At 41.0% G+C, this 144179-nt stretch overlaps 1 protein-coding gene and 1 pseudogene across 1 annotated transcript; one reads left to right on the forward strand and one right to left on the reverse strand.

Annotated features, from left to right (window-relative positions):
- Positions 1–18060: 18060 nt before the first annotated feature.
- Positions 18061–98693, reverse strand: TMEM123 (transmembrane protein 123). Its single transcript, XM_027563948.1, has 12 exons — positions 98415–98693; positions 93528–93584; positions 90206–90259; positions 84850–84909; positions 80785–80841; positions 76767–76823; positions 71361–71420; positions 69255–69311; positions 66287–66343; positions 24701–25042; positions 23434–23587; positions 18061–20614 (listed from the first exon to the last, which is right to left on the reverse strand). Exons 1-12 carry the CDS (start codon positions 98512–98514, stop codon positions 20590–20592), a joined length of 1080 nt encoding a protein of 359 aa, XP_027419749.1. The 5' UTR covers positions 98515–98693; the 3' UTR covers positions 18061–20589.
- A 42324-nt stretch (positions 98694–141017) lies between these two features.
- Positions 141018–142953, forward strand: LOC113905141 (annotated as a pseudogene).
- The last annotated feature ends 1226 nt before the right edge of the window (positions 142954–144179 follow it).

A 144179-nucleotide genomic window follows, 5' to 3' on the forward strand; every position in this document is an offset into this window, starting at 1 on the left:
ATATTTTTGAGATTAATTCTTTGTCAGTTGCTTTATTTGCTATTATTTTCTCCCATTCTGAAGGCTGTCTTTTCACCTTGCTTATAGTTTCCTTTGTTGTGCAAAATCTTTTAAGTTTAATTAGGTCCCATTTGTTTATTTTTGCTTTTACTTCCAATATTCTGGGAGGTGGGTCATAGAGGATCCTGCTCTGATTTATGTCGGAGAATGTTTTGCCTTTGTTTTCCTCTAGTTTTATAGTTCCTAGTCTTATGTTTAGATCTTTAATCCATTTTGAGTTTATTTTTGTGTATGGTGTTAGAAAGTGTTCTAGTTTCATTCTTTTACAAGTGGTTGACCAGTTCTCCCAGCACAACTTGTTAAAGAGATTGTCTTTTCTCCATTGTATAATCTTGCCTCCTTTGTCAAAGATAACGTGTCCATAGGTGCGTGGATTTATCTCTGGGCTTTCTATTTTGTTCCACTGAACTATGTTTCTGTCTTTGTGCCAGTAGCATACTGTCTTGATGACTGTAGCTTTGTAGTAGAGCCTGAAGTCAGACAGGTTGATTCCTCCAGTTCCATTCTTCTTTCTCAAGACTGCTTTGGCTATTCAAGGTTTTTTGTATTTCCATACAAAATGTGTAATTATTTGTTCTAATTCTGTGAAAAATACCGTTGGTAGCTTGATAGGGATTGCATTGAATCTATAGATTGCTTTGGGTAGTATACTCATTTTCACTATATTGATTCTTCCAATCCATGAACATGGTATATTTCTCCATCTATTTGTGTCCTCTTTGATTTCTTTCACCAGTGTTTTATAGTTTTCTATATATAGGTCTTTTGTTTCTTTAGGTATATATATTCCTAAGTATTTTATTCTTTTCATTGCAGTGGTGAATGGGATTGTTTCCTTAATTTCTCTGTTTTCTCATTGTTAGTGTATAGGAATGCAAGGGATTTCTGTGTGTTAATTTTATATCCTACCACTTTACTATATTCATTGATTAGTTCTAGTAATTTTCTAGTGGAATCTTTAGGGTTTTCTATGTAGAGGATCATGTCATCTGCAGACAGTGAGAGTTTTACCTCTTCTTTTCAATCTGGATTCCTTTTATTTCTTTTTCTGCTTTGATTGCTGTGGTCAAAACTTCCAAAACTATGTTGAATAGTAGTGGTGAGTGGTTTTTAATTTTTAATGTTTTATATATTTTTTGTTTTGTATTTAACTCAGTGAGATATTTTGAATTGATTTTTATTTATTTGACTGCCCTGGGTCTTCACTGCAATGTGAGGGCTCTTTGTTGTGGTACGTGGGTTTCTCTTGTGGAGCATAGGCTCTTGAGTGCATGGGCTCAGTAGCTGTGGTGTGTGGGTTTAGTTGCCCTGCAGCACATGGGTCTTAGTTCCCAGATGAGGGATCAAACTTTCATCCTCTGCATTGCAAGGTGCATTCTTAATCAATGGACCACCAGGGAACTCCCCTGGTTTTTAATTTTGATGAAGTTTAATTTATCTGGTTTTTCTTTGGTTCCTCATGATTTTGGTGTTAATTTAAGATCCACTGCCAAATTCAGAGTCATAAGAGATATTCCTGTTTTAAGAGTTTTATGGTTTGGCTTTTATATTTAAATTGTTGATTCATTTTGAATTATTTTTTCTATGTGGTATGAGGTGAGGGTCCAACTCCATTCTTTTGCATTTTTGAACAGGGACAACTGGATATTTGTTGAAGAGACTATTCTTTCGCCATTGAATGCCCTTGGAACCCTTATCTAAGATCAATTGATCATTGAAGGAAAAACTTTTAAAAAAAAAATGAAAATATATCTTGTGTACATGAATTGGAAGAATTAATATTGTTAAAATGTTCATGCCACCCAAAGACATGGATGGATTCAATGCAATCTCTATCAAAATTCCTGTGACATTTTTCATAGAAATAGAAAAAAATTCTAAAATTTGTATGGAACCACAAAAACAAAATAAAACAAAACCCAAACCCTTAATTTGCTAAAGCCATCTTGATAAACTGAAGCATGGATCTAGTGCTAAAGAACATGCCTTTCAATGCAGGAGATACAAGAGGTGCAGGTTCAATCCCTAGGTTGGGAAGATCCCCTGGAGGAGTTCATTTCAACCCACTCCAGTATTCTTGCCTAGAAAATCCAATGGACGAGGAAGCTGGCAGATAGTCCACAGGGTCGCAGAGTCAGACATGACTGAAATGACTTAGCATACACAAACACAGTCAACTAGCTTTTGACAAGGATGTGAAGAATACACAATGGGAAAAGGGCCGTCTTTTCAATAAAAGGTATAGGGAAAATGATATCAACATTCAAAAGAATAAAACTGGATCCATATCATACACCTTAACAAAAATAACTCAATGTATCAAAGACTTAAACATAATACCTGAAACTGTAAAACTTCTGAGTGGGAAAAAAAAAGTAGCGAAAAAGCTTCTTGACATTATTCTTGGCTATAATGTTTTGGGTATGACATCTAAAATTCAGACACAAAAGAAAAAATAAACAAGTGAGACAACATCAAACTAAAATGCTGCTGCTGCTGTTGCTGCCAAGTCACTTCAGTCATGTCTGACTCTGTGCAACCCCAGAGACGGCAGCCCACCAGGCTCCCCCGTCCTTGGGATTCTCCAGGCAAGAACACTGGAGTGGGTTGCCATTTCCTTCTCCAGTGCATGAAAGTGAAAAGTGAAAGGGAAGTCGCTCAGTCGTGTCCAACTCCCAGTGACCCTATGGACTGCAGCCTACCAGGCTCCTCCATCCATGGGATTTTCCAGGTGAGAGTACTGGAGTGGGGTGCCGTTGCCTTCTCCGAACTAAAATGCTACTTCACAGCAAAGGAAACAGTCGACAAAATGAAGAGGGAAAAATATTTATAAACCATATATCTGATAGTGTCCAAAATAAATAAGGAATTTATACAACTAGCAAAAAGCAAACGTATCAATTAAAAATGGGCAGAGGAACTGAACAGACTCTTTCCAGAGAAGACATACAAATAGCCAATAGGTAAATGAACAGGTGCTCAACATGACTAATCATCAGAAATACAAATCAAAGCCACAATGAGATAGCAACACACCCCTGTTAGGATGGTTGCTATCAAATAGACAATACAAGTGTTGGTGAGAATGTGAAGGGAACCCTTGTGCACTCTTGGTGGGACTGTAAATTGTATAGTCATTGTGGAAAACACTATGAAGTTTCTTCAAAAAACCACAAATAAAGTTATCATGACCCTGCAGTCCCACTTCTGGGTATATCAACCATGGAAATGAAATCAGTACCTTGAAGAGTTATCGCCTCTCCCATTTATTGTGGTATTATACATAATAGGCAAGATGTGGAAACAACCTAAGTGTCCATTCAATGAAGAATGGATTTAAAAATTGTGAGAGATTTTATATACATAATATATTTCAGTCTTGAAAAAGAAAGAGATCCTGCCATTTGCAACATGAATGAACCTGGGTAGCATTAGGCTAAGTAAAATAAGCCAGGCACAAAAAAAACAAAACATGATCTTGCTTGTATGTGGAATCTAAAGAAGTCAGATGAATTGTGGACCTAGGAAGAAGGAAGTGGGAGAATTGGGGAGATGCTGGTCAAGAGCACAAAACTGCAGTCATTTTGGATGAATACAGATACAATGTACAGCATAATGACTATAGTTATAGTTAATAATATTGTACTAAGTAATGGAAATTTGCAAAGAGAATAGAATCGGGTTCTCTCATAAAAATTACATGGCAAATATATTTTTAATGTAAAATATAAAATTTTTAAAAATGGGAACTTGCTCTCAAGGGTGCAGAGCACACACACAGACATCTTAATTGCCCATAGATTAAGGGTTTACTCCTGATGTTTAATTCAATTCCATTGGTGTATATGTCTGTCCTGGAAAAGGTCAGGTTTTCATTCCAATCCCAAAGAGAGGCAATGCCAAAAATGTTCAAACTACTGTACAATTGCTCTCATCTTATACGTCAGCCAAGTAATGCTCAACATTCTCCAAGCCAGGCATCAACAGGATTTAGAAAAGGCAGAGGAACCAGAGATCAAATTGCCAGCATTCGTTGGATCACTGAAACAGCAAGAGAATTTGAGGAAAACATCTACTTTTGCTTTATTGACTATGCCAAAGCCTTTGACTGTGTGGATCACAACAAACTGGAAAATCCTAAAAAGAGGTGGGAATACCAGACCAGCTGACCTGCCTCTTGAGAAACCTGTATGCAGGTCAAGAAGCAACAGTTAGAACTGGACATGGAACAACAGACTGGTTCCAAATTGGGAAAAGAATCCATCAAGGCTGTATATTGTCAACCTGCTTATTTAACTTCTATGCAGAGTACATCATGTGAAATGCTAGGCTGGATGAAGCACAAGCTGGAATCAAAATTGCCAGGAGAAATAACAATAACCTGAGATAATCAGATGACACCACCCTTATGGCAGAAAGTGAAGAACTAAAGAGCCTCTTGATGAAAGTGAAAGAAGAGAGTGAAAAAGCTGGCTTAAAACTCAACATTCAAAAAACTAAGATCATGGCATCCAGTCCCATCACTTCATGGCAAATAGTTGGGGAAACAATGGGAACAGTGACAGACTTTATATTTGGGGGGCTCCCAAATAACTGCAGATGGTGACTGCTGCCATGAAATTAAAAGACGCTTGCTCCTTGTAAGAAAAGTTATGACCAACCTAGACAGCATATTAAAAAGCAGAGACATTACTTTGGCAACAAAAGTCTGTCTAGTTTTTTAAAAAGCTATGATTTTTCCAGTAGTCATGTATGAAGGTGAGAGTTGGACTATAAAGAAATCTGAGTGCTGAAGAATTGATGCTTTTGAACTGTGGTGTTGGAGAAGACTCTTGAGAGTCCCTTGGACTGCAAGGAAATCCAACCAGTCCATCCTAAAGGAAATCAGTCCTGAATATTCATTAGAAGGACTGATGCTGAAGCCAATACTTTGACTACCTGATGTGAAGAACTGACTCCTTGGAAAAGATCCTGATGCTGGGAAAGATTGAAGGCAGGAGGAGAAGGGGACAACAGAGGATGAGATGTTTGGATGGCATCACTGAGTCTATGGACATGAGTTCGAGTAAAACTCCAAGGAGTTGGTGATGGACAGGGAAGCCTGGCTTGCTGCAGTCTACCGTGTTGCTCCAGGAGTGGGTGATGGACAGGGAAGCCCGGCTTGCTGCAGTCTACCATATGGCAAAGAGTCAGACACGACTGAGCACCTGAACTGATACTGATACGTCTATCCTGTGCCAGTACCACACTGTTTTAATTACTGTAGCCTCCTAGTAAGTTTTTAAATTGGGAAGTGTGATCCTCAAACTTAGTTCTTGTTTTTCAATGTTGTTTTGGATATTTGTGGCCCCTTGTGATCCAAGAATTTCAATACAGATTACATTGAATCTGTGGATTGCCTTGGGTAGTGTTGCCATCTTCACAATATTAAATCTTCTCATCCGTGAACATGGGGATTTTTTCCGTTATTTAGGTCTTTAATATCAGCAAAGTTTTTGAAAAGTGTATAAGACTTTCCCTTTCTTGGTTAAATTTCCTCCTAGGTGTTTTATTCTCTTGGGTGCTGTTTTCTTAATGTCATTTTGAACTGTTTATTGTTAGTATGTAGAGACACAACTGATTTTTGTGTATTGGTCTCATACCCTTACAACTTTGTGAATTTAATAGCTCTATATTCCTTGTTTATTTGTTGGGAATTTTTATATATAGAATCATGACATTTATAAATAGGGATTGTCTTCTTTTCCAATTTTGAAGCTTTTTCTCTTACCTAATTGCTTTGGCTAGAATTTTCAACATGATGTTGAACATCGGTGATGAAAGTGGGCTTCCTTAGAGGGAAAGCTTTCAATCTTTTACTATTGGGTACATTAGCTCTTTTTATCTATTTTTTTAATAGATGACATTTGCCAGGTTGATGAAGTCATTTCTATTTCTAGTTATCTGAGTGTTATAAAAGATGTTGGCTATTAACAAATACTTTTTCTTCATTGAGATGGTCACATGATCCCCTCCACGTTTGTTCTATTAATTTGGTATGTTACATCGATTGATTTTGTTATGTTGAAACATCCTTGTATTCATGAGATAAATCCCATTTGATTGTGGTGTATAATCTTTTTAATATGTTGTTGGATTCAGTTTGCTTATATTTTGTTGAAGATTTTTGCCTTTATATTCATAAGGGATATTGGTTTGTAGTTTTCTTGTGGTGAGTTTGTCTGGCTTTGGTATCAGGATAATGACACCAAATGATACTCATTCACAGAATGAGTTAGGAAGTATTGTAGCTCAGTTGATTTTTTCCTAACTTCCTTTGGTGCAGAGCATTTGTAGTTCCTAGATATTTCCTTCTTAATCCTGCAGTAAAAGTAGCAGAATATGACATGTTTTGAGAATCCTTTTGCTGTGTGCCATCCTGTCAACACGTTGAAGCATCAGTATCAGAAGACACGTAACAGAAGAAAAAGAGCAGGCCTGGGGGCATGGGAAAAGTTCTGCATAAAACAGGTAGCACTTTAACTGGCTCTTAGTTCAGTTCATTTCACTCGCTCAGTCGTGTCCGACTCTTTGCGACCCCATGAATCACAGCACGCCAGGCCTCCCTGTCCATCACCAACTCCCGGAGTTCACTCAGACAAATGTCCATCGGGTCAGTGATGCCATCCACGCATCTCATCCTCTGTCGTCCCCTTCTCCTCCTGCCCCCAATCCCTCCCAGCATCAGAGTCTTTTCCAATGAGTCAACTCTTCGCATGAGATGGTCAAAGTACTGGAGTTTCAGCTTTAGCATCATTCCTTCCAAAGAACACCCAAGGCTGATCTCCTTTAGAATGGACTGGTTGGATCTTCTTGCAGTCCAAGGGACTCTCAAGAATCTTCTACAACACCACAGTTCAAAAGCCTCAGTTCTTCGGCGCTCAGCTTTCTTCACAGTCGAACTCTCACATCCATACATGACCACTGGAAAAACCATAGCCTTGACTAAATGGACCTTTGTTGGCAAAGTAATGTCTCTGCTTTTGAATATACCATCTAGGTTGGTCATAACTTTACTTCCAAGGGGTAAGCATCTTTTAATTTCATGGCTGCAGTCACCATCTGTAGTGATTTTGGAGCCCCCCAAAATAAAGCCTGACACTGTTTCCACTGTTTCCCCATCTATTTCCCATGAAGTTATGGTACCAGATGCAATGATCTTCATTTTCTGAATGCTGAGCTTTAGAAATTAGTAAATAATGATTATGATATTTTATTAATAAAAATAGACAAGGCCTTTGAGTAGCTGGGGGGTGATATATGTAGGTATTTTGGGGCAGAAGTCTATCTCTTCTTCAGATGAAATGGAAAAGTGTTGGGATGGATGGATATATGAAGGGGCAGATGGTGGGTGCAGTGGTGCTGCTGTAGGAGAAGTGGAGGAAGCTGAGCACTCTCTACTCAGTGAAAATCTAGGAGTTAATCTCAGATCTCCAACTCAGTTTCTTCTTAGTTATCCGCTATTTGTATCCAGAGATATCTATTGTGTTCTCCGTTTGCTACAAACTTATTAATGAACCTGTGCATCTATGATCACACAACAGCAGAGCAGATATAAAATATTCATATTTATCAAATGTTTCTTTTTATAATATTATGCATTTCTTCTTGGGAAGTTGTCAGTCACTGCACTCCAATACAGGACAATTTCAGGGATAATAACAAATATCTCTTTTGCCAGAAACATATTTAATGAAAATATGCTATTTGTTCTTTAAATTATACACTTTGCATAGAACAAAAATTTAATTTTTCTATATTTATTAAATGGATTTGGAGAGATACATTTGTAAATGTATTACTGACTGAAACTTTCATCAAGGACATATAAACCTACTGTACAGCATAGGGAACTCTCCTCAACGCTCTGTGGTGCCCTAAGTTGGAAGGAAAACAAAACAGAGAGGATATGTATGGCTGATTCACTTTCCTGTATAGTACATAATGCAACATTGTAAGGTAACTATATTCCAATAAAATTTTTAAAAAACAGAAAAAGGATATATAGAAAATTATACATAAGAAAGCCTATCAAAAAATGGGCAAGAGACTCAGATCGGCACATCCCAGGAGTATAGCCAAATGGCCAAAAAACAAATGAAAAGGTGTGTAATCTTGTATCAGTAGTTATCAGAGAAATGCAAGGTACACCCAGGTGATACTGGGTGTATCCCACCCAGTGGGATACTGTCACCTGCCAGGATGACTGAAATTCAGGCCTGATAAATCAAAAACATGAGACAATAAGAACTCTTAGGCTACCATGGGGCTGCAAACTGAGCCACCTTGAAAAGAGTTTAGCATTTTCTACTGCAGCTCAGCTATACTCACAAAGCCTCTGACCCAGCAGTTCCTGTCCTGGGTATATACCTAAATGAAATGTTTACAAATTTGCATCAATAGCCATGTATAAATAGTTCATACCCATGTTATTTGTATAAGTCAAATTCTGAAGACCCAAATGTACAGTAGATGAAAAAATCAGTATGCTCAAAATGGAATACTAAACAGCAATGAACATAAATTAGTGACTACTTACAGTAAGTAATATGAATGAATCTCACAAACATTGACTGAAAGAATCTAGATGAAAAGAAGCATGATTCTATCACATGAAATTCTTAAACAGGCAGTACTAATCTATGATGCTAAAAGACAAGCACTTGTTAACTTCAGAGGAGAAGGAGGGAAGTGTGGTTGGGAAGGGGCAAAAGAGGAACTTCCAAAGTGTTGGTAATATTCTTGTCTCTGATCTGGGTGGGGGTTAAAGAGGTCTGTTCACTTTATGATTATTCATTGTGCTGTATATTTATGTACACAAGAGAAGACTCTACACATGGACATCACCAGATGGTCAACACCAAAATCAGATTGATTATATTCTTTGCAGCCAAAGATGGAGAAGTTCTATACAGTCAGCAAAAACAAGACCAGGAGCTGACTGTGGCTCAGATCATGAACTTCTTATTGCCAAATTCAGACTGAAATTGAAGAAATGGAAAAGAAATGCAAAAAAGCAAAATGGCTGTCTGGGGAGGCCTTACAAATAGCTGTGAAAAGAAGAGAAGTGAAAAGCAAAGGAGGAAAGGAAAGATATAAGCATCTGAATGCAGAGTTCCAAAGAATAGCAAGAAGAAATAAGAAAGCTTTCCTCAGAGATCAATGCAAGGAAATAGAGGAAAACAATAGAATGGGAAAGACTAGTGATCTCTTCAAGAAAATCAGAGATACCAAAGGAACATTTCATGCAAAGATGGGCTCAATAAAGGACAGAAATGGTATGGACCTAATAGAAGCAGAAGATATTAAGAAGAGGTGGCAAGAATACACAGAAGAACTGTACAAAAAAGATCTTCATGACCCAGATAATCACGATGGTGTGATCACTCACCTAGAGCCAGACATCCTGGAATGTGAAATCAAGTGGGCCTTAGAAAGCATCACTACAAACAAAGCTAGTGGAAGTGGTGGAATTCCAGTTGAGCTATTTCAAATCCTGAAAGATGATGCTGTGAAAGTGCTGCACTCAATATGCCAGCAAATTTGGAAAACTCAGCAGTGGCCACAGGGATGGATAAGGTCAGTTTTCATTCCAATCTCAAAGAAGGGCAATGCCAAAGAATGCTCAAACTACCGCACAATTGCACTCATCTGACACACTAGCAAAGTAATGCTCAAAATTCTCCAAGCCAGGCTTCAAGAGTACGTGAACCGTGAATTTCCAGATGTTCAAGCTGGTTTTAGAAAAGGCAGGGGAACCAGAGACCAAATTGCCAACATCTTCTGGATCATGGAAAAAGCAAGAGAGTTCCAGAAAAACATCTATTTCTGCTTTATTGACTATGCCAAAGCCTTTGACTGTGTGGATCACAATATACTGTGGAAAATTCTGAGAGAGATGGGAATACCAGAGTACCTGACCTGCCTCTTGAGAAACCTATATGCTGGTCAGGAAGCAACAGTTAGAACTGGACATGGAACAACAGACTGGCTCCAAATAGGAAAAAGAGTATGTCAAGGCTGTATATTGTCACCCTGCTTATTTAACTTATATGCAGACTACATCATGGGAAACGCTGGGCTGGAGAAAGCACAAGATTGCCGGGAGAAATAACCTAAGATAAGCAGATGACACCACCCTTATGGCAGAAAGTGAAGAGGAACTGAAGAGCCTCTTGATGAAAGTGAAAGAGGAGAGTGAAAAAGTTGGCTTAAAGCTCAACATTCAGAAAACTAAGATCATGGCATCTGGTCCCATCACTTCATGGGAAATAGATGGGGAACAGTGGAAACAGTGTTAGACTTTATTTTTGGGGGCTCCAAAATCACTGCAGATGGTGACTGAAGCCATGAAATTAAAAAACACTCCTTGGAAGGAAAGTTATGACCAACCTAGATAGCATATTCAAAAGCAGAGACATTACTTTGCCAACAAAGGTCCATTTAGTCAAGGCTATGGTTTTTCCAGTGGTCACATATGGATGTGAGAGTTGGACTGTGAAGAAAGCTGAGTGCTGAAGAACTGATGCTTTTGAACTATGGTGTTATAGAAGAGTCTTGAGAGTCCCTTGGACTGCAAGGAGGTCTATCCAGTCCATTCTAAAGGAGATCAGTCCTGGTTGTTCATTGGAAGGACTGATGCTGAGGCTGAAACTCCATACTTTGGCCAGCTGATGCAAAGAGCTGACTCATTTGAAAAACCTTGATGCTGGGAAAGAGTCAAGGCGGTAGGAGAAGGGGACGACAGAGGCTGGATGGCATCACTGACTCGATGGACGTGAGTTTGAGTGAACTCCGGGAGTTGGTGATGGACAGGGAGGCCTGGCGTGCTGCGATTCATGGGGTCACAAAGAGTCGGACACGACTGAGCAACTGAACTGATACGGTTTTATAGAGATATAGTTGATGTATGACACTGTCTGTTTAAAGTTCACAGAATAATTATTTGACTTACATACACTGTGAAATGATTACCACAATAAGTTTAGTTAACATCCACCATCTCATACTGACAGAAAAGAATTTCTTTTTCCCTTGGAAGGAGAATTCTTAGGATTTACTCTGAACAACTTTCTTAGATATCATACAACAGTGGTGAACTATAGTCATGTTGTAATTATATGCCTAGTATATATTTACCTTATACCCTGAAGTTTGTACATTTTGACCTTTTATCCAAATGCCCCTCCCCCCACACCTCACTTATGGTAACCACAAATCGACTCTTTTCCTGTGAGTTTGTGTTATTGTTTTCTAGATTCTGCATATATGTGATATATCCATTTGTCTCTCTCTGTCCAGTTATTTCACTTAGCATAATGTCCTCAAAGTCCATGTATGCTGTTGTGTATATATATATATATATATATACACACCAAAAGCTTTTTTATCCATTCACCCATTAGTGGTCACTTAGATTGTTTCTACATTTTGGCTATTGTAAATAATGCTGCTAATGAACATGGGGGTGCAGATATCTCTTCAACGTAGTGTTTTTATTTCCATTGGATACATTCCCAGAAGTGAAATTGCTAGATCACATGATAGTTCTATTTTTAATTTTTTGAGGAACCTCTATATTGTTCAGTTCCTTTCCAATTAATTTTTTTTTTTGCTGTTATTGCAAGAGTTCTTTATACATTATGGCTATTAACCCCTTGTTACATATATGGTTTGCAAATACTTTTCGATAGATTGTCTTTTCATTTTGTTGATCATTTCTTCTGCAGACGCTTTTTAGTTTGAGGTAGTCCCACCAGTTTATTTTTTATTTTGTTGCTTTTGCTTTGTGGTATATTAAAAATAATTGTTGCCAAGACCCATGTCAAAGAGGTTCTTTCCTATGTTTTCTTCTAGGAGTTTTATGGTTTCAGGTCTTATATTTAAGTCTTTAATCCATTTGAGTTAATTTCTGTGAGGAGTGTTAAGATAGGGATCTAATTTCACTCTTTACATGTGAATCTCCAAATTCTCTAGCACCATTTATTGAAGACTGACACACCTCCATTGAGAATTCTTGGCTCCTTTGTCAAATATTACTTTACCATATATTGTTCAGTCATTCACTCATGTCCGGCTCTTTGCAACACTATGGACTGCAGCACACCAGGCTTCCGTGTCCTTCACTGTCTCCTGAAGGTTGCTCAAACTCATGCCCATTGAGTCAACAATGCCATCCAACCATCTCATCCTCTGTCGTCCCATTCTCCTTTTGCCTTCAATCTTTCCCAGCATCAGGGTCTTTTCAAATGAGTCAGTTCTTCACATCAGGTGAAACTTCAGCTTCAGCATCAGTCCTTCCAATGAATATTCAGGACTGATTTCCTTTAGGATGGACTGGTTTGATCTCCGAGCAGTCCAAGGGACTCTCAAGAGTCTTCTCCAGCACCACAGTTCAAAAGCATCAATTCGTCAGTGCTCAGTCTTCTTTATGGTCCAACTCTCATATCTGTACATGACTGGAAAAAACACAGCTTTGACTATAGGGACCACTGTTTGCAAAGCGATGTCTCTGCTTTTTAATATATCATCTAGGTGTGTCATAGCTTTTCTTCCAGGGAGCAAACATCTTTTAATTTTATGGCTTTAGTCACCATCTGCAGTGATTCTGAAGCCCATAAAAATAAAGTCTGTCACTGTTTCCACTGTTTCCCCATCTATTTGCCATGAAGTGATGGGACCAGATGCCATGATCTTAGTTTTATGAATGTTGAATTTTAAGGCAGTTTTTTCACTCTCCTCTTTGACTTTCATCAAGAGGCTCTTTAGTTCTTCTTTGTTTTCTGCCATATGGGTGATTCATCTGCATATCTAAGGTTATTGTTATTTCTCCCGGCAAGCTTGATTCCAGTTTGTGATTCATCCAGCCTAGCATTTCGCATGATGTACTCTGCATATAAGTTAAATAAGCAAGGCAACAGTATACAGCCTTGACAGACTCCTTTCCCAATTTGGAACCAGTCCATTGTTCCGTGTCTTGTTCTAACTGTTGTTTCTTGACCTGCATACATTCTCAGGAGGTGGTAAGGTGGTCTGGTATTCCAATCTCTTAAAAAATTTTCCAGTTTGTTGTGATCCACACAGTCAAAGACTTTAGCGTAGTCAATGAAGCAGATGTTTTCTGGATTTCTCTTGCTTTTTCCATGATCCAATGGATGTTGGCAATTTGAGCTTTGGTTCCTTTGCCTTTTCTAAATCCAGCTTGTACATCTGGAAGTTTTCTGTTTATGTATTGTTGAAGCCTAGCTTAAAGGATTTTGAGCTTTACCTTGCTAGTGTGTGAAATGAGTGCAATTGTATGGTAGTTTGAACATTCTTTGTCATTTCCCTTCTTTGGAATTGGAATGAAAATTGACCTTTTCTGATCTTGTGGCCACTGCTGAGTTTTCCAAATTGCTGGCATACTGAGTGCAGCACTCTAAAAGCATCATCTTTTATAATTTTAAATAGCCTAGCTAGAATTCCATCACCTCCACTAGTTTTGTTTGTAGTAATGCTTCCTAAGGCCCACTTGACTTCATATACCAGGATGTCTGGCTCTAGGTAAGTGACCACACCATCCTGGTTATCCGGATCAGTAAGACCTTTCTTATACAGTTCTTCTGTGTATTCTTGCCACCTCTTCTTAATCTGTTCTGCTTCTGTTAGGTCTTCGCTGTTTCTGTCCTTTATTGTGCCCATCTTTGTATGAAATGTTCTCTTGGTATCTCTTAATTTTCTTGAAGAAACCTCTAGTCTTTCCCATTCTATTTCTCCCATTCCTCTATTTCTTTGCATTCTTCACTTAAGAAGGCTTTCTTATCTCTGCTTGCTAGTCTCTGGAACTCTGCATCCAGTTGGATATATCTTGCTCCTTCTCCTTTGCCTTTCACTTCTCTTCTTTTCTCAGCTATTTGTAAGGCCTCCTCAGACAGCCATTTTGCCTTGTTGCATTTCTTTTTCTTTGGAATGGTTTTGATCACTGCTTCCTGTACAGTGTTACAAACCTCTGTCCATAGTTCTTCAGGCACTCAGTGTATCACATCTAATCCCTTTAATCTATTTATATTTCTACTGTATAATCATAAAAGATTTTATTTAGGTCACACCTGAATGGTCTAGTGGTTTTCTGTACTTCAATTTTAGTCTGAATTTTGCAATAAAGAGCTCATGATCTGAGCCATAGTCAACTCCCAGTCTTATTTTTGCTGACTGTATAGAGCTTCTCCAACTTCAGCTGTGAAGAATAAAATCAGTCTGATTTCAGTGTTGACCATCTGGTGATGTCCTTGTGCAGAGTTATCTCTTGTGTTGTTGGAAGAGGGTGTTTGCTATGACCAGTGCGTTCTCTTGACAAAACTCTATTAGCCTTTGCCCTGCTTTCTCAGGATTGCTTTAGCTGTTTGTAGTCTTTGTGGTTCTATCTAAATTTTGGGATTGTTTTCTACCTCTGTTAAAAATGCCATTTAAATCTTGGTAGGGATTGCACTGAATTTCTAAATGGCTTTTGGTAGTACTGATGTTTTAACAATATTAATTCTTCCAACCCAGGCTATATTTCCATCTATTTGTGTCTTCTATTTCTGTCATCACTGTTTTATAATTTCAGAGTGGAGATCTTTCATCTCCTGATTAAATTTATTCCTAGGTATTTGTTTGTTGTTGATGCTATTGTAAGTAGGACCATTTATCTATTTTTCAGATAATTCCTTATTGGTGTATAGGAAAACTACTGTTTTTCAATGTTATTTTGTAAACTGCAACTTTATTGAGTTTGTTGAATAGAGCTAAAAGCTTTTTCGTGGGGCTTCCCTGGTGGCACAGTGGTTAGGAATCTACCTGCCAAATCAGGGGACACACTGGATTCCTGATCTGGGAGGGTCCCACATGCTGGGAGGCGAGTAAGCGCATGTGCCGCAACCTCTGAGGCCCCTGAGCCGAGAGCCTGTACTCTGTAACAAGAGAATCCACCACCACGGAAGCTTCTGCACTAGAGTGTAGCCCCACTTGCCTCAACTAGATAAAGCCCGCACAGAGCAATGAAGACCCAGTGCAGCCTATACATTTTTAAAAAAGATTTATGTTTTGTCCATAGTCTGTATTTAACAAAATAAAAGCTTTTTGGTGGAGTATTTAAGTTCTTTTATATATAAAATCATGTCATCTGCAAACTGGGACAGTTTTACTTCCTCCTTTCTGATTCTGTTGCCTTTTCTTTTTCTTGCCTGATGGCTCCGGCTAGGACTTCTGGAACTTTGTTGAATAGGAGTGGTCAAAGTGGGCACCCATGTCTTGTTCTTTTTTTTTTTTTTAATAAGTTTTGGAATATGTATTTGGCTGCAGCAGGTGTTAATGGCAGCACATGGATTGCCAATCTTCGTTGAGGCATGCGGAATGTTTAGTTGCAGCTTGCAAACTCTGTTAGTTGTGGTATATGGCATCTAGTTCTCTGACCTGGGATCAAACTCAGGCCCCCTGCATTGGGGGCATGGAATTTTATCCACCTGACCACCAGAGACCTCCCTCTTGTTTTGTTCTTATCTTAGAGGGAAAGCTTTCAACCTTTCACTAATGAGTGTGTTAGCTGTGGGCCTATCGTATATAACTTTTATTATGTTGAGGTACATTCCTTTAATTATGTTAAGATGAACGGATGTTGAGATTTTCAAATGCTTTTTCTGTGTCTGAAATATTTTTTTCATTCTATTAATGTGATGAATCACAGAGTTATTTGCATATGTTAAACCATCCTTACATCCTAGAAATAAAAGTCCCAGTTGATCACGGTGAATGATCTTTTTTGTGTGTGTTGCTGAATTCAGTTTGCCAATACTCTATGAAGAATTTTTGCAACTATATTCATCAGGGATATTGGCCTATAGTTCTCTTTCCTGGTAGTAGCCTTTTCTGACTTTGGTATTACAGTAATGCGAGCCTCATAAAACCAATTTGGGAGCATTCCTTCCTCTTTTTTTTTTTTTTTTAATAAGAGCTTTGATAATGATTTAGTTCTTTCAGTGTTTTGTAAAATACTCCAGTGAAGCTCTTTGGTCCTGGTATTTTTAGTGCTGGGAATTTTTGACTACCCATTCAGTCTCCTTATTAATAAATGGTCTGTGCAAATTTTTTATTTCTTCTGAGTTAGTTTGGCAGGTTATATGTTTTTCTTTTTTTTCCATTTCAGCAGTGGGCCAGGGTATGCCTCAGCTTTCTGGGAGTGAGAGTAGACCACGTTCCGGGGCTGCCAAATCCCTTTGAGGACCCAAATCAGGCAGACCTGCACCTCATCAAGTTCCCAGGTTAGACTGTGTCACTAAATTGATTCTGCAGATGAGCAAAGCTGCTGGGACTACAACACTTGCAGGTTGCTGGTCGACTTCACCTGCCACGTTCTGAGTGCTGGTTATTGCAAGCCTTCTCCTTTTCTCTGTTGGATTCCCAGTGGTCAAGCCCCCCCAGATTTCCTTGCAGTTCCCATGGGGTGAGACGAGTGGGTGCTCCAAAGAAGTGACCCTTAGTGCTGGAGGAACTGGATGTCCACTCTGGGCTTTCTCTTCCAAATGGGGTAACTCTAAGCTCAGGGAGACCTCTTGGTAAGGTGTGGTGCTGGCCTAGGGGAGGGGCAGTGAGTCACTATGTAGCCCCTCCTCTGTACCTTTAAGTGTGGTCTTTCTTGGTGTCTGTGGTGCAAGGGGATGCGTCAGCCTCACTCCTGTGTTCCAGGCTTCTCTCAGCGCACAACAGTTGTTAGCTAGCTGTGCTTCATGTAAGTGGGGTGAGAGGAAGTCAGGAACAATCTATGTTGCCATCTTGGTGATGACACACGGCATTTTTTTTGTATGTATAAGATACTTCAATCTTTTAAAAAATGATAAGCTGAACCTTAAAAGGGCATTTTTTCCTCGACAAATGTGATGTTTATTGTATCTATACTCATACCATTGTTTACCTAAATAAGACACACATTCAAGCCTGACGCTGGGGGCATAACTCTGCACAGAGTGAAGCTGAAGTAATGATGGGGACGGAGGAAGAATTATGTACAAATATTACTGTAGGAGTACTTTTTATTATATAAAGAATTTTCTGCAGACTGCACCTTTTCCCCTTGGTTGAAGTGAAGTGAAGTGAAAAGAAGTCGCTCAGTCATGTCTGACTCTTTGTAGAGCCTGTAGCCCACCAGGCTTCTCAGTCCATGGGATTTTCCAGGCATGAATACTGGAGTGGGCTGCCATTTCCTTCTCCAGGGGATCTTCCCAACCCAGGGATCGAACCCGGGTCTCCCGCACTGTAGGCAGACGCTTTACCGTCCAAGCTACCAGGGAAGCCCTTCCCCTCTGTAACAATATATATTTAAGTCTTCCTTGCATGTGTGGTAAGTCGCTCAGTCATGTCTGACTCTGCAACTCTATGAACTGTAGCCCGCCAGGCTCCTGTGTCCATGTGATTCTCTGAGCGGGCTGCCGTGCCCATCTCTAGGGGGTCTTCGCACCTGGGGGTAGAACCCCCATCTCTTATGTCTCCTGCATTGAAGGTGGTTCTTTACCACTAGTGCCACCTGGGAAGCCAAGTCATCCTTTCGATAAAGTTAAATTATATCCAGTTGTAAAGAAAAAGTGTTGAAAAACCGTATGTTAATACATTTGCAGTTGATTTATATCAGGAATGGTAATTTTAAAATTTCTACAACAGATATACTTGTTTTAAAGGTTCTACCCAGAAGAATAAAAATAAATGGCTTTAAATGAAAGTCCTTTGAGCAGTGCCTCTCAGACTCTGGTGTTCAGAATCACCTGACAGGACTGCCGGGCCCCACCCCAGAGACGGATTCAGCAGACCTGGGCTGGGATCTACCGTAACAAGCTTCCGTGTGAGCCTGCCGCTGGGCCAGGCGACCGCACAACAATCTGCCTTTTCACTTTGGGCATTTTCTGTTAGTTTCTCCTGAGTTTGATAAAAATGAAGCAAAACCACACACTACTCTCTGATAAAGAACAAAATTTTATTCTAAAAATAGATCTCAGTAACAAGGAAATACCAAAAGTTGGTCCTTATAATAAAAAGAAAAAATGTAACAGAAATTTGCTTTATAATTTTTTCCTGAAAAATACAAAATTATCACTCTAATTTTGCCAGCTCTCATTAACTGTATTTGTATTATTTATTGTATGGACTATCCAAGGAAATTTAAAAATCATAGGTTGAATTCTACCTAATATTTAAACATATATTTGAATTGCTTTTATCTTCAAGTAAATACATTCTTAAAGAATGCAAATGAAACTGAACATTTGCTGAAGTAAACATAATGAGGAAGATAAATTTATACTTAGGAAATGTGCTCCAAAGTGAAATACTGGTTTATATAGCTGTTTCCCTTATTTTTTGCAGATAAACAAAAAAAACCCCAAACCCCAAAACCTGATTGCATTGAACTACTGATATTTGAAAGTAACAAATTATACAACTTATATACAGAAAAAGACATAACTAAATTTTTTCAAGCCCCAAGCACAGGAAATTTTAAAGGCAAATAATGACATTCAGTACTTAAAAAGTGGTTTTATATTTTCAAAGTGCTAAGAAACAAGTATTCAAGAAAATTTCAGGCCTGTCTACAAAGTTCTGACTGACTTGAAGTACTGAAATATCAAGAATTCAGAAGACAAGTTAAGGTTAAAAAGCCTTCTTTACTATAAAACGTGTCTTCAGTATATTTTGCAAAAAAGTGAAGCAGTGGTTAAAGGACCAGTAATGGCTAAGTTAGTAACATACAAGTTCTCTATCAGCCCAGATCTCTTTTCAAACTAAGGCAAACACATGTTTCATAATTCTCCTTCCACACTGCATGTGTCACATCCACCCATCCTGTCACATCCATATTTTGGATAATTCTTATTATTCATCATGTCAGTTGGCCACAATACACAGTGAGTAGAAATGATCCTTTCATATCAGAATTCTTGATTCTCTGCACAAAAGTTACGTTTAATTCCTCCTAAATGAACGTACACATTTATTAGGACTTCTTAGCTCATTTCTGGGCTGTCAGAAATTGGTGTGATTTACTTTGACTGTCTAAGATAGAAGAAACAGTATGTTAGTACGTAGTATGACTAAGTATCTCTTTTGTTAAAACTTGACCCTGAGTTTTGAGTGCTGGAATATAAACTGTAAATCTGAAAACACTCCAAAATATGTTGGCTAATACTGCTGTCTTTACAATATTATGCTTTTTCTCTCCATTAACATAATACATCTGAAAGTGCCTCCTCCTCAGCAGGGGAGAAGAGGAGTAGTTGAAAGAAGACCCAAATATGGAAGCAGGAATGTCCAGTCTTAAAAACTCCTGTTTTAAACTGTGTAAGAATTTATTCCAAAATATGCTGGTGTTTTAGTGTAAAAACGCTATTTCCCCAAATCTCTGAGTGACACTGACGGAGTGCACCTACAGGTGTAGCAGCCCGAGGGGAGCCCCACAGCCCCCGGCTTGGCAAACACAGCACTTACCTCTCATTTGGACCAAAGAGTGCTAAGTGTTGCTGTGGAAATCATCTAAAGGTCTTTTTTTTTTTTTTTAAAGCTAGGTCTGTTTACATTATGTTAACCATTTCTAAACATTGAAAGCAGTTCTCCATCTGTTAAAAATATTCACTAAATATAAAATTAACAACTGAACATGAAATAAAGCAATTTCCAGTGATGACAGTGTTCTCACAGTAGCAAATAATCTAATTTATTTAATACTAACAACTAAGTCTTTAAAACATTATTATGTTAAACACTGCAATTACAGAGGGGAAAAAAGGCAGTTACATCAACTGCTATTGAAAGCGCAAAAGAAAAATACAGGCTCTCCAATGGTTCTCTAACAAGGATGAGCCCAGATACTGTTTCTAGTTTTAATTTTTTTTTTTTTGGTGGGGGAGGGCATGTATTTTGTTCTAAATAATATAACTAACTTTAAATATAGAAAATATTGATGGTTTCTGAAGAGACAATAAACTAAAATTATGCTTAAGACGTGGCTTATTCATATAATTTCTGCTATGTGGCAATGGTAATTAGGATATATCCAGCTGTTATTAGCACTGAGATTCTTTGTATGACTAACAAAGACATCAGAATCCTTAGTGCTGAGACAAGCTCCTTATCTGAATGACCAGATGGCATCATACCCTTCAGTGATGATGCTTTCCAATTACTGGCCTATGTGACCAATGCCACAGAAAAGTAAAACCAGACTTGTTTGTCTTACTATGTATTTTCTAAAACTGAATATAATACCATTGCATTAACTATATGCTCCATATGTTCATTAAAAACCCCCAAACCAAAACCTTTTTCCTTTAATAATCATGAGGAATCTTTACATATTTATATAATACACTGTATATTATATGCATGGCCTGTTTATGCTATTTTCAAGAAAAGAATACTGTATTAAAGTAATAAATCAAAATGAGCTGATAGGGCTGTATCGCTCTTCCTTCCATTGGTTCTTGGAGTCCCTTAAATGATGGCATCATGTTCATCACTGTAATAAATCAAAAGTTAAAATTACTTTGTGTTTTATATTGTATCAAAATACTTATAGTTCATATTTTTAAGAAATGAATAATTTCTAGCTTCAGAATCAAAACTGTATTGCTTTGTGTTTTCTTAAGCAAAAGTACCTGGTATACTATAGTGGTTAAGGATTCAAGCAGCGTATTCAGGTTGCAAAATGGATCTACACTCAAATCTCTGCTCTACAGTGGCTGTAACTTTTCATCAATTAGCTATTATAAACCTCTTTTAAAAAGAAGATAACCAGAACAATCATTTTATGAGCATCTACTATGTGCCAGGTGTTCTGCTACAGACTTTGCACCCATATCTCTTTCAGTCATCACAGTAGCCCTAAGCAGAAGGAGGGCGCTGAAAAAAACGTGTGTGTGTGTGTGTGTGTGGACAATGGTAGGTATTTAATCAATCAATTCCATTTTGCAGAAGATCAGAAGCTAAGCAAGCATGTAAGCCTGTGGACTCTCATCCTGACTACTAGACACTGTGCTACACCGTTTACATGAATGTAGGCAGGCACCCCGCTAGTCAACAGAACCAGACTCAAATTTAAGTCTGTCTGCCCCAACCCCATCTCTTACCACATCACTCCACCGTCTATCCATGCAACCCTAAGAAACACAGCAGCTAACACTTTACTGCTGCTGCTAAGTCACTTCAGTCGTGTCTGACTCTGTGCAATCCCATAGACGGCAGCCCACCAGGCTCCCCCGTCCCTGGGATTCTCCAGGCAAGAACACTGGAGTGGCTAACACTTTAATCAGTGTTATTATCCAATAAAGGAAATTAGAAATGCTCATAATTACTAGATACTGGTCTCAGTTTCCTTAATGGGAAAATAGTAAGTCTTTATTTATGGAATGTCATTGTTTATAACTTCAAAGGAATGAATGGCTTTAAAGTACACTTTAAAAAAAAGTGTAGCACCAAGAAAAACATGGCCAATTAAACTACAACACAATGCTTTCTCATCCCATAGACTGTAACATACATCTACTTCAGAGGTGTTAAAATGTAGAAAAACACAAAAACAAAAATGTGTTCTGAGACTCAATGAAATAAAGTGTTTTCACTAGCTACTGTGTGATATGAATTAGACTACTTCTAGAGTCACACCACCTTATACACCACACAGTTCCCTCAGTTATGGGGACTCTGGCCCTGATGTCCTCCACAGGGCATGCAGCATTATGTGGTCATGTACTGTGACAAAAAAGCTGACCCATAAAGCTAAAATTACATACTTCGTAGTTAAGGCACTTTAAAATGAAAACAGCACACTTAAATTTAGTTCCTTCATAGTTTTATAGTCTCAAGAATATCAATAAATATTGATATTATAAAAGAGGAGACGTATTAAATTTAATCAAAATGTGCCTTTTGTTTAACTGAAATTTACCACACGCACAAAAAAAAAGCCAGATGATAAATATTTCTAGGAACAGAGTGGTTTTAAAAAATATTTCAAATGTTAAAGCATTTTTAGAATTAACTTGATTTAGTTAGTTTCCTTTTTTTTTCCTTCTTCTTTTACAGGCTAGGCTACAAGAGGAAGAATGAATGTTTCTGAATGTGCTTTAATCTGACAAAACACCACCTTGATATTCTTTTAAAGTAAGCTGGATATGATGGCTACTATACATGGAAGGTAAGTTACAATTTAAGTATTTTTTAAAGTCTGGTTTTCTTAGTTCAGTGAAAAATCTGAGACTTATTTCGATATTATAATTTCCTCCTAGAAATTCAAAATGTACATCAACATATCAAAGGCTTACAGAATTTTACTGTGCTCAATCAGCATTTCCCAAATGTTTCTGACATGGAACTCTATGGGACACATATGTATTGACATATGACAACTTAAATTTTGGAAAATGCCATGTGTTCTATGGTATTTATTTTATATATACATTAACCGATGCTGGGAAAGATTGAGGGCAAGAGGAGAAGGGGACGACAGAGGATGAGATGGCTGGATGGCATCGCCAACTCAATGGACACAGGGTTTGGGTAAACTCCAGGAGTTGGTGATGGACAGGGAAGCCTGGCATGCTGCAGTTCATGTGGTCTCAAAGAGTTGGACATGACTGAGTGACTGAACTGAACAATCAAAAGAATAAATTCACTCTTGTACATATAAGACTCAAAAGAAAAACCAAAAGGACTTTGTTGTAGTAACAAAAATTGGGAGATGATACCTCTAAAAACCATCAGCTCTATAGAATGACATGGTTTGTTGTTGAAGACTTGTTGATAAAGCTCACTTGAAAAGATGGTTTTACTACAGATTAACTGACAATATATATTATACTAACAACTCATTATCAGGGAAAATGAGGCTGTCAGAATTTCTTTATTTCCTTTGTCACAGAAAGGAGAAATCATGTTTTTATTGAGGATGCTACTTTAGTGTGTCTTACGTTTGTCGGCAGCACTAAGTCAACAGCCTCAGGAGACCTGATACGGTATTTCTTGTGATTAGAGGTGTAAGCATGTGAAAAAGGCTGATTAAACTTGGGTCTCCGGTTAAAAAAAGAAAAAGGATGGCACACTAATAAAATACAATCATTTTTACAGGTATATACATCCATTTTCATTTGCAAATAATTATAATCATGAGCTTGTACCCAATTTGCTTTAGGCACAAAGGATTAATAGGAATATAAGTCATAAATCTATGAATTATTAATCACTGAGATGAACACTGGCTCTACTCTTATATTTTGTCATGATATTTAAATAAAGAACTAATAATAATAATACTAAAAGTCCTGGCCAATCAAAACTTACATGGTTCTATACCGAATGCCTCGTCTTGAATAATACACTTTGCATCCAATGTAAAGAAAAGATAAAACTCCCAATGTTAATACAATACCACCAACAAAGCTGCCAGTATCAAATTTTGATCCTTTATTTTCCTTAGAAATAATAGTTGTTGTGACTAGAAGAAAACAAAACAAAAAACAGGTTTTAGTGCTTTTAAAATACATTGTAATCAACTAAAACATTCTGAATTTCCATGTAAGCACTCTGACTTGGGGATAAGAAGGACATGAAGTTGCTCTCCAGTTGGTTTTGTGTCTAGTGACTGCCTGGCTTTAGTTTTCTTCAGCTGACCCAACACATCCCTTATTAAAGAAACCCCCACTGCATGCAGTCCCAAGATCTTAATGCGAGACTGGACTTGGATGGGCTACCAAAACCATCCAAGGCAGCACGAGTTGGGGAATTCTTTTATGAATTCTCTTTAAGAGTTCATGCCCTAAACAAAACTTGTCTGGGTAACAGCTGTAATCCTGAAACTGGATCCAATTTGAATAAATGCTTCTAACTGAAATTCCTCCTTTTGAACAAATTGTGAATTTTAACTATTTTAATTTTGTGAAGTCAATACATAAATTGTAGTAATAAGGAAGAGAAACTATTCAGAATAAAAGTATATAAAAACACAAAAAAGAAACCATAAAGTCTGATATTCGTTCTGGTAAATGTAATCAACAGCTTTTAAAGAGAAGTTCAACTTTGGATAACTTAATGAGAATTTTAAGGTTTTTGAATTCCAGGTTTCACAGGCATTATATTTTAGACAAATGAAGAAAAAGAGTGCTGAGACTAATAATATATATGTGACTATATCTAATACCATTAAAAAATATCTTTATGGCACAAGTGGATTAAAACCGAAGTTCACCATGATTTAGGTTTAGAATCATGGAGACTGACCCTACCTAATTCCCTTCTAGAGTGAGGTACAAAAATTAAAGGTATGACAAGTTTTTAAATCATGCAAAATAAAATTCCATTAGGATAATTTACTTATTTACAGATGGATCTTATACAGTCATTATTTGGCATGATTAACTTAGAAGCTAATTTCTTAAAGGAACAAGATAGTTACTACATCAACTCTTTTCCTGATCTCTACAACTAATTTATATAGGAAATGAGAAATAATTGCCTAAATTTCTACATTTTACAGAATGGAATGGTATAAATGCAGCATTTTAACAACCATTTTTCAGCATAGGGAAAAACAGGTCCATTTTATACATACCTGTTACTGATGAAGAACTATTGTGGGCTGTGGGCACTGTGGATACTGATACCTGGGATGTATTTTGTGAAACATTTGTTATTTTGGGTGTAGACCTTAAGGTGGTAGAAGTCATATTTGTTGAGACCACTGGTGTTATCATTTTAGATGTTGCAAAGGGTGTCGAGGTGGTGGATGTCCCATGATTTGAAGCTGGGGAATCTTTAGTTTCTGATGATGATTTTCCTATGTCTTTCAAGGTGGTAGTGGTCACATTCTTTGAGACTGGGGAAACTGAAGCAGTTGATGTTTTCATACTGACATTGGGAGGTTCATGTCTATGGCCTGGATGTCCCTGTGGGTCTATGAGAAGATATAGAAACATTAAAGCAAGAGCTGTGACTCGGATAATCAAGCTTCCACTTCACTGCCTTTCATGGTCACACATAAAGGAAAACGTTTAACAAACACAGCAGCATGAAGATACTTAGTCTACTAATACTCTGCAGTACACAGCAATAAGCCATAAAATGTCTCAAAACAGAAAAATATTCAAAAGGAACCAAGCCTGGGTTTACATAGAGTTAGGAACTTTTGTGACCATATGGTGGGGCGTGGAGGCGGGGAAGGGGAAGGAGACCCAACCCAGAAGACGGAGCTCTTTCAGTACAGGGACAGTGTCTTAACCACCTCCGTCTGAATATGCCATACTTTATGTCACAGTATTAGTTGAAAAGATTATTAAACCAATGGATGTAAAAGGGTTTTTAAAGTTTAAAGTCTCCCTGCCACATTCTTCCAAAAGGCTTTGGGGACAAACAGTAGCTGCATGCTTCTAACCGCCTGAAGTGGATGTGAGCATAAGTGGGACACTCTTTATAAGAGTAAAACCAACCTCCCATGATACATTAGAAGTGAAATAACATTGCAGAACATGGTTGGTTGGAAATCTCATAGTGGTAATAATTTTCCATCGTTGGAAACATATTTCTAAAAATATTTTGGAAAGCTTAAAATATGCAAAAGCCAGTTTTATAAGGGGAAACCATTCATGTTAATTTAAAATAAACAACTGGAAATAAGTAAGCACTATTACCAAAAAATAAATACTAAATATCTATGTATAAAATGCCCTATGGCCAAAAGCAAACATTTCTGTCTTAATATTTTTTCATATTCTATCTTCATTGTAACACCATAACCTAACTGATACTTACAACTAAAGATACTTTAGTTATTTATAATTTACTAAATAAATGTGTGTTAGTTGCTCAGTCGTGTCTGACTCGTTGTGACTCCATGGACTGTAGCCTGCCAGGCTCCTCTGTCCATGGAATTCTCCAGGCAAGAATACTGGAGTGGGTAGCCATGCCCTTCTCCAGGGGATCTTCCCAACCCAGGGATCGAACCTGGGTCTCCTGCACTGCAGGCAGATTCTTTACTGTCTGAGCCATGAAGGAAGCATAATAAATACTATTTTACTATATACTATCCAAGGAATCAAAAATCTCTCTTTGCCCTATTGTTGTTGTTCAGCTCCTCTGTCTTCCACTATCTCCCTGAGTTTGCCAAACTCATGTCCACTGAGTTAGTGATACTATCCAACCATCTCATCATCTGCCACCCCCTTCTCCTCTGCACTCAATCTTTTCCAGCATCAGGGTCTTTTCCAATGAGTCAGCTCTTCGCATCAGGTAGCCAAAGTATTGGAGCTTCAGCTTCAGCATCAGTCTTTCCAATGAATATTCAAGGTTGATTTCCTTTAGGACTGACTGGTTGCAACTTATTTCTTTGTGTCTGTAGGATTAGGAGTTGCTATGTTGCCTGCATTTTCTCATTTCACTCTCTCTGGCCAAGAACCAAGTGGAAAGAATTCGCCCCTGGGCTGCCGTCTCCACCGACAGCAGCATCAGGCCTTCAGGGTCCCTGTCACACCCAAAAGCCATGACTTCAGGTACTATCACCCTATCTTTCACAATTATTCTGGACTTTTTATTCAAAGAATTCAAATATTTATTTTCAGCTTTAAAGGCTGGTTTTAATAGTGCTTCTTGTCTGGCCATCAGCTTTTACTATTTAAATTCCTATCACCTTTTCTGAACTCTGGGTCTTGATTGTGTGATCTCTTCTACTGAATATTATCTGATTTCTAAAAAAAGACAAAAGGAATTAGTACTTCTATATTATGTTGTTGTTGTTCAGTAGCCCAGTTGTGTCTGACTCTTTGTGACCTCATGGACTGCAGCACGCCAGGCCCCCCTGGGCCTTACCATCTCCTGAAGTTTGCCCAAGTTCATGTCCACTGCATTGGTGATAATACAAAAACTTTTGTATTATATAGACTAATAAATTATCATTATTCAAGTAGATGATAGAAATGCTATGAACTTGAACTAATCTTTTATTAATCAATTAAAATGCTCTACAGATATAAGTAATGTACGTTAGCATTCAAATAATCAACTGTTATTTTAATCTACTGAATTAATTCTATTATAGTGAAATTAAATACAGCAAAGAACCATTGTTTATATCATATCTTTAGAACAGAATGATCTTTGCAGAGTGGAACAATGAACACAATGCTGCTTTTGGATTATACACACACACACACACAGAGCCTACTCTCTTCTCCCGGCCATAATAAGATATTCTTCACAGATACTGTACAAAGTCACACAGGCAAAACAGGGACCTGTCAGGTTAGTTCATTAGGAAAATCCAAATGTGTTAAAGAAATGACTAAGCAGCTAAAATTTTCTACAAATTTTGCCTGACAAAACAGGCAAATAAGTTTCACGTTAAGGTGTGTTCTGTGATGTTTAAATGTGTTAGCTGCAATGCAAGGAAGCTCTCTTCAAGGTCAGAGCTCACATTCAGTGAGTCACTCCCCCGACCCCCGTCTATAATATAAGTGAATGGTCCTCTGGGCTCCTCTACAAATGAGACCATCCCTCCAAGGGCATCTGGGCGTCTTCCCTCTCCCAGAACTGTTCAGTGACTGGCCAGTGTCCTCCATGGCAAGGCACAGTGAACACCTGCAGAGACGTCGGAAGAACAGACTATGCACGCAGAGCTTGGGAAGGGTTAAGCTCTGCTGTGTTAGCCCTTCAGTCTCCGCAGCCTCTGAGAAGCAGAAGTTGTAAGGATGTGGAGGGCGGGTGACATGAGCGAAGGGCATCAAAGGGACCAAGCTCTAGTTATAAAGTGAGTCAGTCATGGGGATGTGATGTAAAACACATGGTGACTCTAGTTAATACCACACTGTGTATTGGAGTCTTTAAGAGAATAGACCTGGAAAGTTCTCATCACAAGAAAAAAATGTAACTAAATATGATGACAGATGTTATACAAATTCTTACATATATTATGATAGATGTTACTTACTGTGATCATTTTGCAATACAGACAAGTATCAAATCATTATGTTGTATACCTGAAACTAATGTGTTATATATCAACTATGTATCTCAATCCAAGAAAGTACAAAAACATCAAGTTAAAACAAGACAAAAGAGGGTACAAAGGCCCAAGGAGGGTATGTTACTGGAAAGTGTGATGTGTGCTCTTTGTCCACCCCCACCTCTGCCCACGGAGTAAAAGAGGGGAACACAAACCCTTGCCCTCAAGCCAAGTTGGGAAGGCTTCAAGGGAATCACCTGAAGAGCAGGCCCAGCATCCACTGGACCTGAAGGGACAAACACTGAGATCTTACTCCGGCCTGAAAAGTAACTCTAAAAGGCGAGAGGCCATGGGTGAGCCGTCTCTACCTGTCAGCAGAGTTTAAAAAGGCTACTCTGGGAGTTGATTCTTGCTTCCAGTGACAACAAAGGTGCTTGTTTCCCATGAAGCAAATCAGGCCCTGTGGAACACAGCCAGCACGGGGCTGCTTTACACGACAGCTTCGCACAGAGTTCTGCACAGAGGGGTGGAGAGATCCAGCAGAGAGGTGGGACATCAAACAGCGGGGGCCACGGGAATGGCATCACCAACTCAATGGGCATGAGCCTGAGTAAACTCCAGGAGTTGGCGATGGACAGGGAGGCCTGGCGTGCTGCAGTCCATGGGGTTGCAGAGAGTTGGACATGACTGAGCGACTGAATTGAACTGGACTGAAGGGAGTGGAGTGTGAGGGCCAGCAAGGGGGAGGTCCCAGGGCATCCAGAGACTGGCAGGGGAAGCGCCAGCTGAGGGTCTCTCCAGAAGCTCCCCAAGAATCACATCTGCACCCAGGGGCACCTCCACCGGCTGCAAACATCCCAGCGGGCTTCTCCCCAAGCCCCTTCAGGCCTGCTTCCATGAGGTCAAAACAGCAGAGGTGAGGGGAGAAGGGGGAACAAGGACGGGGGCCGCAGTGCAGCCCCCCTACAGGGCCTGGGCTGCCAGAGAGAGGAATCCCACTCATCACAGTGCTATTCCTTTTGGTTTCATTCTGAACAAGACAGACATCCTACTAACTACAACTCGTTCAACAAGCTGAGCACACATACCGTCAATAACACCTCAGCTAACCTGCCTCTTGAGAAATCTGTATGCAGGTCAGGAAGCAACAGTTAGAACTGGACATGGAACAACAGACTGGTTCCAAATAGGAAAAGGAGTACGTCAAGGCTGTATACTGTCACCCTGCTTATTTAACTTATATGCAGAGTACATCATGAGAAACGCTGGGCTGGAAGAAGCACAAGCTGGAATCAAGATTGCCGGGAGAAATATCAATAACCTAAGATATGCAGATGACACCACCCTTATGGCAGAAAGTGAAGAGGAACTAAAGAGCCTCTTGATGAAAGTGAAAGAGGAGAGTGAAAAAGTTGGCTTAAAGCTCAACATTCAGAAAACGAAGATCATGGCATCTGGTCCCATCACTTCATGGCAAATAGATGGGGAAACAGTGGAAACAGACTTTATTTTTCTGGGCTCCAAAATCACTGCAGATGGTGACTGCAGCCTTGAAATTAAAAGATGCTTACTCCTTGGAAGGAAAGTTATGACCAACCTAGATAGCATATTCAAAAGCAGAGACATTACTTTGCCAACAAAGGTCTGTCTAGTCAAGGCTATGGTTTTTCCAGTGGTCATGTATGGATGTCAGAGTTGGACTGTCAAGAAAGCTGAGCACTGAAGAATTGATGCTTTTGAACTGTGGTGTTGGAGAAGACTCTTGAGAGTCCTTGGACTGCAAGGAGATCCAACCAGTCCATTCTGAAGGAGATCAGCCCCGGGTGTTCATTGGAAGGAATGACGCTAAAGCTGAAACTCCAGTACTTTGGCCACCTCATGTGAAGAGCTGACTCATTAGAAAAGACTCTGATGCTGGGAGGGATTGGGGGGCAGGAAGAGAAGGGGACGACAAAGGATGAGATGGCTGGATGGTATCACTGACTCGATGCACATGAGTTTGGGTGAACTCTGGGAGTTGGTGGTGGACAGGGAGGCCGGGCGTGCTGCAATTCATGGGGTTGCAAAGAGTCGGACACAACTGAGCGACTGAACTGAAGTGAACGCAGGTGGAGCTGCGGGACAGGGTATAGGGGGCACACAGTTGTCAACACTTATTTAGTGTTATGTGTTGACCTGTGTCCCCTTAAAATTCATATGGTGAAGCCCTAATTCTCAGTACTTGAGGATGTCGCCTTATTTGGAGACAGGATTTTCACAGAGGATTATAATCAAGTTAAAATGAGGTTAATGAGGTTATCGGGAAGAGGCTTAAGTACCTGGTAACCTTGTAAAGTGGGAAATCTGGAGACAGACAAACATACAGGAGCAACACCATGTGAAAATGAAGACAGAGATCAGGGTGGTGGTTCCAAGAGGCCAATGAAAGCCAAAGCTTGCCAGCGAAACACCAGAAATGAGGCAACAGGCATGGAACAGACCTCTGTCATCAGCCCTCAGGAGGATGTATCTGAGTCTGTCGACAATCTGACAATCCATCTCTGCTGTTTATGCCACCCTTTCCTGTAGTAGCCCTGGCAAACGAATGCACTCAGGATCACAGTTCTTGCATTTCTAACAAGACGTGTCTCTGGGCAACAGAGACTGGTGGCTGTGCTAAGCTGGTTCCTTTCACAGATCTTTGAAACTCAGATCTTTGAGACAAATTCAGTCAGTCAGTACTTGTCAAACCACTCTCAAAACTTGCTTAAGTAAAACCTGAGATCATCTATAGATTTCAGTCAGAGCTATAAAAATGTCCTGACCTTAACTCTTGGTTTCAGCTAACAATCACAGGAAGAGGAGGCGAAGGCCTGCAGTGAGGGCACCATGTGCCCTCCGTGCCAGCAGCTGCCGCACTTAGAGGGAGAGGAACGAGACGGACTAGGTACCTGTGGCGATGAGGGGCGCTGTGCCACTGATGCAGAGATGCTCAGAACACACCTACTTCCACGATTATCACCACTGCTGCCGGAATCACAGCACGTGAAGAGGATGCTATTGAAGATATTTTCAGTTCACTGATACAAACATCCAAAAAAAAAAAAGGGATACTCCAAGCGTTTCTAACACCAGCCAGCCGCCTTCTATCACAGCAGGACCAAGGACACTATGAAGCAGCCTGTTTTTTTAGCACCAAGTAAAAGTACTCATCCTCTTCAGAGTCTGGATTTATTTCAACTACCTTTGTATACCCCTTCATGGATCATTGTCTTGTTGTGGCGAGGGAGCTTGACTAACTCAATGATGCTACAAGCCACGCTGTGCAGGGCCACTCAAGACGGATGGGTCATAGCAGAGAATTCTGACAAAACATGATCCACTAGAGGAGGGAATGGCAAACCACCCAGTATACTTGCCATGAGAACCTCATGAACTGCACAAAAGGCCAAAAAGATAGGACACCAAAGATGAGTCCCCCCAGGCCTGAAGGTGTCCAATACGCTACTGGGGAGGAGCAGAGGAAAATTACCAGTAGCCCCAGAATGAAAGAAGCAGCTGGGCCAAAGCTGTAAGACACTCATTTGTTGATGTGTCTGCTGACGAAAGTAAAATCCAATGCTGCAAAGAACAGTATTGCACAGGAACCTAGAATAGAATGTTAAGTCCATGAATCAAGGAAAATTGGAAGTGGTCAAGCAGGAGATGCTAAGAGTGAACATCGACATCCTAGGAATCAGCAAACTAAAATGGACGGGAATGGGTGAATTTAACTCAGATGACCATTATATCTACTACTGTGGGCAAGAATCCCTTAGAAGAGACAGAGTAGCCCTCACAGTCAACAAAAGAGTCTGAAATTCAGTACTTGGGTGCAACCTTAAAAATGACAGAACGATCTCAGCTCATTTCCAAGGCAAACCATTCAACATCACAGTAATCCAAGTCTATGCCCCACCACTGATGGCTGAAGAACGTGAAGTAGATTAGTTCTGTGAAGACCTAGAAGACCTCCTAGAACTAACACCTAAAAAAGATATTCTATTCATCATCAGGGATTGGAATGCAAAAGTAGGAAGTCAAGATAAACCTGGAGTCACAGGCAAGCTTGGCCTTGCAGAACAAAACGAAGCAGGGCAAAGGTTAACTGAATTTTGCCAAGAGAATGCACTAGTCATAGCAAATCCTCTTTTTCAACAACACAAGAAACAACTTTACACACGGACATCACCAAATGGTCAAGACCAAAATCAAACTGATTACATTCGTTGTAGCTGAAGATGGAGAAGCTGTATACAGTCAGCAAAAACAAGACCTGGAGCTGACTGTGGTTCAGATCATCAGCTTCTTGTAGCAAAATTCAGGCTTAAACTAAAGAAAACTAGGAAAAACACTAGGCTAGCCAGGTATGACTTCTATCAAATCCTGTCTGAATCTGCAGTGGAGGTAATGATAGATTTAAGGGACTAGATCTAGTTAACAGTGTGCCAGAAGAACTATGGACAGAGGTCCATAATACTGTACAGGAGGCGTTGAACAAAACCATCCCAAAGAAAAAGGAAAGCAAGAAGGCCAAGTGGTTATCTGAGGAGGCTTTATGAATAGCCAAAGAATGAAGAGAAGTGAAAAGTAAGGGAGAGAGGGAAAGGTACATCCAATTAAATGCAGTTTCAGAGAACAGCTGGAAGAGACAAGAAGGCCTTCTTCAACGAACAGTGTTTAATAACAGAAGAAAACAACAAAAGGGAAAAGACTAGAGATCTCTTCAGGAAAATTGGAAACATCAAGGGAGCTTTCCGCCCAAAGATGGCACAGTAAGGGATTAAAAATGACAGAGACATAATAGATGCTGAAGAGATCGAGAAGAGACTGAAAGAGTACACAGAAGAACTGTATAAAAAAGATCTTAATGAATCAGATTAACTACGATGGTGTGGTCACTCACCCAGAGCCAGACATTCTGGAGTGCAAAGTCAAGTAGGCCTTAAGAAGCACTGCTTTAGTTAATAAAGCTAGTAGATGTGATGAAATTTTAGCAGGACTACTCACATCCCTAAAGGAGGATGCCATCAAGGTTTTGCATTCATTATGTCAGCAAATTTGGAAGACCCAGCAGTGGCCACAGGACCGGGTACACGCCCAGAGGGCTCTTATCGCTGGGCCTGAAGGGCAGACTTCTAATTAAACACAAATCGAAGAGCTGACCACAGTCCTTTCCGGAGACCTGGGGTGGGTCCTATCTTCATGTTTCCCCTCTGCCACACTCCAGAGCACCTGGAGTATATCCTGGAGTTGGCATGGACGTGTGTCTGGTGCCCTGTTTTTTTGTGGCTGCTCCCCAGGGGACACCCCTTGAGCACCTGGCTCTGGAGGCCAGGGACACTTATGTTCCTAGATCCCGTGGGACTGTAACAAATGAAAGGTAGTTCCTGGAGGACTGCCACCCACAGAGAACTGCACAGACAGCAGACGGAAACACATTTGACTTTCTGAGAGGAGGCGCTCTGGCCCGAGGGGCAGGTTTCAGGTTTGGCACACTTCTAGAGGCCCACAAAGGTGCTCCGAGGGGATGAAGGCTGGAGGACACCATCTTTCCCCCCTCTCTCTGCCTAACCCAAGGTTTTCAAGATCTTCTGCAAAGGAGGCTACATATTTTTTCTGATGCCCCAGTTTTTGTGATGCTGCCGCGGGACAGCTCCAGATCACCCAGCTCTAGTTGCCTGTGGGGCTTGTGTTTGTGGTCCTGCAGGGCTGCATATATTGGCATACTCTGAAAGCTGTTACTTGCGGGTCTGGCTTCCAATCGGTGCTCACTGAGATCCTCTCCTATGCTGACATGTCTTGGCACACCCTCAGCTATTAGCATCCATTAAAAGTAAACAGACTACTTAACAAACAAAAAGGTTTGAGAGAGAACCACGAGCTAGGGCAGGACTGAACAAGGTTCATCTCCTACAAGGATCCACTCATTCAGGTCTGGGCCAGATGGCTGTTTTATCTAATACATAGAAACCATGACAGAGAGTCAAGGAAAAGGAAGAAGTAGGAATATGTTCCAAAGTTAAGAACACGATAAAACACTAGAAAAATACTTCAATGAAACAAAGATAAAAAATTTACCTGATAGAAAATTCAAAATAACTGTCATAAAGATTCTCACTGAACTTGGGAGAAAAATGGATGAGCACACTTCAATAAAGAGAAAATATAAGAAAGTATGAACAAGAGACACAGAGCTGAAGAATAAAATAACTGATACAATAAAGAGGTTTAACAGCAGAATAAATAAAGGATCAGTGAACTCAAGGACAGGACAGTGGGACTCTCTTAATCAAAGCAGCAAAAAGAAAAAAGAGTCAAAAAAATGAAGATATTTTAAGGGACTTATGGGAAAACTTATGGGAATGTTATAAATAAGCTGTTATATGTAAGCTTCATGGTAACCACAAAGAAAAATACCTGTAGTAGATAAAAAGAAAGGAATCAAAGCATACCACTAAAGTATGTCATCAAACCACAAAAGAGAACAAAAAGAAGAAATAGAGAAACTGCAAAAGAGCCAGAAAATAGTTAACAAAATGGAAATAAGTCCATATTTATCAATGATTACTTTAAATGTAAATGGACTAAATTTTCCCATTGAAAGATATAGACAGAGTAGATGAATGGATTTAAAAAAACACCCATCTGTATGCTGCCTACAAGAGACTCACTTCAGGTATAATGACACAGAGAGACTGAGGAGAGGGAACAGAGAAAGATATGCCCTTCAAATGGAAATATAAACAAAGCTGGGGTAGCTATACTTGCATGAGACAAAGTAAACTTTAAAACAAAGACTGTAATAAGAGACAAAGAAGGGCATTACATAATGATAAAGGTGTCAACCAAATAAGAAAATATTTGCAAATATTTATGCACCCAACATAGGAACACTTAAGTATATAAAGCAAACATTAACAAACTTAAAGGGAAAAATAAGACAGCAAAGCAAACATTAACAAACTTAAAGGGAAAAATAAGACAACAACACAATAACAAGAGGGACTTTAATATCCCACTTTAATCAATGGATAGACCATCCATCAGACAGACTATCAATAAGGAAACATTGACCTTAAATGACAAGTTAGAACATAAAAGACTTAACAAAACTAGTACAGAACATTCCATCCAAAAAGCAATAGAACACACAATCTTCTCAGTGCACATGGAAAATTCTCTGGGATAAATCATATTATTAGACCAGAAAACAAGTTCTTAACAAACTTAAGAAGACTAAAATAATATCAAGTATCCTTTCCAATCACAATGGTAGGAAACTAGAATTCAATTACAGAAGAAAACTGGAAAATGCACAAAGATGTGGAAATTAAACAACATGCTACTGAACAACCGATGAGTCAAAGAGGAAACAAAAAAATACCTTAAGACATATGAAAATGGAAATATAGGATTCCAAAATTCATGCATGCATGCTAAATTGCTTCAGTCGTATCCAACTTTTTGTGACCCCATGGACTGTAACCTGCTAGGCTCCTCTGTCCGTGGGATTCTCCAAGCAAGAATACTGAAGTGGATTGCCATGCCCTCTTACAGGGGACCTTCCTGAACCAGGAATCGAATAAGCGTATCTTATGTCTTCTGCACTGGCACGTGTGTTCTTTGCCTCTAGTGCCACCTGGGAAGCCCCTTATGGAACGCAGCAAAGAGCTCTATCAGTGAAATGCTGTAAATGCCTACCTCAAGAAACAAACAAAAAACAAAACTCACATAAACAACCTAAATTTACACCTAAAGAAACTAGAAAAAAATATTAAACTCAAAGTCAGTAGAAGCAATAAAATAACAAAGATCAGAGTAGAAAAATGAAATAAAGACTAAAAAGGTAACAGAAAAGATCAGTGAAATCAAGAGTTGTTTCTCTCTTTGAGAAGATGAACAAAAAATGGACAAACTTAGCTAGATTCATCAAGAGAAAAGAAGACTCAAACATTAAGTCAGAAATAAGAGACATCAAAACTTATACCACAGAAATACAAAGAATTTTCAGAGATCACTATGAACAATTATATGCCAACAAATTGGACAGCCCAAGAGAAAACAGATAAATTCTTAGAAACATAAAATCTTCCAAGACTGACTCAAGAAATAGAAAATATGAACAGAACAAATACTAATACGGACACTGATTCAGTAATAAAACCTCCTAACAAACAAAAGTTCAGGACATGACAGCTTCACTGGTGAATTCTGCCAAATATTCAAGAAGAATTAACATCAATCCTTCTAAAACTCTTCCAAAAAACAGAAGAGATAAGATTTAAAAGCTAATTTTAACTCATTGTTGACTGGGGGATTTTTGCAGAAACACCTGTGGCCAGTGATTTTTATTTTGACTGGCCAAAATTTAAGTCTGTCATTTCACTAACACTTTGTGGGTTATTACACTCAGTAGTTACAACTGACACACCTGTAAAGTCTCTTAATTGTTGTAAAATATTGTCTCCAATCCACTCTTCTGTAGAAGCATTGGAGCATTCTCCAGCACCATTTCATTTTCACTTGCCATGTCAAATCAATCAGTAAGGTTTTTTGTATTTTTGTTGGTCTACTCATCATATGTGAATCAGAACTATTCTCTGAAGAACTACCATTTTCTGAGACATTAGTATATGTTACTCAGATAATCAGAGAAAGTATCTGCATAAAATTTACTGAAATATTCTTCACTCAAAATTTTTCACTGCATCATTTTTGAAAATCTTATGTTTATTATAACATACACAAGGTTGAAACCAAAAGCTAATGGAACAAAATGTGAATGATAATAATTATAAGTTGTATGATTATTGATGATAATCATAATGAATTCTTGATCAATTTTAAGCTCTAACAACTTCGCACAGTGATGTTAACTGTATCACTCTCTAAAAACGTACTGATATGTGATATGTCTCTGGTTGATAAATGTTTGATAAATGAAGATGTAGTAACACATCTCCAGTCAATAAAGTGTTAAGAGGTCAAAATTACCTTGATACCAAAATCAGACAAAGATGCCACAACAAAAGAACAGGGCAATATCACTGATGAAAATGGATGTAAACATCCTCAACAAAATATGAGCAAGCTGAATTCAACAATATATGAAAAGAATCATAGATTATAATCGAGTGGGATTTATTCCAGGGATGCAAGTATGATTCCACATCTGCAAATCAATCAATGTTATATACCACATTAAGAAAATGAAGGATAAAAGCCATATGATTATCTCAATAGCAAGTAAGTATAAGTTGCTCAGTCGTGTCTGACTCTTTGCGACACCATGGACTATAAAGTGTGGCCTACAATTCTCTAGGCCAGAATACTGGAGTAGCTAGCCTTTGATGAAGAAAAAGCATTTAAGAAAATTCAACATTCATTTATGGATGTGTCTCAACAGAAGAGAGGCCATAATGTGCCTCAACATAGTAGAGGCCATAAATGACACAACCATAGCTAACATACGCATCACTGAAAACTTCTGTAATATCAGGAACAAGACATGGATGCCCACTCTAACCACTTTTATTCAACACAGTATTGGAAGTCCTAGTCAGAGCAAATGGGCAAGAAAAAGAAATAAAAGGCATCCAAGTTAGAGAGGAAGAAGTAAAATTGTCACTATTTGCAGATAATACGGTATTATAAACAGAAAACCTGTAAGACACCACAGAAAACTGTTAGAACTAAATAAACAAATTCAGTAAAGTTCAAGAATATAAAATATATAAAAATCTATTGCATTTATATACACTAATAACAAACTATCACATAAAGAAACTAAAACCAATCCAATTTACAATTGCATGAAAGAGATAAAATACCTAGGAAAAAATTTAACCAAGTAGGTAATAGGCCTGTACACTGAAAACTATAAGACACTGATGAAAAGAATTAAAGAAGATACCAATAAATGGAAAAATACTCTGTGATCATGAATTGGAAGAATATTGTTAAAATATCCACACTATCCAAAGCAATCGACAGAATTCATGCAATCTTGATAAAAATTTCAATGGTATTTTTCTCAGAATAAATAATGCTAAAATTTATATAGAATCACAAAAGATCCTGAGTAGCCAAAGCAATCCTGAGAAGTAACAACAAAGCTGGAGCCACCACACTGTCCAAATTTAAACCAGTTACACAGCTGCAGTAATCAAATGTATGGTACTGGCATAAAAACAAACACGTATCAACAGAAGTGACAGCCTAGAAACCATACAAATATGGCCAATTAATTTAAAACAAAGAAACCAAGAATATATCAATACAAAGGGAAAAGGACAATCTCTTCAATAGTGGTGATGGGAAAACTGGATAACGATATGGAACAGAAAGAAACTAGACCACTATCTTATACCACACACAGAAAATTAACCCAAAGTGCAGTAAAGACTTGGTAGTACTTAATGTAAGACCTGAAACCATAAAACATCTGAGAAAACACAGGTAATAAAGTCCTTCACATAAGGCTTGGCTATGGTTTTTGAGATTTGACACCAAAACCAGAGATAACTAAAGCAAAAAATAAACAGGTGGGACCACAGTAAACTAAAATGCTTCAGCACAGCAAAGAAAACCATTAACAAAATGAAAACGCAGACCACTGAATGAAGGAAAATGTTTGCAAATCATATATGTTAAGAGGTTAATATCCAATTTATATAAAGTCATATAGCTCAACAGCAAGAAAATCAATAATCTCATTTAAAACACAGAGAATCTGAATAGATATTTTCCCCAAAAAGACAGAGTTGGCCAACAGATCAAAAGTGTTCCACATCACTAATCATCAGTTCAGTTCAGTCACGTCTGACTCTTTGCGACCCCATGGACTGCAGCACGCCAGGCTTCCCTGTCCATCACCAACTCCCGGAGCTTACTCAAACTCATGTCCATTGAGTCAGTGATGCCATCCAACCATCTCATCTTCTGTCGTCCCCTTCTCCTCCTGCCTTCAATTTCCCACCATCAGGGTATTTTCCAGTTAGTCAGTTCTTCGCACTGGGTGGCCAAAGTATTGGAGTTTCAGCTTCAGCATCACTCTTTCCAATGAATATTCAGGACTGATTTCCTTTAGGATGGACTGACTGGATCTCCTTGTAGTCCAAGGGACTCTCAAGAGTCTTCTCCAACACCACAGTTCAAAAGCATCAATTCTTTGGTGCTCACTTTTCTTTAGAGTCCAACTCTCACATCCATACATGACTATGGGAAAAACCATAGCTTTGATTAGATGGACCTTTGTTGGCAAAGAAATGTCTCTGCTTTTTAGTATGCTGTCTAGGCTGGTCATAGCTTTTCTTCCAAGAAGCACGCGTCTTTTTAATTTCATGGCTGCAGTCACCATCTGCAGTGATTTTGGAGCCCAAGAAAATAAGTCTGTCACTGTCTGCGTTGTTTCTCCATCTATTTGCCATGAAGTGATGGGACCAGATGCCATGATCTTCATTTTTTGAATGTTGAATTTTAAGCCAGCTTTTTACTCTCCTCTTTCACTTTCATCAAGAGGCTCTTTAGCAGCTCTTCACTTTCTGTCATGAGGGTGGTATCATCTGTGTATCTGAGGTTACTGATGTTTCTCCTGATCATCTTGATTCCAGCTTGTGTTTCATCCAGCCTAGTATTTCGTATGATATACTCTGTATAGAAGTTAAATAAGCAGGGTGACAATATACAACCTTGACAGACTCCTTTCCCAATTTGGAACCAGTCTGTTGTTCCATGTTTGGTACTAACTGTTGCTTCTTGACCTGCAAACAGATTTCTCAGGAGGCAGGTAAGGTGGTCTGGTATTCCCATCTCTTGAAGAATTTTCCACAGTTTGCTGTGCTCTACACAGTCAAAGGCTTTGGCATAATCAATAAGGCAGAGATAGATGTTTTTCTGGAATTCTCTTGCATTTTCTATGATCCAATGGATGCTGGCAATTTGATCTCTGGTTCCTCTGTCTTTTCTAAAACCAGCTTGAATATCTGGAATTTCTTGGTTCACATACTATTGAAGCCTGGCTTGGAAAATTATGAGTATTACTTTGCTAGCGTGTGAGATGAGTGCAATTGTGCGGTAGCTTGAGCATTCTTTGGCATTGCCCTTCTTTGGGAATGGAATGAAAACGGACCTTTTCCAGTCCTGTGGCCACTGCTGAGTTTTCCAAATTTGTGGGCATATTGAGAATGGCACTTTCACAACATCATCTTATAGGATTTGAAATAGCTCAACTGGAATTCCATCACCTCCAATAGCTTTGTTTGCAGTGATGCTTCCTAAGGTCCACTTGACTTCACATTCTAGGATGTCTGACTTTAGGTGAGTGATCACACCATCGTGGTTATCTGGGTCATGAAGATCTTTTTTGTATAGTTCTTCTGTGTACTCTTGTTACCTCTTCTTAATATCTTCTTGCTTCTGTTAGGTCCGTATCATTTCTGTCCTTTATTGAGCCCATCTTTGCATAAAATGTTCCCTTGGTATTTCTAATTTTCTTAAAGAGATCTCCAGTCTTTCCCATTTTATTATTTTCCTCTATTTCTTTGCACTGATCACTGAGGAAGGCTTTCTTATTTCTCCTTGCTATTCTTTGGAACTCTGCATTCAGATGGGTATATCTTTCCTTTTCTCCTTTGCTTTTTGCTTCTCTTCTTTTCACAGCTATTTGTAAGGCCTCCTCAGACAGCCATTTTGCATTTCTTTTTCTTTGGGATGGTCTTGACTTCTGTCTCCTGTACAATGTCACGAACCATTTTGCTTTTTTGCATTTCTTTTTCTTTGGGATGGTCTTGACTTCTGTCTCCTGTACAATGTCACGAACCTCTGTCCATAGTTCATCAGGGACGCTTATCAGATCTAGTCCCTTAAATCTATTTCTCACTTCTACTCTATAATTGTAATGGATTTGAATAAGGTCATACCTGAATGGTCTAGTGGTTTTCCATACTTTCTTCAATTTAAGTCTGAATTTGGCAATAAGAATTCATGATCAGAATGAACCACAGGCAGCTCCTGGTCTTGTTTTTGCTGACTGTATAGAGCATCTCCACATTTGCCTACAAAGAGTATAATCAATCTGATTTCGGTGTTGACCATTTGGTGATGTCCATCTGTAGAGTCTTCTCTTGTGTTGTTGGAATAGGGTGTTTGCTATGACCAGTGCATTCTCTTGGCAAAACTCTATTAGCCTTTGCCCTGCTTCAATCTGTAATCCAAGGCCAAATTTGCCTGTTACTCCAGGTGTTTCTTGACTTCCTACTTTTGCATTCCAGTCCCCTATAATGAAAAGGACATCTTTTTTGGGTGTTAGTTCTAGAAGGTCTTGTAGGTCTTCATAGAACTGTTCAACTTCAGCTTCTATGGTTGGGGCATAGACTTGGATTACTGTGATATTGAATGGTTTGCCTTAGAAACGAACAGAGATCATTCTGTTGTTTTTGAGATTGCATCCAGGTACTGCATTTAGGACTCTTTTGTTGACTATGATGGCTACTCCATTTCTTCTAAGGGCTTCTTGCCCACAGTGGTAGATATAATGGTCATCTCAGTTAAATTCACCCATTCCAGTCATTTTGGTTTGCTCATTCCTAAAATTTTGACGTTTACTCTTGCCATTTCCTGTTTGACCACTTCCAATTTGCCTTGATTCATGGACCTAACATTCCAGGTTCCTATGCAATACTGATCTTTATAGCGTTGGCCCTTGCTTCCATCACCAGTCACATCCACAACTGGGTGATGTTTTTGCTTTGGCTCCGTCTCTTCATTCTTTCTGGAGTTATTTCTCCACTGATCTCCAGTAGCACATTGGGCACCTACAGACCTGGGAAGTTCATCTTTCAGTGTCCTAATCTTTTTGTCTTTTCATACAGTTCTTCTCAAACCAAGAATACTGAAGTGGTTTGCCATTCCTGTCTCCAGTGGACCATGTTTAGTCAGAACTCTCCACCATGACCCGTTTGTCTTGGGTGGCCTTACTTGGCATGGCTTATAGTTTCACTGAGTTAGACAAGGCTGAGGTCCATGTGATCAGATTGGTTAGTTTTCTGTAACTGTGATAGGAATGATGGCTGATATTCACAAGTGAGAGAATTAGACAGAGGGAGAGGGTCACTGGAGGGTCATCTTAGAATTCTGCCTACCACACAGTGTTTTGGGACTAAAGTTGATCCTGCTTTGCAAATATGAGAAAACTAAATTCCTAGCTGGTGAATGAGAGAAAGTGTGAGCAAGCCCTCATTAAATTCAAAGGTTCAAACTCAGGGGAAAAAAAAAAAAAATGGCTTCCAACCATAGGCAAGCTAAAGTTCTCCTATGTAAAACATAATTTTGGGTGTTACAAAAATGTGTTTCCTCATGCCCTGAATCATTACTTATTAGCTACCAAATGTCCAATCGCATAAGATGGTTGGAGTTTGAGGATGCTCTGGGTGTTGGTGATGGACAGGGAAGCCTGGAGTGCTGCAGTCCATGGGGTCGCAAAGAGTCAGACACCACTGAGAGACTGAACTGACTGACTGACCAAATGTTAATTGTCAGATCGAGGCTAATCATGTCCCCTGTGTGCCTGAACACAGAATTAACACAATGCTGTGAGGTTAAGTGAGTTTCCTTCTCCAGAATGCAGAAATTTAAAATGGTCCTCCAGGAACAATGACTAAGAGAATTAAAGCCTGCTCATTTGTCGCCTCCCAGCTACCTCAATTCCCCAAGGCAACTGTGCGTCCAGTCTGTTATATAGCGATTGCTTTGAAATGTTCAATTAACTACTTTTGTTATTCAGAATACTGTATATCACCTTTACCTCCCACTGAAGACATGAACATCAGAGTGAGCTCAATGGGGCTCTAGTAGAAGAAAAATGAAATGACTGATTTAGGCATAGGAAGTACTTTAAAAACCTCATTCAACATGTTCTGTTGAATTTATGAACAGATTCAATTCTGTTCTGTTTATGAAAAGAAATTACTGGTGCAGATTAGAAGCATTTGGTATAAGGACTGAAGAAACAATTCTGCTGGCATTTCTAAATAGGAGGTAGTATTTATCAATTCTATCTATCAGCTCTTCAACATTTCCTACCAGGCTTGGAATGGTTTTTTTGGATTAAATAGAAAATGAACTGTGTTCCTCCATTGTTTTAAGCCAGGGAATAGTAATGCTGAAATATGCTTTAAGTGACTGAGACTTTCATGCTGAGATCAAATTTCTTTCTGTGGAGAATTAGAAAATACATGGGAAGATAATGGAAATTTTATACAGAAATATGCACGTATCTACATATTATATATGCATTATATATAAATATGCACTCTGTCTCAGAAACTGTGATGGATATTTTCTGTCTGTCCCTCCAGATCCCTCCCTACCCCTGTCCCACCAGCCCTCTGCCCTGAAAAATGACACAGGCTGATCCCCTAGGCTTCTGGTTTGGTTAAGCCAAAGGGAAAGCGTCATTCATTGATGATTTATACTCCTTATCCTTATGAGCTTGTATGACTAATCTGACTGAAAGGACAGTGTCTTACTGTTTGGGGACTGATCCGATCTGGGATGAGCTCGCAGAGCTGAGCCCAGTCCTGTGTGCTCTATGCTCTACAGCTGTCTGTCTGCTGTACTTATTTAATATGCTTACTTAATGAACATTTGAACAGTCCCCATTATGAACCAGACACTGCTTTAGTATTTTGTAAACAGCAATTTTCATATTACTTTAAGGGGCAGATTTTATGCTCATCCCCATTTCATAGATGAAACTGAGGAATAGAGAGGCTCAGTGACTTGAGAACAACCTCGGGAAGGGAAGAGCCAGGATGTGAACTGAGGCAGTTCGGCCCAAGAGCCTCTGTTTTCAAGCACTGTGTTTGGCTACCAGTCATGAAAAGTAGTGCCATCAAAGCAAAAAGCTCTGTCGGGATGAGTGAGTGACTGTGTCATTGCCCTAATGACCTTCATTCAACGTGTTTTGCTAAGAATAAGCTAGAAAATAGATTTTAGGGAGAAAAAATAACATGAACATTTTCAAAATTACTCTCAGTATTTAATAACCCCCAGCTACGTATGTACCGAATGCTCTGGATGTTCTACATGTTATACAATCCTACATACAGGAAATTCTACCATCTGTCTGCATTGTAAAATACACACAAAAAATAACAATAATTTCTCATACTCTGAAATACCATTTCATTGTCCCAGTTGTGCTAAAATGTACGAGAAAACATATCTGGACTATTTTGAAATAACATTATTAAAGCTATATCTGCAACCTCAAAAGACTATGCAGGTGGTGCTGTCACTCAGTCATAGAAGATTTATGGTCTGAAAACGGAGAATAAGCATGTGTAATGTGCAGCTGCCACATAAGAATTTAGTTGTTAACGAGCTCAAAGCACCACCACAAAGAGATATTCAGTCAGCAAAAAAACACTGCTCAAATGTCAGCAAAAAGAAATCCCTAGAGATGGCAATTGTACAGTTTACCATCCACTATTAAATGATTTTAGCTCATTGTATAAAGGCATTAGAAAATTTAGTATTGAATACTGAACATTTTTTCTTGCACAACAAAAGAAAAATACAAAACTTGCAATTACTAAAAATACACACTTGCTAAAATGCTAGACACTGAACCAGAATCAAGAGGAAATAATCTGTGCAAGTAGGAAGAAAATACTGAGGATCTGTTGTGTGCCAGTAGCTGGATATATTTCATATTAAAAATTAAATATTTCATATTTTTAATGAAAAATATTTCATGTGATCTGTATAACAGCATGAGAAGTGGGCTTGTTCCCTGCAATTTATTGATAAGAAACTGACTCCAGTTAAGTAAATGCTCCAAATCACTGTCACATACAATGATGAACAGACCCTGACACAGGTTGTTGGACTTCTTCAAGCCTGGTGAACTTTCCACTGGTTTGCTCATTGTCTGTTAATGGAAATCCTCCTGAATTCCAGAGCCTACTGCATTTACTTTAGGTTTTAATTTTACCACTGACTATCTTCACTGCACTAAAATCACCATCAATATGCAAATACATGTAAGCTGAAACTAAAATAAGAGGTCAGAATTTAAAAATCGAGAGCCTCTCTAAATTTCCATTAAGCAATGTTTAAGAACATTTCATGGTTAAGAACATCTGTGTTCTCATTAGTCTGATAAAGACATAAAATTGTCAGTTAAGAAATTCCCTCAAATTGTGCACCTTCATCAAATGCAGTGCCTTCAAAGTAACCATTATCCTGAAATTATTGTAGATTTGTTTATAATTTACTGTTTCAAAGCACTTCCTACACTATTTCTATTTCCGTTTCCTTCTAGGTGGACCTAATTTAGAAACCTGCTTCTAGCAAAGAGTATGTCAAAACTATAACTTCTGCGGTTAGGTCATAAAAACGATAGCTTCTACTTGGCTCTCTCTGCTGCTGCTGCTGCTGCTAAGTCACTTCAGTCGTGTCCAACTCTGTGGGACCCCAGAGACGGCAGCCCACCAGGCTCCGCCGTCCCTGGGATTCTCCAGGCAAGAACACTGGAGTGGGTTGCCATTTCCTTCTCCAATGCATGACAGTGAAAAGTGAAAGGGAAGTCGCTCAGTTGTGTCTGACTGTTCACGACCCCATGGACTGCAGCCTACCAGGCTTCTCCATCCATGGGATTTTCCAGGCAAGAGTACTGGAGTGGGGTGCCACTGCCTTCTCCATGGCTCTCTCTAGGATCCAGTGAATCTCTAGAGAGCTCACTCTTGGGAAGCCTGCCACCATGCTGTGAAGATGCTCAAGCAAAGCAATGTAGAAAGAACTGAGGCCTCCTGTCTGTCAGTTAGTTTACCTTAGAGTGGTGCCTTCAGTCCCACTCAAGCCTCCAGTATTGCAACTTCAAATCCACCTTCAGTGAAAAGTGAAAGTTTCTCAGTCGTGTTTGACTCCTTACAACCTCATGGACTATACAGTCCATGCAATTCTGCAGGCCAGAATACCGGAGTGGGTAGCCTTTTCCTTCTCCAGGGGATCTTCCCAACCCAGGGATCGAACCCAGGTCTCCCACATTGCAGGCAGATTCTTTACCAGATGAGTCACAAGGGAAGCCCAAGAATACTGGAGTGGGTAGTCTATCCCTTCTCCAGTGGATCTTCCTGACCCAGGAAACGAACCGGGGTCTCCTGCATTGCAGGTGGATACTTTACCAACTGAGCTATTAGGGAAACCCTGAAACCTTCAGCAAAGTACCCAGCTAAGCCTCTACTGAACTCTTTACCCACAGGAACTGAGGTAATATATACAGTCAAACCACTAAGTCCTGGGGGTTCTGTTATGCAGCAATAACCAATAATGTGGGCCTCCTAGATGGCGGTAGTGGTAAAGAACCTGCCTGCCAGTGCAGGAGACATAAAGAGATGCAGTTCGATCCCTGGGTCCAGAGGATCCCCTGGACAGCATGGTAACCCACCCAAGTATTCTTGCCTGGAGAGTTCTATGGACAGAGGAGCCTGGTGGGCTATGGTCCACAGGGTCGCAAAGAGTCAGACACGACTGAAGTGACTTAGCACGTGTGCACACAACCAATGATGTACTAATACAAAAAGGTTAATAGTTTGGTCAAAAAAACGAGGTGCAGAACATCATGAGCCTATTTTGTATATTCATTCCACAAATAGTGATTATTTCTAGGGAGTTACTGAAAAGGGAAAGGGAGAGGAGGCATCAGATATTTTTTTATCTTATACACTTTTGCATTGCTTAAAGGATTAAGTGCAAGCATTATTAATTTCTAAAAATGCTTAAGAACTTAAAAAAGATTTCAAAAATAAACATGAAATTTTAAACCAACTGAGATTTTAAGAAAACTTCCTCTCATCCCTTGTGCAAAAGAACAAAATTACTTTAATTTTAGACATATTGCTAACAAGTTCTATTCTGTGGTTTCCTAGTTGACTGCTGATTAAAAGCAGCAAATAAAGGGAGGAGTGGGTATCAGAGGGAAGCATAATGCCAATACAAAGACATGACAATTGAGTCTGTTAGAAAAAAGGAGAAGCTAAAATAAGCCATCTGAAGCCACTAGAGTGCAGGAACAAAGACCCCTATGTATCGAGAAGCCTCTGAGGATATAACTGCCTCACAAGACTATGATTATAGAAACAATAAAGCAGTAAGCAGCTGATGAACTGTTCCATGTACTGATTTTTACTTTACCCCACAATAAACCTCAAGGCATACAGAAGTATTTTTACTGATGTTTTACAGATCTGGAAACAAAGCCAGGAAGTGCATGGAGCCAAGGCACACAGACCCTGAATTCCATTCTGAATTAGAACTTGATTACACAGATAATGCTATTTATCTGATACGGAAATGGGACAGGGTCAGGCTTGTAGATGCAGGACCCCGTCACTTCAGCCAGAATGAGTGCTCCCTCCAACCATCCAACTCTGCACAGACTGCATGCTCACTTGCTACATTTTTAAAAAAGGTCTTGGGGAAAGACAGACAAACCCCGGGTTTCTGGGAAACACCGGGGGCAGAAAAATCTGATGAAAATTCAGAAGCAGTAATGAAGAAAATTCTGCTGCTGCTGCTGCTAAGTTGCATCAGTCGTGTCCGACTCTGTGCGACCCCATAGACGGCAGCCCACCAGGCTCCCCCGTCCCTGGGATTCTCCAGGCAAGAACACTGGAGTGGGTTGCCATTTCCTTCTCCAATGCATGAAAGTGAAAAGTGAAAGTGAAGTCGCTCAGTCATGTCTGACTCTTCACGACCCCATGGACTGCAGCCAACCAGGCTCCTCCATCCATGGGATTTTCCAGGCAAGAGTACTGGAGTTGGGTGCCATTGCCTTCTCCGGAAGAAAATTCTAAGCTGTATCAATTGGTATTCTCAAGATGGTAGAATATGTATCTAATTATCTGTCAATCAATCCCTGGAGATTTTGAAGAGGCAGCCAGGTATGTCAGAAAGAAACCCCTCATTTTCAAACCAACTCCTGGGCTTCCCAGGTGGCTCAGATGGTAAAGAATCTGCCTGCAATGCAAGACACCCAGGTTCGATCCCCGAGTCGGGAAGATCCCTGGAGGAGAGCATGGCAACCCACTCCAGTACTCTTTGCCTGGAGAATCCCATGGACAGAGGAGCCTGGTGGGCTGCAGTCTGTGGTGTCACACAGAGTGGACATGACTGAGCGGCTAACACTTTCACTTTCCTTCCTACGCTCAAACAGTCATGCAATTATTTTCTAAGTGTACAACATTTCCTCATCTCTAAAATAGGGAAAACAATACTTAACTCATCTGGTTATCACACAGAATTCAATAACAAGGGTGAAGAACCGCAAGATGCTTGGCAGCCAGAGGCTACCATTGTTACAACCACCACCCTCACCCTCAATTCACAACAGGGAACGCATGACATAAAGACAGCCTGGACCGTCGTCCAGCCCAGATCCCGTCCCTTCCCCACATCTTTCCTCACATCGTGTCCTCCAATGACAAATCTGTTCTTCCTTACTCCATTTGTGAATGCCACGTCCACATAGGCATGTTCAAATGCTATTTCCTTCAAGGTTTTCCTAACTGAAAGTAATCTCTCCCTCCTTCGAGTGTGTTTTTCTACTAAGCACATTTTTGATTATAGCTATTTTGGTTCTTATTACTTTTGGAAGTAAATTCCAAGTATCATAAAGACAGTGTCTATATCCAGTTGGTCTCTACAACTCCCAGAGTCTGGCACACTGCCTAACACATATTAGGTTCAAAAGGAACCTTTGATGAGTAGATGTAAGAAAAGAATATCAGAGGCTTATATAGCAGAATTATCACTGAACTCTGACAGAAAGGTCAGCTAGGTTTTTATAGCTTTGAGTCTAAGTAACCATGTGGTTATTTAGTCACAAAATCTTGTCTCTTTGCGACCCCATGGACTGTAGCCTGGCAGGCTCCTCTGTTCATGGGATTCTCCAGGCAAAAGTACTGGAGTGGGTTGTCATTTCCTTCTCCAGGGTATCTTCCCGACCCAGGAATCAAACCAGGGGATCTTCCTGACCCAGGGATCGAACCCGCATCTCTTGCTTGGCAGGTAGATTCTTTACCACTGAGCCATCTGGAAAGCCCCTAAGTAACTACAGCATTCTATTAGAACTCTGACTTCTCACTCTTGAACATCTGGATCATTCTTAACAATAATAATAATCCATATATATATAGCATTTATGATGTGCCAAGCACTGTTCTAAATCCTTTACGTGTATCAACTCACTTAACCCTCACAACAACCTTAGAAAGAAGTGCTAGGAGAAAACTGAGGCACAAAAATTTCAATTCTTTTCCTTCTAACTGTGTAAAAAAAAGGAAGACTAATGAAAACTCAGATTGGTAAAAACAGGAGCCAATAATTTTAAAAAGCTAAAACGGGTAAGGAGAATTTAAGTGTTGAAAGCTCCTCATAGTTTACCTCAGTAATCTCCATAAAACTTCTGTCGGTTAGAATTAGTTCTATGCTTTATTTTCCACTCTTTTCCTATTCATATTTCAGTGATATTAGTATTTATGTTTTCCTTAAGGTAAACGAAGTTTCTACCTCTTAATCTACTATCATAATCAATTTCCACTGATCTACTGAGACACTTTTACTTATTTCTAACTAAACAGTGTCAATATCAAGTAAACTGTCTCCCTATCTCTAGGCAATGAACTTCCAGAGGGACTTAACTTTGCCTGAGGTCAACTGTCTTGCAGCTAACTAGTGGGATGGACAGAGCATATATGAGATTTTATGAGATTTTAAAAAACAAAAATTGCATTTAACCAAAATCCTGTCTTGAGTAGAAAATAATGCAAGGTCAGTTTCTTTTAATACTCTAATATCCCTACATACAGAGATTGCTATGTAAGTTTTAGCTATCTCAAGGAAGTTATAAAATTTGTCTTTGACTTCATTAATAATGGAAAACCCCAGGAAAGTTTACACCCAAGGTATGTGAGGATTTTGGTACGCCTTTTGTTATGCCTTTTGTTGTTATTGTTTAACACTGAAAGCAAAATTACTTACTAGAGTATGATGATAAAGACTGAATGAGCACGTGGCCTAGTGTTTACAAAGGCTGTTTTATTCCCTACTTATTGATTAAAATATGACTAATACATTTACGATTAGAAAACTTCTATTTTGTTTGGCAATATCCTAATTACTATAAATAGCAAATAACTGATGTATATGCCTAGTCACAAAGCTATTTATTAACTGAATAGCCAGCTGTGGATAAACAGCTTTGTGTCTGGGCATATACAACCAGTTATGTGCTAGTCTAGATAAGTTGGGATGTCACCAAGCCGAACGAAGTCTTCTAATTGTGAATGTGTTACTGTCTACTGTGGAATGCTTTAACTTGCAGAATTAAGCTGCAAGGTTTTGGTCTTTAGCAGGTTCTCTTTTCACAACCTTCAGTCTGTGGTTGGAATTTACTACATGTCTCTTATCCACACCCTGTATCAAGCTAGAGTGCTGACCAACACTATTATTCACAGCTGGCTTAATGTCCTAAGCAGTACCTGCCTCTCTGTCCCTGTAAAGGTCTTGGTGTGCACTGGGAGGAAGGCGGCTCAGTCTTTCTCTGCAACCGGTTTCCTTAGGGCTACTCACCCTCCCTCTTCCTCTTGGCACAGTGGGGATCCCCACCCTTTTCCTCATGGACTGGAGGGCCCACTTGTGCTCAGAGACCTTGAACAGTCCCCTGTGTGCACGCTCACTCACCCTGGGTGAGACCATCTACCTCTGGGACAGGCCCACATAAACCGACCATACCTGGTCACCTTGGGGCGCTTGCCGAGTTCGTGGCCGTGGGGCAGCACTGAGCAGCGGCCACTGCTCTTCAAGGCTAATGGCACAATGTTACCCCAACATATTTCAATTAGTTCTTGTTCCGTGGGCTTTTTGATTGTTTTGAGTTTCACAAAAGCTGCCCCAGGTCCCTTAGTACCTGACCAACTAGGGGACAAGAACTATGAGTGACAAGGAGAAAGGTAGAAGTGGCAGAACAAGAATAGGGTGGGTGTAAGTTCTAAGGAAATAGACTTAAAAAAAACAATTCTTCATTTTTTCCTTTTGGCTTCCCTGGGTCTTTGCTGTGTTGCATGGGCTTTCTCTGGTTGCAGCGAGGGGAGCCACTCTCCAGCTGCAGTGCATAGACTTCTCACCGTAGTGGCTTCTCTTACTGTGGAGCACAGGCTCCAGAGTTTAGGCTCAGCAGCTGTGGAGCGTGAGCTTAGTTGGCCCACGGCATGTGGAGCTTCCTGGACCAGGGATTGAACCTGTGTCCCCTGCAGTGGCAGGCAGATTCTTAACCACTGGACCACCAGGGAAATCCTAGGAAATAGACTTTAAATGTAAACAATCTATCAGTTCATTCAGGAAGACAAAGAATATTCTCTCTACATGGAGATGTAGAAAAGAAGAATACACATATACCTTCTGAGAATTATCATGATAACTTTCTGGCAACACATACTTCAAGTATAAGAACTTTCTGGAAAAAAAAATTGAAGCAAACAAGAAAAGTGATTCTAGATTATTTTTACTCCATATCAGAAATTACTGGTCATCTGGACAATTTATAAAGCTAAATGAAAAAGATATTCTGAAATTCAAGGGAAATGATCCCTCTCCAATTCAAAGTGGCATAGTATTTTCACCACAGTTCACGTATGAATACAAAGCTGACAAGAGCTGTTTCTGAAGAAAAAGATAGTAACTATCTGGCTCTTACTCTAGTCGGGCAGAATCACTACTACTGACCGTGGCTACGCAGCTGGCGTAGTGAACATTCACTGTTTTTCCCTTGTCTAGCTCCTGGTCCTCACTTTTTATAATAGCTTCCACTCTTCCTTTAAAGACCCCTCAGTCCTACCCTCCATGCAGTTTGGAGGGACTGTCAATGGGTAGGCGATGACTCAAATTTGGTCAATCAGATCTTCCCACAAATTTGAAACTCAAGCAGCGTACAATAGAATGGAAAAGAGCTGAAAGTCATTTTGACCACTCCTTAAAAGATTCTTTCTGTCCACTCCTGCCCTTAAAATACCTAGTGCTAGGTCTAGCTGTTCACTGTTTTCTCTTTGATTCTGTGAATGACCCCATCTGTGTCCAACAATTTCTTGTTTGCCTAAGTGCTTAGCTGGAGTTGGTTTTTGTTGCTTGCAACCAAATACATGTAACAGGAAATATGAAATATGAAAATTAAATCTGTGGTGTTTACTTTCTTCTTCCTGTTCCTTCGCTTCATAGACAGGCTTATAGTTTCTCATCAGGTTATTTTCTTTTTTCCTTTCCAACAGAATGTACTTTTCAACTTGTGCCAGCAGGAAAATTACCCAAGCTATTTATTGAAACGAAAGTTCTGGTGTGTAAAGTAGAAGCTTCTAAAATTAGACTTTTCTTTTTGAAATAGACTTTCACACCCCTCTATGAACTTCTGACTAAGCTAACGAATATGAATTCCTGTGTGCTGCAATGTTACAATACTTACACTGAGTCAACTAGACTCTAAGTTTTGATTCTAAAGTAAATTGTTAAAATCATAGCATTCTACTAAGCAGAAGTTTTACGTCTTATATATAGCAACTTTCACTGGTAAACTAGTGTGGATCCCAGATGTAGCCAGACTCACTGAACTTACAGAGACTTAGCATCATTTAAAGCACTTAGTCTAAAAAGTTTATCCTGGGTCAGCATGATCTAGAGTCTAGTTATAAACAGAATCATCCTCAGAAAACTTAACACAGAGAGATTAACCTCTTCACAGAGACAGCCACACATACATTTGTTATCATGTCGTCTCATCAAGACAATTATGCTGTGGTAAGCATGTAATAGCCTTGGTGTGTCACAGTTTCTGCAGATTGCTGAATCTTAAGGCTACTTTGTGAAACACAAACTCTGTGACTAGAAAGGATGAAGTCATGGCAAAACTTGGATTATACAACTCACAAGAAAACTAAATAGCTAAACTCAACTGGAAAAAGTCAGAAACTCAATACTTTCTCCTCTCTGGTTAAGTTTGGATGTTTACTTTAGGACTGTATGGTACTTCTTGGTTTATAATTTTCACATAACTAACCATTATCCATAGTTCCCAGCACAAACAGGTTAAATAACCAAAAGAAAAAAAAAAATCATACAACTGAGGGAATGACAGGTTGCTCAGTTGGTTAGAATGTGGTACTAATAACAAGAAAAACTGCTCAAAGGTTACTTCTAGTTCTAAGGTTTGATAATTTAAAACAATAAAATGCAGTAATGTAACTATTAATACTAGATGACAATTTCTAAGACTTACCCTGTAAAGACCCCCCAAACCTGGCTCATGTAGGAAGTTAAAACTGCCTAATTCTCACACTGTCACCCCTAACTCTCAACCTTCTCAAAGACAATGAAACATACAAAGTGGGGTTCTCCTCACCCCCCACTTCTCTGTCTGTGCTCTTCCCTCTGTCTTTCGTCACGAGGCTCTCCATCTTTGGACACTCTTTTGGACACTCACATCTTTGGACAGAGATCCAGCCTGCTGGGATCTCTCAGCCATTCTCATTTTTAACTCCTCTCCTGTAGTAACTGCCTGGACACGTGGTGGCCAGCTGTTGGGTTTGCCTGGGCCAGTACAACATCTGAGCTCAAACTCGAATACCCAGCCACCAGTCCCCACTTCCTCTCACCTGCCACAGTCAGCCTATCAGCACAATCTGTCTTCATGTCCACCAGTAGCATCCTGGCCCACCATCCATTTGAACTAATCTGTTTAAAACCCTGCAATGTCTTCCCACCACATTACTGTCAAACCCATACTCCCTAAGGGACTTGGGCAACCCCTCCCATCCCCCAACATGAGTAAACCCAACGCCTCCTCCCTGCATCACCGCTATGACCTCTTGCATCACACAAAGCACAGATGGTCCCCTCCTGCAGGAGGTCACCAGGGCTGAATGACCTGACTACCCCCGACTCGTCAGAAAGACTGAGCACAGTGTGGCCCTGCTGAGCCTGGCGAGCTCTGCTCTGTCCTCATGGATCTGAAGGCCCCTGTCCACCCCCTTTCCCCACACCCCTCACTGATCAGGGCCTGGCTGGAGGGGCTTCATGGGAACAAGAGCAAAGACAGGAGTTGCCCAGGAACACAGTGACAGAATTATGGCAACGGTCCTACCATCATGTAAGCCTGTTCTTCCCAACTGTAAAGTGAAAAGCCCTGCATCCCATTAGAGAAGTATGTAGAGAGCAGACGGTGATTTACTGTGATCAAAGGACTCCCAACCAACCTTGAAGGTAAGGCTGGGGTAGCAAGCACAGAAACTAGACTCCTCCCAGAGCATTCACTCGTCCTTTGCTTCAACAAAAATGTGTCAGGCCTGAGCTGGACACTGGCAATGTGGTGCTGAGGAAGATGACTTTTCAGCTGAGAAGGCAGTCTTCACTAAAGCCTAACACAGACAGATATGGTCCTCGGGAGGCCTGTAAGCACAGGTCAAGGACTACTCCCCCGAGGAGGAGGTGAGGCCAGAGCAGAGCCCTGAGGGCAGAATGGGTGTTCAGCAGGCAGAAGCGGAGATGGGAATGGAGAGTGCCTGAGGGAGTGAGAGCAGCATATGCCAAGGTTCTGGGGCAGAGAGCACAGCTGGGGATCAAAAAGGCCCATTCTCACAGGCACAGAGGACAAACCGGCTGTGACAGGGAAGAGGGGCAGAGGAATGAGCGAAATGGGTGACTAAGAGGCACAGACTTCTCGTCATAAAGTAAGTCGTGAAGAGATAATGTACAGCACAGCGAATATGATCAATAATATTGTAAATGCTTTGTATAGTGACAGATGATAACTAGACTTACTGTGGTGAACATTTCTTAATGTAGAAGAATACCAAATTACTATGCTAAACACCTGCTGAAGCTAACATAACATTTTAAATTAATTATATTTCAATGAAAAAAAAAGGACCATCGTGGCTGGAGAGCAAAGAGGAACATATTTATTTAGTTTTTAATTTGTGCCAGGTACTGTTTTAAAGTCAGGTGCTTTACTTGTAATTTACCCCATTAGAAGATCTGTATTATTTTATCAGTTCTATTTTTACAAAAGGAACCAAAGCACAGAGAGGTTAAGTACCTAATCCAAGTTCACTTAACAGCAAAACAATTACTTTTCTCTTTGTATCTTCCCCCAAATACAACAGGGCACACACACTGGGGTGAAAAACACTAAAACTGGCAAATCAAATTCACTGTAGAGTGAAAAAAGTAGTCAAACCAAAACTTACTGAGCAATAAGTAAGTTATTATCGTAACAGGTAATAGGCTAAAAGTGTCACTTCTCAACTAGTTGTTCTCCTGTTGTAACTTGAAACCATAATAAAATGTTTTGTGGAAGAGTGTTAGTTTCCGTTTAAGAAACTGTGCCTATATATCAACTCTGAGTCTAAAAAAAATTAAATGTGCTTGGTGGGAGTAATTGGAATAATTAAAAAATACTTTGCTGTAGTTTCCAAAGTCTCCACAAGAATTATTTTTATAATCAGAAAAAATTTAATAATTTAAAAATGGGCAAAATAATTAAATATTTTGAAATGGGTGGTTGGGGTTAGCGGATATAAGCTTTTATATATAGAATGGATAAACAACAAGGTCCTACTGTGTAGCACAGAGAACTATATTCAGTATGCTACAATAAGCCATAATAGAAAAGAACATGTAAAAGAAGAATTTATATGTATGTATGCAAAGCTGAATCAGGGCTTCCCTGATGGCTCAGTGGTGAAGACTCTGCCTGCCAATGCAGGAGACACAGGTTCAGTCTCTGAGTCAGGAAGATCCCCTGGAGAAGGACATGACAACCCATTCCAGTATTCTTGCCTGGAAAATCCCATGGGCAGAGAAGCCTGGTGGGCTACAGTCCATGGGCTTGCAAAAGAGTTGAACACAACTTAGCAACTAAACAATACAATTGAATCACTATGCTGTACAGCAGTAATTAACACAACACTGTAAATCAACTATACTTCAAACTAAAAAAAACAGGTATTTTTCCAAGGAAGATATGCAAATGACTAATAAACACATGAAGGATGCTCAACATCATTAGTCAACAAAGACATGCAAATCAAAACCACAATGAGATACTATTTCATACCTACTAGGATGACTAGAATCAAAAAGTTTAAAAGTGCTGGAAAGGATGTAGAGAAATCAAAATCCTGACAGTGCACACTACTAGTGGGAATGTGAAATGGGACAGCCTTTTAGGAAAACAGCCTGGCAGTTCATCAAGCACAGTGTTGCCATATGACCCATCAATTTTGCACACTTGTTTATAGCAATACTATTCATAACAGTCAAAAGGCTGAAGCAGCCTAAATGTCCACCAAGGGGTGAATATATAAGCATTATATGGTATCTCTGTACAATGGAACATTACTCAGCCATAAAAGGGAATGAAGTACTGACAACTTGCTACAACTCACATTATCTTGAAAACATAAGTGAAAGAAGTCAATCATAAAAGACCACATACTAAAATGATTCCATTCATATGGAAGTCCAGAATAAGGAAATCTAGAAATAGAAACTAGATAAATGATTGCTTAGGGACTGAGCGGTCAGGGTGAGATGGGTGTAAGGGGGGTGATTGCTAAAGGGCACAGAATTTCTTTTTGAGGCAATGAAAATATTCCAAAATTAACTGGTGATGGTTGCACATACCTGAATATACTAAGAACCACTGAATTATACACCTGAAATGAGTGACTTATATCTCAGTAAAGCTGTTTTTTTTAAAAAAGAACCAAGCCCCTTCAAAACCAATATGAAAATATTCTAAACTTATTTAAAGCACTGTAACTCCAAACAAGGAGACTTCATTAATCACATATTAGATTGGCAAATATTAAAATATTTGCTATTACCCAGTGCTGTTGAGGCTGTGGAAAACAAGCACCTTTTACTGCCTGTGGGAGTAAACTAGTGTAATCTCCTTGCAAGAAAATTTAGCAAAACATCAATTAAAATACATGCACAATCTGACTCAGCAGTTCCACCACTTGGAAAGAGCATTACAGGGGCCCTAGCAGAGGGAAGCCAGCACAGAACAGGAGGGATGCTCACTGCAGCACTGCTTAAATGAGCAGAGACTGAAAATAACCTACACATCCCTCAGTGGGGACCTGGGAGAATCAGCTGTGCTGCATCTGTACCGTGGAATACCATGTAGCCACCAGGAAGGATGAGCTGAGCAGGGAAAGGTGTGCTTCACACCTTCATGTGCTTATCCATTCATGTTCGTAAAAAACACATATGCTATATATGGATTAGGCTTAAACTGTCTTGCATGGAGAATTCCATGAACAGAGGATCCCTGTGAGCTACGGACCGTGGGATCGCAAAGAGTCAGACACAACTGAGCAACTAACACTTTCACTTTTAAAGTGTCTTTTGGAAGAATACATGCAAAACTGGTAATAATTTCTTGCTTTATATACAAATGGTTGGTCATTCAAGTGAGACATGAAATATAGATCTCTGGATGGAAATAATGAGTCTGGCTTTTGACCATTAAAGGACATCTGAGAAAAGGAGTCAGTGGGACTCAACAGAGAAAGGAAGGCAGGTATTATGTATTTCATATTTTCAAATACTCTCTGAACTTTCAAATTATGTACATACATTACTCATATTTTATAATAAGTTGTAAACAAAATTAAAATATTAAGGAGAAAAAGAAGATACTGACAAACAAAAAGATGAATGCCTGATACCAAAGTGAAAGTGAAAGTGAAGTCGCTCAGTCATGTCCTGACTCTTTGCGACCCCATGGACTGTAGCCTACCAGGCTCCTCCATCCATGAAATTTTCCAGGCAAGAGTACTGGAGTGGGTTGCCATTTCCTTCTCCAGGGGATCTTCCCAACCCAGGGATCAAACCCGGGTGTCCCGCATTGCAGGCAGACGCTTTACCTGATACCAACTACTGCTTAATTCTATAATCAGTACATCAAAGTCTTTTTTTTTTTTTTTAATACTATGCATCTGGGAAAGTTATTCTTGAGCAATCTCTATGTATTACTGTACATGACTGAATAGATAAGTCAATAATATTTGTCTGAAAGATGACATGAGAGTCCAGAGCAAGCTAAAAAAATGAGTGTCGTGTATTCAATGACATGTAAGTTCATTCTCCTATTCAAACTAGAATTCAGATTCAGCAAGGACCCACTGGGCACTCACTGTGTCAGACCCTCGTGGGCATACTGAAAGACAATAGGAACAGAGGGTCTGGTATCTGGCTTTCTGCCCTAGGTTTACTTTTGGGGGGAGAGGACACCTATGCTTATCTTCTACACCATCTGTGAAAAGGAACAAAAGTATTAAAAACTGCTCCTTTATTTTTCTCATTTCTGTTGCTGTTTCGCATTTCTCAGGATTTCTGGGATTTCTGCATTGAATTCTCAGTGCATGTGCATCCTGCACCGTTTCTTTCTCCTAACCTCCATTTATCACGACCTCATGGCCCCCACAAACCCAAGCTAACATCCACAATTTCCTGGGTTTTCCCAGAACTCATACAGCGGGCTGGTTACCCAGCCCCATACCTCTAACCCTTAAAATGACTTAACTGTTAAACATCTGCTGTTCCCTTTTAAAGCTCACATCACAATCAAGTACAAGCAACAGTTCTTGATCTGAACTGGAAGCTTTTCATCTGGCTCCTAATTATAACTTCGGGATAGCAGCACACTTCAGGAAAGAAAGCACCAGAACAGTTCCAATTTATTACTATACCTGCTGTCTTGAAAGTACAGAGAATATGAAGGTGCACTGTGGTTTAGAATCACCGTAACATTTTATGCCTAAAGAACTAACACCTACCTCGACTCGAACGACAACAAAAAAGACCCAGAAAAGTTAATGAAGTAGCCAGAATCCACATTTCTGGCCTCTTCTTCTGAAGTGTGCTCTACTATGTTTTTGATGTTTCAAAATACAACTCTTTCATATTAAACATTGTATTCCCACTTCATAATTCCTGTACGTAATAAGTGCACACCCATGGCTGCATGCCGGCCACATGACACAGAGGTTCACTCCTTTTTCACACCTGCACGAATTATTCCTTCTGCCTGCAATGCTCTTCCTTCTGTTATGTGCAGGGCCAGCTCCTTCCTGTCAGTCAGGGCTCAGCTCAGATGACCCCACCTCAGAGAGGTCCTCCCAGACCACCCGGTCTGAAGCAGCCCTTCCTCAGTCATTCTCCACCACACACACATAATATCCTGTTTGTTTCTAAAAATCACGATCTGAAATCACCTTCAGTTGATTATCTCATAGTTTGTATGTCCCCACCCCTCGTAGCTCAGTCAGTAAAGAATCTTCCTGCAATGCAGGAGACCCAGGTTTGATCCCTGGGTTTGGAAGATCCCCTGGAGAAGGGAATGACTACCCACTCCAGTATTCTTGCCTGGAGAAGCCCCATGGACAGAGGAGCATGGCAGGCTATAGTCCATGGGGTTGCAAGAGTCAGACATGACTTAGTGACTCAGCCTGAAACTGAACATAATGATTTCCCACTCTACATTCCTTGAAATCTACATTCCTACAAAATCTAATGATGTTAAAAATTATCAGCAATTTTCAAATGCAATCTCATAAACATGAGTTGAACAAAACAAAGTCTTTGAGGAGTTGAAGCACTTCCTTAAGTACACAGTAACCTTCGGAGTACTCAGAGAAACTATTTCCTATGTCAACTCTCTGGTTAGAAATAACAATATCTATATCTACATCTCTGTCCATCTAACACCATCTGCATCTGAGGTAACCTGTCAGGTCATCTGGTTCCTGTCTTATAGCAGCTTACAACCTAACTGGAAGTTTCCATCTAATGTTTCTTTCATACATAAACCATTTTACCTAAAGGAAATAAAGGAAGGTACTGAGGAATATGAGATTATGTACCTGATGAATTCTTTCCACATCAGTAAGGCTTCTAGTGTTTTCATTGGGGGTAAAAGTTTGAATAATTATTTGAGTAAGCTGTTCCCAAATTTCCACTACCCTCTTCTGCAGAAATCTAACACTCAAACCAGGTGCATCTGTTCAAAACTGCTATGGTCCTGTCGGATCTGTCGATAAAGCCAACCCTACTAGAGTAGCCCAAGCAACTGTACCAAGGATGTACCAAACAACTGTACCAAGCCAAAGGCAATCATGTATGGCGAGAACATTAAGGGAGGTCAAATGCTTTGAATACAGCTTTGTAAAATTATGCCCAAGAAAAGAGCTTCAGACTGGATGGTGGTACCTTGAACCTGAGAATCCCCTTTTAGGGGAAGCATTAATCCTAGCTGATCAAGAAAAATGCTCCTGTATCCTGACTGATACTGAACTGTTGTTCTGATATCTACTGTCCATTCTAGACTATGTTACATTTCCTTGCCCAAAACCTGTTATGAAAAACAATCTGGGCCTGTGCCTTTCTTGCACAGGAAGGATAAATCTGTCCATCCACAGACTCTAAACAATATGCTCTCAGACTATACATGAAATGGGGGAAATTATTTTCTAAGTAGATGAAGCATCAAACAAGTCCCTGTAGAAAAGAATGTCAAAAGTATGTCTGTCTTCAAATAATTATTAGAACATACTAAAAAATAAAACCATCACATGTAACTCTGTGGTACAGTTAAAAAGTAACCTTAATTCCTGTTTCTTTGACCTCAAGTGTCTTATCTTACTCTACAGACAAAAAAATCCAGCTAGAATAACAGATAAGATTGGAGCACGGACCAGTCAAGTCTGAAAAACATACACAGTGGTTCTTTGTAAATCAGCAACTACAAAATATGTACTTGGTTCCATATAGTGTTAGGTGCCAAGATGAATAAATCATAGAAAGCACTCACAGAACTCAGATGGAGACCAAAAACAAACAAACAAAATCGAGAACAATTGGATTTGCTGAATTCAATATGGTGAGTCCAATGTAACAGTGATACAGATACATGTTTTAAGTGGTACTGCTGGCAGTCTCCTCTTTTGCCAACAGTACATTCCTAGAGAACACATCATACAGGATTTCTCAAAGGTACTGTTTTCCTTTTGGGACTGGTGCCAAATAAACTGCACTAAATTGCACCCAATAAATTGGTAAACAGTATGTTCAAATGACAATTTTTCTACAATTAGAAATGTTACTAACAAAACAAAATACTAAGCATTAAAGTGAAAGTGAAGTCGCTCAGTCGTGTCTGACTCTTTGCGACCCCATGGACTGTAGCCTACCAGGCTCCTCTGTCCATGGGATTTTCCAGGCAATAGTGCTGGAGTGAACTGCCATTTCTTTCTCCGGGGATCTTCCTGACCCAGGAATGAAACCCGGGTCTCCTGCATTGTAGACAGACGCTTTACCGTCTGAGCCACCAGGAAGTCTTGGTGGCTTCTCTAATAGCTCAGTTGGTAAAGAATCTGCCTGCAATGCAGGAGACCCTGGTTCGATTCCTGAAGATCTGCAGGAGAAGGGATATAGGCTACCCACTCCAGTGTTAAGCCAATGTGGCTACATACTGACCAGTAACTATTGTTAATTTCCACTAAGCATTATGTCCAATTAAAAAAACAAATCCAACAGGTTGCATAAGGATCTTCAAGCTTCAGAGATATATCAAAGGGATAAAACAGTTATGCAAAAATCTTACACAATAAACAAAACATTTTTATAATAGCTGTATTTATCTGGTCTCTTCAGGAAAAAATTTGAGGCAATGCTTTTTCGCCCTCAAGATAAATACCCTGAGCTAGAAGGAACATTTAAAGTTATCTCATGGACTCTAACGTGTGTGTATGTGTGTGATCAGTCATGTCTGACTCTTTGTGACCCATTGGACTACAGTCTGCTAGGCTCCTCTATCTGTGAAATTTTCCAGGCAAGAATACTGGAGTAAATTGCCATTTCTTAATCCAGGGTATCTTCCCAATCCAGGGATCAAGCCTGAAGCTGTTTTCAAAGTACTGCACTGACCTTTAACGATAATTCAGCAAGAAAAATAACGGTATGATCAGACTTTCATAATTCATGTAAATATAATTTTTAAAAAACAAGTAAATTAAATAGATGTACACAGAATAGCTTTTAGGTAAACTTTTAAAAATTTCCCTAAATCTTCTGGTACCTTAGAACCTTAAAATTTTGTTAAATTCAGCTAAATAATGAGTTAAACTCATTGAATATCTGAATCATTTTCAAATAAGAAAAAACACTGAAAAAGTAAATACTGAACATAGATTTATCCAGTTTTGGCTTTCTTTGACAGAGTTACTAAAGATATTTGGTTTTCTTAGTAAACATGTTTTGTGCCATGCTAAAAGAACTGTACTATGAGAAAGCATGATTCTAGAAATTATGAAGGGTATTCATAAATTGACTAAAGAATGCTTTATTAGAAACCAAGGTTACCAGGGGTTAAGAATTCTAATCCTTTAACATAATTAAAGCTACAAGAAATGGTAAGTGAAAAATCTTCATATATAAGAAAAATAGGATGGTAAAAGAAGGTATAAGAGATGTATTTTTGTTGAAATAAAAGAAAATAACTGTCCTAAAGCAGGCTTATCATTTCAGAAAGGGAAAGAGGAAAAACACAGAATAAAATCTGAAGGGGTATTATGAAAGTTGTAGGATTTTGGAAAGAGAATCTGGGAAAGGAATTTTATGAGTGATCAAGCTGGGTAAGATTGAACGAATTTGTTGTAAGGGTTTGAAAAAAATAAGCTTTAATATCAATAGTGTACTTATGTAAAACTGGAACTTAATTTTCCATCATCTACTAAAAGACCAAAGTTTGCTTGGACTATGATCTGCTTCTGAGAAAATTCTATGAAAGTTTTCTTTCTTACCTTTTAAGTACTCTTGTCTACAAAGCAAAGATTTTGTGTTTTACCAAAATTATTTTTCTGTGCTTCATGTTATCTCAATCAGATCTTTGTTTTTACTTATGAAAATAAAGTCTTTCCAATTTTAAAAGAGCTAAATTTTGCTCAGAACTATGTAACCTTCTTAGGTAATAAAGTATTGATTTATAATAATCTGTGATCATATTTAGTCAGATGTCTGAACGCTTCTGATGTTTTTGACAAACTTCCCCAAGATCAAACTCTAAATAAACTCTTTTTGACCTGAAAGTAACACTGGATATTTCCAGAGGGCTCCTACAACATCTCAAAAGATTTGTTTTCTTTCTTACAAAAAGAGAAATCAAACTAATTAGGTTCATTTGGCACGTTAAACTATATGGGAAGCACTGTTAAATAAGTGATGATAAACCTTCTTAGGTTATAATGCATGGTGAATGTTATTTATATAAATGTTCCAGAAATTTTATAAAATTCTGATATATCCTGGTATGATGTTATCAGTCATAATCTAGTTAGTCTCTTAAAATGTATGTCACAGAAATAACCAACTTCAGTAATCTGTTCATAGTGTATTCCTGAGAGACGAAACCTCAGACACCACACTCTGCAGTCTGGAAATTTCATCTCTAGAAAGACTCCTTTCAATCCCACTGAAAAGGCCTCAATCAGGTACTGTTAACCAACCTTATGTCATCAAATTCCAAAAGAAATACTCTTGGATTAACACATCACATGTAAAGAAAGCATCAAACCCAGAGTGGACTTGCACTGGTGACTTGAAAACAAAGACCTCTAAGAAATGAAGCAGACGACATCTGAAGGAGACAGCTGACAGAACCAGGCCAGTATACCTTTTTCTCTCGTTCTTAGGAAGACAATGCCCTTATTGGCATTTCCCAAACTACCGCAAAACGGGGAACTTCTCTGACCATTGGATCTATCATTAGAAACTTCAATCTGTTCATGATACTGGAAATACCTCATTTTTCCCTGTAACCAATTTCTCATCACCAACATCTGCTGGATCATAGAAAAAGTTAAGGGAATTCCAAAAACATCGGCTTCTGTTTCACTGACTATGCTAAAGTCTTTGACTGTGTGGATCACAACAAACTGGAAATTTCTTAAGAGATGGGAATACCAAACCACCTTACCTGCCTCCTGAGAAACCTGTATGCATGTCAAGAAGCAACAGTGAGAACTGGACATGGAACAACAGATTTGTTCAAAATTGGGAAAAGAATATGCCAAGGCTGTATATTGTCACCCTGCCTATTTAACTTCTATGCAGAGTACATCATGCGAAATGCTGAGCTGGATGAAGCACAAGCTGGAATCAAGATTTCCAGAAATATCAATAACCTCAGATATGCAGATGACACCATCCTTATGGCAGAAAGTGAAAAACTAAAGATAAAGAGCCTCCTGGTGAAAGTGGAATAGGAGAGTGAAAAAGCTGACTTGAAACCCAACATTCAAAAAACGAAGATCATGGCATCTGGTCCCATCACTTCTTGGCTAATAGATGGGGTGAAAGCAGAAACAGTGATGTTTTATTTTCTTGGGCTCCAAAATCACTGAGGATGGTGACTGCAGCCTTGAAATGAAAAAACGCTTGCTCCTTCGAAGAAAAGGTATGACAAACCTAGAAAGCATACTGAAAATCAGAGACATCATTCCACTGACCAAGGTCCACACAGTCAAAGCTATGGTTTTTCCACTTGTCATGGGTGGATGTGACTCGGACCATAAAGAAGGCTGAACACAAAAGAATTGATGCTTTTCAATGTGGTGCCGGAGAAGATTCTTAAGAGTCCCTTGGACAGCAAGGAGATCAAACCAATCAATCCTAAAGAAAATCAACCCTCAATATTCATTAGAAAGACTGATACTGAAGCTACAATACTTTGGCCACCTGATGCAAAGAGCTGACTCAATGGAAAAGACCCTGATGGTGGGAAAGATTGAGGGCAAAAGAAGAAGGGGGCAATAGAGGATGAAGTCATTGGATGCATTAATCACTGATTAATCAGTGATCTGATTAAAGGGACAAGAGTTTGAGCAAACTCCGGGAGACATGAAGGACTGGGAAGCTTGGCATGCTGCAGTCCATGGGGTCACAGACACAGACACAACTTGGTGACTAAACATCAACAGATCACTTACATGTGGAATATAAAATGTGGAGCAAATGCACCTATCTATGAAGTAGAAACAGACTCACAGACATACAGAACAGACATAGGGTTTCCAAGGGGGAGCCTGGGTCCGGGAGGGAAGGACTAGGAGTCTGGGGTTAGTAGATGCAAACTGTTGCATTTAGAACTGAAAACCACAATGGTGCTCAGGGAACTCCATTTACTATTCTGGAATAAACCACAATGGAAAAGAAAACAAAAAGGAATGTATACATGTATATAACTAAACCATTTTGCTGTATGGCAAAAATGGACACAACGTTGTAAAATAACTGTAGCTCAATAAAAAATTAATAAAAAATATCCATGACAATCAATAAATATTTGTTGAATAAAAGTAGAAAAAATGGGCCCAGTGATAGGATTTGTGTACCTTTTTTAAGTTTCTACCTCTGTCACTCTTAATAAAGGCAGTGAGAAGATAAACTAAATATCACTTAGAAGAAACATGCGTTACTATTATGTATAACATCAGTCAGGTTCCTATCTATCCATGTTAATTCAGAAAATCAAGGAAGAAATCCATCTCTCCCAAACTAAAATCATAACAAAAAAGCCTAATCTACTGTTTCAATAAGGAAGCAAGGAGGTGGATTGAAATCTAACTGATGGGTGAAATATAAGAAGAGACTTCAACCAGTCCACCAAAGCAACTTAAGGATGCCATGGCTGACCAGTTTAAAGTGATTTCTTCCACCAGCAAGATCAGCAGATTTATGAATTCTAGTTCACATCCATAGGCAGAGCACACAATGTCACACTGAAAAATGTGCTTGAAAATTCAGTAATAAATTCCAGTATGTTTTTATTAATAGTTTTAGAATTTACTCACAACTTTGCTAGATTGAGAAAGATGGTGAATCCAGTGAACTATCATTTCCTGATGCCTACTAAGGGAAGCCTTTGATGGTAGGCTTTAAGTATTCACAAACACACAAATCATGGTTAAGACAGGCCTGTGTACAGGCTTACATGTACCGGACTAGCTGATATTACTTTATGTATGCTAGGCAGATAGATAATCTGTTTTCTGACCTTTTTAAACTCACCTTCTTTTTGACCACCAGGCTTTTCTTCAGACTGACCATTATTCTGGTTTGGAGATCCTAGAAAAACAAATATTCTGTGAAGAACGGATATCAATATTTAACTAATGATATGCGCAATATGCTTCTTTTTTTTTAGTGGCCTCTGGTGGGTGAGAGGGTAGATGATTCCACAGGAAATTCTACTTTTGTACTGTTTCTATGAAACATGCCTTGAAACTGTTCATAAATCTAGATCTGCATCACTGGATTTTTTCAGACAGAAGACATACAGTTAATGTAACACTTACCAGGTACTTACTATGTGCCAGCCACTGATAAAATAGATTGGACATGAGGCCATGTGGTTATGAGGAATTTATACTACTGACAACTCTGCTCTTCTGAGGAGAGTGGACCTCATTACTATTAAAGAGTGCCCCAGGTCTGGTACACCAGCATGCCTAACGTCATACAATGGAGAGAAGATGAAGTGCTTTGGGTTTTCACGTAAACTTGGAAGCCTTCTTGATATAATTCTTTGAATTTTTAATTACTAACTTAAAATTTAGAAAAAGTTTGGAGGAATTCGTGCTCCACTTAAGCAACTTTTCAGGGTGCATTATTCACCCTGGATCTTTATATAATGGAAGATTAAACACATATATTACATGGGAGGTAAGCAAGTATGTTATTGTGTACTTTCCCAAAGAAGGCTGCCCCCACACCAAAAACCTCCCAAGTACAAAGAAAGTATGCAAAAACAATTCTGAAGAAGCTATGTTTACTCTGTCTGCCAATTTCTTCCTCTTGCTGGAATCATAATCCATTTATACAAAAAGACTATAGTATGAAGATTAAACCTGAAAGAGATCAAGATCAGCAGACTATGTATTTAGATGTATTTAGCAGCAGGTACCAAATAATTGACAATATTACGAAGGGCTTACTACATGCCACGCCTTGTGGGGAGCATGTAACCTGCATTAGCCCATCTAACCCCCCAAACAATTCTGCGACAGGAACACACCTAGGCAGTGACAGAAGGGAACTACATTTACTATTCTGCAATAAACCACAATGGAAAAGAAGATAAAAAGAATGTATACATGTATATAACTAAGTCATTTTGCTGTACAGCAGAAATGAACACAACATTGCAAATTAACTGTACTTCAATAAAATATTACTAAAAAATCTCCATGACACTGCACAACACTGTGAATGTATTTAATGCCACCTCTACACTGATAAATGACTACATTTTGAATTTTGTTATGTGCATGTTTCAACAATAAAATAACACAAAAAACAAAGAAAAACTCCAAGAAGTCAGAGCTTGTTCCCTTTTGTACTGTGTCCACACATTCAGATCAGATCAGATCAGATCAGTCGCTCAGTCGTGTCCGACTCTTTGTGACCCCATGAATCGCAGCACGCCAGGCCTCCCTGTCCTTCACCAACTCCCGGAGTTCACTGAGACTCACATCCATTGAGTCAGTGATGCCATCCAGCTATCTCATCCTCCGTCGTCCCCTTCTCCTCCTGCCCCCAATCCCTCTCAGCATCAGAGTCTTTTCCAATGAGTCAACTCTTCGCATGAGGTGGCCAAAGTACTGGAGTTTCAGCTTTAGCATCATTCCTTCCAAAGAAATCCCAGGGCTGATCTCCTTCAGGATGGACTGGTTGGATCTCCTTGCAGTCCAAGGGACTCTCAAGACTCTTCTCCAACACCACAGTTCAAAAGCATCAATTCTTTGGCGCTCAGCCTTCTTCACAGTCCAACTCTCACATCCATACATAACCACAGGAAAAACCATAGCCTTGACTAGATGAACCTTTGTTGGCAAAGTAATGTCCCTGCTTTTGAATATGCTACCTAGGTTGGTCACAACTTTCCTTCCATGGAGTAAGCATCTTTTAATTTCATGGCTGCAGTCACCATCTGCAGTGATTTTGGAGCCCAGAAAAATAAAGTCTGACACTGTTTCCACTGTTTCCCCGTCTATTTCCCATGAAGTGGTGGGACCGGATGCCATGATCTTCGTTTTCTGAATGTTGAGCTTTTAGCCAACTTTTTCTCTCTCCACTTTCACTTTCATCAAGAGGCTTTTTAGTTCCTCTTCACTTTCTGCCATAAGGGTGGTATCATCTGCATATCTGAGGTTATTGATATTTCTCCTGGCAATCTTGATTCCAGCTTGTGTTTCTTCCAGTCCAGCGTTTCTCATGACGTACTCCACACATTAAAGACACTCATAAATACTTGTTGAATAAAAGTAGAAAATATGGGTCCAGTGATAGGATTTGTGTGCCTTTTTTAAGTTTCTACCTCTGTCACTCTTAATAAAGGCAGTGAGAAGATAAACTAAATATCACTTAGAAGAAACATGCGTTGATGGTACTATTATTTATAACATCAGTCTGCTCCTATCTTTACATGTTAGTTGAGAAAATCAACGAAGAAATCCATCTGTCCCAAACAAAATGCACAAGAAAAAAGCCTCATCTATTGTTTTAATAAGGAAGCAATGGCGTGGATTGAAATCTAACTGATGGGTGAAATACAAGCAGGGTCTCCTTAGAGTCCACCAAGGCAACTTAAGGCTGCCATGGCTGACCAGCTTAAAGTGATTTCTTCCACCAGCAAGATCAGCAGATTTATGAATTCTAGTTCATATCCATAGGCAGAGCACACAATGTTACACCGAAAAATGTGCTTGAAAACTCAGTAATACATTCCAGTATGTTTTTATTAATAGTTTTAGAATTAACTCACAACTTTGCTAGACTGAGAAAGATGATGAATCCAGTGAACTATCATTTCCTGATGCCTACTAAGAGAAGCCTTTGATGGTAGGCTTTAAGTATTCACAAACGCACAAATCATGGTCAAGACAGGTCAGTGTACCAGTTTACATGTACTGGACTAGCTGATATTACTTTATGTATCCTAAGCAGAGAATCCGTTTTCTGACCTTTTTAAACTTACCTCCTTGGTGACCATCGGACTTTTCTTTAGACTGATCATTATTCTGGTTTGGAGATCCTAGAAAAACAAAGAAATATTCTGTGAAGAACGGATATCAATATTTAACTAACGATATTGGTAATGTGCTTCTTTTTTTTTTTTCCCTTTTGGCCTCTGGTGGGTGAGAGGGTAGGTGATTCCACAGGAAATTCTACTTTTGTACTGTTTCTATGAAACATGCCTTGAAACTGTTCATAAATCTAGATCTGCATCACTGGATTTTTTCAGACATAAGACATACAGTTAATGTAACACTTACCAGGTACTTACTATGTGCCAGCCACTGATAAAATAGATTGGACATGAGGCCATGTGGTTATGAGGAATTTATACTACTGACAACTCTGCTCTTCTGAGGAGAGTGGACCTCATTACTATTAATGAGTGGCCCAGTTCTTGTGCACCAGCATGCCTAACGTCATACAATGGAGAGAAGATGAAGTGCCTTAGGGTTTTCATGTAAACTTGGAAGCCTTCTTGATATAATTCTTTGAATTTTTAACTAGTAACTTAAAATTTGGAAAAAGTTTGGAGGAATTCATGCTCCACTTAAGCAACTTTTCAGGGTGCATTATTCACCCTGGATCTTTATATAATGGAAGATTAAACACATATTATTACATGGGAGGTGAGAAAGTATGTTATTGTGTACTTTCCCAAAGAAGGCCGCCCCCACACCAAAAACCTCCCAAGTACAAAGAAAGTATGCAAAAACAATTCTGAAGAAGCTATGTTTACTCTGTCTGCCAATTTCTTCCTCTTGCTGGAACCATAATCCATTTATACCAAAAGACTATGGTGTGAAGATTAAACCTGAAAGAGATCAAGGTCAGCAGACTATGTATTTAGATGTATTTAGCAGCAGGTACCAAATAATTGACAATATTACGAAGGGCTTACTACATGCCATGCCTGTAGTAATGTACTAATGCATGTAACCTGCATTAGCCCATCTAACCCCTCAAACAATTCTGCGATACAGCTAGGCGGTGACAGAAGGGAACTACATTTACTATTCTGCAATAAACCACAATGGAAAAGAAGATAAAAAGAATGTATACATGTATATAACTAAGTCATTTTGCTGTACAGCAGAAATGAACACAACACTGCAAATTAACTGTACTTCAATAAAAAATTACTAAAAAATCTCCATGACACTGCACAACACTGTGAATGTATTTAATGCCACCTCTACACTGATAAATGACTACATTTTGAATTTAATGTTATGTGCATGTTTCAACAATAAAATAACACAAAAAACAAAGAAAAACTCCAAGAAGTCAGAGCTTGTTCCCTTTTGTACTGTGTCCACACATTAAAGACACTCAATAAATACTTGTTGAATAAAAGTAGAAAATATGGGTCCAGTGATAGGATTTGTGTACCTTTTTTAAGTTTCTACCTCTGTCACTCTTAATAAAGGCAGTGAGAAGATAAACTAAATATCACTTAGAAGAAACATGCATTGATGGTACTATTATTTATAACATCAGTCTGCTCCTATCTTTACATGTTAATTGAGAAAATCAACAAAGAAATCCATCTGTCCCGAACTAAAAGCACAAGAAAAAAGCCTCATCTATTGTTTCAATAAGGAAGCAATGGCGTGGATTGAAATCTAACTGATGGGTGAAATACAAGCAGGGTCTCCTTAGAGTCCACCAAGGCAACTTAAGGTTGCCATGGCTGACCAGCTTAAAGTGATTTCTTCCACCAGCAAGACCAGCAGATTTATAAATTCAGTTCATATCCATAGGCAGAGCACACAATGCCATACCAAAAAATGTGCTAGAAAACTCAGTAATACATTCCAGTATGTTTTTATTAATAGTTTTAGAATTTACTCACAACTTTGCTAGACTGAGAAAGACGGTAAATCCAGTGAACTATCATTTCCTGATGCCTACTAAGGGAAGCCTTTGATGGTAGGCTTTAGGTATTCACAAACGCACAAATCATGGTTAAGATAGGCCTGTGTACAGGCTTACATGTACTGGACTAGCTGATATTACTCTATGTATGCTAGGCAGATAATCCGTTTTCTGACCTTATAAAACTCACCTCCTTGGTTGTTACCATTGGAGTTTCCTCCAGACTGAGGATTATTCTGCTTTGGAGATCCTATAAAAACAAAGAAATATCCTGTGAAGAACGGCCATCAATATTGGACTAACGATACTGGCATTATGCTTCTTTTTTTTTTCTTTCAGCCTCTGGGGGGTGAGAGGGTAGATTATTCCACAGGAAATTCTACTTTTGCACTGCTTCTATGAAACATGCCTTGAAACTGTTCATAAATCTAGATGTGTATCACTCGATTTTTTCAGACGGAAAACATGTAGCTAATGTAACACTTACCAGGTACTTACTATGTGCCAGCCACTGATAAAATAGTTTGGACATGAGGCCTTGTGGTTATGAGGAATTTCTACTGACAACTCTGCTCTTCTGAGGAGAGTGGACCACCCTTACTGTTAACGAGTGCCCAGGTTTGGTACACCAGCACGCCTAACTTCATACAATGGAGAGAAGAAGTGGCTTAGGGTTTTCACGTAAACTTGGAAGCCTTCTTGATATAACTCTTTGGATTTTTAACTAGTAACTTAAAATTTGGAAAAAACTTTGGAATAATTCTGTGCTTCAGTTAAGCAACTTTTCAGGGTGCATTATTCACCCTGGATCTTTGTATAAGGGAAGATTAAACACATATATTACACGGGTGGCGAGCAAGTATGTGATTGTGTACTTTTGACAAAGAAGGCCTCCCCAACCCCCATCACCTCCCAAGTACAAAGAAAGTAACCAATAACAATTCTTATGGAGCAGCTTTACTCTCTGTGCAAATTTCTTCCTCTTGCTGGAACCATAATCGATTTATCCCAAAAGAGTATGGTGTGAAGATTAAACCTGAAAAAGATCAAGGTCAGTATGGGCTCGATAAAGGACAGAAATGGTATAGACCTAACTGATGCAGATGATATTAAGAAGAGTTGGCAAGAATATACAGAAGATCTGTACAAAGAAGATCTTCATGACCCAGATAATTACGATAGTGTGATCACTCACCTAGAGCCAGACATCCTGGAATGTGAAGTCAAGTGGGCCTTTGAAAAAATCACTACGAACAAAGCTAGTGGAGGTGATGGAATTCCAGTTGAGCTATTTCAAATCCTGAAAGATGATGCTGTGAAAGTGCTGCACTCAATATGCCAGCAAATTTGGAAAGCTCAGCAGTGGGCACAGGACCGAAAACCGTCAGTTTTCATTCCAATCCCACAGAAAGGCAATGCCAAAGAATGCTCACACTACTGCACAATTGCACTCATCTTACACGCTAGTAAAGTAATGCCCCAAATTCTCCAAGCCAGGCTTCAAGAGTATATGAACCGTGAACTTCCAGATGTCCAAGCTCGTTTTAGAAAAGGCAGAGGAACCAGAGATCAAATTGCCAACATCCGCTGGATCAAGGAAAAAGCAAGAGAGTTCCAGAAAAACATCTGTTTCTGCTTTATTGACTACGCCAAAGCCTTTGACTGTGTGGATCACAATAAACAGTGGAAAATTCTGAAAGGGATGGGAATACCAGAGCACCTGACCTGCCTCTTGAGAAACCTGTATGCAGGTCAGGAAGCAACAGTTAGAACTGGACATGGAACAACAGGCTGGTTCCAAATAGGAAAAGGAGTACGTCAAGGCTGTATATTGTCACCCTGCTTATTTAACTTTTATGCAGAGTACATCATGAGAAACACTGGACTGGAGGAAGCACAAGCTGGAATCAAGATTGCTGGGAGAAATATCAATAACCTCAGATATGCAGATGACATCAACCTTATGGCAGAAAGTGAAGAGGAACTAAAGAGCCTCTAGATGAAAGTGAAAGAGGAGAGTGAAAAAGTTGGCTTAAAGCTCAACATTCAAAAAACGAAGATCATGGCATGTGGTCCCATCACTTCATGGCAAATAGACGGGGAAACAGTGGAAACAGTGTCAGACTTTATTTTTCTGGGCTCCAAAATCACTACAGATGGTGACTGCAGCCATGAAATTAAAAGATGCTTACTCCATGGAAGGAAAGTTATGACCAACCTAGATAGCAGAGACATTCAAAAGCAGAGACATTACTTTGCCAACAAAGGTCTGTCTAGTCAAGGCTATGGTTTTTGCAGTGGTCCTGTACAGATGTGAGAGTTGGACTAGGAAGAAAGCTGAGCACTGAAGAATTGATGCTTTTGAACTGTGGTGTTGGAAAAGACTCTTGAGAGTCCCTTGGACTGCAAGGAGATCCAACCAGTCCATCCTAAATTAGGAGATCAGTCCTGGGGGTTCACTGGAAGGACTGATGCTAAAGCTGAAACTCCAATACGTTGGCTACTTCATGCGAAGAGTTGACTAATTGGAAAAGACCCTGATGCTGGGAGGGATTGGGGGCAGTAGGAGAAGGGGACGACAGAGGATGAGATGGCTGGATGGCATCTCCGACTCGATGGACATGAGTTTGAATGAACTCCGGGAATTGGTGATGTACAGGGAGGCCTGGTGTGCTGCGATTCATGGAGTCACAAAGAGTCAGACTCGACTGAGTGACTGAACTGGAGCAACAGGGAGCAAATAATTGAGAATATGATGAAGGGCTTACTACATGCCACACCTTGTGGGGAACATGTAACCTGCATTAGCCCATCTAGCCCCCAAAACAATTCTGCGACAGGAACACAGCTGGGCAGTGATAGAAGACCCACAGGAGACACATAGGAGACCACCCAGCTGTGTTTAGTTGCTCCAATGTGTCTGACTCTTTGCAATCCTGTGGACTGTAGCCCACGAGGCACCTCTGTCCATGGAGATGCTCCAGGCAAGAATACTGGAGTGAGTTGCCATGTTCTCCTCCAGGGGATCTTCCCAACCCAGTGATCAAATCCAGGTCTCCTGCACTGCAGGCGGATTCTTTACCATCTGAGCCACCAGAGAAGCCCATGAAAACTGGAGTGGGTAGCCGATCCCTTTCTCCAGGGGATCTTTCCCACCCAGGAATCGAACCAGGGTCTCGTGCCTTGCAGGCAGATTCTGGCCACGCAGCCAGTAAGTGGTGGATTCTCAGATGTGGACCAGGCTGTTTGAGTCCAAAGCGCATACATGAGAGTGCCAAATCGAAGTGCTGATTTTCTACAATCCTGCTTCTGCCCATATTCCCAGTTGTTGCATTGGTGATTGCTCAACCCTAACACAAGTTATCTTTTGAGTTTTCCTTCATCCTCACTCCACCATCCAAACCATTAGCAATGATTTCAGTTCCACACCCTAAGTAGATCTAGACTCTACCCTCTTATCCCCATTACCCCATGTCTTCATCTTTTGCCCAGATTACAAGAGCCTCCTGTTTTTCTCTCCCGGCTGTCGTCGTTCTTATGATGGATGTTTTCCGTTTTTCTTTTTTCTGCCTTGAGGAAGAAGGCAGAAACTGCCCTCTTTCTAAGCTCTTTCTAGTTTTAAGATCTCTTCATCCTTTTTCAAAAATACTTAGGAAGTACCTACTGTGTGCAAGCACTGAAACAAAGAATGTCTTGGATGATCTAAGTACAGGGAGGTGGGTGCTTTACGTGACAAAAAGAGACCAAGTATTACAGCAGAATACTTCACTAAATGGACTTAAGTTCATAAAGTGCCACAGATTCATTAAAGATTAATTTCATCTCCTAATTGGCTACCCTTTATGGTGGCTTTTGAAGACTGCAATCACTTTATACTTAGCTTATTAAAAAGGTCCAACCAAGGTCCGCCTAGTCAAAGCTATGGTTTTGCAGTAGTCATGTGCAGATGTGAGTTGGACCATAAAAAGACTCAACACAAAATAATTGATGCTTTTGAATGTGGTGCAAGAGAAGATTCGTAAGAGTCTCTTGGACCGCAGTGAGATCAAACCAGTCAATCCTAAAGAAAATCAACCCTCAATATTCATTGGAAAGACTGATGCTGAAGCTACAATACTTTGGCCACCTGATGCAAAGAGCTGACTCGCTGGAAAAGACCCTGATGCTGGGAAAGACTGAAAGCAAAAGCAGAAGGGGACAACAGAGGATGAGGTGATTGGATGGATTACTCACGGATTAATCAGTGATCTGATTAAATGGACATGAGTTTGAACAAACTCCAGGAGACATGAAGAACAGGGAGGCTTGGCATGCTGCAGTCCATGTGGTCACAGAGTCAGACACAACTTAGTGACTAAACAACAACAAATCCCTTATATGTGGAACCCAAAAATGGAGCAAATGAACCTATGTTTGAAGTAGAAACAGACTCACAGACATACAGAACAGACTTATGATTTCCAAGGGGGAACAGGGGTTGGGGAGGGGGGGACTAAGAGTTTGGGGTGAGTCGATGCAAACTGTTACATATAGAATTGAGAAACCACAACAGTGCACAGGGAACTCCATTTACTCTTCTGGAATAAACCATAATGGAAAAGAAAATAAAAAACAATGTATACATGTATATAAGTAAGTCATTTTGCTATACAGCAGAAATGAACACAACATTGTAAATTAACTGTAGTTCAATAAAAAACTACTAAAAAATCTCCATGATACTGCACAACATTGTGAATGTATTTAATGCCACCTCAACACGGAAAAATGGCTAACTCTGTGAATTTTTAGTGATGTGTGTGTTTCAACAATAGAATAACACAAAAGACAGAGCTTGGTCCCTTTTGTACTGTGTCCACACATTAGAGACACTCAATAAATATTTGTTGAATAAAGTAGAAAAAATGGGTCCAGTGACAGGATTTGTGTACCTTTTCTACCTCTGTCACTCTTAATAAAGGCAGTGAGAAGATAAACTAAATATAATTTAGAAGACACATGCGTTGATGGTACTATTTATAACATCAGTCAGGTTCCTATCTATCCATGTTAATTCAGGAAATCAAGGAAGAAATCCATCTGTCCCAAACTAAAATCATAACAAAAAAGCCTAATCTACTGTTTCAATAAGAAGCAAGTGGGTGGATTGAAATCTAATTGATGGGTGAAATATAAGAAGGGTCTTCAACTAGTCCACCAAGGCAAATTAAGGCTGTCATGGCTGACCAGCTTAAAGTGATTTCTTCCACCAGCAAGATCAGATTTATGAATTCTAGTTCATATCCACAGGCAGAGAGTGCATAATGTCATACCAAAAAATGTGCTAGAAAACTCAGTAATAAATTCCAGTATGTTTTTATGAATAGTTTTAGAATTTACTCACAACTTTGCTAGACTGAGAAAGATGGTAAATCCAGTGAACTATCATTTCCTGATGCCTACTACGGGAAGCCTTTGATGGTAGGCTTTAAGTATTCACAAACACACAAATCATGGTTAAGACAGGCCTGTGTACAGGCTTACATGTACCGGACTAGCTGATATTACTTTATGTATGCTAGGCAGATAATCCGTTTTCTGACCTTTTTAAACTCACCTTCTTTTTGACCACCAGGCTTTTCTTCAGACTGACCATTATTCTGGTTTGGAGATCCTATAAAAACAAAGAAATATCCTGTGAAGAACGGCCATCAATATTGAACTAGGGGTACAGGCAATATGTTTCTTTTGGCCTCTGAGGGGTGACAGGGTAGATTATTCCACAGGAAATTCTACTTTTGCACTGCTTCTATGAAACATGCCTTGAAACTGTTCATAAATCTAGATCTGCATCACTGGATTTTTTAAGACGGAAAACATGTAGCTAATGTAACACTTACCAGGTATTTACTATGCGCCAGCCACTGATAAAATAGTTTGGACATGAGGCCTTGTGGTTATGAGGAATTTCTACTGACAACTCTGCTCTTCTGAGGAGAGTGGACTACCCTTACTATTAACGAGTGCCCAGGTCTGGTACACCAGCATGCCTAACTTCATACAATGGAGAGAAGATGAAGTGGCTTAGGGTTTTCACGTAAACTTGGAAGCCTTCTTGATATAACTCTTTGGATTTTTAACTAGTAACTTAAAATATGGAAAAATTTGGAGGAATGCAAGCTTCAGTTAAGCAACTTTTTAGGGTGCATTATTCACCCTGGATCTTTATATAATGGAAAATTAAACACATATTATTACATGGGAGGCAAGCAAGTATGGTATTGTGTACTTTCCCAAAGAAGGCCGCCCCCACACCAAAAACCTCCCAAGTACAAGGAAAGTACACAGAAACAATTCTGAAGAAGCTATGTTTACTTGGTCTGCCAATCTTCCTCTTGCTGGAACCATAATCCATTTATACCAAAAGACTATGCTGTGAAGATTAAACCTGAAAAAGATCAAGGTCAGTAGACTATGTATTTAGATGTATTTAGCAGCAGGTAGCAAATAACTGACAATATTATGAAGGGCTTACTACATGCCAGGCCTTGTGGGGACCATATAACCTGCATTAGCCCAACTAACCCCCAAAACAATTCTGCGACAGGAACACAGCTAGGCAGTGACAGAACACCACAGGAAGACCCACAGGAGACCCATAGGAGACCATCCGGCTGTGTTTAGTTGCTCCGTTGTGTCTGACTCTTTGCAATCCCGTGGAATGTAGCCCACCAAGCACCTCTGTCCATGGAAATTCTCCAGGCAAGAATACTGGAATGACTTGCCATGTTCTTCTCCAGGGGATCTTCCCAACCTAGCGATCGAATCCAGGTCTCCTGCACTGCAGGCGGATTCTTTACCATCTGAGCCACCATGGAAGCTCATGAAAACTGGAGTGGGTAGCTGATCCCTTTCTCCAGGGGATCTTTCCCACCCAGGAATCGAACCAGGGTCTCGTGCCTTGCAGGCAGATTCTGGCCACCCAGCCAGTAAGTGGTGGAGTCTCAGATGTGGACCAGGCTGTTTGATTCCAAAGCGCATACATGAGAGTGCCAAATCGAAGTGCTGATTTTCTACAATCCTGCTTCTGCCCACATGTTCCCAGTTCTTGCACTGCTGGTTGCTCAACCCGAACACCAGGAAGTTATCTTTTCATTCTTCCTTCTTCCTCACTCCACCATCCAATCCATTAGCAATGATTTCAGTTCCACACCCCAAGTAGATCTAGACTCTACCCACTTATCCCCACTACCCCATGTCTTCATCTTCTGCCCAGATTACAAGAGCCTCCTGTTTTTCTCTCCCTGCTGTTGTCACTCTTATGATGGATGTTTTCCATTTTTCTTTTCTCTGGATTGAGGAAGAAGGCAGAAACTGCCCTCCTTCTAGCTGTTTCTAGTTTTAAGACCTCTTCACCTTTTTCAAAAAATACTTAGGAAGTACCTACTATGTGCAAGCACTGAAACAAAGAATGTCTTAGATATCAAAGTACAGGGAAGTGGGTGCTTCACGTGACAAAAAAAGACCAAGTATTACAGCAGAATACTTCACTAAATGGAATTAAGTTCATAAAGTGGCACAGATTCATTAGATTAATTTGATCTCCTAATTGGCTACCCACTATGGTGGCTTTTGAAGTCTGGCAACCACTTTATACATAGCTTACTAAAAAGCAGAGATATTATTTTGCCTTCAAAAGTCCGTCTAGTCAAATCTATGGTTTTTACAGTAGTCAGGTACAGATGTGAGTCAGAACATACAGAAGGCTGAACACAAAGAATTGATGCTTTTGAATGTGGTGCCGGAGAAGATTCTTAAGAGTCCCTTGGACAGCAAGGAGATCAAACCAGTCAATCCTAAAGAACACCAACCTCAATATTCATTAGAAAGACTGATGCTGAAGCTATAATACTTTGGCCACCTGATGCAAAGAGCTGACTCATTGGAAAAGACCCTGATGCTGGGAAAGATTGAAGGCAGAAACAGAAGGGGGCAACAGAGGATGAAGTGACTGGATGGATTAATCACTAATTAATCAGTGATCTATTAAATGGACAAGAGTTTGAGCAAACTCTGGGAGACATGAAGGACAGGGAAGCTTGGCATGCTGCAGTCCATGGGGTCACAGACACAGACACGACTTAGTGACTAAACATCAACAAATCACTTACGTGTGGAATATAAAACATGGTACAAATGAACCTATCTATGAAGTAGAAACAGACTCACAGACATACAGAACAGACATAGGGTTTCCAAGGGGGAGCCTGGGTCTGGGAGGGAGGGACTAGGAGTCTGGGGTTAGTAGATGCAAACTGTTACATATAGAACTGAAAACCACAATGGTGCTCAGGGAACTCCATTTACTATTCTGGAATAAACCACAATGGAAAAGAAAATAAAAAGAATGTATACATGTATATAACTAAGTCATTTTGCTGTACAGCAGAAATGAACACAACACTGCAAATTAACTGCACTTCAATAAAAAATTACTAAAAAATGTCCATGACACTGCACAACGTTGTGAATGTATTTAATGCCACCTCTATGCTGATAAATGCCTACATTGTGAATTTTACGTTATGTGTATGTTTCAACAATAAAATAGCACAAAAAGCAAAGAAAAACTCCAAGAAGTCAGAGCTTGGTCCCTTTTGTACTGTGTCCACACATTAGAGACACTCAATAAATATTTGTTGAATAAAGTAGAAAAAATGGGTCCAGTGACAGGATTTGTGTACCTTTTTAAAGTTTCTACCTCTGTCACTCTTAATAAAGGCAGTGAGAAGATAAACTAAATATAATTTAGAAGACACATGCGTTAATGGTACTATTATTTATAACATCAGTCAGGTTCCTATCTATCCATGTTAATTCAGGAAATCAAGGAAGAAATCCATCTCTCCTAAACTAAAATCATAACAAAAAAGCCTAATCTACTGTTTCAATAAGAAGCAAGTGGGTGGATTGAAATCTAATTGATGGGTGAAATATAAGAAGGGTCTTCAACTAGTCCACCAAGGCAAATTAAGGCTGTCATGGCTGACCAGCTTAAAGTGATTTCTTCCACCAGCAAGATCAGCAGATTTATGAATTCTAGTTCATATCCATAGGCAGAGCGCACAATGTCATACCAAAAAATGTGCTAGAAAACTCAGTAATAAATTCCAGTATGTTTTTATGAATAGTTTTAGAATTTACTCAAAACTTTGCTAGACTGAGAAAGATGGTAAATCCACTGAACTATCATTTCCTGATGCCTACTAAGGGAAGCCGATGGTAGGCTTTGCTGCTGCTAAGTCATTTCAGTCGTGTCCAACTCTATGTGACCCCACAGATGGCAGCCCACCAGGCTCCCCCGTCCCTGGGATTCTCCAGGCAAGAACACTGGAGTGGGTTGCCATTTCCTTCTCCAATGCATGACAGTGAAAAGTGAAAGTGAAGTCGCTCAGTCATGTCCGACTCTTAGAGGCCCCATGAACTGCAGCCCGATGGTAGGCTTTAAGTATTAACAAATGCACAAATCATGGTTAACACAGATCAGTGCACAGGCTTACATGTACTGGACATGTACTGATATTACTTTATGTATGCTAGGCAGATAATCTGTTTTCTGAAATTTTTAAACTCACCTCCTTGGTTATCATTGGAGTTTCCTGCAGACTGAAGATTCTGCTGTTTTGGAGGTCCTATAAATACAAAGAAATATCCTGTGAAGAACGGCCATCAATATTGGACTAACGATACTGGCATTATGCTTCTTTTTTTTGTTTGTTTCTTTCGCCTCTTGGGGGCGAGAGGGTAGATTATTCCATAGGCAATTCTACTTTTGCACTGCTTCTATGAAACATGCCTTGAAACTTCATAAATCTAGATCTGCATCGCTCGATTTTTTCAGACTGAAGACATATAGCTAATGTAACCCTTATCAGGTACTTACTATGTGCCAGCCACTGATAAAATAGTTTGGACATGAGGCCTTGTGATTATGAGGAATTTCTACTACTGACAACTCTGCTCTTCTGAGGAGAGTGGACCACCCTTATGATTAACGAGTGCCCCAGGTCTGGTACACCAGCACGCCTAACTTCATACAATGGAGGGAAGATGAAGTGGCTTAGGGTTTTCACGTAAAGTTGGAAGCTATCTTGATATAATTCTTTGGATTTTTAACTAGTAACTTAAAATTTGGAAAAAACTTTGGAAGAATTCTATGCTTCAGTTAAGCAACTTTTCAGGGTTCATTATTCACCCTGGATCTTTGCATAAGGGAAGATTAAATATATATATTACATGGGAGGCGAGCAAGTATGTTATTGTGTACTTTTCCCAAAGACCTCCCCCACCACAAAAGCCTCCCAAGTACAAAGAAAGCAAGCAATAAGATTTCTGATGGTACTATTCTTACTCTGTGTGCAAATTTCTTTCTCTTGCTGGAACCATAACGCATTTATCGCAAAAGATTATGGTGTGAACATTAAACCTGAAACAGATCAAGGTCAGCAGACTATGTATTTAGATGTATTTAGGAGAAGGCAATGGCACCCCACTCCAGTACTCTTGCCTGGAAAACCCCATGGACGGAGGAGCCTGGTAGGCTGCAGTCCATGGGGTCGCTAAGAGTCGGACACGACTGAGCGACTTCACTTTCACTTTTCACTTTCATGCATTGGAGAAGGAAATGGCAACCCACTCCAGTGTTCTTGCCTGGAGAATCCCAGGGACGGTGGAGCCTGATGTGCTGCCATCTATGGGGTCGCACAGAGTTGGACACGACTGAAGCGACTTAGCAGCAGCAGCAGCAGCAAATAATTGACAATATTATGAAGGGCTTACTACATGCCAGGCCTTGTGGGGAGCATGTAACCTACATTAGCCCAACTAACCCCCAAAACAATTCTGCGACAGGAACACAGCTAGGCAGTGACAGAAGACCCACAGGAGACACACAGGAGGCCACCCAGCTGTGTTTAGTTGCTCCGCTGTGTCTGACTCTTTGCAATCCTGTGGACTGTAGCCCACCAGGCACCTCTGTCCATGGAGATGCTCCAGGCAAGAATACTGGAGTGAGTTGCCATGTCCTCCTCCAGGGGATCTTCCCAACCCAGTGATCAAATCCAGGTCTCCTGCACTGCAGGCGGATTCTTTACCATCTCAGCCACCATGGAAGCCCGTGAATACTGGAATGGGTAGCCAATCCCTTTCTCCAGGGGATCTTTCCCACCCAGGAATCGAACCAGGGTCTTCTGCCTTTCAGGCAGATTCTGGCCACCCATCAGTAAGTGGCGGATTCTTAGATGTGGACCAGGCTGTTTGATTCCAAAGCGCACACATGAGAGTGGCAATCGAAGTGCTGATTTTCTACAATAAACCTGCTTCTGCCCGCACGTTCCCAGTTCTTGCACTGCTGGTTGCTCAACCCGAACACCAGGAAGTTATCTTTTCATTCTTCCTTCTTCCTCACTCCACCATCCAATCCATTAGCATGATTTCAGTTCCACACCCCAAGTAGTTCTAGACTCTACCCTCTTATTGCCATTACCCCATGTCTTCATCTTTTGCCCAGATTACAAGAGCCTCATGTTTTTCTCTCCCTGCTGTTGTCACTCTTATGATGCATGTTTTCCTTTTTTCTTTTTTCTGCGTTGAGGAAGAAGGCAGAAATTGCCCTCTTTCTAGTTTTAAGATCTCTTCACCCTTTTTCAAAAATACTTATGACATACCTACTGTGTGCAAGCACTGAAATAAAGAGTGTCTTGGACAATCTAAGTACAAGGAAGCGAGTGCTTTATCTGACAAAAAAAGCCAAGTATTACAGCAGAATACTTCACTAAATGGACTTGAGTTCATAAAGTGACAGAGATTCATTAAAGATTAATTTCATCTCCTAATTGGCTACCCATTATGGTGGCTGGTGGCTTTTGCAGTCTGCAATCAGTTTATACTTAGCTTTTTAAAAAGGTCCAACGAAGGTCCGCCTAGTCAAAGCTATGGTTTTGCAGTAGTCATGTGCAGATGTGAGTTGGACCATAAAGAAGGCTCAACACAAAATAATTGATGCTTTTGAATGTGGTGCAAGAGAAGATTCGTAAGAGTCTCTTGGACTGCAATGAGATCAAACCAGTCAATCCTAAAGAAAATCAACCCTCAATATTCATTGGAAAGACTGATGCTGAAGCTACAATACTTTGGCCACCTGATGCAAAGAGCTGACTCACTGGAAAAGACCCTGATGCTGGGAAAGATTGAAGGCAAAAGCAGAAGGGGACAACAGAGGATGAGGTGATTGGATGGATTACTCACGGATTAATCAGTGATCTGATTAAATGGACATGAGTTTAAACAAACTCCAGGAGACATGAAGAACAGGGAGGCTTGGCATGCTGCAGTCCATGTGGTCACAGAGTCAAACACAATTTAGTGACTAAACAACAACAAATCCCTTATATGTGGAATCAAAAAATGGAGCAAATGAACCTATGTTTGAAGTAGAAACAGACTCACAGACATACAGAACAGACTTAGGGTTTCCAAGGGGGAGCAGGGGTCGGGGAGGAGGGGACTAAGAGTTTGCGATTACTCGATGCAAACTGTTACATACAGAACTCAGAAAACACAACAGTGCACAGGGAAGTCCATTTACTCTTCTGAAATAAACCATAATGGAAAAGAAAATAAAAAACAATGTATACATGTATATAAGTAAGTCATTTTGCTATACAGCAGAAATGAACACAACATTGTAAATTAACTGCACTTCAATAAAAAATTACTAAAAAATCTCCACGACACTGCACAACGTTGTGAATGTATTTAATGCTACCTCTACACTGAAAAAACGGCTAACTTTGTGAATTTTTAGTTATGTGATTGTTTCAACAATAGAATAACACAAAAAACAAAGAAAAACTCCAAGGAGTCATAGCTTGGTCCCTTTTGTACTGTGTCCACACATTAAAGACACTCAATAAATATTTACGAATAAAAGTAGAAAATATGGGTTCAGTGATAGGATTTGTGTACCTTTTTAAAGTTTCTACCTCTGTCACTCTTAATAAAGGCAGTGAGAAGATAAACTAAATATCACTTAGAAGAAACATGCGTTGATGGTACCATTATTTGTAACATCAGTCTGGTTCCTATCTTTACATGTTAATTGAGAAAATCAACAAAGAAATCCATCTGTCCCAAACTAAAAGCACAAGAAAAAAGCCTCATCTATTGTTTCAATAAGGAAGCAACAGCGTGGATGGAAATTTATCTGATGGGTGAAATATAAGCAGGGTCTCCTTAGAGTCCACCAAGGCAACTTAAGGTTGCCATAGCTGACCAGCTTAAAGTGATTTCTTCCACCAGCAAGATCAGCAGATTTATGAATTCTAGTTCATACCCATAGGCAAAGGACATAATGTCATACCAAAAAAATGCGCTAGAAAACTCAGTAATACCAGTATGTTTTTATTAATAGTTTTAGAATTTACTCACAACTTTGCTAGACTGAGAAAGATGATGAATCCAGTGAACTATCATTTCCTGATGCCTACTAAGGGAAGCCTTTGATGGTAGGCTTTAAGTATTCACAAACGCACAAATCATGGTTAAGACAGGCCTGTGTACAGTTTACATGTGCTGGACTAGCTGATATTACTTTATATATGCTAGGCAGATAATCTGTTTTCTGACCTTATAAAACTCACCTCCTTGGTTGTTACCATTGGAGTTTCTTTCAGACTGAGGATTATTCTGGCTTGAAGATCCTATAAAAACAAAGAAATATCCTGTGAAGAACGGCCATCAACATTGAACTAAGGGTACTGGCAATATGTTTCTTTTGGCCCCAAGGGGTGGCAGGGTAGATTACTCCACAGGAAGTTCTACTTTTGCACTGCTTCTATGAAACATGCCTTGAAACTGTTCATAAATCTAGATCTGCATCACTGGATTTTTTAAGACAGAAAACATGTAGCTAATGTAACACTTACTAGGTACTTACTATGTGCCAACCACTGATAAAATAGATTGGATATGAGGCCATGCGGTTATGAGGAATTTCTACTACTGACAACTCTGCTCTTCTGAGGAGAATAGACCACCTTTAATATTAACGAGTGCCCAGGTCTTATGCACCAGCACACCTAACTTCATACAATGGAGAGAAGGTGAAATGGCTTAGGGTTTTCATGTAAACTTGGAAGCCTTCTTGATATAATTTTTTGAATTTTTAACTAGTAACTTAAAATTTGGAAAAAGTATGGAAGAATTCTATGCTCCAGATAAGCAGCTTTTCAGGGTACAATATTCACCCTGGATCTTTATATAATGGAAGATTAAATACATATATTACATGGGAGGCGAGCAAGTATGTTATTTTGTACTTTCCCAAACTATGCCCTGGAGAAGGCAATGGCACCCCACTCCAGTACTCTTGCCTGGAAAACCCCATGGACGGAGGAGCCTGGTAGGCTGCAGTCCATGGGGTCGCTAAGAGTCAGACACAACTGAGCGACTTCACTTTCACTTTTCACTTTCATGCATTGGAGAAGGAAATGCAACCCGCTCCAGTGTTCTTGCCTGGAGAATCCCAGGGACGGGGGAACCTGGTGGGCTGCCGCCTATGGGGTTGCACAGAGTCAGACACGACTGAAGCGACTTAGCAGCAGCAGCACCAAAGTATGCCTCCGCCAACCCAAAAAACTCCCAAGTACAAAGAAAGTAAGCAATAACAATTCTGATAAAGCTATCTTTACTCTTTTTGCCATTTTCTTCCTCTTGCTGGAACCATAATCCATTTATACCAAAAGACTATGCTGTGAAGATTAAACCTGAAAAAGATCAAGGTCAGTAGACTATGTATTTAGCAGCAGGTAGCAAGTAACTGACAATATTACGAAGGTCTTACTACATGCCACGCCTTGTGGGGAGCATGTAACCTGCATTAGCCCATCTAACCCCCAAACAATTCTGCGACAGGAACACAGCTAGGCAGTGACAGAAGACCCATAGGAGACCACCAAGCTGTGTTTAGTTGCTCCACTGTGTCTGACTCTGTGATCCCGTTAACTGTAGCCCACCAGGCACCTCTGTCCATGGAGATGCTCCAGGCAAGAATACTGGAGTGAGCTGCCATGTCCTCCTCCAGGGGATCTTCCCAACCCAGGGATGGACTCCAGGTCTCCTGCACTACAGGTGGATTCTTTACCATTTCAGCCACCATGGAAGCCCATGAATACTGGAGTGGGTAGCCGATCCCGTTCTCCAGGGGATCTTTCCCACCCAGGAATCAAACCAGGGTCTCCTGCCTTGCAGGCAGATTCTGGCCACCCAGCCAGTAAGTGGTGGATTCTCAGATGTGGACCAGGCTGTTGATTCCAAAGTGCACACATGAGAGTGCCAAATTGAAGTGCTGATTTTCTACAATAAACCTGCTTCTGCCCACATGTTCCCAGTTGTTGCATTGCTGGTTGCTCAACCCTAACACCAGGAAGTTATCTTTTCATTCTTCCATCTTCCTCACTCTACCATCCAATCCATTAGCAATGATTTCAGTTCCCCACCCCAAGTAGATCTAGACTCTACCCACTTATCCCCACTACCCCATGTCTTCATCTTTTGCCCAGATTACAAGAGCCTCCTGTTTTTCTCTCCCTGCTGTCGTCCCTCTTATGACAGATGCTTTCCTTTTCTCTTTTTTTTGGCTTGAGGAAGAAGGCAGAAACTGCCTTCTTTCTAAGCTCTTCTAGTTTTAAGATCTCTTCACCTTTTTCAAAAAATACTTATGAAGTATCCACTGTGTTCAAGCACTAAAATAAAGACTGTCTTGGACTTTCTAAGTACAAGGAGTCAAGTGCTTTACATGACAAATAAAGACCAAGTATTACAGCAGAATACTTCACTAAATGGAATTAAGTTAAGTTCATAAAGTGCCACAGATTCCTTAAAGATTAATTTCATCACCTAACTGGCTACCAATTATGGTGGCTTTTGAAGTCTGGCAATCACTTTATAGATAGCATATTAAAAAGCAGAGACATTACTTTGCAAAAAATAGTCTGTCTAGTCAAAGCTATGGTTTTTGCAGTAGTCATGTATGCGTGTCAGAGGTGGACTATAAAGAAAGCTGAATGCCAAAGAATTGATGGTGTTTAACTGTGGTGTTGCGAGAAGACTCTTGAAAGTCCCTTGGACTACAAGGAGATCAAAGCAGTCAATCCTAAAGTAAACAACCCTCAATGTTCATTGGAAAGACTGATGTTGAAGCTACAATACTTTGGCCACCTGATGCAAAGAGCTGACTCATTGGAAAAGACCCTGATGCTGGGAAAGATTGAAGGCAAAAGCAGAAGGAGGCAACAGAGGATGAAGTGACTGGATGGGTTAATCACTGATTAATCAGTAATCTGATTAAATGGACATGAGTTTGAGCAAACCCTGGGAGAGATGAAGGACAGGGAAGCTTGGCATGCTTCAGTCCATGGGGTCACAGAGTCAGACACAACTTAGTAACTCAACAACAACAAATCACTTATATGTGGAATCTAAAATATGACAAAAATGAACCTATCTATGAAGTAGAAACAGACTCACAGACATACAGAACAGACATAGGGTTTCCCAGGGGGAGCCTGGGCCTGGGAGGGAGGGACTAGGAGTCTGGGGTTAGTAGATGCAAACTGTTACATACAGAACTGAGAAACAACAACGGTGCTCAGGGAACTCCATTCACTATTCTGCAATAAACCACAAGGAAAAGAAAATGAAAAGAATGTATACATGCATATAACTAAGTCATTTTGCTGTACAGCAGAAATGAACACAACATTGCAAATTAACTGTACTTCAATAAAAATTTAATAAAAAATCCCCATGACACTGCACAACATTGTGAATGTATTTAATGCCACCTGTACACTTAAAAAGAAAGTGTATTATCAAAGAAAGGCAATGCCAAAGAATGCTTAAAGTACTTGCACCATTGCACTCATCTCACATGCTAGTAAAGTAATGCTCAAAATTCTCCAAGCCAGGCTTCAGCAGTACGTGAAATGTGAACTTCCAGATGTTCAAGCTCGTTTTAGAAAAGGCAGAGGAACCACAGATCAAATTGCCAACATCCGCTGGATCATTGAAAATGCAAGAGTTCCAGAAAAACATCTATTTCTTCTTTATTGACTATGCCAAAGCCTTTGACTGTGTGGATCACAATACACTGTGGAAAATTCTGAAAGAGATGGGAAAACCAGAGCACCTGACCTGCCTCTTGAGAAACCTACATGCAGGTCAGGAAGCAACAGTTAGAACTGGACATGGAACAACAGACTGGTTCCAAACAGGAAAAGGAGTACGTCAAGGCTGTATATTGTCACCCTGCTTATTTAACTTCTATGCAGAGTACATCATGAGAAACGCTGGGCTGGAAGAAGCACAAGCTGGAATCAAGATTGCTGGGAGAAATATCAATAACCTCAGATATGCAGATGACACCACCCTTATGGCAGAAAGTGAAGAGGAACTCAAAAGCCTCTTGATGAAAGTGAAGAGGAGAGTGAAAAAGTTGGTTTAAAACTCAAAATTCAGAAAACTAAGATGGTGGTATCTGGTCCCATCACTTCATGGGAAATAGATGGGGAAACAGTGGAAACAGAGACAGACTTATTTTTTTGCGCTCCAAAATCACTGCAGACGATGACTGCAGCCATGAAATTAAAAGATGCTTACTCTTTGGAAAGAAAGTTATGACCAACCTAGATAGCATATTCAAAAGCAGAGATATTACTTTGCCAACAAAGGTCCATCTAGTCAAGGCTATGGTTTTTCCAGTGGTCATGTATGGATGTGAGAGTTGGACTATGAAGAAAGCTGAGCACCAAAGAACTGATGCTTTTGAACTGTGGTGTTGGAGAAGACTCTTGAGAGTCCCTTGGACTGCAAAGAGATCCAACCAGTCCATCTTGAAGGAGATCAGTCCTGGGTGTTCATTTGAAGGACTGATGCTGAGGCTGAAACTCCAGTACTTTGGCCACCTAATGCGAAGAGTTGACTCATTGGAAAAGACCCTGATGCTGGGAGAGACTGGGCGCAGGAGGAGAAGGGGACGACAGAGGATGAGATGGCTGGACGGCAATACCGACTCGATGCACATGAGTTTGGGTGGATTCCAAGAGTTGGTGATGGACAGGGAGGCCTGGCGTGCTGTGGTCCATGGGGTTGCAAAGAGTTGGACACAACTGAGTGACTGAACTGAACTGAACACTTAAAAATGGCTAACTCTGTGAATTTTAAGTTATGTGTATGTTTCAACAATAAAATGTCACAAAAAACAAACAAAAACTCCCAGAAGTCAGAGCTTGGTCCCTTTTGTACTGTGCCCACACATTAGAGACACTCAATAAATATTTGTTGAAAAAATGGGTCCAGTGATAGGATTTTTGTACCTTTTTAAGTTTCTACCCCCGTCACTCTTAATAAAGGCAGTGAGAAAATAAACTAAATATTACTTAGAAGAAACATGCGTTTATGGTACTATAAAACATCAGTCTTGTTCCTATCCTTCCATGTTAATTGAGAAAATCAAGGAAGAAATCCATCTGTCCCAAACTAAAGGCACAAGAAAAGAGCCTCATCTAGTGTTTCAATAGGGAAGCAAGGGGGTGGATTGAAGGCAAATTAAGGCTGCCATGGCTGACCAGCTTAAAGTGATTTCTTCCACCAGCAAGATCAGCAGATTTATGAATTCTAGTCATATTCATAGGCAGAGCCCAAAAAATCATACCTAAAAATGTGCTTCTACATTCAGTAATATATTTCTGTATGTTTTTATTAAGAGTTTTAGAATTTACTCACAACTTTGCTAGACTTAGAAAGGTGGTGAATCCAGTGAACTATCATTTCCTGATGCCCACTAAGGGAAGCCTTTGATGGTAGGCTCTGAGTATTCACAAACGCACAAATCATGGTTAAGACAGGTCAGTGTACCAGCTTACATGTACTTGATTAGCTGTTACTATTTTATGTATGCTAGGCAGATAATCCGTTTTTTGACCTTTTTAAACTCACCTCCTTGGTTATCCTTGGAGTTTTCTGGAGATTTAGAATCATTGTCTGCAGTTCCTATAAAAACAAAGAAATATTCTGTGAAGAAAGGACATCAATATTTAACTAAGGATACTGGCAATGTTTTTCTTTCAGCCTATGTGGGTTGGGAGGGTAGATTATTCCACAGGACGTTCTACTTCTGCACTGTTTCTATGAAACAGGCCTTGAAATTGTTCATAAATCTAGATCTCTATTACTGGATTATTTAAGACAGAAAACATATAGCTAATGTACACACTTACCAGGTACTTACTATGTGCCAGCCACTGAAAAATAGTTTGGACATGAGGCCATGTGGTTATGAGGTATTTCTAATACTGACAACTCTGCTCTTCTGAGGAGAGTGGACCACCCTTACTATTAACGAGTGCCCAGGTCTTGTACACCAGCACACCTAACATAAAACAACGGAGAGAAGATGAAGTCGCTTAGGGTTTTCATGTAAAGTTGGAAGCCTTCTCAAGATAATTCTTTGAATTTTTAACTGCTGCTGCTAATTTGCTTCAGTTGTGTCCAACTCTGTGCGACCCCAAAGACGGCAGCCCACCAGGCTCCCCTGTCCCTGGGATTCTCCAGGGAAGAACACTGGAGTGGGCTGCCATTTCCTTCTCCATTGCAGGAAAGTGAAAAGTGAAAACGAAGTCGCTCAGTCAGGTCTGACTCTTCGTGACACCCTGGACTGCAGCCTACCAGGCTCCTCTGTCCATGGGATTTTCCAGGCAAGAGTACTGGAGTGGGGTGCCATTGCCTTCTCTGGAATTTTTAACTAGTACCTTAAAATTTGGAAAAAGTTTGGAAGAATTCTACGCTTCAGTTAAGCAACTTTTCAGGGTGCATTATTTACCCTGGATCTTTACATAATGGAAGATTAAAAACACATATTACATGGGAGGCGAGCAAGTGTATTATTGTGTACTTTTCACAAAGAAGGCCTCCCCTCAAAAAAAACCTTTGAAGTAAAAAGAAAGTAAGCAATAACAATTCTGATGGAGCTAGCGTTACTATGTGAGAAAATTTCTTCCTCTTGCTGGAACCATAGTACATTATTCCCAAAAATCTATGGTGTGAAGATTAAACCTGGAAAAGATCAAGGTCAGTAGACCATATATTTAGATGTATTTAGCAGCAGGTACCAAATAACTGGCAATATTATGAAAGGCTTAAAAGTGCCAGGACCTGTGGGGAGCATGTAACCTGCATTAGCCCATCTAACCCCCAAACAATTCTGCGACAGGAACACAGCTAGGCAGTGACAGAAGACCCATAGGAAGACCCACAGGAGACCCATAGAAGACCACCCAGCTGTGTTTATTTGCTCCGCTGTGTCTGACTTTGCGATCCCGTGGACTGTAGCCCACCAGGCACCTCTGTCCATGGAGATGCTCCAGCCAAGAATACTGGAGTGAGCTGCCATGTCCTCCTCCAGGGGATCTTCCCAACCCAGGGATTGAATCCAGGTCTCCTGCACTGCGGGTGGATTCTTTACCATCTCAGCCACCATGGAAGCCCATGAATACTGGAGTGGGTAGCCGATCCTGTTTTCCAGGGGGATCTTTCCCACTCAGGAATCTAACCAGGGTTTCCTGCCTTGCAGGCGAATCTGGCCACCCAGCCAGTAAGCGGTGGAGTCTCAGATGTGGACCAGGCTGTTTGATTCCAAAGCGTGTACATGAGAGTGCCAAATCAAAGTGCTGATTTACGATAAACCTGCTTCTGCCCTCATGTTCCCAGTTGTTGCATTGGTGATTGCTCAACCCTAACACAAGGAAGTTATCTTTTCATTCTTCCTTCTTCCTCACTCCACCATCCAATCCATTAGCAATGATTTCAGTTCCACACCCCAAGTAGATCTAGACTCCACCCACTTATCCCCATTACCCATGTCTTCATCTTTTGCCCAGATTACAAGAGCCTCATGTTTTCCTCTCCCTGCTGTTGTCACTCTTATGATGGATACTTTCCTTTTTTCCTTTTTCTGGCTTGAGGAAGAAGGCAGAAACTGCCTTCTTTCTAAGCACTTTCTAGTTTTAAGACCTCTTCACCTTTTTCAAAAAATACTTAGGAAGTACCTACTGTGTGCAAGCACTGAAATAAAGACTGTCTTGGACAATCTAAGTACAAGGAGGCGGATACTTTACATGACAGAAAAAGACCAAGTATTACAGGAGAATACTTCACTAAATGGAATTAAGTTCATAAAGTGGCACAGATTCATTAAAGATTAATTTCGTCTCCTAATTGGCTACCCATTATGGTGGCTTTTGAAGTCTGGCAATCACCATATAGATAGCATATTAAAGAGCAGAGACATTACTTTGCAAACAAAGGTCCATCTAGTCACAGCTATAAAATAAAAATATCTTCAAAAAAAATTGCATAATATTGTGAATGTATTTAATGCCACCTGTACACTTAAAAATGGCTAACGTTGTGAATTTTATGTTACATGCATGTTTCAACAATAAAATAACACAAAAAACAAAGAAAAACTCCAAGAAGTCAGAGCTTGGTCCCTTTTGTACTGTGTCCACACATTAAAGACACTTAATAAATATTTGTTGAATAAAAGTAGAAAAAATGGGTTCAGTGATAGGATTTGTATACCTTTTTTAAGTTTCTACCTCTGTCACTCTTAATAAAGGCAGTGAGAAGATAAACTAAATATCACTTAGAAGAAACATGCGTTGATGGTACTATTATTATAACATTAGTCTGGTTCCTATGCTTCCATGTTAATACAGAAAATCAAGGAAGAAATCCATCTGTCCTAAACTAAAAGCAGAAGAAAAAAAGCCTCATCTATTGTTTTAATAAGGAAGCAATGGTGTGGATTGAAATCTAACTGATGGGTGAAATATAAGCAGGGTCTCCTTAGAGTCCACCAAGGCAAATTAAGGCTGTCATGGCTGACCAGCTTAAAGTGATTTCTTCCACCAGCAAGATCAGCAGATTTATGAATTCTAGTTCGTATTCATAGGCAGAGTGCAAAATGTCATACCTAAAAATGTGCTTGAAAACTCAGTAATAAATTCCAGCATTTTTTTTATTAATAGTTCTAAAATTTACTGAAAACTTTGCTAAACTGAGAAAGATGGTGAATCCAGTGAACTATCATTTCCTGATGCCTACTAAGGGAAGCCTTTGATGGTAGGCTTTAAGTATTCACAAACGCACAAATCATGGTTAAGACAGGTCAGTGTACCAGTTTACATGCACTGGACTAGCTGATATTACTTTATGTACGCTAGGCAGATAATCCGTCTTCTGACCTTGTTAAACTCACCTTGTTGGTTATCATTGGAATTTTCTACAGACATAAGATTCTTCTGACTTACAGATCCTATAAAAACAAAGAAATATCCTGTGAATAACGGCCATCAATATTTAATAAGGGTACTGGCAATATGTTTCTTTCAGCCCCTGAGGGGTGGCAGGGTAGATTATTCTGCAGGAAGTTCTACTTTTGCACTGCTTCTATGAAATGTGCCTTATACTGTTCATAAATCTAGATCTATATTACTAGATTTTTTAAGACAGAAAACATATAGCTAATGTACACATTTACCTAGTACTTACTATGTGCCAGCCACTGATAAAATAGTTTGGACAGGAGGCCATGTGGTTATGAGGAATTTCTACTACAGACAACTTTGCTCTTCTGAGGAGAGTGGATCACCCTTACTACTAATGAGTGCCCAAGGTCTTGTGCACCAGCATGCCTAACTTCATACAATGGAGAGAAGATGAAGTGGGTTAGGGTTTTCACATAAAATTGGAAGCATTGTTGATATAATTCTTTGAATTTTTAACTAGTAACTTAAAATTTGGAAAAAGTTTGGAAGAATTCTATGCTCCGCAACTTTTCAGGGTGCATTATTCACCTTGGATCTTTGTATAAGGGAAGATTAAATACATATATTACATGGGAGGCGAGCAAGTATGTTATTGTGTACTTCCAAAGAAGGCCCTCCCCACAGCAAAAACCTCCCAAGTACAAAGAAAGTAAGCAATAACAATTCTGATGGAGCTATCTTTACTCTGTGTGCAAATTTCTTAGTTTTGCTGGAACCATAATGCATTTATCCCAAGACTATGGTGTGAAGATTAAACCTGAAAAAGATCAAGGTCAGTAGGCTATGTATTTAGATGTATTTAGCAGCAGGTAGCAAATAACTGACAATACTATGAAGGGCTTACTACATGCCAGGCCTTGTGGGGAGCATGTAACCTGCATTAGCCCATCTAACCCCCAAAACAATTCTGCGACAGGAACACAGCTAGGCAGTGACAGAAGACCCATAGGAAGACCCACAGGGGACCACCCAGCTGTGTTTAGTTGCTCCATTGTGTTTGACTCTTTGTGATCCCATGGACTGTAGCCCACCAGGCACCTCTGTCCTCGGAGATTCTCCAGGTAAGAATACTGGGGTGAGTTGCCAAGTCCTCTTCTAGGGGATCTTCCCAACCCAGGGATTGAATCCAGGTCTCCTGTACCGCAGGTGGATTCTTTACCACCTGAGCCACCAGAGAAGCCCATGAAAACTGGAGTCGGTAGCCGATCCCTTTCTCCAGGGGATCTTTCCCACTCAGGAATCAAACCAGGGTTTCCTGCCTTCAGGCAGATTCTGGCCACCCAGCCAGTAAGCGGTGGAGCCTCAGATGTGGATCAGGCTGTTTGATTCCAAAGTGCGTACATGAGAGTGCCAACTGGAAGTGTTGATTTTCTACGATAAACCTGCTTCTGCCCTCTGGAAGTTGGCAGTTGTTCCCAGTTGTTGCATTGCTGGTTGCTCAACTCTAACACCAGGAAGTTATCTTTTGCGTCTTCCTTCTTCCTCACTCCACCATCCAATCCATTAGCAATGATTTCAGTTCCACACCCCAAGTAGATCTAGACTCCACCCACTTATCCCCATTACCCCATGTCTTCATCTTTTGCCCAGATTACAAGAGCCTCCTGTTTTTCTCTCCCTGCTGTTGTCACTCTTATGACCGGTGCTTTACTTTTTTCTCTTTTTTTGACTTGAGGAAGAAGGCAGAAACTATCTTCTAAGCTCTTCACCTTTTTTCAAAAAATACTTATTAAGTACCCACTGTGTGCAAGCTGAAATAAAGAATGTCTTGGACAATCTAGGTACAAGGAGGTAGATGCTTTACTTGACAAAAAAAGACTCAAGTATTATATAGCACAATACTACTCTAAATGGAATTAAGTTCATAAAGTGGCCCAGAATCATTAAAGATTAATTTCATCTCCTAATTGGCTACCCATTATGGTGGTTTTTGAAGTGTGGCAATCACTTTAGACAGTATATTAAAAAGGAGAGACATCACTTTGCCAACATAGGTCCATCTGGTCAAAGCTATGGTTTTTCCAGTAGTCCTTTATGGATGTGAGAGTTGGACTATAAAGAAAGCTGAGCACCAAAGAATTGGTGCTTTTGAACTTCAGTGTTGGAGAAGACCCTTGAGAGTTCCTTGGACTGCAAGGAGATCCAACCAGTCCATCCTAAAGGAAATCAGTCCTGAATATTCATTGGAAGGACTGATGCTGAAGTTTAAACTCCAATACTCTGGCCAACTGATGTGAAGAACTGACTCATCTGAAAAGACCTTGACACTGGGAAAGATTGAAAGTGGGAAGAGAAGGGGACGACAGAGGATGAGATGGTTGGATGGCATCATTGACTCGGTGGACATGAGTTTGAGTAGGCTCCGAGAGTTGGTGATGGACAGGGAGGCCTGGCGTGCTGCAGTCCATGTGGTCACAAACAGTCGGACACGATTGAGTGACTGAACTGAACTGAACTGAATCACTTTAGAAAGTTCCTCTTATTTGGATTCCCCCTACAGGCTAAGAACACTTTAGGGCTTGCCTAAGGTTTGACAGATGTAATCTAGTGTTAGAAATGGCCATCTCTTAGCAACCTCTTTGAACTCTTGAAGGCAGCATTTCTGAAGCTACCTCAACCCTTAGACTTTTCAGTTCATGGTCATTGAAGTCCTTCCTTTCCCCTATGCTTGTTTAAGGTGGGTTTCTGTCACTTGCTACTGCTAACAGTCCTGACTAACAGCTTTCCCCTCCCTTATATCTTTCATTGTACTACCACGTTCTATCCTGTTTGCTGGCTTGCTAACTTATTCATACTATCCCTCCTCCTTCAGCGAAAATATTTATGAAATTATGCAGCAGACTGAAGAAAATCTTAAAAGTAGAATTTCAGTAATCTTTTTATTTTTTCCCACAATATTCTGGGCAATGACAGTATTGCTTGAAGAGTCAACATCACACAATGTAGCTTAGTGGAAAATGGTTGAAAGATTGATTCTGGCCTCTGAAATCAAACATCTATTAGTTGTTTCACTTTGCACAAGTTAGGTAACTTCTAAGCCTCAATTTCCTCATTTATAAAATGGGTATAATACTGGAAGGATCCAATGGGATGAGGTATGGACCTCAATTAGCACAGAAGCTCACAGAGTGAGATGAAAGTGTCTAGTAAAAATTAGTTACAGAACTCTAGTATGACAAAAATCACTGTATTTCATAATGACACTTTAAATGGATTACAGATTACCTATAAACACTAGAACAACATTTAGTTCTTTTGAGATTTCCTTTATAGAACCTTCCTTTAGTTTCAAGGTGACATTATAGTCTGGAGAAATGGATTCCCACTCACATTGGTTATACCAGTTCATGAAATCAAGGCTCTCACATAGTAGAGCATCCCAAATTTTTCAAACAGCGTTAACATCTAGTGAGATATCAGGTAATAAACAGAACTGTCAAAAAGTGAGTATTAAATTAGGACAAAAAAAATCTGTTATGAGGGGAAAAGAAAAGCAAGGACACTTTTTCTCTACTCAGTAATTCAGAGAAACAATAAAAACGTATACTTTCACAAAGTAACATAAAAAATGGAGACCTACTGACATAAATATTGGTATAAAATTAGCACCAAGTTATACTCTTTAGACTGTTCACTTTTACAATCAAACACCTCGTAATATTGAAAATACGATGGACATGCTTTTACTGATCTTCTTTCCTTAAATGATCTCAAAATGTGGTCTACAAAGCTAGTCTGTCACATGTGCAATTCAGCAAAGCAAACAAAAAAATTCAGCAAAACAAACGAAAATCGTTGTCTGATTCACCCAGATTATTCTAGCAAAAGTAGGCGTTGTGTCTGAATTACCTGGTTTTGCAAACTGCTGGATAAAACTAATGTAAAGCTAAATATACAGTGGATAGAATTTAAAAGCCATGAAAAGCTTGGGTCTTTAAACTAACTCACTGTGGTTTACTGATCATTAACCAGTTATCTGACTTCTATTAGAGTTGACAAAGAGAAAACAGAATTTACACAGGAAATCCCAGCTTTCGCCGCTTTATCGAAAAAGTCCCCAAAAGGCCAAGGGCCTAAAGGGACACCTCCCTTCCCCCAGGAGCGAAAGGTCAAAATCATTCTGTCATGACTCTACTGGCGGTGTCCTGAACTCCTAACATCCGCGCAGCTGTTCAAGGCGGCAGAGCTGATGCGCCTCGACCGCTGTTTACGGTACACGAGGGACCGGGAGCGGCCATCCACAAGGGCGCGAGCATCACCTGCGCCCGGGAGGGCTGGCCGCATGCCCCCGAAGCTCCCAACCTGCCACATGAGCCCCAAAGTGCAAACTTGAGGCGTCTGGGGTCCTTAAGACTATATGCATAATTGGTTTGATTTTACACGAGGCAATGAGACGCCAGAAAACGCTGAAAGGTTCACAACTAACTGGTAGACACGTCTGCTCAGGAGTCGGTAGACATATTTTCCAGTCCCCCTAACCGTTTACAAAAGGAAGCCTGAGAGGAACTCTAACCTCCCCGAGAAACGTTAACTTCGGGGAAAGGCTGTAACAACCGCGCTGCAGGCCGGTCGTCGGTAGCGCAACAGGTGACTCGCCGCCCTCGGGCCGCGACCGCGGCGAGCCCCGGAGCTGAGGAGAGGGCCAGACGCCCAGTCAGCCGGCGGCCCCGCGGGGCGCGAGGCCGCCCGGCCGCCCCCCGCCGCCCTCAGGCCCGCGCACGGCCGCCGCGCGCTCGTCCCCACACTCGCACAACTTTCCGCGCGGCCACAGCCAGCCGGGAGGCTCGCGGGCCGTGGGCGACCCCGCGGCCACTCACCCTCGGAGTCCGCGCTGTCCGTGAAAACCTTCAGCAGCGCCACCCCCAGCACGACCCCCAGGGCCAGCAACGTCAGGAAACCTCGGGCGCCGAGTCCCATTGTTCCGAGGCGGGACGCCGAGGCCTCGCGGGTCCTCACCGAGCGGCTGCGGCACGGCTGAGAGCCTGCTCCCCTTCCCCTCCCCCTTCCCCTTCCGCCGCGCACGCCGCCCCTCCCGCCGCCTCCCCCCAAACACCAAATCGGGCGCGGGAACCTGGCCCGGAGGGGGCGTCGCGTGCCGGCCCAGGAGGTGGGGCTGGGCGGGGCCGAGGCGTCGGGGCGGGGCGGGGGGGCGGGACCGAGACGTGGGGGCGGGGCGGGGCGGGGCTGAGGTGGAGGGGCGGGCCGAGGCGGCGGGGCTGAGGCGGAGGGGCGGGGCCGAGGCGGAGGGCTGAGGCGGGGGGACTGGGCCGAGGCGGCGGGGCAGAGGCGGAGGGGCGGGGCCGAGGCTGCGGGGCCGAGGCGGAGGGGCGGGGCCGAGGCGGAGGGGCGGGGCCGAGGCGGAGGGGCGGGGCCGAGGCTGCGGGGCTGAGGCGGAGGGACGGGGCCGAGGCGGAGGGGCGGGGACAGGGCGGGGCTTGCGATTGGGAGCGCGGGGCTCTCCTCGCCACCTCCCCTTCCCGCGCTTGTCTTCGAGCCCCAGAACGCTTCATCAAGTTCCTTTTTTTTTTTTCCCCCGGAAATGGCAGTTTCGGTTTTTTTTGGAAAAAAGCGAGCACCTGCTGCCTCTCCGGATAGCGAGCGCGCCGGGCTTTGCTGGGCTCGGAAGGAAGTCTTTGAAGAGTAGTTTTCTGGTGGGGTGCAGGGGATGCTTGCGGCTTCGAGTGACAGGGAGAAGCCTTGGGCGAGGGAGGCGTAAAGGGAGGTCCAGGAAAGAAGCTGGAGTAGATGGGATCCCCTTTGAGGGGTCCTGTGCCGTCAGAGGGTTTTTTTTGTTGTTGTTTTTCTGAGATGGGGCGGGGGGTGGAAAAGACAAATTCGTTTAAGTTTATGATTCGTTGGTGGCTCAGACGGTAAAGCGTCTGCCCGCAATGCGGGAGACCCGGGTTCGATCCCCCGGTCGGGAATATCCCCTGGAAAAGAAAATGGCAACCCACTCCAGGACTCTTGCCTAGAAAATTCCATGGGTGGAGGAGCCTGGTGGGCTACAGTCCATAGGGTTGCAAAGAGTCGGACACGACTGAGCGACTTCACTCACTTTATACGTAAAACATCCATGATCTCTATACCCCAAATTATACCGCATCTTCTTTCACAGATTCCCGGCTTCTCTAGACAGCTTCCGTGCCTAAAGCAGTTATTAAAGTGGACTCTGGTGCGGGGGGGTGGGTGGAGGGGATGGCGGCAAGGGGACACGAAAGAATTGGTAGCTATTCAGAGGAAAGTATAGCCGGCAAGACCGAGTTTGCACACTTCTAACCTAGTCTGTTCTCTCCTTGGAGAAGGAGTCTGCTGTCCCAGTTGGGATGGAATAACCTGTTCTGAATAGTTTTTGCCTAAGTGTCTCTTCAGCCCTTGGAGCCAGTGCTACTCACGTGTCTTGACTTGCAGTACTCCTAAAGTCTGCATTTTGTTTCTGCTAAGAACTGTGAAATAACCTGTAGTAACCTGTGGCTGATGCAAGAGAATGACAAAAATTGAGTCCTGATTTGGGTGGGAAACCCTCAGTTGAGAAGGATCCAGGGCACATAAGATCCAGCCACACCCAAACCCCAACACTATAAATGTTGCAGATCTAAATGTTGTTGGTTCTTTTGGTACCTGACCCAGATTTCATGACATAAAGGCCTTGATATTGCAGTTAAATTCCATAAAATATGTTATGAGAGATTGTATACTTTCTGATCTCAGGTTCAGTCTCTTATTATAGACATGACTTCTATTTCTTTGCATTGATCTCTGAGGAAGGCTTTCTTATCCCTCCTTGTTATTTTCTGGAACTCTGCATTCAAATGAGTGTATCTTTCCATTTCTCCTTTGCTTTTCGGTTCTCTTCTTTTCACAGCTATTTGTAGGCCCCCTCAGACAGCCATTTTTCTTTTTTGCATTTCTTTATCTTGGGGATGGTCTTGATCCCTGTCTCCTGTACAATGTCACGAACCTCCGTCCATAGTTCATCAGGCACTCTATCAGATCTAGTCCCTTAAATCTATTTCTCACTTCCACTGTATAATCATAAGAGATTTGATTTAGGTCATACCTGAATGGTCTAGTAGTTTTCCCTACTTTTTTCAATTTAAGTCTGAATTTGGCAATAAGGGGTTCATGATCTGAGCCACAGTCAGCTCCTGGTCTTGTTTTTGCTGACTGTATAGAGCTTCTCCATCTTTGGCTGCAAAGAATATAATCAATCTGATTTCGGTGTTGGCCATTTTGTGATGTCCATGTGTAGAGTTGTCTCTTGTGTTGTTGGAAGAGGGTATTTGCTATGACCAGTGCATTCTTCTGGCAAAACTCTACTAGCCTTTGCCCTGCTTCATTCTGTAATCCAAGGCCAAATTTGCCTGTTACTCCAGGTGTTTCTTGACTTCCTACTTCCCTATAATGAAAAGGACATCTTTTTGGGGTGTTAGTTCTAAAAGGTCTTGTAGGTCTTCATAGAACTGTTCAACTTCAGCTTCTTCAGCATTACTGGTTGGGGCATAGACTTGGATTACTGTGATAGTATGACCAACCTAGACAGCATATTAAAAAGCAGAGACATTACTTTATCAACAAAGGTCTGTCTAGTCAACGCTATGGTTTTTCCAGTAGTCATGTATGGATGTGAGAGTTGGCCTATAAAGAAAGTTGAGTGCTGAAGAATTGATGCTTTTGAACTGTGGTGTTGGCGAAGACTCTTGAGAGTCCCTTGGACAGCAAGGAGATAAGTCCTGGGTGTTCATTGGAAGGATTGATGTTGAAGCTGAAACTCCAATACTTTGGCCACCTGATGCAAAGAGCTAACTCATTGGAAAAGACCCTGATGCTGGGAAAGATTGAGAGGAGGAGGAGAAGAGGATGACAGAGGATGAGATGAATGGATGGCATCACCAACTTAATGGACATGGGTTTGGGTAGACTCTGGCAGTTGGTGATGGACATCGAGGCCTGGCATGCTGCAGTTCATGGGGTTGCAAAGCGTCAGACATGACTGAGTGACTGAACTGAACTGAACTGAACTGAATGGTTTGCCTTGGAAGCGGACAGAGATCATTCTGTCATTTTTGAGATTGCATCCAAGTACTGAATTTTGGACTCTTTTGTTGACCATGCTGGCTACTCCATTTCTTCTAAGGGATTCCTGCCCACAGTAGTAGATATAATGGTCATCTGTGTTAAATTCACCCATTCCAGTCTATTTTAGTTTGCTGATTCCTAGAATGTCGATGTTCACTCTTGCTATCTCCTGTTTGACCACTTTCTTGATTCATGGACCTAACATTCCAGGTTCCTATGTAGTATTGCTCTTTACAGCATCGGATCTTGCTTCTATCATCAGTCACATCCACAACTGGGTGTTGTTTTTGCTTTGGCTCCATCCCTTCATTCTTTCTGGAGTTATTTCTCCACTGATCTCCAGTAGCATATTGGGCACCTATCGACCTGGGGAGTTCATCTTTCAGTGTCCTATCTTTCTGCCTTTTCATACTGTTCATGGGGTTCTCAAGGCAAGAATACTGAAGTGGTTTGCCATTCCCTTCTCCAGTGGACCACATCCTGTCAGACCTCTCCACCATGACCCATCTGTCTTGGGTAGCCCCACACGGCATGGCTTAGTTTCATTGAGTTAGACAAGGCTGTGGTCCATGTGATCAGATTGGCTAGTTTTCTGTGATTGTGGTTTCAGTCTGTCTGCCCTCTGATTCCCGCTCTTAGTGCCTACTGTCTTACTTGGGTTTTTCTTACCTTGGACGTGGAGTATCTCTTCACAGTTGCTCCAGCAAAGTGGAGCCGCCACTCCTTACCTTGGATGTGGAGAGGAAATAGAAGAAAAAAAAAAAAAGGAAAAGAAATAGAGGAAAACAATAGAATGGGAAAGACTAGAGATCTCTTCAAGAAATTTGGAATAAGGACAGAAATGGTAGGGACCTAACAGAAGCAGAAGATATTAAGAAGAGGTGGCAAGAATACACAGAAGAATGGTACAAAAAAGATCTTCATGACCCAGATAATCACGATAGTGTGATCACTCACCTAGAGCCAGACATCCTGGAGTGTGAAGTCAAGTGGGCCTTAGGAAGCATCACTATGAACAAAGCTAGTGGAGGTGATGGAATTCCAATTGAGCTATTTCAAATCCTGAAAGATAATGCTGTGAAAGTGCTGCCCTCAATATGTTGCACATTTGGAAAACTCAACAGTGGCCACAGAATTGGAAAATGTCAGTTTTCATTCCAATCCCAAAGAAAGGCAATGCCAAAGAATGCTCAAACGACCACACAGTTGCAGTCATCTCACACACTAGTAAAGTAATGCTCAAAATTCTCCAAGCCAGGCTTCAGCAATATGTGAACCATGAACTTCCAGATGTTCAAGCTGGTTTAGAAAAGGAAGAGGAATCAGAGATCAAATTGCCAACATCCACTAGATCATCAAAAAAGCAAGAGAGTTCCAGAAAACATCTATTTCTGTTTTATTGACTATGCCAAAGCCTTTGACTGTGTGGATCACAATAAACTGTGGAAAATCTTAAAGAGATGGAAATACCAGACCACCTGACCTGCCTCTTGAGAAACCTGTATGCAGGTCAGGAAGCAACAGTTAGAAATGGACATAGAACAACAGACTGGTTCCAAATAGCAAAAGGAGTACATCAAGGCTGTATATTGTCACCCTGCTTATTTAACTTATATGCAGAGTACATCACGAGAAACACTGGGCTGGAAGAAGCACAAGCTGAAATCAAGATTGTCGGGAGAAATATCAATAACCTCAGATGCAGATGCAGAAATAACAATAACCTCAGATGCATATGACACCACCCTTATGGCAGAAAGTGAAGAGGAACTAAAAAGCCTCTTGATGAAAGTGAAAGAGGACAGTGAAAAAGTTGGCTTAAAGCTCAACATTCAGAAAACGAAGATCATGGCATCCGTTCCCATTACTTCATGGGAAATAGATGGGGAAACAGTGGAAACAGTGTCAGACTTTATTTTGGGGGGCTCCAAAATCACTGCAGATGGTGACTGCAGCCATGAAATTAAAAGACACTTACTCCTTGGAAAGAAAGTTATGGTCAACCTAGATAGCATATTCAAAAGCAGAGGCATTACTTTGCCAACAAAGGTCCATCTAGTCAAGGCTATGGTTTTTCCAGTAGTCATGTGTGGATGTAAGAATTGGACTATAAAGAAAGCTGAGCTCCGAAGAACTGATGCTTTTGAATTGTGGTGTTGGAGAAGACTCTTGAGAGTCCCTTGGACAGCAAGGAGATCCAACCAGTCCATCCTAAAGGAGATCAGTCCTGGATGTTCATTGGAAGGATTGATGTTGAAGCTGAAACTCCAAAACTTTGACGACCTGACGCAAACAGCTGACTCATTGGAAAAGACCCTGATGCTGGGAAAGATTGAGGGCAAGGAGGAGAAGGGGATGACAGAGGATAAGATGGTTGGATGGCATCACCAACTCAATGGACCTGATTTGGGGTAAACTCCAGGAGTTGGTGATGGACAGGGTGGACAGGGAGGCCTGGCATACTGCGGTCGCAAATAGTTGGACATGATTGAGTGACTCTACTGACTGAACTGTAGACATGACTAATCATAGAGGTTAACTGGGGCAATCTGTTCTGAATTTACAGACGTTCATCTGTTGATTCAACCATATGTGCAAATACCAAAAGCAAGCACTGCATATTTAGCTTTCCCTAGTGGTTCAGATGGAGAAGGCAATGGCACCCCACTCCAGTACTTTTGCCTAGAAAAATCCCATGGACGGAGGAGCCTGGTAGGCTGCAGTCCATGGAGTCCCGAAGAGTCGGACGACTGAGCGACTTCACTTTCACTTTTCACTTCCATGCATTGGAGAAGGAAATGGCAACCCACTCCAGTGTTCTTGCCTGGAGAATCCCAGGGATGGGGGAGCCTGGTGGGCTGCCGTCTATGGGGTCACACAGAGTTGGACACGACTGAAGCGACTTAGCAGCAGCTGCAGCAGCAGTGGTTCAGATGGTAAAGAATCTGCCTGCAATGTGGGAGACCCAGGTTCAGTCTCTGGGTGGGGAAGATCATCTGGAGAAGGGAATGGCTACCCACTCCAGTATTCTTGCCTGGAGAATTCCATGGACAGAGGAGCCTGGCGTTCTATGGTCCATGGGGTTGCAAAGAGTCAGACAGGACAGTGACTAGCACTGCCCCCATTTAATTGGGGAATCTGGTTTAGGAATAAGCTGTGCTGATGTCTGCCCATCTGTCCAAGCATTTCACAATCCGGGTTCAGCCTGCCTTTCCGTGAACAAGGGATGCTCTCTGGTTCTTTGGCATTTGATAGAGTAACTCTAGAGGTGGCTGACTTTGTTGGCAGCCCTGGCAACAGCAGCAGTTTCTCAAGGGTTGCAAGACTGAATTTCTGATGCAGAAGTGGCATTGGCGGGGAGCTGCAATGGAGACGGTTTCCTCACTGGTCTGGTTCTGCTGGTTTTGGGCATCATTTCTGCAGGCCTAACCTCTGTGATGATTCTCTTTACCCTCCAATAATTCTGAGAGCCATCCAGTATCTTCAACATGCTCCTTTTCTGCTGTCTCAACCAGAGTCAGCTTTTCTTTCTCACAACTAAGAATCCTGACTTTATATGGTTGAATATGTCCTCTTCCCTTGGGAGGCTATGATCTCCATTAGATGCTTTACCAGCTGTTATTTAGTGCTTGCTGTGTGATGGGCTGGGTCCTAACAGAAATTTCAGTATATTGGCAAGACAGATAGAGTGACAGTTACAGCCTAGTATATAAGAGCATGTGATTAGAGGCTATGATGGGATAATGGAAAAGCACACATTGGAGCCAGGGTCCGAGTCTCTATATTTGTACCTCAAGGTATAACACACTTCCTGTCACATAGAAGGCATTCAGTTATTCATGGAATGAATTTTAGATAGAGATAAACAGAGCAGCAAAACTCTGGTACTCTTCTCCCTCAGTTATGTCCTTTTCAAAAACACCATCCTGTATTTCCCATATGTCTGTATCTTTGATTTAAGATCACTCAGGGGTGTACCAGAGATTAGAACTACCATTTATTCTTTCACTCTGTCAGAAAATATACAAAAACTTACTACACACATGACATGTACCAGACACTGTGCTAGGTTCTAGGAAATAGCAGTGAATAATCGTGATCTACCTGTCACATAAAATGATAGATCCAGTGAGTGGTTTCAGAGTGAGTTAATTTCTGGAGAGGAATGACAGAAACTGCTTCTATTATGACTATGTGAAAGTTACTGAGAGTTCATGCTTTCCCACCGAAACTTATGTATATCCCACACTAAATTTTTATTTGTAAAAAGAAAGAGGTGAGAGAGGAAGGCTCATCTGGTTCGATGTCCACAGATGATTATTACTTTCTACCTATATATAAATAAATCTGTGGAGAAAGCCATACTTGCATGAAGAACAAATCAGAATCTGCCTGACTTTAAGACTGAGAGGTAACTGCAAATAAGGCAAGGCAGTGGAAAGATTTAACACAAGAGAGTCAGTTGGCCTGTGGCCCTTTCCCTGATTCTGCCTATTTCCTGTCAACTTCCATTTTAGCAGACTGACAACGTGTTAGAAATTGTGATCAAGTCTTCACAATAAAAGCTGATTTTTGGGGTCTCTTTCCTCTTTTGTACCCCTGCTTCCTTTCCTTATATATTCGAGCCCCTCTTTTTGTCACACCTCCTTCTTCCCTCTCCTTTTAGTTTTATCTTCGTGTTTTTTCCCTTCGGAGTACAAACTGCAGCCAGAGTGTGAATCTGTTCAATTAATCCAAACTAACCAAAACAAAAACTCTTACTGGTATTTTGTGTTTGATGCTATATAGAATTCTAAGATTAAGACAAGAGTAAAAGTAAAAATTGTTGCTGTTCAGTCACTGAGTTGTGTCTGACTCTTTGCATCCCATGGACTGCAGTGCTCCAGGCTTCCCTGTCCTTCACCATCTCCTGGCATTTGCTCAAACCCGTCCATTGAGTTGATGATGCTATCTGATCATCTCATCTTCTGTCATCCCCTTCTCCTCCTGCCCCCAATCTTTCCCGGCATCACGATTTTTCCAGCGAATTGGCTCTTCACATCAGGTGGCCAAAATATTGGCACTTCAGCTTCAGCGTCAGTTCTTCCAACAAATATTTAAAAGTAAAAATAAAGCAAAGCAAAGCAAAACCCAAATGTACAAGTAATGGTTAAAAAAAAAAAAAACAAAAACAAAGAAAGACCAATGAACTCCTACTGGATTTTCCTTTTGAAACAAGGAAGTCAGAGAAGAAGAAGAAAGTTCTTAGTGGATTAAAGGTTTTAAGGACTGACTTCTCAAAAAGGAATTGGAGGGACTTCCCTGGTGGTCCAGTGGCCAAGACTCTGAGTTCCTAATGCAGGGGGCTAGATCCCATAGGCAGTAACTAAGACCCAGGGCCCCACTGCCCCCCACCAAAGGGGAAAAAAAAGAAAGGAAAAGGAATTGGAGAACTGTGTCTGAATCTGAAGGATTTGGTTTGGAGAGTGGTGGTGATGGAGACTGTTCAGAATGCGTGTGTGCAGGATTATGTTGTGTGAGGCAGTAGGAAGGTGAGGTCTGAGTTCAGAAACTTCAGGTGGTGGGCACCGGAGAGTTCCATGGGCATTTCCAATGTTAGTCCCAAGTTGTTCATCAGCTCTTACTTTGACTGCTTCTTCTTTATAGGAAGCTATAGGAATAGGCAGACTTTCTTTTCCTGTTTAAAGTCACTGCCACGTATCCATTCTTTGGTGTTTTTCTTTCTTCAAACCTTCATATGGAGTTAGTTGCCTAAATCCCCAAGCCATTCTATAGTAAGGGTTAATAATGATGGAAAATTTGAAGTAGATAAAATAGCTGTTGTGAGGAAGTTAAAGAAAAATCTGATATAAAATTCTTAGACTCTTAATTCTTGCTCAGTGTTTCCTCTCCCATCTAGGAAACTGAAGAGTAAGGCTCACCATTCATGCATTCAACAAAAGTTTGAGCAATTGAAAACACACACATATATTCAAGAAACAACTAGAAAAGTGTCATGCGGACAAAACACAACATTGTGATGGAGAACACCTGGGCAGTTACTTTAGAATAAACAGGTAAGTCCTCTCTCAGTAGGTAAAAGTTCAACTGAGTCCTTCAGTGAGATGGTCGGGTGGCATCACTGACTCGATGGACATGACTTAGAGTGAACTCCGGGAGTTGGTGATAAACAGGGAGGCCTGGTGTGTTGCAGTCCATGGGGTCACAAAGAGTCGGACACGACTGAGTGACTGAACTGAACTGAACTGAGTCCTTAAAAACAGTCATGTGAAAACCAGGGGGAAGTACATTTTAGACAAGCTTGGTGTGTTGGGGGAACAGAAAGCAAGCAAGTGTGGCTGAAGCAAAGAGATGTAAGATGAGGCTTGGGGCTTTTCAGGTGAGGAGTTGGGTGTTAATTTAAATATGATGTAAACCATTAAAGAGTTAGCAGTAGCATGTTATGGCTTATATTTTTATAAATGGTTACACCAGCTGCTATAGAGACAAGCAAGAGTAGAAACAGAAAGTTCAGTTAGGAGGCTGGTGCATGGTGCCTTGAACGAGGGTAGAAGTAGTGAAAATGGAAGAACTGAATGCATTGGGCATGTGGGTTGAGTGTGGAGTCGATCGGATGTTTTGTTTGAGGGGAAGAGAACTAAGGCAGAATCCTAGTTTTGTGGCCTCAGAACTAAATGAGTGGTAGCTCCATATCCCTTATCCTGCAATATTCACCCACACTTTCTGATTCGGTTCTACTGTCCTCCTGTCCTTTGGAGACTTATAGCAAACTCCGTCAAAAATGCACGCAGAGATAGCTGGGGAGAATAAAAAGTTTCGGTGATTATCTGTTGGTACCTGTTGACTCATGTCAAGTAGTGTTGGGTATTACCTAGGTTTGCTGTCACTTGGCAAGAGTGCACTTTGGGTATTAACTGAACTGGAGGAAGAGATCAAATAAGAATTATAGTTAAATAGATGTCACGGTTGTTTGGAGGGCCATATCGTAGTGCTGGGGAAAGGTAGCAAAGACTCCAGCAAAAGACCCCTTCATACCAGCAATCCCCAGTCTTTTTGGCATCAAGCACCAGTTTTGTGAAAGACAATTTTTCCATGAAAGATGGGGAGGTGAGTCTTGGTTTGGGGATGATTCAAGTGCAGTAGGGTTCACTCCTCTGAGAATGATGCTGATCTCAAGGGAGGCGGGACTCAGGCAGTAATGCAAGTAAGGAGCTGTGGGGAGTGGCTGTAAACACGGGTGAAGCTTCCCTCAGTCGCCTGCCGCTCGCCTCTTTCTGTGTGACCTAGTTCCTAACAGGCCAGGGGCTAGCATTGGTTGGGAACCCATGCTTTATACCAGTATAGAAGAGAGAATGCAAATTTACTACTGAGTAAGTGTTATCAGTGATAACATGCATATCAGCTATCACAACAGTGAATACCAAGTTTGGAGAGATTTTCACACAGGTATATGCAGAAAGTAGAAAAGAGAAAAATGAAAACTTATCTCTGAGAGACAAGATGATATACCTTGTAATTATCTTATTATACCCATGAGAGACCTCTGAGCTAATCCCAGAGGAATGTTTGCAGTTTCAAGGGTCAGAAGTCCTGTGACTGTTTTTTAAGACCAAAAGATCAGACCCTACTTTTCAGGCCTATCATATACCTTCAAGGTGACATTCTAAAGAGGAGAGGGTGAGATGGTAGTGACCTCCTTTATCAAAGAAAATTTCATCATTTTCCCTTTACAACTTGCCACATATTTTTCCAAAGAACTTTCATGTAGTCCACCCCAAGTAAATAATATATGAGAACTTCATCATGGGATGAGAATAAAAGAAAAGAGAGTACATTATAAACACTTATGGCTTCTCCCACCTTCTCTGCCTCCTTGTCCCCAGGTCCTAACTTCTGGGTCTCCTTTCAAGAGAAGGGCTGAGTGTGCAGCTCCAATCCTGAGCTTTCCTGATGCAAAATCAGAGCCTGAGGAGAGAGGGGCTGAGCTGAAGAAATAAGAGTAGGGAAAGGAAATAAGAGAACACCAAAACGATATAAATGGCTGTAATTTTTGGCTGAAATAAAGAAGAAATTGAAGTTAAAGGGGAAGAAACATGAAACCAAGAATCACAGGGGATGAAGTTGAGAGAGAACTTTTGAAGATTTTGAGATGGGGGCTTTAAGTCAGCCATGGGCTTGAGATGTACTGAAGTGAAGAGAATGGGGCAAAGGAGGTTTTAAGAAGTGTTATTATGGGTTACACGTTGAATTTCCTATAGCATTCAAGTAATGGAAGTAAAGATTCAGATGACTTTTATTTTAAATCAATTAATTATTTTTTTATTTATGGGCTGTGCTGGGTTTTCATTGCTACATAAGCTTTTCTCTAGTTGCCATGAGTATGGGCTACACTCTAGTTCTAGTACATTCTCACTGTGGTGGCTTCTTTTGTTGCTGGAGGATGAGTTCTAGGGGATGTGGGCTTCAGGTGTCATGGTATGAGTGCTCAGTAGTTGCCGTTGCTGGGCTCCAGAATACAGGCTCACTAGTTGTGGCGCACCGGCTTAGTTGCTCTGAGGCATGTGGGATCTTCCCATCCCAGGGATCGAACCCATGTCTCCTACATTGGCAGGCAGTTTCTTCACCACTGAGCCACCAGGGAAGCCTCCCAGATGACTTTAAATTATCTTTGATTACTGAACCAAAGGTCACAGAATGTGAAGCCCTGACAAGACTGGGTCCTGCAGGTCCTGGGTTGCTGCTAAGTTGCTTCAGTCGTGTCCAACTCTGTGCAACCCCATAGACGGCAGCCCACCAGGCTCCCCCGTCCCTGGGATTCTCCAGGCAAGAACACTAGAGTGGGTTGCCATTTCCTTCTCCAATGCATGAAAGTGAAAAGTGAAAGTGAAGTCGCTCAGTCGTGTCCGACTCTTTATGACCCCATGGACTGCAGCCTACCAGGCTCCTCTGCCCATGGGATTTTCCAGGCAAGAGTACTGGAGTGGGTTGCCATTGCCTTCTCCGCAGGTCCTGGGTTCGATTACCCTTAATGGAGAGTCTGAGGAGTGTTAACTTTGAAGATGGTCTGAAATCAGTAATAAGCATTCAGAAATTCTTTATTAAGGACCTACTGTGTTTGTAGCACTCTACATGGCATGGAGGAAGAAACAAATAGTATAATGTGTGGCCATGTCCTTGGAGCTTATACATTTAGATAAATGGCACATTTCCATGTGGACAGGTAAATAAGAACACACCACCAAAAGGAGCATCATAAGACAGTGAGGGCCATGGCTTGCTAGGAAGGAGTCCTGACTCTATACTGGGTGCTTTTCTAAACCTTGAAATCTTCATTTATCCTTATTCTGTTTTTAAGCTTGCTTCCCAAATTGTAATAATCTTCTTAAGCTTTAAGGTTCTATGATTTCAACCATATATACCAAACGAAAACATCATATTTAGGGGTGAAAAGCCTGGAAAAAAGTACTAAAAAGTTAATAGTTATTTTTTTGGCTCTCTAGGTTACTCAGCAAGGACCACAGGACTGGAAAAGGTCAGTTTTCATTCCAGTCCCAAAGTATGTTCAAACTACCATACAGTTTGCTCATTTCACATGCTAGCAAGGTTATACTCAAAATCCTTCAAGCTAGGCTTCAGCAGTACATGAATCAAGAAATTCCAGGTGTACAAGCTGGGTTTACAAAAGGCAGAGAAATTAGAGATCAAATTGCCAACATTTGTTGAATCATGAAGAAAGCAAGGGAATTCCAAACATATCTATCTATGTATCTATATCTATATCTGTGTATACATACTTCTGCTTCATTGACTGTGTGGATCACAACAAACTGTGGAAAATTCTTAAAGAGATGGGAATACCACCTTACCTGTCTCTTGAGAAAGCTATATTCAGGTCAAGAAGTAACAGTTACAACCAGAAATGAAACAACTGAGAAAGGAGTAGGACAAGGCTGTATATTATCACCCTGCTTATTTGAGTTACATGCAGAGTACATCATGAGAAACGCTGGGCTGGAGGAAGCACAAGCTGGAATCAAGATAGCTGGGAGAAATATCAAGAACCTCAGATATGCAGATGGTAATACCACTCTAAAGGCAGAAAGTGAAGAGGAAGTAAAGAACTTCTTGAAGAGGGTGAAAGAGGAGAGTGAAAAAGCTGGCTTGAAACTCAACATGAAAAAAACTAAGATTATGGCATCTGGTACCATCAATTCATGGCAAATAGAAGGGGAAAAAGTAGAAGCAGTAACAGATTTTATTTTCTTCTGCTTCAGAATCACTGCAGATGGAGACTGCAGCCATGAAATGAAAAGACACTTGCTCCTTGGAAGAAAAGCTATGGAAAATCTAAACAGCATATTAAAAAGCAGAGACATCACTTTGCCAACAAAGATCTGTATAGTCAAAGCTATGGTTTTTCCAGTAGTCATGTACAGATTGTACAGATACCTGTATATGTTTTACCATAAAGAAGGCTGAACACTAAAAAATTGAAGCTTTTGAGTTGTGGTACTGGAGAAGATTCTTGAGAGTCCCTTAAACTGCAAGAAGATTAAATCAGTCAATTCTAAAGGAAATCAACCCAGAATTTTCATTGGAAGGACTGATGCTGAAGCTGAAGATTCAGTACTATGGGCACCTGATGCAAAGAGCCAACTCACTGGAAAAGACCCCGATGCTTGGAAAGATTGAAGGCAGAAAGAGAGGAGGGCAACAGAGGAGGAGATGGTTAGTTGGTATTACTGATTCGATGGGCATGAGTTTGCGCAAACTCAGGGAGAATATTGAAGGACAGGGAAGCCTGGTGTGCTACAGTCTATGGAGTTGCAAAGAGTCAGACGTGACTTAGCAACTGAACAACAACAGGTGCCCTTTTCTTTTCCTTTCTGAATTTTCCAACTCCTCTAAAACAAATATTTATTGCATTTCAAGGAATTTTTTTAAAGCCCTTAGTTTAGAATGGTAAGACTAATAATGATACAAAAATATTTGTATCATTATTCTATAATTAGATATCAGGCTAAAGACAAGTATGACTTTATCTTCTCTCAGAGCTTAGACCTAAAGAAGAACAAAACAAAATTCTCTCCATATGGAGAGGAAAACCCATAACTTAATTCAAATTCTTTCCTCCAATATTGTTGTTGTTTCCTCCAATATATCTACTGATCTGTTTCCAGTGGCCTACTCTTTGTATAGATAGTGCTGTCATTAGCCTGAACATCTGAGTTAAATCCTAGTGGAGCTAACCTTTAAAAGAGAATTGTACTAGGAGTCAAGATACTTGCTTTCTCTTGTCAGCTTGTTAGCAAAGCACAAGCCTGTGTGCCTGAGCACAGTGAGGCTGAACAGTACCAAAACATTGGAGTTTGGAACAGAGAAAGGTTTGTTGAGGACCCTGTAGGGGATGGGTGGCTCATGCCTTAAAAACCTCAAGCTCCCCGAAAGCTCTCAGCAAAGCCCTTTTACAGAAAAGGCGAGGGAGGGGCATGTAGTTGTTACAAACAAAGTTCTCGGTGTCAGTTCCTTTTTTATTGAGGTGAGGTCATGGTCAGGTAAGAGTGTTTCTATTCATCTCCACCAAATAAATGTTACTCTCTGTTCTGATGAGAAAGGGCAAGGTCCCAAGGCACACGTTTCCCCTTCTAAGGGATGAGCCCTGGCTGAAGAGGCAGAGCTCAGTTGGCAGCTCCCTCGGGGCCAGGTCCCCAGACCTTGCCCAGCTGTCATTGTTGAGGGAGTCAATCACCCAACTCAGCTGGCACTCAGGCTTCTCAACCTGCCCAGGCCAGGTCCTACAGTCTACATCCTTTGCACACTGCTGCTGCTGAAGAAGTTTACCACCCACTCAAGGCCTGGGCCAGCCAGGGGGTGACCTAGGCAAGGGCTCTGGAACCCTGAAGAACACAGACCCCAGCCTATCCCTGGGCCCCCAGCTCACCAGCAGGATGACCCTGGGGAGAAAGCCCGAACCTGCCTCTTACCTCGCTCTCCACTTGATGGCCACCACTCACGCTGGCTGAATGGGCCCACTGATGGTCTCATGGTAACCGTTGCCTGGTAACAGAGAGTGAGCTAACTGTACACAGCAAAGGCAGTGTGCCAGGGGCTGCCTATGGCCACATGCTACTACAAGATCTGTAGTTGACTTTCTGTATCTATGGTCAAGCTATCTATCTTACCAGTTTTGCCCTTGATTTCTTCATCTTAAAAATGAGGAACTTACACGCATTGTTGGTAGGAATGTAAAATGATGTGACTGGTGTGGAAAACAGATTGTCAGGTCCTCAAAAAGTCAAATATAGAATTTCATATTACCCAACAGTACTACTCCTAGGTATACACCCAAAACAATAAAAGTTGGACGCAGATATTTTAAAATCAATGTTCACAGCAACATTTTTCACAATATTCAAATGGTAGAAACAACCCAAGTGTCCATTCAAAGAGAAATGAGTAAACAAAATGTGCTATATGCATACAAATGGTTCTGAAAACAGTTCCATGGTGACAAGAGAGAGTTTCCCAACAAACAATGCTTTGATACCAGTTAGGTGTCTTTTAACTCAGTTTTGATACTTCCTACCAGGAGATAGAACCAGATTCCACAGGTCAGGGGTTTAGTCGTGCAAGACTGCCCTGGCCTTCAGATGCCAATCAGAAGTCCAGGTTGTTACCTGTGCTTGTGACCAACTGACTATAAATCAGAGGTTCCCATGATCCCCTCTTTGGGTTTGGTTAATTTGCTTGAGTGGTTCATAGGACTCAGGAAACCCTTTTATGTGCCAGATTATGGTTTTTCTTATCAAAGGATATAACCCAGGGACAACAGACAGAAGGGGTGCAAGGCAAGGTATGGGAAAGGGCACTGAGCTTTCACGCCCTCTCCAGATGCACCAATCTCCGGCAGAGTCACCAAGCTGAAACTCTCCAAACTCTGTCCTTTTGAATTTTTATGGAGGCCTCATTAAATAGTCATGATTGATTAAATCAATAGACAGTGGTGATGACTCAACATCTAGCCCCTCTCCCCTAGCTGAAGGTCAGGCTAAGGGGCTGAAAGTGCCAACCCCCCAATCACAGGGTTGGTTGCCCTGGCAACCAGCACCCAGTCTTAGCTGACCTGCATTCCAAAAGTCACCTCTTTAACATGACAAATGAAGCATCTATTTCTCTCACCGCTTAGAAGATGCCAAGTATTTCTAAAACCCCCTGTGCTAGAAATGGGAACAAAGATCAAATGTCATGTTGGCCAAAAAGTTTGTTGGGGTTTTTCTGTAACATCTTATGGAAAAACTCCAACGAACTTTTTGGCCAACCCAATGCCTATTTCCTGATATAAATCACAATATCACAACATACAATGGAATATTGCTCAGTTGAAATTCTGATACATGCAGTGATGTGGATGAACCTTGAAAACATTATGCTAAGTGAAATAAGACAGACAGAAAAGGAAAAATATTGTATGATTCCATTTCTGTGAGGTACCTAGAATAGGCAAATTCAAAGAGACAGAGAATGGATTAGAATTTATCAGGGACTGGGGGAGGAAGAAGTGGGGAGTTAATTGTTTAATGGGTACAGAGTTTCTGTTTAGGGTGATGAAAAAACTTTGGAAAGAGGTAGTAATGATGGTTGCACAACCTTCTGAATGTAATTAATGACACCAAATTGTACACATAAAATGGTTAAAGTGGCAAATTTTATGTTGTATATATTTTGCTACCATAAGAAATTGAGAGATTTCAATAAGATTTAAAAAAAAATCTTTGAACTCTAATTTTCTATAATACAGTGGCCAAAGTGCTAGTGAGAGAAGAGGGGACTGATTTGGGTGGTGAAGGATGTGTTAGGATTAGTCCACTGGAACTCTGTGAAATCAGTAAAACCCAAAAATGGCAGATGGGAGGCTGTCGGCCAAATCCAGCTAGGAGGTGTGTTTTGTTTGGTTTGTGCACTGTCTACCAACATAGGCTTTAAGGTTTTAAAGGAATTGGTTGTCAAAATGTACAAGTTGAGTTTATTACTGTTAGGAGAACCATTGACTGAAACTACCCACCCTGCTACTGCTGCTGCTAAGTCGCTTCAGTCGTGTCCGACTCTGTGTGACCCCACAGACGGCAGCCCACCAGGCTCCGTTGTCCTTGGGGTTCTCCAGCCAAGAACATTGGAGTGGGTTGCCATTTCCTTCTCCAGTGCAGGAAAGTGAAAAGTGAAAGTGAAGTCGCTGAGTCGTGTCCAACTCTTCAGGACCCCATGGACTGCAGCCTACCAGGCTCCTCTGTCCATGGGATTTTCCAGGCAAGAGTACTGGAGTGGGTTGCCATTGCCTTCACCCTGGCCAGGCACAATAGTTACCTAACCATCTACAGGAGTTGTCTTACAACAGGAGGTCCAGGTAAGGAACTTGTAATTAACAACCTACCACCAACCAGGAAAAAATGGGGAAAGGTCAAATGCAGAGATGAAACACCAGTCTGTATTTCCTACCAACTTCCCAGAATCCTTCTTGCTGAAATCCATCTTGGCTGGACAAGCAACCGGGAAGAACCCTAAGTCAGAGATGACCTAGAAACGAAGCCTACTACCACAAAACCTGAGACTGTGAGCCAGGTGGCCGAGCAGTTCTCCTGTGTTCCCTTCCCCTATTGCTCTGTGCACCTGGACGTTCATTTCCAATAAAATCTCTTTCTTTGTAAGCATGAATTCAGACAATTCATTTCCAAGTATTAAACAAGAGCCCACTCTTGGGCCCTGGAAGGGGCCCCTGTTCCTGAAACATTGCTATGAAAAATTCTGTTTTCTGATTTTCTTTGAAATATTAAAAGATCTGGTAATACCAGATACAAACTCTTAACTAGCTGGAGTTTTGAAATCACTATGACCTTTAAGCAGTACACGCTCTCCAAACAGCCCCTCTGGCCTTTAGTATCTTATTCCCAGCTGGCCTCACTGATCTCTGCTACTTGCCTGTTTCCTGTGAAATTTTGTGGCCTCTAGCACAAATCAATGATCAGGTGAATTTTTCTGAGAGCCCTGCGCTTGGTTTGTCAATTTCTTTAAAGAAAATATTGTCAACTGAGGAAAAAAGACACAATCTAAAAGTTGAAAATTATGTTTTATTTGGTGTACCTACTGAGGACTTAAACCTGAGAGATGGACTCTCAGATAGCTCTGAGGAATTGGTCCGAAGAGGTAAGGAAGTAGCCAGGATATGTGAGGTTTTACAAAAACCAGGTAGTTGAAACATCAGAAGATTACTATTAATTAAAAAAAAAACACGGACATCTCAAGTTGATGAATATAGGACTTTTCTAGGGACAGAGGAGCCTGGCAGGCATCCATGGGGCTGCAAAGAGTCAGACACACTGAGCAACTGAGCACACATTCATGTGCATAGGGGAAGATGCAAGAGTTTGGGCTCATTGAAATCATTCCTTTGATATGCATCTTAACTGTCTGGGGCCAGTACCCTGTTCTTTCCCATCTTGAGTTCCCTCAGAGTACACACTTGGGAGTGTCTGCAGTTGCTGATGGCTTGGTGACTGCAGCATTTTTTGTTTACTGATATTACAGGAGACATTCTTCATCCACAGTGTTGAAAGAAACTTAATTCTTTTTGTTCCTTTCTTACCTCTTCTACAACATGGAAATGACTTTTTATGCTACCACTTAAGGTCTCAGCAACTGACATGAATATGTGTGAATAATTTTTTGAACACAGAGTTCTAAAAAATACTTAAAGAGATAATTCATGCACGCAGTTCTTGCAGATTTGATCACTGCTTCTGTTGCAGTCATCAAGTTCAGTTCAGTTGCTCAGCATCTCCGACTCTTTGTGACCCCATGGACTGCAGCACATGAGGCTTCCCTGTCCATCACCAACTCCCAGAGCCGCTCAAACTCACGTCCATCAAGTCAGTGATGCCATCCAACCATCTCATCCTCTGTCATCCCCTTCTCCTCCTGCCTTCAATCTTTCCCAGCATCAAGGTCTTTTCCAAGGAGTCAGTTCTTCACATCAGGTGGCCAAAGTATTGGAGCTTCAGCTTCAGCATCAGTCCTTCCAATGAATATTCAGGACTGATTTCCTTTAGGATTGACTGCTTTGATCTCCTTGTAGTCCAAGGGACTCTCAAGAGTCTTCTCCAACACCACAGTTCAAAAGCATCAATTCTTCAGCACTCAGCTTTCTTTATAGTCCAACTCTCACATCCGTACATGACTACTGGAAAAACCATAGCTTTGACAATATGGCCTTTGGCAATATGGCAATATTACAATATGGCAAAGTAATGTCTCTGCTTTTTAATATGCTGTCTAGGTTGGTCATAGCTTTTCTTCCAAGGAGCAAGCGTCTTTTAATTTCGTGGTTTCAGTCACCATCTGCAGTGATTTTGGAGCCCAAGAAAATAAAATCTGTCACTGTTTCCATTGTTTCCCCATCTATTTGCCATAAAGTGATGGGACCAGATGCCATAATCTTAGTTTTTTCCATGTTGAGTTTTTCACTCAGCCCGAGCCAGCTATTTCACTCTCCTCTTTCACTTGTATCAAGAAGCTCTTTAGTTCTTCTTCACTTTCTGCCATAAGGGTGGTGTCATCTGCATATCTGAGGTTATTGATCTTACTCCCAGCAATCTTGATTCCAGCTTGTGCTTTATCCAGCCCAGCATTTGGGCTGGATATGATGTACTCTGCATAGAAGTTAAATAAGCAGCATCACAAAAGCAGGCTTGACATACTCCTTTCCCAATTTGGAACCAGTTTGTTGTTCCAACTGTTCCTTCCTGACCTGCATACAGGTTTCTCAGGAAGCAGGTAAGCTGGTCTCGTATTCTCGTCTCTTTAAGAATTTTCCACAGTTTGTTGTGATCCACACAGTCAGACTTTAGCATAGTCTGTTGCAGGGAGGAAGCCAATTCTGACTCCATGTTGGAGACTGTTTCTTTGACTTGTTTTTATTATTATAATCATATTCAGTGGCTTTTCAGAAGGATGCCGCCCCTTTGCTTGACTGTAAACTAAGGTGCCTTTGTTCAGCTCAAGGAGAGACGGTTTGTCCCTGCCCACTTGTGAATGAAAGAGATTAAAACACCCCTTCCAAAGGCTGGACATTCCCTTGGAGATGTTTCGTAAGACTGAAGACGCTTTCACCTTACTTTCCCGCTGCCTCTCCCTCTCTATTCTACCTTTTGTCTTTAGTTCCTCATTGCTTCTTTCTCTCTGATCTATAAAAGAACCTGGCATCCAGACCCCAATAAGGTGGTTATTTTGAGGCACTAGCCTGCCGTCTTCTCAGTCTGCTGGCTCCCTGATTAGTCTCTTTCTTACCTCAACACCTCTCTCTCAGATTCATTGGCCTATCGTGCAGCAAGCAGAGGGAGCTTGGACTCGCTAACACTTTCTTAAATCTTCAAACATTTTATAACTACTTTAATTGAGTTTATTATTTTATTTCAAAAAATCCAAAGTTAATGTTGAAAGAAAATTTCAACAATACACAGAAATACATAAAAGGCAAAGCCTTTCCTGTTTTTCCTCCCCAGGGGTAACCACAGTTAGCAGCTGGGTGTTTTCCTTTTCAGATTTCAGACCTTTGTTTTTGTTTGTAGGTTTGTTTTTACTTCTGTTTTTGCATATAGTTATGTAGAAACTTGGGTACTTATATGAACATAGAAACATAGAACGTATGTTTATTTTTTTCCCACAAAAAAAGAGATGATACCAAATTCATTGCTTTGCAACTTGCTTTTTTAATTTGACAATATACTGTGATCATTTCCCCATGTCTACACACATAGATATGCTTCATTCTTTGTGATGGCTATGAAGCATCAGAGCATGAAGTATGAATATAGTTTATTTGAACATCTCATTTTTGACATATTTTGATTTTCTCTGATTTCTACTAATATAAATTTAATGACACAAAGGACATTCTTCAGCCAACATCCTGGCAATATGGAAAAAGTTATTCTGAAGACTAGGCTCTTAGAAGTGGGCTTATTTAGTAAGGAATCTGTGTTTCAAAATTTTTATCAGTATTGTAAAGTGCTCTTTAAAATGTGCATTCCCGCTGTCGCTGACACTGATTATTATCTATGTCTTTGACTTTTGCCAATGTAGTAGGCAAATCATGGTGTCTCATTTTGTTCCATTTGCATTTCTTATTAACTAAGATGACATACCACTGTATATTTTATCAGCCATTTGTATTTCCCTTTCTGGAAGTTATCTCTTCATATTCTTAGTTGGTTAACTCTTTCAATTTATGTACATGAGAATATGTAATCAGAAAATATATCTGTATGTCTATGTACTAAGAGATGTTTCAAAAACCCGGCTCTTGGCTTGGAGTATATATACACCCTTGTTCCTTGCTAGTGTGTTAACATCCTCCTGTTGTGGCTTGTAGATATACATGAGTCAGCCATCAGACAAGCAACATTTGTTCCTTGTCCAGGACAACTAACTAGGTACACTGTGTAAATTAAAGAGAAATAAAATAATGTAAATGGCAAGAGTCTCTTCAGATCAGATCAGATCAGTCGCTCAGTCATGTCCAACTCTTTGCGACCCCATGAATCGCAGCACCCCAGGCCTCCCTGTCCATCACCAACTCCCGGAGTTCACTGAGACTCACGTCCATCCAGTCAGTGATGCCATCCAGCCATCTCATCCTCTGTCGTCCCCTTCTCCTCCTGCCCCCAATCCCTCCCAGCATCAGAGTCTTTTCCAATGAGTCAACTCTTCGCATGAGGTGGCCAACGTACTGGAGTTTCAGCTTCAGCATCATTCCTTCCAGAGAAATCCCAGGGCTGATCTCCTTCAGAATGGACTGGTTGGATCTCTTTGCAGTCCAAGGGACTCTCAAGAGTCTTCTCCAACACCACACTTCAAAAGCATCAATTCTTCGGCACTCAGCCTTCTTCACAGTCCAACTCTCACATCTATACATGACCACAGGAAAAACCATAGCCTTGACTAGACGAAACTTTGTTGGCAAAGTAATGTCTCTGCTTTTGAATATGCTATCTAGGTTGGTCATAACTTTCCTTCCAAGGAGTAATCGTCTTTTAATTTCATGACTGCAGTCACTACTGACCTTTAAAAGATCATGATCTAATAGCTGTGAAATGTACGTGGAAGCAAGTACAATAAAAATAATGATATTTGCTTGCCTTTGATCAGTGCTTTACAGCTGATACTTTTTTGGTAAAGAAGTCAAGGACAAAAATAGTGAAAATGTCAAATTATAAAAGATAAGCACCATAACATTGTAACAGAGGTTTGGGCGGTGTAGAGAAAAGTTGGGAGCATGGGGCCTGGGATTGTAGAACAGCAGAAAATTCCAGGAAGGACAATAAAGAAATGAAGGATGAGAAGGAAAGCATTTTTTATGGGTGGGAGAAAACCACGTGAGGAAACAGGACAAATGGATGTGAGTCTGTCTTGGAAAGGAAGATCAGTTTCCTTTGCATTTGAGAATGGCATTTGGAATGCTTGGGAAACTGACCATAGGAGTGAAGAATCCCCTACTAACTTTTTTTCTTCTGAGTACCATGCTCTTTTTAACTTAATAGCAAGGCTACCTGATGCGAAGAACTGACTCATTGGAAAAGACCTTGATGCTGGGAAAGATTGAAGGCGGGAGGAGAAGAGGACGACAGAGGATGAGATGGTTGGATGGCATCACCGACCGGATGGACCTGGGTTTGTGTAACCTCCAGGAGTTGGTGATGGACAGGGAAGCCTGGTGTGCTTCGGTTCATGGGGTTGCAAAGAGTTGGACACGACTGAGTGATTGAACTGAACTTAAGGTTATATCATAATTATTTATCAGCCATATCTCGCTACTGTTTTATATTGAGTTTGAGAGGGATTTAAATCTTCTGGTGTTTTCACATAGACCTTGTCTGTAACCACATAAGCAAGATGCCACAGTCAAAAAATTCTGTCCTGATCTTCATAGTCATATCCATTAACTCACTGACATGTTCATTTGTCTAACCTTTACAACATTCCGAAGACAGCTATGGCCTACCCGCTATGCGTTAGGGCCACACACGGTGCTGCGGAGGTGAAGATGAGCATGTCAGATTCCTGGGGTCAGTGAAGCCTTTAGACACTTAGCTAGCTAGAACAAGCATCCTGGTCTCAGAGACAGCCTGTCCTGATCAGGCAGCAGCAACCCATCTAGAAAACAGAAAGGCACTCTGAGAGGTTGTGCTAAATGGAAGGAAGTGTGGGGTGAGGAAGCTGTTAGCACAAGAAAAGAAAAGATTCTTTTTGGGGGTGGGGAGAGGATGGAGAGGACCCACTAGGACAGATTACCTCCTTAATACTGACCAGAAAATTCCCGGATGGGTGACTAAGATTACATTTCAGGGGAAGGTTGAAACTGTAGTTGGGTTAGGTTAAATCTAGGTTTGGTATCATGGTCTTTAGCAGAAGTGATGCCATTTGGGGACTGTGGGTTTTCTTTTTAATACTAACAGGAGGGTACTATTATTATCACCTGCATTTTACACGTAAGGAGTTCAAGGTACAGCACTCATAGCTAAGTGGCAATGAGAATTTGAACACAGGAAGTTTGGTGCAGAATTCATGCTCTTAACCACTCTACTTTACTGGTTATTTTATGAGAATTGCTTGTGCTCCTGACCACTTACTTGATTTAATCGAAGGTTAGAAAACTTTAAGACATCTGCAAAATTTTAGATGAATTAATTATGAACGTGAGGAGGAAAATCATATGGACTAAAAGATTAAAATAGCTTGTCAGGGGGCACTAGTGGTTAAGAACCCACCTACCCGTGCAGGAGACGCAGGAGATCTGGGTTTGATCCCTGGGTCTGAAAGATCCCCTGGAGGAGGAAATGGCAACCTACTCCAATATTCTTGCCTAGTGAATCCCATGGACAGAGGAAACTGTGGGCTATAGTCCACAGGGTCACAAAGAGTCGGACACGACTGAAGTGACTTAGCGTGCACAAAATGTTAAAATATTCTACAATAATATAGAAAATACTAAGTACAGGGAACATTTTTGAAATGAAAACAGTGAAACTCCATAAGAATAGTAAATAGAACTACTAATCAGAGACTTCTGTTTCTGGCAAAATGGCAGTATAGATATCTTGGTTGATGCTTACAATAAAAATGTTGGATAAAGGATAAAAGTGTTAGCAAGTCCAAGCTCACTCTTCTCACCGCGTGACAGGCCAATAATTCAGGAGAAGGGACTTGAGGCAAGGAATAATGATTTTATTTGAAAACTGGCAGACCAAGAAGATGGCAGAGGAACTTAATCTTCTTTGAGATTAGTGTCTCAAAATAACCATCTTATCTGGGTCTGGATGATAGTTTCTTTTGTAGAACACAGAGTGGGAGAGGGTGAGGAAGTAAAGTAAAAAGGCCATTAATCTTACAAATATCTCCAAGAATGGCCAGCCTCAGGGAGGGAATGTGTTAATTTCTATTTAGTTGCAGCCATTCACAGGTGGGCAGGGTCAGGATATGAACAAAGCACTTTGGTTTAACATTCAGGCAGAGGTGCAGGGTTCCCTGAGGAAGCCCATCGTGTATTATTGTTGTTCCTTGCCTTATTCACTTAGTGGTGTCCAACTCTTTGGAGTCCCATGAACTGCAGCACGCCAGGCTTCCCCGTCCTTTCTATCTCCTGGAGTTTGCTCAAACTCATGTCCATCGAGTCAGTGATGTTATCCAACCATCTCATTCTCTGTCGTCCCCTTCTCCCACCTTCAATCTTTCTCAGCATCAGGGTCTTTTCCAAGGAGTCAGTTCTGCGCATCAGGTGGCCAAAGTATTGGAGCTTCGGCTTCAGCATCAGTCCTTCCAATGAATATTCAGAATTGATTTCCTTTAGGATGGACTGGTTTGATCTCCTTGCTGTCCAAGGAACTCTCAAAAGAGTCTTCTTCAGCACCACAGTTTGAAAGCATCACTTGTCTGGCACTCAGCCTTTTTATGGTCCAACAATCACATCCGTACATGACTACTGGAAAAGCTATAGCTTTGATGACATGGACCTTTGTTGGCAAAGTGATTTCTCTGCATTGTAATAGGTGTCTAGGTTTGTTATAGCTTTTCTTCCAAGGAGAAAGCATCTTTTAATTATGTATAGACAGTATCCAAAGGCAACAGGAAGCAAAGACTAAAGTAAAAGAAACAGACCCAACGTGTCATATTTTGTTCTTCCTTGTAACAAAAGGACATTTAGAAACATGGATGAGGAAATTAGCAATTTTAGAGGCTAAAAAAGTAAGTGAAAGCGGAAACACAGAAAGGTCAGTGAGTTGGGTTTAATTGTGGGGACATTTGCCAAATCAAACTCTGGTTTTCAAGTGACCAGGTTTAGGACATGCTATCCTAAAATATGACATTTTATTATATTGAATATTTTAAGCTGAAGGAATCTGAGAAAATGACTATATTTCTCTGGTCTTCCCGGGGCCCTCCCCCCATTTGGCAGGTCATGAGAGAAGGACATAGGAAGAAAGGTAGACATGTTTCCTGTCCTTCTAAAGCTTACAGTCCAACTCTAGGAGTGGGCTGTATTTATTCTCAGATGCAAACAAGGCAAATGATGTTCAGAGAGGCTAATTGTTATATAATTATTAATTGGAAAAACTATATTTGTCTCAGTCTTTAGCCCTTGCTCTTTCTATCACGTGAGCTACTTATTGAAGATTTGTGTTAGTGAAAGCTTTTGGGTTGCAAATGACAGAAAAGGACCTCAAATTGATTCAAGGTGGCTTCAGCCTGCAGTGGCTTGAATCAGGGCTTTGGATCCTGGCAAGAGATTGAAGTTAGGCCACAGCAATGAAAGTTGTGAATCCTAGCCAGCAGACCACCAGGGACCAGTGAGCAGTGACAAGACCCTGGCCTGGCAGCTGTGTAGAAATGAATTTCTATACAGAAACAGAAAGTAGTGAAACAATATAGTGCTTATTAGGAGGAAAAAAATCTACATGTAGATGGACATGCAGGCGGGCTCAAGAGAGAGAGCCACGCCCTTGTGTTATTTTGAATCACAGTTATGGGGCATTTCTTCCAAGTTTCCTTGGGCCAATCATCTTGCTTTGTGGGTTCTGTGTTCAGATATGGTATATCTCAGGGTCCTCCCATATGTGCATTTCTTAGCCAAGATGGAATCTAGGGAAGAGACATGTGGCTAGGTTGACATTAGTTACTGTGAGGTGACACTCCCTTTCTTTTGACCTCTATGGAGCCTTTCTGAATATGTGTGGTTGGGAAGGTCTGCTTGACTTTGAAAATGAGAAATCTGTGGTTTTTATCTGGGCAGGAGTCAGCTCGTCTCTCTCTGCTCCTCTTTGAGTATCTGTCCACAGGGCATGAACTCTGTTTATCCCAGGGTCTGTCTGTTTCCTGCTTCAAAACTACCTTAACCTGAAAAGGATTGATTTATGAAACCTGTTACGAAGCTGTTGATTTACGAAACCAAGCCTGAGAAAGGGAAGAGAAGGTGTCGGGTTGACTTGGTCCAGGGAATTCTGGTGTTGAGAGGTTTCGTTTGCACTCTTGCTCTCATTCTTGCTCTATCTCTGTGTCTTTCTGAAGTTTTGATTTGTTTTGTCCCCGTTTTAGATAGATCTTTCTCATGTTCTAGGGAGTATGCTACTGGCAATATGCACCATGTCCTAATGACTTGCAACAAAGGATAAAGGGCATCTTCCCTGCTACCTATACTTAGCACAATTCTGGGGAAAACTGGTTTATTCTTCATGGAAAATGAACACACCACTGGTTCCATCATTGAGGCCAGAAGAGCGAGGTGTTTTCACTGGCTCTTCTTATGCTTCTTCCCTACTTCTGGAGCCAAGAATGACAGAAGAAGGGGAGGTGGCACAAATGTGGCTGCCAAAGGGACCGTGAATGGTGCCAGCTTTTAGTAAGTTCTTGATCAATGTTAAGTCAGGAACGAACTTTAACAACTGTTTAGTATAGCACCTTTGCATCAGTATTTACTAACAATATTGCACTAGAAATTTCAATGTTATATTGATCAAGTTTCTTTTACTATTTGCTGTTGTCCTTCAGTTGCTAATTCGAGTCTGACTTTTTGCAACTTCATGGACTGCAGCACACCAGGCTCCCCTGTCCTCCACTATCTCCCTGAGTTTTCTCAAATTCACGTCCATTGAGTCGGTGATGCCATCCAACCATCTCATCCTCTGTCGTCCCCTTCTCTTCCTGCCTTCACTCTTTCCTAGCACCAGGGTCTTTTCCAATGAGTCAGCTTTTCGCATCAGGTGGTCAAAATATTGAAGCTTCAGCTTCAGCATCAGTCCTTCCAATGAATGTTCAGGACTGTTCTCCTTTAGGATTGACTGGTTTGCTCTCCTTGCAGTCCAAGGGACTCTCAAGAGTCTTCTTCAACACCACAACTTGAAAGCACCGTTTTTTTTTTTTATCACTCAGCTTTCTTTATGTTCCAACTGTCACATCCATACAAGACTACTGGAAAAACCATAGCTTTGACTAGATGGACCTTTGTCGGCAAAATGATGCTTCTAGCTTTTTAATATGCTGTCTAGGTTTGTCACAGCTTTCCTCCCAAGGAGCAAGTGTCTTTTAATTTCATGGCTGTGGTCACTGTCTGCAATGATTTTGGAGCCCAAGGAAATAAAATCTGTCACTGCTTCCACCTTTTCACCTTCTATTTGCTATAATGTGAAAAGACTGGATGCCATAATCTAAGTTTTTTTTTCATGCTGAGTTTCAAGCCAGCTTTTTCACTCTCCTCTTTCATTTTCATCAAGAGATTCTTTTTTAGTTCTTTACTTTCTGCCTTTCGAGTGGTATCATCTGCATATATGAGGTTGTTGATATTTCTCCTGGCAATCTTGATTCCAGGTTGGGTTTCCATCCAGCCTGGCATTTCACGTGATATACTCTGTATATAAGTTAAATAAGCAGGGTGACAGTATATAGCCTTGTTATATTCCTTTACCAATTTAGAACCAGTCAGTTGTTCCATGTCTGAGTCTAACTGAGGTTAGAGTCTAACATACAGGTTTCTCAGGAGGCATGTAAGGTGATCTGATATTCCCAACTTTAAGAATTTTCCATAGTTTGTTGTGATTCAAACAGTCAAAGGCTTTAGTGTAGTCAATGAAGTAGAAGTTTTTCTGGAATTCTCTTACTTTCTCTATGATCTAACGAATGTTGCCAATTTGATCTCTGGTTCCTCGGCCTTTTCAAAACCCAGCTTGTTCATCTGGAAGTTCTCCGGTTCCCATTCTGCTGAGGTCTAGCTTGAAGGATTTGGAGCATCACTTTGCTAGCATGTGAAATGAGTGCAACTGTTTGGTAGTTTAAACATTCTTTGAAATTGCCCTTCTTTGGGTTTGGAATGAAAACTGACATTTTCCAGACCTACTATGCTGGCTTCTAAAAAATTAATTAGGAAGCCTGTCCTGTTTTGAAAGGTGAAAGTAAAAGTCACTCAGTTGTGTCTGACTCTTTGTGACCTCATGGATTATATAGTCCATGGAATTCTCCAGGCCAGAATACTGGAGTGGGTAGCCTTTCCCTTCTCCAGGGGATCTTCCCAACCCAGGGATTGAACCCAGGTCTCCAAATTGCAGGCAGATTCTTTACCAGCGTAGCCACAAGTGGGGCCCAAGAATAATGGGGTGGGTAGCCTATCCCTTCTCCAGGGGATCTTCCCGACGCAGGAATCAAACCAGGGTCTTCACCATTGAAGGCGGATTCTTTACCAACTGAGCTATCAGGGCAGCCCCTGTCCTGTTTTATTCTTATCTAAATAACATTCAGTATAATGTTCCTTAAAGATTTTTAAAAAGTTCACCCATAAACACCTTGGGTCCTTGTATTTTTTGTGAAATAGGTTTTGAAACAGGATGTTAATATCTATTTAGAATTCCTTCCTGGGAATTGGGTATATTTAAATGTTGACAATTAACAGCATACAGTAGAAACTCAAAGTATATTAGATTCCCCTCTCCTCATCTGGAAAACAGAGGAGATTGTAATGTTTAAGATGCTTGAGAAAGGGCACAAACTATTGAAAGCAGAGTTTTCAGAAGATTAATGTGACAGCAATATTGAAAGGTATTAGAGAAGCCCTGTAGGACAATGCCTCTCAACCAATTTGTGATGGAGTACCAGTTTTTCTTTTTTAAAAATCTATTGCGGATCATTTGTAAGATGTAGTTACGAATTAATAGAAAAATAAAATTTAAACAACTGGTATGCAAAATACCAGCCTGATGTTCTATGTTTAGATTCAACAGACATAAAATTACTATCTCAAATGGTTCTTGGTGTTTCTAAATAACAAATCCTAATTTCTGTACTTACTTTGTGTTGGACTGGGAACAAATTGTTCATGGGAGGGCACTAGGAACCACTGACTAGGAGGTTGCACAATAATTCTTGTATTAATGCTGTCCAAAGACCACAGAAACACACCTGTTCCTGAGAAAGTTGATTATTACTTGTTGTAGCAAAATTAGTTACAACCTGCAACATCTTAGAAAGAATAGTCATCTGCCCTGATCCTTGGGGAATACGTTCCAAGACGCCCATTGGGTGCCTGAAACTGTGGATAATACTGAACTCTATACTGAAATGTGGATAATATTGAACCTGCGGCTAATACTGTGCTTCTTTTAAAAAATACATGCCTATTTATGATAAAGTTGAATTTTTAAATTAGGCCCCGTAAGAGATTAAAAACAGTAACTAATAATAAAATAGAATAATTAAAACAATATACTGTAATAAAAGTTATGTGAATGTGGTCTCTCTGAAAATACTATACAAATTTAATGCCTTTTCCATTTGAACTACGCACTTATGCACTGTGGTTATAATTTCTGCAGTTTGAGGCATAACAGTAAAACTGGCATGAATTTCTTCTTTTTCACAGTTTCATGGATAGAAGAATTGTTCTTCCTCTAGATCTTAGCAACCTCAGCAAACCATTTTTTTCCGCTCATTATCAAGTTGAAAACTTTTACCTTTTCACTTACAGGAAGCACCTTGCTTGCGGCTGCTCTTGGGCAGATCTGAATTGCCAGCATCACTGCTCACTACAATGGGGGCCCTTGTTAAGTAAGGGTGACTTGAATACAAGCACTGTGATACCAGGACCAGTGGACCTGATAACCACGTTGGGTACTGAGTGATTAAGGGCCATAATGACTGGACAAAGGGAGGATTGGCATTGTGGGTGGATGCAGCAGACAGTGAGAGATTTCATCATGCTTCTCAGACACGCACACAATTTAAAACTTCTGAGTTATTTCTGACATTTTCATTTGGTGTCTTTAGACTGAGGTTGACCACAGGTGAGTAAAGTGAAACTTCAGAGAAACAGGGGCTTGTGTAATTAGGAAGATCTATGATTTGGACTTGTGTTAGGTAATGATTTGTGTTAGGTTATGATTTGGACTTGTGTTAGGTAATGCTGAGAGATGGGGCTTTGTCTTGGGTTGGATGCTGCCAGGAAGTGGGGACTATTCTATGTTTGGGTATCTTAATACAGCTTATTGGAAAGAGGCAAGAATAAAATGAGTGTAAAGTTTTAATTGGCAAAGAGGCAAGGGCCGCTTATTTTAGCTAGGATGGAAAATATTTTGGTTATCTTTGTGGTTTGGACGTGTTCCTGTTTTTGTCTGTATTCAGATGTGACTATGGAGTGGGTTTGCTTTTGTCCTGATTGCAGAGTGGCCTGCTCTGATGATTTTCTGTGAATCTGTTTATGTTGTACACCAGGGCCTAAGCTGTGGGTGCCAGAGTAGCTCCAGATATCAGCGACTGCTTTCCTCTTTCTCACGTCTGTAAGGTAACAAGGGCTTGTCTGAGCGGAAGAGCATTTCATGTGAAAGGTAAAGGAACAGGATGTGGTGAGCTGCTACATAACACGTGTCAATCCTCAGACTTTAACATGCATCAGAATCACCTGGCCACCGAGTAAAGACACTGACAGTTGGGCCCCACCCTCCAGTTTCTGATTCAGTAGTTCTGGGGTGGACTTGGGAATTTGCATTTCTAACCAGTTACCAGGTGTTGCCGATGCAGCCAGATGCCATAGTTTGCAAACCACTGAGGCAGACGGAGCTATCAAAGGTGAGGATTATTACAGGGAAAGAAAGAAGACCTACCTAAGCTGCAATTTCCAAGATAAAAATCTACAGCATTCTCCTGGTAATACTCTGATGCAATTCTGACACTGAACTACACTGTGCATGTTACTATGTTAAATTACAAGTCTTTGATGGGGAAGTTCACACGGGAGAATTCTTTTCAAAATTGTACAAATTGTTGACTACTAAAGTTTGTACTTAACATGAAAGTACAACTTGTGTGTTCATTATCCATTTTCTAAGAAGTTCCCAATTACAAATAGGTAGATCCACTTTAGGAAAATGGGTTAGTAAACCAGCTCTTCAACTGGATTATCTGCAAATTGGCTTAGTTACAAATAGACTTTGTGCTTACTAAATGCAAAGTAACCCTTACAATCCCTCTGCTACTTATACTACTTCATCAGTATTAAGACAGAATTTCCTAAAATGTATGTAACTGCCCATGCCTTTGAAATATTTAAATGTCTCTACTAAAAATTTGACATTTTTTACTTAATTTTGTTCATTCTTCTCTGAGATAGGAGAAAATGGTAAATCGAAAAAAGAAAGTGCTAAATAGAGGTGGGAATGGGTGATCCTTTCTTGTACTGAAGAGTTGGTTTTAATTTAATTTCCTGTGTGTGTGTGTTAGTTGGTCAGTCGTGTCTGACTCTTTGTGACCCCATGGACTATAGCCCGCCAGGCTCCTCTGTCCATTGGATTCTCCAGGTGAGAATATTGGACTGGGTTGCCTTTCCCTTCTCCAGGGGATCTTCCCATCCCAGGGATCGAACCCAGGTCTCCTGCACTGTAGGCAGATTCTTTACCATCTTATCCTAATGTGAGGTAAAAGAAAAGAAAAGAAATGTGGCACAGACTTCTTGTGGTTCAGCTGGGTTGCCTCTACCTCATATGTGCAGTGAGATTCAGTTCTTGGCCTAAGAGAATTTAAGTATCATAAAAAAGTCTATATATGAACTTATTAAAATGATTTTTATAGCTTTTTCAAAAATATTTGTAGTTTTTATTATTTTTTGGTGGTATTGGATCTTTGTGGCTGCACACAGGTTTCTCTGGCTTTTGGCACTCTGTGACGGGGTCTGTTCTTTCTCACGGTGCACAGGCTTCTCAGTGGAGTCGTGTCTCTCATTGTGGAGCATGCGCTCGGGGACACTTGGGCTTCTCAGGCTTAGCTGCTCGAGGCATGTGGGATCTTCCCCTTCCAGGGATCAAACCAGTGTCCCTTGCATGGCAAGGCAGATTCTTAACCACTGGACTGTCAGTGAACCTCTATGGCCTTTCTAACAAGTTATAAACCATTTTAATAACTCTCTCTTGAAAGGCTACCAAGAAAACAGATCGCCAGTCCAGGTTTGATGCATGAGACAGGGCACTCAGGGCTGGTGCACTGGGATGACCCAGAGGGGTGGGATGTGGAGGGAGGTGGGAGGGGGGTTCAGGATGGGGGACACAGGTACACCCATGGCTGATTCATGTCAATGTGTGGCAAAACCACTACAATATTGTAAAGTAATTAGCCTCCAATTAAAAAAAAAAAATGAAGCCCCCCCCCCCCCCCGCCACCTGAAAAAAGAAAGGCTACCAAGAATCTGGTAATTCATGAAAAACAGCTCAAACAAGTATAAATTATTGCTATAGAACCAGGAAATGTGGCCTTCTTTTTTAACTGAAAAAAACTTAGTAGATTTTCAAAATCTTGCTCCCTGACAAAGACTGTTCTCTCTACAGATGTGATGAAATTCTTTTAAAAAGAAGGCCAGGGCTCCCCTGGCAGCTCAATGGTGAGGAATTCGCCTGCCCGTTCAGGAGACTCGGGTTCACTCTCTGACCTGGGAAGATCCCACAGGTCATGGAGTGGCTGGGCAGCTCTTGAGGCCATGCTCTGCGGCCTGCGCATCGCAGCTCTTGAAGCCAGAGCACCCCAGGGCCAAGGCTCTGCAGCGAGAGAGCACTTCAGTGAGAAGCCTGTGGACCATAACTAGGCAGTGGCCGTTGCAAAGGCCCCCACACCCAAAAATAAATAAATGAATAAAACTATAATTTAAAGAAGAGAAGGCCAAATTTCCTATTTCATCATATCTGTAGAGAGAATCGTCTTTGGCAGGAGATAGATTATGGCAAATCTAATAAGTTTTTTTCAGGTTAGCATTTGAATAAGAATTCAAATAGAGTAAGATGATTAATCTTGGGGTTGAGATGGGTCTACATGTGATTAGCTACTGGACCAGGAGCAGGTCTTGCTCTGATGAATAACTCATTGTAACTTCAGTTTCTTCATTTGCAAAATTAGAAGCTTAAACTAGATAACTCGAGAGATTCTCTGAACTCTTTAATGTTTAAACTGTTATACTAGGACTAGGGCTGTGAGTTTTAATTATACTTGTCTGTTTCATGGCTCCTCTTAATTATTATTATTATTGTTTTAGAATCAGAAGGATGTTAATGATAAGGGCATGGAGTTGGCAAAGGGTCTCAGAATAAGTTAGGAAGAAACTGAGGTTGTTGAGCTTGGAAAAGAAGAGGAACATAATGGGGGAGACACAAGATCTCCCTGAAAAATATTTGGAACTTGTCATGTGAAGAAGGAAAACATATATTCCAGGTTCAAAGGGTGGAAATTACAAGGAGACAAATTTTGGTTCATTGTCAGAAAAAACTTTTCAACTATTCATTCAAACATTACTAAATATTTATTAAGCACCTACTATGTGCCAGACAGGGACATCACCAGATGGTCAGTACTGAAATCAGATTGATTATGTTCTTTGCAGCTCAAAGTGGAGAAGCTCTATACAGTCAACAAAAGCAAGACCTGGAGCTGACTGTGGCTCAGAGCATGAGCTCCATATTGCAAAATTCAGCCTTAAATTGAAGAAAGAAGGAAAAACCATAAGGCCATTCAGGTTATGACCTAAATCGAAATCCCTCATACACTGGGGGTGATGAATAGATTCAAGGGATTAGATCCGGTAGACAGAGTGCCTGAAGAACTATGGACAGAGGTTCCTAACATTGTACAGGAGGCAGTGACCAAAGCCACCCCCACCCCCATGAAAAAATGAAAGAAGGCAAAGTCGTTGTCTGAGGAGGCTTTACAAATAGCTGAGGAAGAGAAGCGAAAGGCAAGGGAGAAAAGGAAAGATATATCCATCTGAATGCAGAGTTCCAGAGAATAGCAAAGCTATTGTAATAAAGAAGGCCTTCTTAAATGAACAATGCAAAGAAATAGAGGGAAACAATAGAATGAGAAAGATCAGTGATCTCTTCAAGAAAACTGGTCTTCAAGAGAACCCATTCCATGCAAGAATAGGTATGATAAAGGACAGAAACAGTAAGGACCTAACAGAAACAGAAGAGATTAAGAAGAGGTGGCAAGAATACACAGAAGAACTATACAAAAAAGATCTTAATGACCCGGATAACCACAATGATGTGGTCACATACCTACAGGTGAAGATTCTAAAGTGTGAAGTCAAGTGGGCCTTAGGAAGCATTACAGCTAGTGGAGGTGATCAAATTCCAGCTTAGCTATTTCATATCCTAAAAGATGATGCTTTGAAAGTGCTGCACTCAATATGCCTGCAAATTTGGAAAACTCAGCAGTGGCCACAGGACTGGAAAAGGTCAGTTTTCATTCCAATCCCAAAGAAAGGCAATGGCAAAGAATGTTCAGTTGTGCTTATTTCACATGCTAGCAAGTTTATGCTCAAAATTCTTTAAATCAGGACTTCAGCAGTACATGAACCAAGAACTTTCAGATGTTCAAGCTGGATTTAGAAAAGGCAGAGGAACCAGAGATCAAATTGCCAACATTCGTTGGATTATAGAGAAAGCAAGGGAATTCCAGAAAAACATTTATTTCTGTTTCATTGACTACACTAAAGCCTTTGACTGTGTGGATCACAACAAACTGTGGAAAATGCTTAAAGAGATGGAAATACCAGACCACCTTACCTGTCTCCTGAGAAAGTTGTATGCAGGTCAGGAAGCAATAGTTAGAACTGGACATGGAACAATGGACTGGTCAAAGCTGGGAAAGGAGTACGTCAAGGCTGTATATTGTCACCCTGCTGATTTAACTTACATGCAGAGTACATCATGTGAGATGGCAGGCTGGATAAATCCCAAGGTAAAATCAAGATTGCTGGGAGAAATATCAACAACCTCAGATATGCAGATGATACCACTTGAATGGCAGAAAGTGAAGAGGAACTGAAGAGCCTCTTGATGAGGGTGAAATAGGGAAGTGAAAAGGCTGGCTTGAAACTTAACATGAAAAAATTATGATCATGGTGTCTGTCACATCACTTCAAAGCAAGTAGAAAGGGGAAAAGTGGAAGCAGTGACATATTTTATTTTCTTGGGCTCCACAGTCACTGAAGATGGTGTTTGCAGCCATGAATTAAAAGACAGTTTCTCCTTGGAGGAAAGGTTATGACAAACCTAGACAGACATCACTTTGCCAGTGAAGGATCCATATAGTCAAAGCTGTGGGTTTTCCAGTAGTCATTACAGATATGAAAATTGGACCATCAAGAAGGCTGAGCACTGAAGAATTGATGCTTTTGAACTGTGGTGTTGGAGAAGACTCTTGAGAGTCCCCTGGACTGCAAGGAGATCAAACCAGTCCATCCTAAAGGAAATCAGTCCTGAATGTTCATTGGAAGGACTGTTGCTGGAGATGAAAGCAAAAGGAGAAGAGTGTGGCAGAGGATGAGATGCTTAGACAGAACCACCTACTCAATGGACATGAATCCAAGCAAACTCCAGGAGATAGTTAAGGACACGGGAGCATGGCGTGCTACAATCCACGAAGTTGCAAAGAGTTGGACATGAATTAGTGACTGAACAACAAGAACAACAGCTATGTGCCAGGCACTGATCTAAGTTCTGGGGATTTGCCGTGGGAAAAAAAAAAAACAACAGGAAAACTTTTGTCCCAATGAAGTGTACATTCTGTTAGGGCAGTCTAATGAGGCTGTCACTGGAATTCAAAGATGGGCTGATAATAGAAAATGCTGTGACTGGGATTCTTTCTTTGGATTGAATAACTTCCACAGTCTCTAAGGTCTCTAAGTGTATGAACATTAATCAAACATTTATTAAACAACTTTTAAGTGTTAGGTATAGCCCTTGTCCCTGGAAATGCAAAAATGCATGGATAGATCTTGCCTTTAAGAAACTCTCCGTCTTGTTAGGGAGAAAGACATAAACAATGAGAAAATCTGGTAATAGAAATATGCAATCAGACAAGAGTACACCCATGGGAAGAGCAAACTCAGCTTGAAGGCATTTTGAAAGAAGCAACACTCGAGGTAAGTTTTAAGCCTAGAGAACTTCACCAAACCTCAAACAAGGTCACAAAGGCCATAAACATGTGGTACCTGTAGAAAACTGTAGATAGTTGTGGGATTCTAGTTTTTATTTTAAGTCACCATGGATATAAGTGGGATGAGACCATAGTCACTTGGAATATACAAGTATCCCTGCCCTTTGAGTGTGGATCCCAGGATTTGGTAAGATAGACTGGTCATATATTTTGATTTATTCATGTATTCTTTTAAAAAGCATTGAGGACATATTATGTGCCAGAAACTCCATTATACTGATTGGATCACAGAAAAAAATTAGACTAAGTCTCTTTAGTCTAGGTCCAGTCGACTGGACAAGGAAGCTCCAGTCCATTGGAAGGAAACAGATGCAATAAACCAGGTAGAACAAAGTGTCAGAGGTACTGTGATAGACATTTGTGTAGGGTATTGTGGCCCCCAAGATTAAATGAGAAAGGATGAGAGAGGAGAGAAGAGAGAGTAGGAAAACCTCCATTGAGGAACTGACCTTGGAGCTGAGTCTCAAATTTGAGAGGATTCCAGAAAGAGAATGCCCAGCAAAATGGAGGCAAGTACATAGATGCTGGTGAAAGAGCAGGGTGCACCAAGAGTCAACCTTGTCAGTGCCTGTCTTGAGTGCGGTGTGCAAGGGTATGTATCATGAAAAGTCTTACTTATTATGCCAGAGGGTTCTATAAGTATCCTTACACTTGTGGCAGTGTAGCCATGTTTGTCGCTCAGTCATGTCTGACTCTTCGTGACCCCATGAACGGTAGCCCACCAGGCTCCTCTGTCCATGGGATTTCCCAGGCAAGAATACTGGAGTGGGTTGCCGTTCCCCTCTCCAGGGGATCTTCCTGACCCAGGGATTGAACCCAGGTCTCCTGAATCACAGGTAGATTCTTTACCATCTGAGCAACAGGGAAGATACACTTGTGGGGCCCAGGCCAAAAGCACAAGCACAGCGTCCTGGCCGGCCCCTTCTTTTCCCATCCCTGCTCCTGTTATTCAAACCTCCTCACACACATTTGTGAACAACTCAGCTTGCATGTCCAGGGTCTGTCCTGTCTCCTTGCAAACAGCTGCCTTTGGCCTCCTCTGAGACCTGAGTGAGCCCTAGCGGTGGGCTCAGGCTGTTCGGGCTGGGAATCCCAGGGGTATTGTCTCGAAGGAGGAGGACACAGGCTCTGGGTGAGAAAGCCCTATCCAAGCTATAGCTGGGGATTTCTTGCCCTGAGCGGGGAGGGGCATGGTTGGGGAAAGGGCCAGAGTGGAGTCCTTTAAACTTAAGTGGGGTGGAAAATGTTTCCTGTAAAGGCTAGATCTGAAAACTTTAGGCTTTGTCAGCCACATATGACAATTGCTGGGTGTTCATCTTTTTTTGGTTAAACACTTAAAAAATATTAAATCCATTTTTATCTTGAAGGCCACACAAAAAGAGGCTGCAGGCTGGATTCAGCCAAGGGCCACAGTTTATATGACACAGAAAAGCAGAAGAGTGAGGTATCACTGAAGGATGCTGAAAAGGGGAGTGATAAACACTTTGTGTTTTGGGAAGATCAATCTGGCTTTGTGGGAAGTATACTGGAGTTTGATGGGTCAGGAGGTTATTGTGATGATCCAGACAGGAAATGGTGAAGTCCTAAATGAAGTCAGAAGTCATGGGACTGGAGGAGGTGGTGAATAAAGAACATTTAAAAAAAGTTGATGACTTTGGGTTTCTAATTAAGTCAACTGGTTGGTGGTTCTAATTACTGACATAGGGGTATCTAAGGGCAGGGTGGCACAAGTTAATATGTTCTAGTTTTAGCATCTGGAGCTTGAATTCTAGGTAGGGTACCAAGGGGGTGTCACACCCACGAGCTGTTATTCTATAGTCAGGACAAGTCTGGCGATACAGACTCGAGAATCACCAGGGGATAGATGGTCTCTCAGAGAACATTTGAAAAGTAATCAAGGAAGAGAAATTCCTCCATCCTACATGTGCCTCTTTCCTGAGATAAAAGACCTCAAGACAAAATGGGAGAGGAGACACAGGGGCCTTGCCCTGGAGGGCTGGCACAGCTGAGGATGGTGAGCAGTGTGGGGTCCGAGGTATGCCTGGAGCACAGCAAAAATGAGTCTGGAAGGGTGATCACAGAATGGTCAACAGAGGCTTTTCTTCCTGGGGTTAGTCCTTCAGCTCCTGGATTTATACCCTGAGTAGGAATCTACTGTATTGTAACAGGTCCAAATCTAAGATCAAAAGCTCAGGTGTGTAAGAAATATTACATTTCTTTGTGATCCCTGGATCAACCTAGTTTTGATTCCAAGTTGCCACTCCTTTGCACTGGTTGCTGTTTAGTTTTTAAGTTGTGTCTGACTCTTGCAGCCCCATGGACTGAGCCTGCCAAGGCTCCTTGGTCCATGGGGTTTTCCAGACAAGAATACTGGAGGGGGTTGCCATTTCCTTCTCCAGGGGATCTTCCCGACCCAAGGATCAAACTGGGGAATTGACAGGTCACTTCTTACTGCGGAGCCGCAGGAAGCTCACTGGGCCAGTAGGAAGGTGTATAAGTCAATCTGACAGCCTCCATTGCCACCTGGACCATACTCCCTGGCTGATGAGTCATCTCTCCCACCCTGGTTACTGCTGGTCTTCCCATTTTCTGTGTCTGCACAATCCTGTCTGGGCTGGCAGCTTCTGGCAGTTTCCCTGACACACTGAGGGTACTGGAATATTTGGCAAAGCTCTGAAACCCAGTGCCTGGGCCCCAGCTTCCCTGGGTAAACCACGTACCTCCTGTTTGGACCCATGCTACTTCTCAGGGTAATGACTTGGAATAGAGCCTGGCTTCTGCTGCTTCTGGACCTATGGACTCCTTACCTCCCACCACTATGTAGTCTCCAAGTCTGGGAGGAAGTTCCTCCCTCGTGCTCCTTCACCATACACTTTAAGCTCATTCAATCCATAACTTGAAAAACACGTTCTTCTTTGCTCCCGGGAAGGGAGGACTTGCTTCGCCAAAGATGCGAAAAATATTTGCACTTCACTTTCTAGTGCATTGAAAAAAAAGAAAAACACAAAACCAGATAAGATTATGCATTGTCAACATTTATATGTTGGCACATATTACTGGTGGAGGGGAGGTTGCTGAGTACAAGGAAGAACCCAGACTCTGATGGATGAAGGAGATGGTTATTGGGACAGGGGATGGGGACAAAGAATTGCTGAAGGTGACATCTTTGGATGTGGGCTTCCCTGACTTTTTAGAATAGAGCTTTGCAGGAAGCCTGCTCTCAAGGGTCGTAGATCAAACCTGGAATATCCTCAGTGACCTAGTAGGTAGTGGGGGTGGGAGGAGGTAGGGCACTGGGCACTGGTGGTTGTGTAGGAAAAATACCTGGTCTTTCTCACGTGTTTTTCTTTGTTCTTCCTTGTACTACCACACTCACAGCACTTCTGACGCCAGATGTGTAGGGGGCTTCCCCCCATAAGAAGCAACACCAGGTGGATGGCCTATTAGAAGAAGAAGTGTGCATCACTTTCAGTTCAGTTCAGTTCAGTTCAGTTGCTCAGTCGTGTCCGACTCTGTGACTCCATGAATCGCAGCACGCCAGGCCTCCCTGTCTATCACCAACTCCCGGAGTTTACCCAAACTCATGCACATTGAATTGGTGATGCCATCCAGCCATCTCATCCTCTGTCATCCCCTTTTCTTCTTGCCCCCAATCCCTCCCAGCATCAGGGTCTTTTCCAATGAGTTAACTCTTTACAAGAGGTGGCCAAAGTATTGGAATTTCAGCTTCAGCGTCAGTTCTTCCAATGAACGCCAAGGACTGATCTCCTTTAGGATGGGCTGGTTGGATCTCCTTGCAGTCCAAGGGACTCTCAAGAGTCTTCTCCAAAACCATAGTTCAAAAGCATCAGCACTCAGCTTTCTTCACAGTCCATCGCTTTAGTTGTGTGTAATTCTTTGCAACCCATTGGACTGTAGTCCACCAGGCTCCTCTGTCCGTGGGATTCTCCAGGCAAGAACACTGGAGTGGGTTGCCATGCCCTCTTCTAGGGAATCTTCCTGACCCAGGGACTGAACCTGCATCTCTAACAGCTGGCCTATAATTTAACTCAATTCTGACATGATCTACCTGGAGATAGCATCAGATCCAGAGGAGATTCTCCCCCTGCCCCAGCCTTCACACACTCACTTCAGATACCAAGCCTAAGTAATAAGTCTGAAGTTACCCACAGCTTCCGTCCAATGTGACTACAAACCAGGGGTTCCTAGGATCTCCCTCCTTAGAGTCAATCATCTGCTAGAATGGCTCATGGAGTGCAGGGAAAACAGGTATGTTTACCAGTTTATTAAAAGACGTGATAAAGGATGCAGATGAACAGACAGAAAAAGAGATGAAAGGAATACGTGGGTCAAGAAGACTGGAAGGGCCCTAGGTTCAGGAGTTACTGTCTCCATGGAGCTAGGGTACACTGACATGGATGTGTTCACCAACCCGAAAGCTCTCCAAACCCCTTCCTTTGGAGATTTTAATGGAGGCTTCATCACATAGGTATGATTGATCTGTGACTCATTTCCTTCTCCTTCCTCAAGAGAATGGGGTATGTTTGGGGATGGGTCATAAAATCCTAAGTTTATAATCATGCTTTGGTTTTTCTGGTGACCAGGCCTCATCCAGGAGCCCACCCAGAGTTGCCTCATGATAACAAAAGTTTGTATCACTCAGGAAATTACAAAGGGTTTAGAAATTATTGTCAAGGGTCAGATATCAAATATTAGGAAAAAAAAATGTTACTGATGCCCTTATTTAGCAGATCACAAGGGTTTTAGGAGCTCTGTGGCATGAACTGGGGATGGACACCAATATGTATTTTGTCTATTATTTCATAGTGTTATCAGTTCAGTTCAGTCAGTTGTGTCCAACTCTTTGCGACCTCATGGACTGCAGCACACCAGGCCTCCCTGTCCATCACCAACTCCCAGAGTTTACTCAAACTTATGTTCATTGAGTCGGTGATGCCATCCAACCATCTCATCCTCTGTCGTCCCCTTCTCCTGCCTTCAGTCTTTCACAACATCAGGGTCTTTTCCAAGGACTCAGTTCTTCACATCAGGTGGCCAAAGTATTGGAGCTTCAGCTTCAGCATCAGTCCTTCCAATGAATATGCAGGACTGATTTCCTTTAGGATTGACTGGTTGGATCTGCTTGCAATCAAAGGGACTCTCAAGAGTCTTCTTCAACATCACAGTTCAAAAGCATCAATTTCTCAGCTCTCAGCTTTCTTTATAGCCCAACTCTCACATCCATACGTGACTACTGGAAACACCATAGCTTTGACTAGATGGACCTTTGTTGGCAAAATAATGTCTCTGCTTTTTAATATGCTGTCTAAGTTGGTGTTCTTGCCTGGAGAATCCCAGGGACGGAGGAGCCTGGTGGGCTGCCATCTATGGGGTTGCACAGAGTTGGACACTGTGGGGAGCTGCCCGTGAGAACGGGGTCTTTGCCTGAAGGACACAGCTCTGGGAGCTGCCTCAGTCCTTGAGGGTTTGCTTGCAAACATAGCTCTCTATCCCGCCACCCCAGAGATTAGGTGATTATTTACTGCAGACACCTGGAGTTCTGGACAAACTTCTCACACACAGGGAAATGTTATCTGGTGTAAGAAATAATAACAGAGTGCCATTCCCATGCTCTCAAGATTTCTTGCGACTTTTTGTAAGATGTATAGGTCAACCAAGAAAAACGCTAACTGTCTTGTCTTTCTCACGCTCTCCTGTATAAATATAAGATGCTGAATAAAGTCGTGGTCAGACTGCGTCCCTTCGTGGAGACGTGTCTGAACCTCTCGACCCCATCTTTGTTGTAGAATTCTTTTGCTGTAGTTTCCTTTCTCAGCTGCGCTGTGCACGTTCTTGGGACCTGATTGATTTTGCCGGCTGGCACGGGCAGGTGGCGCCCGAACAGGGACTCGGGAATCGGAGCGCGACGACAGCCGCTGCCTGCCAAGATTGAGGTAAGTAAAGAGGAATTCCTAATTAATTAAAGTAAAGGGCAGGGAGTGTTATTGTCGAGAGTAATAAATCATGGGACAAGGCAATAGCCACCAGTTATTTGTACATATGTTGAAAACTATGTTAAACGGTAGGGGAATTCATGTAAATAAGTTACAGCTAGAGAAGTTTTTACTTTTTATAGAAGAAGTTTGTCCTTGGTTTCCAGAGGAAGGAACAGTAAGTCTGAAAACTTGGAAGAAAGTAGGAAAACAATTGCAGACATATTATTCCTTACATGGTACCAATCGTGTCCCTGTGGATGCTTTCTCTTTGTGGACTCTGATAAGAGACTGTCTGGATCCTGAACATAAAGGACATAAGATTCAAATGGCCCTCAGGGATTCCAGAGAACCCGAAGTTGCAGAGCCTTCTGCCCCTCCGCCTGAGCCACTTTATGCTGTGCCTGAGGGAACAGCTTGTAAGGCTGGAGGGAATGATGATGTGTTAAGCTCTGATGAATAGGAAGAGTTAAATGAGCAAGCGCCTCAGTACCATAGAGAGGATATGCCTTGGGAGATGATGGTTAGCATGCAACCCCCTATAGGAAAAGGGGAATTAAAGCATTCAGGGCTTTCTGAAGAACAGCTGGAGAATTTAATTCAGAAAATTGTTATAGCAGTAAAAAATGATGCACAGGGAGACTCCCACTCCAGCCAGCCTGTGCCTCTAGCATATCCTCCCTTGGTTCTTGCTGGGCTCGATCCACCTCCACCTTTCGTAGAACCGTGAGAGCTTATATCCATCCCTGCTTCTTTGCCCGGTGAAAACATAATAATTAGAAGTGAGATATTATTATCTCCTCTTCAACAAGCGATTAAGCGAGCTAATGAAGAAAGAGAATGTATTCCTGGGTTTTCAGGAATCTATCCAGTATTTGAAAATGCTCAACACAGAGGTATTATGAACCGCTGCCCTTTAAGCAACTAAAAGAGTTTAAAATGGCTTGTGCACAATATGGCCCAACTGCGCCGTTTACTCAGGCTATTATAGAGGCTTTAGGAAACCAAAATCTGCCACCTAATGATTGGAAAAAGGTTGCTTGGGCTTGCTTATCTGGAGGAGATTATTTACTATGGAAATCTGAGTTTGCTGAGCAGTGTGGGATCACAGCCGATATCGGCGACAGGGACTGAACACCACTTACGAAATGATGGTGGGAGAGGGAGATTATCGAGACACTAATAATCAACTTAATTATTTGCCTGGAGTCTACCCTCAGATTAGTGCTGCGGCTCTATGAGCATGGAAAACACTTCCAAATTCTGATAAAAAGACTGAAGATTTACCTAAAATTCGCCAGGGGCCAGATGAACCATATCGATTTTGTTGCCCGCCTGCTTGAGGCAATTAGTAAAATGATAGGGGATGAGCAGGCAGGAATGGTGTTGGCTAAACAGCTTGCTTATGAGAATGCCAATTCGGCTTGTCAAGCTGCCCTGAGACCTTACAGAAAAAAGGGAGGCTTATCCAATTATGTACGGATTTGTGCTGATATCGGCCCTTTGTACGTTCAAGGCATAACTTTGGCCACGGCATTACAAGGAAAGACAGTCAAAGAAGTACTGTATCAACAACAAAAGCGGGATAAGGGATAAAATTTTGCAATTTGCTCACTATCACCAATTTCTCTTCCCCAAAATTGTTGTTTCTCAGCCCCTTGCCGACACCCTAACTGTATTTACTGATGGCTCTTCTAATGGAATAGCTAGTCTGATTATACAGGACAATACTGCTGCCTGGCGTACTAATTATAAGTCTGCTCAAGAAGTAGAACTATTTGCCGTATTTCAGGCTCTATTACAAATCTCTGTTCCATTTAATTTATATTCTGACAGTCAATATATCATAAGAGCCTTTAACACTATTGAGACTGTTCCATTTATTGGTACCCTGAATTCTACTATTCAAACTCTTTTTCGTGATATACAACATTTAATTTGCTCCAGAGTTAATAAATGCTATTTTGGTCATATTTGTGCTCACTCTGGACTTCCTGGACTTTTAGCATGAGGCAATGCTTTTAGCTGACGAAGCTACATGTATGATATTTCCTTCATTGGAACAAATGGCAAAAACTTCCCACAGCTTACACCATCAAAACAGCAATAGCTTAAGACTTCAATTTGGCATTACTCGAGAAGCTGCCAGACAGATTGTTAAGCAATGTCAAACATGTCCTCAATTTTTTAGCATCCCCCATTATGGAGTTAATCCCCGAGGATTGTTGCCAAACGACATATGGCAAATGGATGTTACCCATATTCCTGAATTTGGTAAACAAAAATTTGTTCATGTTACTATTGACACCTTCTCCGGCTTTTTACATGCCTCTCTACAATCCAGAGAGGCTAGCAAACATTGCATAGCTCATTGCATTAAATGTTTTACTGTTATGGGAACCCCTAAAACCATAAAAACAGACAATGGTCCAGGATACACTGGAAAAAATTTTCAACTATTTTGTACGCAATTGTCTATCTCACATAAAACAGGTATCCCTTATAATCCTCAGGGTCAAGGAATCATTGAACAGGCGCATCAAACTCTCAAACATCAATTGCAAAAACTAAAGAAGGGGGAATTGTATCTCAATACCCCCTCCAACCCTCTAAACCATGCTTTATTTGTTCTAAATTTTTTACAGTTGGATATATGTGGCCATTCAGCAGCACAGCAATTTTGGAACTTTGATGTGCAAACAATAAGACCTAAAGTCTTTTGGAAAGACCCACTTGTGGGAAAATGGTATGGACCAGATCCAGTAATAATTTGGGGACGAGGGTATGTTTGTGTTTTCCCACAGGATGCCGAAGGGCCGCGCTGGCTGCCAGAAAGGTTGGTACGCACGGCGGAGACAATCTCTCGTAAACCAGATGAGGAGATTGATGATTCAAGAGCATGATGAATTACCATCTCAGCAACAACTCCAGGCATTGATGTGAGAGGCACAGAAT

The sequence above is a fragment of the Bos indicus x Bos taurus genome, chromosome 15 (genome assembly GCF_003369695.1).
Source record: "Bos indicus x Bos taurus breed Angus x Brahman F1 hybrid chromosome 15, Bos_hybrid_MaternalHap_v2.0, whole genome shotgun sequence".
Classification (NCBI taxonomy): domain Eukaryota; kingdom Metazoa; phylum Chordata; class Mammalia; order Artiodactyla; family Bovidae; genus Bos; species Bos indicus x Bos taurus.

Excerpts from the sequence above, each read along its gene's own strand:
- TMEM123 (XM_027563948.1), bottom strand. The coding sequence starts at position 98,514 with ATGGGACTCGGCGCCCGAGGTTTCCTGACGTTGCTGGCCCTGGGGGTC. Across the intron at positions 25,043-66,286 it reads GCCTGGTGGTCAAAAAGAAG|ACCCACAGGGACATCCAGGC; the intron begins GTGAGTTTAAAA and ends ATCTTCTCATAG. Across the intron at positions 23,588-24,700 it reads TAGTTCTTCATCAGTAACAG|TCACAACAACTATTATTTCT; the intron begins GTATGTATAAAA and ends GTTTTCTTCTAG.